Source organism: Dicentrarchus labrax, unplaced genomic scaffold (assembly GCF_905237075.1).
Source record: "Dicentrarchus labrax unplaced genomic scaffold, dlabrax2021, whole genome shotgun sequence".
Taxonomy (NCBI): domain Eukaryota; kingdom Metazoa; phylum Chordata; class Actinopteri; family Moronidae; genus Dicentrarchus; species Dicentrarchus labrax.
In genome coordinates, this window is record NW_026136723.1 from 9,947,287 (window position 1) to 10,091,465 (window position 144,179).

Below are 144,179 nucleotides of genomic sequence, written 5' to 3' on the forward strand. Positions count from 1 at the left end.
AGGGAGACACACAAAGACAGAGCGAAAAGAGAGGAACAACACACATCAGGGAGCAAGCTCGTTTCCGCTGCCACTGTTGTGTTTGCCTAGAACCGCTCGGTTGGGGTTGGGATATTCAAATTAATGGATAAGAGTAAGGAAAGTGAAAGATGAAAAATGTGCTGGGAGAGGCCCTGACTTTGAGTAATGCTGGTAATTGGAGGGAAACATATAGAAATGCAGTGGGCATGTATTAGCAAATGAATGTGGAAAAAAAACCTTCCTGGTGCATGTCTCATTACTTATTGCATCTTTGTGGTCGGGACAAAGAAAGCTGCAGTGCAAACACAAAATTGTCCCCACAATCCAATGCATTGAATTGGGGAAGGAGCCAGCTGCTTATAGCTTACCGCTGTATTGTCAATTTATCAAGTGTGTTAAAGCTGCAGTGCAGCTGATATCTTCTGTTAGTGTGTTACGATCTTATAGCCTTGTCTGATTTATCTGCTGTCTGGCTTCAGCACTCTCCTGTGTGTTTAGGTGCTAATTAGAGTACAACACACACACCCTCTCTCACTCACACACATACACACATGGAAAGACCACAGGCTCACAGGTGATACAGACTGTTTTATCACAAGAGAAAAGTGGGTGTTGGACCAAAAGAGGGCCTTAAATTACTGGTGACATCTCAAACAAGGCTCACCCCACACACACACACACACATAACCACACACATACTGTAGGGATGTCCATATACTATACATTCACACACTCACAGACACATTCACTACTCTGTGAGACAAATGAAGGGTTCCTGTATTGGCCGAAAACAATTTTGATTCTTCTCTCTTATCATTTTTCTTTCATTTCTTTGGAAACCACTCTACTGCTGGCTCCATTTGTCTTTTCATCCCTCACTTAAAGATCCCCCTTTCCAGCTCTCTTTCCACTGACCGACCCCCCCCCCCCCATCTCCATCTTCTCCCCTCATGCCCTCCACACACTGGACCCCCTCTGCTTGCCACAGCTCAGTATGTGCAGTAATCCTGGTATGCCTTGGAGGGAGAACTGCACCGAATCACTCCATAAATGTATGAGTGTCCAAAATGAAGAGGAGCTGAGAAATGTGTGGGCAGCGGGCTGGGAAGCATGTCCAAGCTTACTAACAGGATGGGTGGGGGGGGGGCACGGCGTGGGCGGGGTGGTGCTGTAAGTGGATGAGTGGGTGGTTGGGGGGTGTTGGAGGGAGAAGGGAGATGGAAGGAGGCTTGTATGAAATGTCTGTCTTGACAGAGGGGAGTCAGACTCAACAGCAAGGATGTTTTTTTGCAATATTTATTTTGAGATGTGGACAAAATGTGATCAAGATTTTGGCCTTCCTGGGTGTCTTTTTTTCTTTTTATTTCATTTATCCAGGCTCAGTACCATATTGTCTTTCAGCTGAGTATTTCTGCAGCAGTTGGGGTTAAGTGCCTTCCTCATACTTAAAGTCTCCTACTCTCTTGAAATGTGTTTTTCTTATTGTTACTCCTCTTGAATGTTTGACCTTCACTGTGCAGAGTTTGACACTAGAAGGCGGTTTTCACTTTCCTCTTCTGAAGGGAGGAAGTTTCTCTGTGCTCAATTTATATCTGACTTTAAGAAGTGTTCATACGAGCAAGGTTTTATGACATTACAGCTAGTTTGGAGCCAATCCTGGTCCAATATACAACTTACACAAGTGCGATGTGAAAAATAGGACCCTTGAAGCGCACATAAACTGAGAAAGGACATTGTAGTGTACAAGACATCTTGCGTCCAGCAGTTAAACTTTTGAAATTAAACATATTAGCATATTCATAGAGGCTGGATTTTCTAATGAGGGAGAAGGAGTAGATGTGCTTTAAATAATTCTTTGCTCTTTCTTTTTACACCAGACTCCCATTTTTATTCAAAGCAGAGATCTTCAAATAATTCTGAAGAGGATAAAAATCTTGCTTGGGTCTTATTCGTGACCCTTAGTTGTGTTTTTATATTTTCAACCACTGTTCTCACCAAGTCAACTGCTGTGATCTGAGAATGTGGCAACATCACCAAGAAGAAGTTGAATGGAACATGAAACATGAGCAGTCACATAATCATAAACTCTTAGTAAATCAAACTTATTTGGAAGAGTATTATAACCCAAACTATCCATTGTAAACATCATTCATCATTCATTTACAGTGACTCCCTAGTTCAACTGTGATCTACCGTACTTTTTGAAGGATTACACACAGTTTTTGTGTGCAATGAGGGATCATTAACAACATTTTAGCTGTTAGTCATAGGATTGCCTTGAGTCATTAGCTCCAAATAAAGTGGATACGATTATGTGGCTAAACTCCTGGCTTGTTTACAACTTGTCTGAGCACTCATGTTTCTTACCCTGTCGCCAGGGGACAATTTAGCAAAACCTGAGTCCATGTTGAACTGCCATGTTTCTACAGAAGCCCAGAAAAGACAAACCAAACATTGGCTGTAAATACGGCCTTTCAGGTTTTTTGCCAGTTTCACAGCCACTGTAAGTTCTCCTATAAACTTCACAGCCAGTTCTCATTCCCAGATTGTCAGGCTACTGCAGTCATGAGCAGTATTCAGTTAGTTGCAATCTTAAACTTCACCACTAGATGCCACTAAATCCTCTACACTGATCCTTTCATGGTAACATTTTTTAAATCCTTGCTTTTGACACTATCTGCAGGTGGAAACTATTAAATGGTCATGGTTGGGGGCAGAGTGTGGCTGTGACAGTTAAACTATGGTTAGGGTTAAGAAACTAAAGCACTTGGTTAAAGTCAGGATTGTGGTTATGGTACATGAAAGGGAAGCTGTTAGTTGCTGGACTCCAGTCTCAACACTACAACCCCCCACACCTTTACTTACCATGTCTGTTTCTATTTACATTTTTAACTCCATTTCCAAAGTATCTCTCTGCAGAATATGATGATATTTGTTTACAAAAGTATAAACATTACTTATTTCTTTCCAACAACAATAACTTTCCTTATTGAGCCGGGGATTTGATCTGACAACGTTCCAGTCTCAACCCTGCTTCTATCACTTTCGACATTTCCACTTCCCCAACTGTGTTGCTTCACTTTCCTCTTAAGAAGGATACTGATAGGTCACAGGTCAAGTTATTTAGTTGAGTTCAATTATTCATACTGAGTTGAGTTGCATCAATACATATTAATAGTAATAGTGCAAGAGGGAAATCATATGAGCACATGCAGAAATCTATGTGAGTTAGATACTACGGATCAATAGAGTATATACAGCTTTTGGTTGAAAAGAGGGGAATTGAGGAGTTGTTGAGTTTTATGCCAAAATCTTGAATTATAGAGAAGCCTTGCAAGAAAGAGAGCCTGAGGAGTATTTCATGGAAGGCTTGTGTGCTTATTCCTCCCATGGCATCTCCTTCTCAGTCTCTATCCCTCTTCCTTGCCCTCTACTTGTCCTCTTCCCTGTACCTCAGTCCTTTTGGAATGATGCACATTTGTTCACCCTGTCACATCTTTGCCGTTCTTCCCTCATCTATTCTCTCTGTTGTCTGTCCCTTCCTCAGCCCCACAACCCCACCCCCCTCTTCTCACTCCCTCGATGACTTTAAATGACTACAGGGAAAGTTATTTGGAGTTCAGGTAGAGTTCAGACGCAGACCCGGTAGCCTCTCTCTATTCTCCCCCGTCTAAGCCGACACGTGAAAGTCTCCCCTGGTTTCCTCTTGACATGGGATCAGCCTCATGAGCTCAAAGCCCTCGGAATGGCAATCGTAATTTAGTCCCCTGTGCCTTGGACTTTGTGTTTGATCAAATGAGCTGCTGCGTCTACATTTGACATTGGGCTCACTTGTGTTTAACGGCATTTTCTTTTGCTTTTTTAAGCACGGATTGATTATGAGACAAAGGCTTACCATCTCCTAAAGAGCAAGACAACCAGGCTGGAAGAGATACAATATGACAACAAATGATGCTGCAGTTATGGTCATTTTGTGTCTCTTTGTTGTAGTTTTGCAAGTTTCTATAGTTTGTCACTTTCTGGTTGTTTTTGTGCCTCTTTGTAGTTGTTTTGTGTCTTTTTGTGGTTGTTCTGTCTCATTTTATTCATTTTGTTTCTTTTTAGTCCATTTGTCCCTCTTTTTACTACTTTTTGACTTTTGCAACTTTCTTCTGTGTTACTTTCTGGTTGTTTTATGTCTCTTTTTAGTTGTTTACTATCTCTTTGGGGTTGTTGTGTCACGTTATTCATTTTCTGTCTCCATGTAGTCATTTTTCGTCTCTTTCAGCAATATTCTGCCAGTGAACCAGAACCCTCAGGTGCTACTGTTGGTTGAAAAACTGCAGATGAACCTCAGTAGTTACTTCCCAAAAGTGAGATGAAGCGAGGCTCTCTGACTCATGTCCAAATCTTTCTAACACAGCAGTGTAACACTGACACTGATTCCTCTGCACAGTTATTTCATTAAAGGCTACAGCAAACTATACCAAATGTTACATAATATTATATCAAAGATAGCCTGAGATTTCTTAAAGCAGAGCTGTTCTGCTGTCAAACTGATTTAAATTGCTTAACCAATGTGACTGAATGAAATGTCACTGAAGCCTCAGTCTGCAGCTGTAAAATGTATGTATATGAAATACTCAACAAAACAAATATTAGATTGGGTTTGGTTGTCTGATACTAAATATTCAAAGACTGTTTTCTGTCACTTACCAACAAAAAATGTTAACAGTCACTTTGAACAGCAGCTCTGGCCCAGGAACCCCTGGACCCTTTGGGCCCCTATGCCTGTGCTCGGTAGGCCCGATAAGTAATCCATCCATCCTTTTCAGGGAAAGAGCATAATCAGGGATCCACAGAACGGTTTAATAATGAAACTTTATTAGAGCAATGTGCTGACAATAAGGGCTAATATACAGTAAGTATGCATAACATGATCTGTTGCTCCGTAGAACAACATGACAATGGGATAAGTCATGTGTGTAATTGAAGATCCTACATTTCAGCCTGTTATGAGGGGCTTCAATGGCTTTTTAGTGGCTGTTTGGCAAAGCTCACCCTTGCCTCCTAGTGGTCAGAGAGGAGTTTGCACCTCTTGAATCAAGCTCAACTGGAGGATGAGGATTGTATGTGTTTGCATTTGTCAGTGTGGGTGTGTCGCTGCCAAGGACCTGTCCATCTAGTCCATGTGCGTCCTGTAATCTGCCTGACACGCGCGAGGCCCCCAGTGACTCTCTGTTATTAGGCCCATTAGACAGCCCGGGATGAGGCTGAATTTGCATTAGCTCAAGTGAATGTGTGCGCATGCATGTTCGCTTGCATGTGTGTGTGTGATGAGTATGTAATCTGTCTGACACCAGCCAGCCAAGAGGGAGAGACACTCGAGGGATGATGGATAATAACTCAGCATTCACAGGACGGAGAGAGCAACCCGGAGTGACTGGATGGCAGCACTGCTTGATTTATTTTACAGTTGCTTGTTGGTAAATCACAGCATTGATAGTAAATGTCCAGCTGTCATATCTAAGTGTATCAGTTTGATCTTTGAGGTTGCTGAACTCACCACTCTGATCACAAAGGTAGAACTCAAGCCGCAACCTAACTTTATTTGCTGCATTTTACTATTCAAGTCAGGCCTCTAATTCCACAACATTCTCTTCTCTCTCAGCCATATCGTCCTATTCCATACTCATTTGTTGCCCCTCTATCATATCACAGTGCATTTCCCAACCAATAAACGGAGGCACTCTTCTGTAGAAATGTATTTATCTTTCACATAAACTCCATTCCGTCTCCACTGGTCTCTCTCCAGTAGCTCTCGCTGGCACTTAATTTCTATTAATGGTTCTGCAACTGGCGCTCGAATCCAATCCACTGCAAGTCAGGGAGAGGAGGGAGCACACATGAAGAAATATGCATAGGCAATTATCCTCTGTAATGTGCCTGGTCCCCACCACTAATGCATCTGTGCTCATTGTGTGTTGCAGGAAACACTGTGAATCTGTGGCTGCGTGCATGCATATATTAATTGTGATGCAGAGGCTAACATGGATGGTGAAAAGTATGTACATGAGTGTGATATTAGTTGGGTCACATCATTGTTACCAGTGTAGCAGCTTTCTTGACAAACAAGCAGAAGGATTGGCCGTACACACCTGGTATCTATCTGTGCAACACAGCAGCAAACCAGCTCGCGATAATAATCATCATCAGCATTGTCTGCTGAGTAGCTTGTAAAGCCTTGTCTTTTTTTCCCCGACTGATAGCAACAGTGTTTCTTTTGCTGGGCTATTGTTCATGGAGAGTCCTCCAATATCTGCTCAGCTGTCAGCTGGTTATAGATTTAACACAGCTCACTGGGACAGTGACAGGAGGCCAATAACGGGCTCCTGGGCTTGTAAAGCCTCCATCTGCAGAGGAAACACAGAGCAAATAAACCCGGAGGAGCCGACACACACGCAGAACCCTATTAGAGCTGCTGTAATGACACTGTGGAGTGTGTTCACACACACCAAGGTGTGTTAAAGTTTTATAGTGTGAGGTCAGTGATGAGGTGGGCTCAGATATGATGGGATGAGGCCTAATAGGGTGTTTTATAGATGCTGTGCGTGTGTGATTGTGTGTCTCTGTGTGTGATGACTGTCTTTTGTGTGTTTGTTTTAGAGCACATGTGAATAAATATTTCTTACAGACACTTGGCCTGTGTGTGTGTGTGTGTCTGTGTGTGTCCTCAGCAGCACTGTAATATTTTGCTGCCACGCTTATCAGCATCAGCATGGCAGCAAAATATCAGATCTCTGCAGTTCACTTAAATGTTAAATGTTATGGATGGGAGCCGACCCCTTTGCATCACACCCTCTTCTTCTGTGTATGCCGAGATACAACACGCACACACACGAACACACACACTCACTCACACATGTACCCACCTCCTGACCCTGCCTGATATGAAGGTTTACCAGCCGTCTCTCTCTGGTGGAACTCATCTACCTTGAAACCTGAATTCCTGTCGCGCTTTCCGCTTGATCAGCTTGTGTTCCCTTTTACTAGACATCCATCGAGTCCTGTAAAACCCTAAACACCTATCTCTTGTTTTTCACTTCAGCTTGCTCACATGGACAGCCGACGGAGAGGAAGCTGCCTGCTGTGGCCGTGGCAATACAGGCAGGTTAGCCTCCTCTGTGGCGAACACAAGGACACCATCAATAGACTCATCTGTCAGAATCTGACAGCCAGAAGAGAGGAAAAAGGCGCCTTTTGCTTTGTTGAGTGCAACAATGATCAGCACAGTAGAAGAGTGGGTAAAGAGAAGCGTAAAGAGAGTGTGAGCAATGTTTCCCAAAGAGAGATGAATAGATTGAAAAGGTCTCGTGAAGATAAGTGGAATGCACACGTTAATTATTTTTGATATATATATTTTTCTATGTACTGTACTGTGCACTTGTCTATGTGTGTGTGCGCGCAGAAGTGTGTGTTAAAAGCAGGCCTAAGGGGAACGAAATTCTAGCCAGTGAGCTCCATCCCAGAGCTAAATTACACTAGCTAGCCATGATTTCATGCTTCACTACATTACTTCTTCGTTTTCCTCTGCTCTCTGCACCCTCTTCCCTCCTCTCTCTGTCTCATTTACCTCTGCTTTAACCCCGCATGGATCTTATCTGCTTAAAGAGCAAAAAGAGGTGAACCACAAAGCCATGCGGCATGAATATTTCATCTGTGTTTGGATTACCATTTTCTCCAAAGATTCATTGTTTAATGTATAATACATGCGGCGTTGCACCTCGGCGCCTAGATCATAACCCCGGCCCTTCTAATCACAGGCGAAGCATGCCCTCACCTAGCCAGCCATGCCAGCAGTGTGTGTGTGTGTGTGTGTGTGTGTGTGTGTGTGTGTGTTTCATTGTGTCCATGTGTGAGTTAGCAGGGTGGTTGTGTAGGTGGACGCCTGTGTACAGTAAGTGCATGTATGCTGACAGACTTGTATTTTCATAGGAGCGCATGTTTGAGTGTGTGTGTGTGTAGGGAGCTAGGGGTTAGAGCGAGGCTAAGACCAGCTCATCTTTCACACACACACTCCTCTACCCTCAGGCTGGATTAGATGATGAGGTGGGAGAGTGAGTGAGATTGGAGAGGAAAGGAAAAATGTGTTGGTAGGAGGGAGAAAGAGAGCGAGTAACAGATTAAGAGTGAAATTCAAGTCTTTTCGCTGCTGGCGCGGCTCCAGCTTTAAGTTGCAGCTGTAATATTCTTTCAAATGATTTAACTGCTTTTGGATATACTGTAGTGTGTGTGTGTGTGTGTGTGTGTGTGTGTGTGTGTGTGTGTGTGCATGCATGCGTGCGTGCGTGTGTGTGTGTGTTTGATTTAGCCCAGCCCACACCATTTGGCTGTCTGACGGCTCGCTTTTCCCTTCATCTCCTCCCATCTTTCTATCGCTAAATGAGCACTGAATAGAAACAGGCGAGGCTGTATAGATTTGAATGGCTCACTCGGTGGGTGTTTGATGGAGAAAATGGGTGCACGAGCTATTCTGACCTAAACCGCCCGTATCTCTTCATAGCCATAGAAATGGGCTCTTTTAAATGTATGGTTTCTCCAAAATTACCATACAAGTAATTCAAAACAGTGAGGCTCAGGCAGGCAGTGAATATATGAAGAGCATTTGACCTGAGTGTATCTGAGAAATCTCAACGCATTTACCTTTTGCACGTGTGTACGTGTGTGTGTGTGTGCGTACATGTGCCCAGAAATGATGTCATCTTACTATTTCATAGAAGCGTGAAGGCAGGCGTCTGACTGATTTAAGCAAAAGCTCATCAGAGAGAAAATTATTCCCATTTACTCCATATCCAGGGATAATCAGAGTTGTCTTGGTGCTAAGGTCACACACACACCTGCACACAGACACTTTGGGTGTGATGAGACTTGTGATCCCATATCTCATCCTCACGTAGCTCCATCACATTCCTACAAATTCTGCAGAGATTCAAAGAGATCCACACTTAATTACACTTGTTAGTCGCACATATGGATTTAATGTGTTTTGTGTGTGTCGCTGCATCCTGTAACAGAAATAAACTGCAGCCTCAGAGACGTCGCATTTTGACTGCAGTCATCACCTAATTTTTTAAACCAACAGCGAGTTTCAATTTGGTTTTTTTCGGCGTCCTCAATTAGCACAATTTATCCGTTGTGTCAAAGCAAAATAAAAAAAAAGTGATTTAGGACCAGAGAACTTTCGTAGCATTAATGCATTATAGCTCTTGGAACCAAAGCATTTACCTTTGTTGCTCAATCAAATGCTGATGAAGGCTCGGAAGATGAAAGTTGGTGTCTTGTTTTACTTTGAGTTAGACTCAATCTTTGAACAGATCCTTGTTTGTTTGTGATAGCGAAAAGCTTGCAGCATTTGTAATCAAACCCCATGGGACGGCCTGTCTTGGTTTGGCTCTTCAAACTGCAGTGTGCATCTCAGTGTGTTTATGCTTCTTTTCTTTGAGCACATCATGACGAATCTCGGGCCGGTGTGTGGATGAAAAACTTGCGACATGCTGAGAGCTGTTGTTGTGCAGCTGAAACTAAGTCATAAAAGACAAGCAATTCACATGGGAAATATCCATTTAAAGTGGTAGAATTGTGGTCCTCTGGTGGCCTCGAGTACACCTTCAAGTTTGTTGCAGTCATCTCAAATGTCAGCGCAGTGGAATCAATAAAAAAGAGCCATTTATGAGGGAGAATATTTTTTATTTTGATTACTCAGACTGCAGAGAGAAGCATTATTATTTTTAACCACATCATACAAAACTCGTGTTTTGTTGTGCTGGCAATGGCAGTAAAGCAACCATTAGATTCACAGTGACAGACTGCAGAGGCCAGTAACTCATCTGCCAACTCTCCTTCTTCTTCATCATCGTCCTCTTCCTATCAGACCTAAATGTTCCTGTGTTTCCTCTCCAGTTCCGTTTGGACCGACTCAGGCTCCAGGTGTTTGCTCTTCCCTTTTTATGTCCAAGCATAACAGCACAAGTGTCCTTGTTCTCACTCTTTGATTTATTTTTGGAGTGGAAGTCTCCCAACCTGTTCTCCTTTTCCTCTGCAGCCAGTGTGGGAACTGGACCACCAGGCCCAGCCAGACTCGGTCCCAATTTGCAGATAGTAGGAGAGAGAAGAGGTGTCAACACCGCTGGTTTGTGCTTTGAAACCTGCTGGTCGTCCATCGCTCGGTTGAGAACTCTATTCGGCTGTTAAACCAAAAATTAAGATGAATCTTTAATCAAAGGTAAAGCAGTCTTAATAGTAAGGATCACCATACCTTTAGTGTTATCATGTGATATGCATACCAATAATTTTCTGTCTCAGAGGGATCATGTTTCGCTGTTAGAAAGGGGAAGAGTGCCGGACCTGTTACTTTGAATTCAAATCCTATTACATATCATATCAGATTGTTTGTGTTTTTACTCAGTACATATCTCAACTTTAAAGGAATAGTTGGGCATTTTTGGGATTCACCTTCTTTCTTAGTTAGATTAGGAGGTTGATACCACTCTTCTGTCATTGTGTTTGGTACAGGGTTAGCTTTAACTGAAGTCAGAGAATAACAGCAAGTATGGTTCTGTCAAAAGTTAAAAAATAAAATCACTTCTAATGCCTACTAATTAGTCGTATTGTTACTGACTGCCAATTGACAGCCAATGGAGAATAAAACAAAGGGTGCTTGGTTGACGGGTAAACTGTTTAGTCAAGAAATATTAACTGTAGGCTACTTAATATCCTCTAAAATCACAAACAGCTGTTTTTTAATTTCTGTTTTTTACTGATTAAACAAAAGATATGGTTAGTGAGCTTTAGAGGTACTAGTAGGGAGATTTTTTAAACTTTGGACACAGCATGCAAGCGACCCCCCAAGCCCCCTCAGGTTAGGCGAAGTTCAGACTGTGACTCTGATCTGTTTTTTTTTTTTCATGACACTGTGAACAGCACAAATCATATAGAATCTGATCTTTTCAATTCTGATTTGGGCAACTTTCATATGTGATCCAAATCAGATATGGGTATGATATTTTGTAATGTGACCTTAGTGTGAACAGTTTTTCACAGACTTTTATGTCACTCTAGGTCTACAATCGTCACAACCTGTTCACACTGGAACCTGATATGGGCTACATTTAAGAAAAATGAAAAAATAAATAAATAAGTAAATAAATAAAGAATAATGTGAACAGCCAAACAAAAAAATCTAATCAGAGCAATAAATCAGAATTGAGTGCTAAGGCTTGCAGTGTGAACATAGCATAAGGTACCAATATCATCTTCACTTAAGACACTATACTGTTTACCCTGCTTCAATGTGGTCTTTACCCAAAACGCAAACACACTCACACATCTGAAATATCATAATCTTTAATGTTCTTTTTCCAAATGCATTCCAAATGTTAGAAAACAGCTAATAAGGGTCTTCTCTAATGGGCTTTTCTGTAAGCCTGCTCTAAACCAGGTACAGTATTGGAGGATCTATTCATAACTGAGGACTTAGCACAGAAATCACTCTCTAGTGCTAGTCAGATATCAGTTAATAGCATTGGACACATGGAAGGATTAGCCCCTAATTACAATTTTATATACATACCTTCTGTATTTGACATACTGAACAGCATGTGCTGCATTACATTCATCATAACGTAAGCTTACCTCATAAAGTGATTTACCTCTCTGATAATAGCTGTAATACACGTCCGCCTGCGATCACACACACACACTCACACACACACACACACACACACACTCACAGCTTCCTACACTCAATACTTCACCCTGTCTGCCACGACTTGTGCGGCCTATCAATCAGTGTAAGCTGACAGCTATGGCTAATGCTCCCCTTTTATTTGACCGTGCTTCATAATTTACCATTAAATTACTGGGTTCAGATCATATATGGCATATGTTTGTGCTGTTTGTAGTCCTCCTTAATTGTGATCCTCGCTCTGAGCCACAAAATATTGTAATTCAGTGACATTTTGAGGCATTTAGTAACAACACATACCTTCTGCATTTAGTATTTTTGACATAAACAGTGTCAAGATTACATGTTGATCCATGAAAATGTGCTTTATGGGATCTCATTATAGCTAAATGCAGTAGCGGTTTTGGGCATGGGCGAAGCGGGCAGCCGCCCAGGGCGGCATTTTTTCATGACACATGGGGGGCTGCACAAGCACTTAAAAAAAAATCCTCTGAGCCGCGAAGCGGTTTTCTATTATCTATCTGTTCTATCATATCACTGTGTGGGGAATTGGCAAATTGGCGCCCCCTACAGCTGCAAGCGCTCCTGCTTGCTGAGAAGGGGAAGGGGGAGGGGGGCGGGGGACAGTTCACCTCTGGGTCTCCCTAATGGAACGGACCAGGGGGGGAACGGGGATCCACTGTTAGTCAGTCACGCCTCAGCTTTCTTCCAAATAACGCACATTTCATTCATAATCTAATATATACAGGCATATAGTTCATGCACATTTTTGTTTTTCTGAATTGTGTGAAATGGCTCACAAAAATAGGTAATACAAAACGATTATGTGGTCACCAAGGTTCTCTAAGTTCTGATAACTAACTACTGTCATATTTTGTGCAGAACTGTGTTCATTGTCTTTTGGCAATGTTGGAGGGGGAGACTGTGCATCTTAAAAAGTGTGTTTCCTGTTCCAAGTGCAATAGTTAAATCGAATTGTTCTGATGAAGGATTTGTGCAATCGAGAAATATAATTATATCCTTCACTTATGTTGCTATAATAAAACATAACAGTTTGTGCAGAATTTTGTGTTTTTTTTTTTTTTTTATTGCGGGGGGTGGGGGTCGCTCGAAAGGGGTCTCACCCAGGGTGTCATTCAAGATAGAACTGCCACTGGCTAAATGTTACCTGAAAGCTGAATACAATATGTGGATTTACTCCATTTCAATGTAAGTGATTTGCCACAACATATGCACGTGGAAATGTTAACAACTTTGACAGTCACACTCCATAATTGTCAGGCCGTGGCTCACTCAGTTATTCAGCGATAATGAGAATAGTTCTCTCTCTCTCTATCAGCCTCTCTCTCTCACAAACACACAGCCATATCTTGCAGATGTTCAACAGAAACAGCGATTTAAACCATTAGCTCTGCCCGTCGTGCCAACTGGACACGTGCCCGTCCTTCTGTAAGACTTGAGCAAACATCAGTAGAATCGTCATCACAGTCATCAGCAGAATATCTGACTTGAGGCAAAGCACAATGCAAGTTTAACTCCAGAGCCATGAACTTTAATCGACCTCTCTGCAGGCTTGGATCTATCATCTTAACTGAGGCGATCCGGAGATGACAGCCCTGCACATCCATCATGAGAACTGCTCAGCCTTGACACGCATAAAACCTGAAACAGCACAGAGTCAGACTCAATAGAACAGAAAAGTTTAAATTTAATAAGTGATAAAGTCCAACTCTTTCCACTCTTTCAGGACATAAATCCAACCTGTACGACTTTGCTTTGACTTTCATAATCATACACACCCAAAACATATATATGGATATATGCTGTTCCTTTGTAGTGCCCTCTCTTAAACTTCACTTTACATTTTAATACTTCTTTCCATTCTACCAGGTCTAGTTCTTTGTTACATCCCCTCTGTTCTGGCTGCTGTATCCCTTCATATAGAAAGGTTAAACACACCTAAGCAGAGGCAGTGTGACTGATGCCGGGGCTGTTTCTAAATGTTAATGACACCCTCCGGGCAGAGCGCTGTACACCGCAGTATCCTACTGTAGAGTTATAGCGTGGCGGTTATGCTATGGTGGCTCCATCTGTGCACGAACACATCAGAATGTGTGTGCTAGCTCAGACACACACACACACACACACACATACCAGGGACGGCCCACTGTACAGCTGGCACACAGCCAGGAGTCCTTCCACTGAGTGGTCAGGGAGAGAAATCAATCAAACATGGCTTGTCAGGCCCCTGAATCCATTATGGCAGGGAGAGTGGTGAGGCTTGAGTAAACAGGGATGACAAGGAGAGACAATTAGCAAGAATTCAGGCTGTTGTTAGTGGCAAGCTTGGGGATTTGGTAGTCCTGCATGGCCTAGTTTGGCCCACCTCGGCTTAGCTCCGTCAACAGGCTCTGCTCGCAGCTTTATTGCTGGTAATTCACTAGCCCTCAGTGTTTTATGTCCTCTCTCTTTACAACCTAAGCAGGCCAAATCCATTTAAATAAACACCAGTGCTGCAGAATGATGGCTAAGGTGTTTAAAAGCACTGATGCAGGACTAGCACATACACTGCATCACAGCTGGGGCCATTATGGCATTTCAGGCCAATATAGTGTACAAGTATTAGATCAGGCAAAGGAGATCTCACTGCAACTGAGAGCCTCTTTGAATTTATATACCGTACTGCTGTGGTGTACATGATTGCACCACAGCTATTGTACTGTATAGCATGCATCGGTTGTACCTGCAAACATGATATAGCACACCAATCTCTATGCAGAAGTTGTTTGCTCAAAATCATTCCCCACCTGGAAAATTAGTTGCAAGATTTGCCGCACTTGGATCAGGAGAGGACCTGATTTAGAAACAAAGTGCTGAGAGTTCTCTGTGCGAGTAAGTGTGCGGCCATTACTCATACGTAAACTCATTACATTGGTCTAATAGCTCTGTCTCGTGACTCTGCCTGTGCCTGCCTATATGGAAAGAACATTAGTGTGGCCTATGTATGGAACGCAGAGTTGGAGTTCATTCATTCTTCTCTATGGTATGGATCAGACAGATAATTAACTGCAGAGACATGAAGTCATTGTTCAGTTGGAGATATGGACCCAGTCTAATAAGAGCTCACACTGTGAAGTGGCGGAGAGAGAAAGGGACAAAATTACAGGGAAGGGTCTGCTAATGTCTTGTGAATGACCTGCACTGTCTCTTTGCACTGTATGTCATATCCTACAGTCCCTATAGTATAATATTACTGTGTACTGTGTTAATTTTTAAAGCCCCCCTTCACTCAAACATGTTTTTTTTGCTTGTTACTTCCCTTGGACGTTAGCCTTCTAGTGTCAAACTCTGCACAGCGGGGAAAGTTTCTCTGTGCTCACCTTACATTTGAGATGAACTCGTGTATGTACAAGTTAAGATTTTGTGTCAAGATGACAAGTACTTTGGAAGCCATTGTGGTCCAGTATGAAACTTGTGCGTTCTGGAAATCTGCATTCATAAGTTAATAAAGCACTGAGGAAGGACTTAAAGAAGTGGCTCACAAAGCTTTTTCCTTCAGGGACCCCTCTCCTATAACTGAGTAAGCTGATGACGGTGCACAATAAAATTAAAACCTTTAAACGTTTGAAATGAAAAATATTTGCACTTTCACACATGGATGGATTTTTAATGAGATAATTAAACTTTTTTGTAGAAAAACCAACAGACGCAGTTTATTTTCCAAAACAGAGTATTTTTATATGCCTCAAAACATGTCTGGAGAGGTTTTAGTCTGTATTTGACATTTTTTTAATCACACCATTGTTACATTTTTGTCTTTATTTAAACACAACTGTTGTGTTTGCTGCAGTATTAAATATTTAATGTTCAATATCTCAGTCTAATATAACTTTATGTCTCAAAACTCATCTGTTGCCTTGCTCTAAGGAAATCATCACAATATGTAATAACTGATCAATTAAGTGATTGTGAATTAGATGTACATGGTGAATTTAGAAGAGCAAGTGAAAAACAACAAGCAAAAATTAGGAAGATGAATCGATGTCCCTCCTTAAATGGAAATTTAGTTTTTCAGAGCTGAGCAAGTTCCCCCTCATAAAGTAAAATTTACGTCCCCTGGTTGGGTGTTGTCTGGGGTTCTCACACAAGGCCAGTCTGTGCTTGGCCCGACCCATAAATCCCAACCTTAGAATTTTTGAATGGACCTCTGTGCTGGACCCAGGAGCCCCTGTCTGCAAGGGCCGTGGAGGGAGGCCTCCAAATTACAGAACCTTCACAAGTGGTCCTGTAAGAAAACAACTGTGAAGTTTATCACGTCATACCAAGAGCTGCAGGGAACCCTAACACTACACAGCCATAGAGGAGAGGCATCCAAGTTTATTTGGCAATTAAGTGTATTTGGTGTATATAGCTGTATAAAAATCCACAGCGATTGCATGTCTCAGAGCATTTGGCTGCTACACTCAATCCATCCCTGTGGGATAGCATGCATGTGTGAGGGTCTCAGTGGAATAGCTAATGCATTGTATATATATATATATCTGTGTATGTGTGTGTGCTAGAATATTTATCAAAGGACAACTGCATTAACTAAAAGCATCAAATAAGCAAAGACCCCATACTTTACACGCATGTGCTCTTCTTGGTCCCACTGATTCCCATCCTCTGCACGATGCTGGAGGCCAGCACAGAAGACAGAGACAGGGCCAAGTAGAAGATTATTTGGAATAACATCTAGCCCTCTGTGGGAGTCCTAAGAAAAGTGAGTGACAGCATCAGAACAAATTGTGATGAAATGGTTGCATCACTCTATTTAATAGCTGTCTCTATACTTGGTATCCTCTCTTCTCATATGTATCATTCATATAGATGCATGGTAGGTTTCTTCAAAGCTCTCCCATGTTTATTAGTCCATAACATCTGACGCATTCATGTTTACGCTCCCAAGCCACATTTGACATTTTCTGGATATGATGAATCATTAATGATGACCTCAATAGGCTTTCACATCTTTGGCCCACAGATCAATAAAGTGGTTAGGGGAGTAGGTCAGCGGCTCTCCAGAGGTGTCTGTCAGTGTGTGAATGTGTGTGTGTGTGTGTGTGTGTGTCTTTGAGCGTGCCTCCAAACAGTCGCACCCAGCGAGCGACTGTAAAATGTTGGTGCTAATTGGCAGCCAAGCGCGGCCCTGTCTCCGGCGCGGCGCCCAGGGCTGGCAGAATTGTGGCCGGTTTTCCAAGTTTTTTCCAAGCCATCCCTGCCTGCGAGGCTGTGGGAGTTCCATTCATTATTGATCAGATCCAAGGATGAAAGCAGGCACTCTCAGTGGGGACTGAGCATCTTTGGCCCCACACAGAAAAAAACAGCCTTGACCGCCAACTCTGTGTGAAAAGAGACAAGGAAATATCTTTTTTAATTCATATTGAACTCAGTCTGAGAACCATACTGTCTGGAGAGTGAACGTAAATTAGCTGAATTTATGTGAAATGAACACGTCATGGTGTGAATCTTTACTCACCCCTAACATTTAAAAGCACAATCCTCACTGAGATTTTTTGTACCCAGATGATGACATTGTGTTATGCTCTGCTTTGCCAGCCTTGGCAGCGGTTCAGCTCAGTGCTGTTCAATGATTCAGCTGTGTAGAATTGACCTCCACCTCACCTTGGCAAAACTCCCCAACCAAATGGACGTTTGGCAGCCAGAACACACACTGGATATACAAGCATGTGTGCACGCCAGTGATAACACACACTGACTTGCAGAAATACACAGAGACACACACACACACTCTGGAAAAGGTTACAATGCTGCTTGAAACAAAGGGGCAGATGGTTGACAATGATACAGTGCCAGCACTGGCAAGGTGGTTAAAATATGCATTTCTGTTGTGTGTGTGTGTGTGTGTGTGTGTGTGTGTGTGTGTGTGTGTGTGTGTGTGTGTGTGTGTGTGTGTGTGTGTGCGTGTGTGTGTATGTGTGTGTATGTGTGTGTATGTGTGTGTGTGTGCATATGTCTCCATACATCTCTCTGAGGTAGTTTATACTAGGGTAATGTATGCCTAATATCAGTCTAAACTTCTCCCAACAGTGTGTTTTTATGGTGCAAATATGTGTATGTGTTTTGGCCTGTTAGTATGTCTCTCCAGCCCCACAGCAAAGCAAAGTGCTTTGCCAGAAGTTGCTGTAATATACTGAAATTTTATAATGAGCCATAAACTCAACCACTTCTGGTGTTAAATCATCATTTAAGGAAACAAGGGCTAATTTGAAACAGTTTTGGGGAAATGGAAAAAGCAAATAAAAATGCTTAAGTGAGATTCTTTCCTGTATTTTACTACAATTACTTCCCACTGAAATCTGTATATATATATAGAGAGAGATTCTGGAGTAGCAAACCCTATTTGAGCAGATTTCTTCTCAGAAATATAACAGAAGAACATGGTATATTATCTGTTTGCTGCACAGTCAAGCAAACTCGCATTCTTTCTCCTTATTCCACTACTCCCTGCAATATGGAAAACTGACTGCTGTCAAAAAAGTTCAAAAATACATCGAATTTTCGATTGGTGTCAGTGCTAACAGCTGTGACTAATACACTGTTTTTCCTGTGACTGCTTCACAATAAAAGTCTCCCATTGTTTTGCCTGTTGAATGCCCTTAATGTCAAGCAGTAGGAAATGTTAAGTTAACGTTAGCAGTAATTTAATACAGGTGATAACGTCTATGATAGGTTAGGGTTAGCAGTAAACAATGAGGTTGATAGTAATCGGATAAAATCACTAAAAGTGCACGCTATATAATTTCCTTTGAATCCCCTTGTGCGGAGGCAATTTCAATCCATCTTGGGAATGGTGGACTCCACCACCAACAATTAAATACTTTATAGAGAGATAAATACTGAATGTAAATACATTGAATGGCTATTACAGAAATTAAGACCATAAATAAAAATAATGTTTTTTAAAATCTTCATCTTAATGAAAATCTTAAGGATGTTAACTTTAAGGTTTAATTTTCTGTCTGAAGCCGTCTTCCACACCTGACTACTCTACATGAATGAGACTGTCCACTCCATGTCATTGGCACATTCAATGGCCATCCACTCTAATCCATCCTAGGTCGTTAGCCTTGTCTGCGAGGCTAATCATCATCTCCTCTGGCTCAAGTTAGCCAAAGAGAGAGCATTGCCAGAATGAGACAGTTAAATATTCATGTCCCACTGCGGTGTAATATCCTCCTCAATGATGTTTGAACCTTTTGACCTGAGGTAATCAGCAGTAATCACACGGTCATGCAGAACAGTGATATATTTGATCAGTAGATGGTTGAGTCTGATGAGCTTTTGACACCGCTGAGCGCTGTGCATCAGGCAAAAGCTCAAACTATGATCACCACATGCAGCACACACACCCGATGCTCATAGGCAGCGTTCCTGATGACAGACAGTTCATTTCACCCTCAGGCATGTAGGTATGACATCATTCGATTAATAATGGAGCAATTAATTATGACCTATTAGACTGATGAATTAGATTAGATAGAGAAGAGGAATGTAGCCATGTGATAATATTACACTAGATACATTAATGACTTCTTGGGGATCGAGGTGGGGGTGTAGGATAGAATTATATGTGTCAGTTTAGAATGACATACAGTCAGCTATCTAATTATATAGATGATAAATGGTGTTATTGATGTGATAATGATTCTTTACCCCTACATGGTAATATTCTACTGTTGTAATGTGATTACACTGAAACTCGTGTATCTATTTTGTGAGACTTTGACGACTCGCAGTGTGACAGCAGACACATTCTTAAACGAAAGTTTCATATTGATGACACACTTAGCCTCATGGAAACCACTGGTGCGTTCAAGGTATCTTTGAAGCAGCTGTGTAGCTCTGTGGAGGGTATTTAATGGGTAAAGACATTATATGACTTTTAAAATATTTATGTAGTGGTTCTGTTGCACTAGGAAAACAAGGATGCTTCTAGTGACAAACATGACAATTAAACTTTAATCTCTATTAGTATGACAGCATCAAAAGCAAGTGATTTCTTTTCTTGTGTAAACAAATTTGACGTTTTAGAAATTGCAATCAGTCAAAAACAGTCAATAAATGACTTCATATGAAATGATTAAATGAGCTGTGTGTATGATTTTATGCTTCTAAAAATCATAATTTGTATAATCATAAAAATCAACTTGAGAATTTGACTCATCAAGCAAAGTGTTAACACAACCCATCTTTACATTACCTCACAGGAATCAATACTTTACTCAAGATCTAACTGAAGCAGCTACGTGGAGAGCTTGTATTTGATAAACAAATTATATGGCTTCAAATATATATGCTGTTATTTTTGAAGACTAAAGAAACAAAGGAACTTGCATTGATAAACTTACACAAAGCCCTGTGCTGCATTCCACTGACATCTAGTGTCAGATTTAGGAACTGAGATAACACACTGTGTCTGACCCCTGTGCAGGTGTGTGTCTGTGTAACAACCCCCCCAGACACACACACACGTTATCCACTTCCCCATACATCAGTGTAGTCTTATTGATCTGCTCGCTATGACCTTGAATGATCAGACAAGTGGAAGCGCCGCGTTGGAATGAAACCCATCCATTCCCTCTGTCTGCTATCTGCCGCTGTAATGACTTGAGGGAAGACGGGGGAGAAAAAGGAGCCCATTGAGGTGGACCCCTGAACCAGTCAGCTCTGCAGCGGCCTTATGTCGTGGCCAGCCTCCCCTCCAGGCACAGTCTGTTCCGAGTAAAGGAAGGGAAGTGGGTCAGTCTGTCTGAGATGCGAGAGATGAGACGTGAGCTGGGTAATACTGTATATCGAATCCTATAGATAGATAGATAGATTGATGGAGTTCAAGCCTTAGCAGGATTATGTAAGTGGATTCGTTCCCAGGATAGCCCCACATCTGAATACGGAATATAGTGTATTAAAATTATAATCAGTAGATGAATGATGAAATGTATCCTCTTGGGGCGAAAGATGAAGAGGAGCCATGCTTCAGGGCCTTATAGAAGATAGTTTTAGTTGGGTCTGTTTCATCCTCTAACGTGCAGAATCTAACAGGATATGTAAAACATTTTCCCCTGCAGCTGAAACATGACTAGAACAGTTAATAAGGATGATTTTATTCTAATTTCAAATAACTTTCATGACTACTGAAATCAGTATGTAAAAAACATCGGTCACTGTGAGTTTTCATCCATGATGTAAAGATTTGGAGGATAATGTGCTGGTCCAGGCCTGTTTTTAATCCAAGATCACTTGGGCCTACATTTACTCAGCTACTGTATTTAATTATAGTTTTGAGGTACTTGAGGTACTTTACTTGATCTTGCACTCCTTCAGAGGCAAATGTTATACCTTTACCTTTCTTTATGTCCCCTTTTTCAAAAATATATTTTTCTTCTTGTTCCTAGTTCCAAGTGTGACGTTTGAGCTCCACTGTGCAGAATGATGTATGTGCAGAGTTTCATTTATCTGCTGAAAGTGGAAAGTTTCTCTGTCCTCACTGAAAATCAGATTTTAAGGGACCTTGATTTGTGACATCACAAATAGTTTGGAGGTCACTCCTGGACTGGTCCAGTATACAATTTAAGTGTGATGTAGAAACTTGGAGCCACCAGTGCACATACACTGAGATTTAACTTTCCAGGGAAGTAGGAGACATCCTGTGTCCAGTATGATCATTTTAAGAAATGAACAAAGTTTGAGGAGTAGATTACTTTTTAAAAATGTTTATGTGGAAATTATACTTTTTGCAGAAAAAAACATATCAGACACACATTATTGTTCCAAGCAAACTATTACTATGTCATAGTACATGTCTGTAAGGGATCTTACAGTTTTCACATCCAAAATAAACATGGTTAACGCAGTTGAGTAGTCAGAATAAGCTCCATCTCCATCTCCATCTTAGGCTATATTTTTTTTGGTCAACAAATCACATGAAAAGACCTGAACCAACAATGAGTTGATCCTGCAAGCAAGTTTTGTATCTGAAGCCTGATATATAATTTCTCTGTGCCATAGAAATCTATCAATGAGCCACACTGTTGCCCTGGGTGACATGTTCCTTCAGGTTTTTTCTCTCTCAGCCTGATCTCAAGAAGGTCATCTATGCTTTTATTTCATCTCGGTTAGATTATTATATTATATATAATTTGTTGTATTCAGGGTTGATCTCATGCCTTCTGCTTGTACAAAACACAGCTGCTCTGCTTTTAATAATACTAGAAGACAAGATCATACCAGACCTGTTTTAGCTTGTCTTCACTGGTTACCAGTCAGTTTTAGAATTGATTTAAAGATTTTACTGATCTCCTTTAAAGCCCTTCATGGTTCAGCTCCTAGATACATTGCTGAATTGCTGCTCATAAGCCAGGGGAGCAGCCTCAGATCCTCAGGCAGGGCTCCGCTCGCTGTTCTTGAGTCCTGCCTCAGGAGGATCTGAGGTTTGCTGAATCAGTGATATCATTTAAATAATTTCACAAAATGTATCTTTTAAAAAAAATGCCTTTCATTAATTTGTTGTTGGGGGTTGTATTTATTTATTATTTTTTTCTGTATTATTCTGATTGCCTGATTTTCTTTGTCTCAGTCCTGGAATGTTTTAATCCTTGTTTGTCACTTTGTAACTTTATTTTTGAAAAGTGACCTAAAGTTACCATTAACACAGCCACTGTTCTTATTTTGACTTAATCCCACACACACCGCCCTGCTGCCACAAATACTCAGGAGAGGATCAAATGTGTATTAATCTGCGGCTGAAAATAGTCCCCAAGAAAGGCAACATTTACCCCTGTTCAAGTTACGTTTGCTGGAATATACAATGGAAGAGGACATTTTTCAGCCTTTCAAAAATGTGATTCAGTATATTTTTGACCTGTTATTTATTGCATTGCTGGTCTTGGTCTTTTAAATGGGATTTGTTGGCAATAAGAAAAATACTCACCAGGCTTATCCTTCAAAATGTTGCTTACACAATAGTAGTAATCAAATGTTAACAGCGGAATTCATATAATTTTACTTAAGTAGAACTGAATGTAAGACTTCTACTTATAAAAGGGAAACATCTTAATAGGAATTTCACCACTGACCACAAAAACAAATCAATCAGAGCTCCAGTCAAAACATTTTTCAATAGAAATAACTGCCTAAGTCTTGAAAAAGTATGAACAAATTGTGACAGCTTTTTTTTTTTTTGCCTGATGTCTTCTCCAGACTTCGACAATCTAGAAATCAAATTAGAGTGAATACAGCAGCATGCGCTACTTACAGTATTTTCAAAAACAGACTTTTCTCTCCTGTCAAGCACAAGTGAAGTTAGCATGAAGCCCAAAATGAGAATACATTTAAAAAGGTTTTTTGGGAAAAGGTTTTATAGCCCATATTGAACAATAACGAGCAGTACGGTCATGCAGGCGCACATCAACACACAGACACATGCACACACTCCTCTGCCTCTCCATCATAGGATGTGACACCTGACGGCCCATTAGTTCCCAAAGTGCTATTCTATTCTATGAATTCCACTCCTTATAGAATATTTAGACTCTGTGTGTTTCCCTCCGCTTGTCAACATGGGATGCATTATTCATGTTAATGTGCCATTATCTGACGCTCTGCGTGATGTAACGCAGCCATTCCCTGGCCCCGCACCCACAAATACATCCAGTGACCTTCTGAACTGTGCACTGCCATCACCCTGCCTGCAGCACTGCAGCAGCTCCACTTCTCATGATACACCGAGAGAGAGGAAATTTGTGCTTTACAGAGGTTTTATTGTGCAGTTAAAATGTGTGCTTATTAAAAGTACAGCTACATTGAAGATAACAGAAGAATTGAGGTTTGAACACCATTTGGCCGCATCCATAACTGTGCGCCTGTGCAATACCTGCTTTTAAGAAAGAGATAGTGAGCAGCAGAGTGAATTTAACCAGCATTTAATTATGCAATTAAAAAGGTATGCCTGTATTTGAGATAGACTGATGTATCCTGACAATATGCTTGAATTTAAGAGAGATACGACACAAGGTAGAAAAGAGGGGGAATCTGAGAGCATTTGGTGCAATTAAAAGATAAGTCAAAGCTTGCCTGCATTCGAGATAGAATGAGAGAACGATTTTGAGTTTCAATATGCCTTTTGTGAATCCATAAGGTATGCCTGGGTTCGAGATAGAGAGAAGAAATGGAAAATAGATAGACTTTTAACAAGCTTTAAAAAGGTAAGCATACAAAACGTTAGTTTGAGATGGAAAGAGAGAAAGAGTAAGAGGCAAAAAGGGGGTGAATTTAAATAATTAGTTTGTCTTAGTTAGAATTTGGAGAAATATGCTTATTTGCTTTCTTGCCGAGAGTTTTATGAGGAGATTGTTACCACTCCTATGTGTTTAGCTTAGCTTAGCTTAGCTTAGCTTTGAATAAAGAGGGAAAGATAAGGTAACAAATATCTATCTACTAGCACCTTTTAAGGTTCACTAATTAACATGTTACATGTTTGTTTAATCAGTACAAAAACAGAAGTGTAAAGACAACAATTTGCTGACATGACACCCCATAAAATGTCAAATTGTTGCTTTACACTACACACCAAACAAGATACATCATATTAATTAATGTGTTTTAGGGGTGCTGGTAGGTGGATTTTGTTATCTCTGGACTAGCAATGTATCAATAAAATACAATACACTCACAATTTATTGTATCAAGTTGTGATTTTCTCATAATTCTTTTCACAAAGTGAGATTGAGGAATCATTATGACTGAAAAAGATTCCTTTATTACTGAGACAAAAAATAAAAAAAAAATATTTTCTCTTTATTTATATTTTGTTTATCAAATTAAATATTTCTTTTCTTTCTGAGTAGGGGTTTAAACCGTGTAAAATAATGCATATTCCTTTCTGAATATAACATAATGTTCATACAGCTACTGATGCGAGTGATGTAGGATGTCGAACAAGCATAGTCAAACGTAGATAGCGCCACCTGCTGTTTAAAAAGAGTATTACAATTCATTTTTCATCTCAACGATTGAAATCTCCATATTTGTATCGCGATTGCACGGTCTCGCAATATATCGTTACATTCCTATTCTGGACAGACTAGCTTTTTCCCAATGTTTCAAGTTTTTATGTTTAGCTAAGCTAACCAGCTGCTGGCTGTAGCTTCATATTTCGTGTACAGACATGACAGTAGTATCGATCTCCTCATGGAACTCTGTGGAAGAAACAAAATAAGTGTAGTTCTCCAAAAAACTGTTCCCTTTAAACTCTAATAACTCTATATAACAATGTCATGCATTCAGATGTATGCGATGTTTCAGAATGAAGTAAAAAGAGAGGCAGGGGTGCAAAGAAGAAAGTACGGTGGACTGGAAACTTTGTGAATGTTTCTGTATCTCAATTAGCACTGCACTGAACTGCCAACTTGTCAAAAAGTGTCTTCCAGGATAGCGGCCTCCCTCCCTACCCTGAAAAGGATTAGACAGGTGGAGGAAAAATAAAGACTGAAGCTGTCTTCTCAGTCATCAAACCTAAATACTGTGGCTTTGGAAAATGCTTTACCCTTTCTATTTGACGAGCCAATAAATGAAAGGCTTTTCACGACTAATTAACATGATGGCTTGGATGTTCCACAATATTGACAGTGGCTTTATAGGCTGGTGTGGGTTGATGCACAGGTTATTTTTAAGATACCAGAGAGCACAATGCATAATTTATCACACCAAAGGATAACCCTCCCAAGCTGGTGAATAAAGGAAGTAATAAGGGCAGCAAGGCATGAAACTGAAATGACTGATAATGCTTTACAACAGCTTCTAAATAGAGTAGATAAAAAAAAAATTCCTGTTTGCACATCATCTTAAAGGGAAGTGTAATTATCTATCAGCCAATCAACACCTAGCACTCACTTCCTGTGTCTGACCTTGCTGGACTCGTAACCATGGAAATTTTTTTCTCTCTCTGGTAGAGCTAAGCTTGGTCATACAAAAACCAGTGTGTGTGTATATGTGTGTGAACAAAAAATAAGCACAGTTTTCCATGTGTTTCTTTCACCAAAGCACCTTGGAAACAGTCTTATCCTGCCATTTATGGCTTACCATACTCTGTCCAAATAACAAATATGCAGAGATGATGAACCACTACCCCTATGCACTCACACAGACACTTATTCTGCCTGGGAGCAAATGTTCTTTTCACGCACAGACTGGATAAATATGTGGGAATGACAGTATTTGTTGTCTTTTCATTTGGGATCTGTTATGACAGTCTGCATAAATAATGCATCTTCAGGAAACACTGAAATATTTACAGAACACATATTGGCACAAATCTGAATGTGGATTGTGTTTGTGCGTGAGTGTGTGTGTGTGTGTGAGGTTGTTTCTTTTAACATTATTTCAGTTACGGACCATGCCTTGAAAATGAGCCTGCCTTTAATGAGAGCTCCTGCTTGCAGAGGCAGAAATGCTTTTTTACTTTGTGTTCTCGGAGGCATTATCAGTCATTGACAGCTGGTGAATGCAGCACTCAATTTAAGTAGACTATCCTGTCAGATTGGCATTTGATGGGCAGTTCAGAGTTGAACAAAAACGCACCTTACATTACAATATTTATTTCATTATTATTATAGTGAAAAGTTAAAAGGACTCATGAAACCAACAGAATATTGCACATAAATGGAATGTATGCATGCTGTGCTGAATTCAGATATTGAGAACTGAATAACAGAGTTTGATTGATTTGGGTGTACAAACCCCTTTTATACTTTTTGGGAAAAAATTTACAAATAAAAGAGAATGTTACTTACTTTATAATACTCAATAAGAAGGTACTGATAATAAAAAGAGCAATCTTTATTGATATCGAAGTAAATGAAGAAAAAAGATACAGAATACACAATACAGAAAACAATGTGACGTAAGAATAAAGGAACTATGGACGCTTAAAAAAGAAAAGAAAATTATTTCCAAAACTGAACCTTGTGGAACCCCATATAACATCTGCTAATGATAATTTATATTTTTAAAAGACAACTGCGTAGGATTTAGGTAGAACATGGCAGTGTATAGTTGCAGATTGCAACTCCCTCAATTCACTCTCCCCTTCAAAGTGTGTAGGAGAAGCTACGGTGGCTGTACTAAAAATGTCTAATTCTAAGGGAACAAAAACACAACATTTCACATTTCTGACAACAGGTATTCCTAAATGTACACACGGAACCTCTAAGGATTTCACTGTGATATTCCCCCACACCTGCCACTAAATATAATTCCTAAAATGACACAGCCAAAAGTAGGTAAACATCCAAACAAAGTGCAGTATGTGTACACCCTTATGTGATTATTAAACATCTAAAACCATGGACATTAACAAGCTGCTTTAAAGGGTCACACCAGTGATTTAATATTACACTTCCACAAAGTTGGGCAACAAACAAAAGATTATAAAAAAGAAAGGCAACAGGGGTTTGACTTTTAGTCCCTATTATGGGTCAAGGAAAGGTCACTCAAGAGAAGTTTGAACCAACTTAAACACCAAAAAGCCCTTCAGACTAAACAAGCTTCAAAAGGAAAATATCTAGACAGGTGCCGAATGTGCCGGGGGGTTTCAAACAGCTCATCCCAGCTACGTTCCACACACAGACTATATGAACGGCAATAAATATATAGGCAGTCTTAATCTGGCTTTCACCTCTAAGTATTCCTTTAGGCAGTTAGTGAATGGTACCCAATAATAAGTTGAGTGGCTAATGCTTTAATCTCCTGTGGTATATAGATTCATGTTTTCTAAGTTTTTCCTATAGTATTTTAGTTCTTCTGTGATTGCTACATTGTGTAGTGGATAATGATGAACTGAGGAATGAAAGACAAAACTTAGAGATAATTATTAAATCCTATTTCATTCTATGGAGAAAAAAAGATTAGCTATGACTTGTTCTGGTTAATGAAAATGCAAAAACAGTCTATAGCTATATTTTTAAATAATAAACTGTCTGTCGTCTGGTTGATAGTATTGATTGAATAAAGTCAGTTTATTTAAAAGTGACAGTTAGAAACCTTACTACTCACTGTATGGAGCTCACGCTTTAAATCATCTGTAAATTGATATAGATATGTCATTATGCGTTAACAGACAGATGTCACACATTATCTCGAGTTTACACATGCTATTTCTCCATCTACACGCATGCTCAGTGTTTCCATTCGGCTGATTCACATCAGCAGCAGCGTTGGAGATCAACCGGTCCGAAAGCACATGGATCCCCAGTGAGAAGAGCGAGCACTCCGGCCAGGGGGTAAGACTGAGTCCTTCTGTGGTTGTAAAGTCGGTTTGGAGGGGAAAAGGTGGCTGCGGTTGTGGAGGGGATAGAACTGGGGCGCTGTAGATGAAGATGAAGTGCGATGGAGAAAGTGTGTTGCATGGCCGCGATGACTCACTGTTGTCCAGTGCCGGCGGTTAGTTTCTGCCTGTGCTGAGTTCAAATGACCACCATGGCTTTTGATTGTGTCTGTTTGGTAAGGATGCGACCACTCGTATCAACAAACGACAGATCTTGTCTCATCGGTAGGCCAACAGCATAGGGACGCAATAGGAAATCATAATCACACATTAGTGGGGGGCAGTGAAGAAAACATGTTGCATGCTCGGGGTGCTTTAGGATCCACTGAGACTGATGCTAGAATCTGTGTTTTTTTTAAACCGGGTTCAGTCTGGGTTTAACTCTGTTAGTCAGGAGGGAAGTTGGGGCAAACTTACCAGCACCATGGACAGCGCTCTGCTTCAGGAGCCTCTGGAGCTGAGATATCTCTGTTCGTTGATCAGTATAGGAGCCGAAGTTTGAAGTGTTTCATGGTCATGGAGTAGAGTCAGAAATCCTTTTGTAAGCCATAGGGGGAAAAAAAAAAAAAAATCCCATTAGTATTCAAGACCAGTGAGTTTGGTAAGGCACTTTACAGCTTTATCCATCATAATACCCACACAATATACTGTGAGTCACCAGTCAGTGCCACACATATTTATTTAAAAGCTTATTTTCATATTAAACAGCTATGGTGGAAGAAGTACTCAGGTGCTTAACCTAAAGGTCCAGTGTGTAACATTTAGCAGGATCTATTGGCAGAAATTGAATATAATATTCATAGGTATGTTTTCATTAATGTGTAATCACCTGAAAATAAGAATTGTTTTTGCTACCTTAGAATGAGCTGTTTTTATCTACAGATACCATGGGTCGCCTTCTGTAGAGGCCGCCATGATAAACCACCATGTTTCTACAGTAGCCCAGAATGGTCAAACCAAAACCTGGTTCTAGCAGGGTTTTTTTTGCATGTAATATCAGAAAACAGTTTTATTTGTTTATTTGTAAACAGTTGAACTGAATTAGCTGTTACAAATAGTCTATAAACTATATGAAGTATCTGAGGTCGACAAATTTCTTAATTTATCTAGTAATTACTTTCTCAGATAAATGAGAGGAGTAAAACAAATATGGTGGGAGAAGCATTTAGATCATTTACTTAAGAGTACGACAATAATATAAAATTACTTATTAACAAGTAAAAGGACCACAGCTATTGCATTCTTGGGAGGTTTAATCTGTTATAATGCAGAATATTTTGTAGAGAAGTAACCAGTAACTAAAGCTGATAAATGTGGAGTGGACAGTATTTTCCTCTGAAATGTAACTTAGTACAAGTCCAAAGTAGTATCAAATTGAAATACTCAAGTAACAAATGGGAGTCACTTATCCATGTTCCAGACATTCATTTAAAAGCACCATTAGAAATGAGGTCATGTGAAGTTTTTTCTGTTGAAATGATGTTAGTTATGCTGCATCATTTTCTTGTGAATTTGTTCTTATAATTGTGTTGATATTCAGCATGAATAAAACCAGAACGGTCAGGTATTTTCCTTTATATGGAATACAAAGCCAGATTAAAGAATATGGGATGTCAGCACTATAGATTTTAATTTGAGGAAGTCTGGCCATTTTCAGCAATGTTTTCAGAAGAGAATGGAATTTGTTTTATAAATGCTGTTTGCAAAAGCTTTACTCAATAAGGTAAAAGCACAAACTGCAGTAGGTAGTTTAGGCCATGGCAGTCAATTGAAATTTTGGATATTTTGTCTATCTGTGTGAATAAGCTTTTCTTCAGCTTGCTGCTATTACACGCAGGTTCTTCTCATGGCACAGGAAGTTTACTTTCTTACCTTTTTGTATTAGTTGTGTTTATATCCCCACAATTTCCTGTTACAAGAAGACCAGGGCTTGTAAACACAACTCACATGGACTCACAAAAAGCTTGTTTAATTGTAGAGTTTGGTAACAAGTCACCCTGTCAGGTTGAAGATGTTGGCCTTGGAACATTACCAGAGCAGGATGTTCTCCTCTGGTGATTACTGATTTGTTTCTCAGGGTTATGTTTCAAATTGCAGTCAGGTTAAACTTCCTGTCTAGCACAGGCTGAGAGCAGGCATGTGTGGCTGCGAAGAGAAACAGTTTGAAGGCAGGGAATAAAAGAAATCAATCAAACCGCCTCAGTGGAATAACAACAGAGGGACATGTGTGCATATGTGTATGAGGAAGAATAGAGAGTGCACGCACTCTCATATGTGTGACTCATCCGTGGGTGGTAATAGAGCCACCTCAGGGCCGCGGTAGCCGTCAATCGCTCACATGCAGCAACAATAACTGGGGCAACCTGACGACACAGGCTGAGATTTATAAGCAGCCTTTGAAGAGAGGGAGGCTTTTATTAAGGGAGATCCATATTCAGCAGATAAACAGCGTCTGTGATACAAGAGCCTGGCAGCTGACACGTACACACATCAATCTGTGCAGGACTCTGAATACACATCACCCAGTGTATGTATCTGTGTCCTTTTTACTGAAGGTGTACAAGGTGTGTGAGGTGTGATGGCGCTGTGCTCTGAGGCCTGTGTCTCTGGCTCAGGAGGAGAATCCTCCGGGAGTGAGGTGAGCTTCAATTTCCCCCTGGGTGATGATCGAGTTTTATTTGATTTTATTGCAGCTAAGCGTCTTATAGTCAACATTAGGCAGATATACAGAGGACATCTAATATGCTTCGGTAACGATTTAGATTACAACCCGCAAACTTCATTACATACATTCATTATTTTGTACACACAGGGCAACAATGAAATACTAACTGGAATCTACACTGTAAACAGAATGTAAAAGGGCTTTATTTTACAGCCCACATTTCCAATGCTTTGTCCTGGTGGTACTGAGCCATCACTTAAAGGTCCAGTGTGCAACATTTTTGAAGGCTGCCACGTTGAACCGCCATGTGTCTATGATAGCCCAGAATGGATAAACCAAAGACTGGCACTAAAGAGGGCCGAGTTTCACGGCCACCATAGTTAAGCTGGTAGTGAAGTAACACGGGTTATAAAAGCTGTTTTTAAGGTATCTCCAGGATCCTCAAAGATGTTTCTGAAAATCTGGATATTCTTCTGCATGATTAAAAAAGCCCCAACCCTATCCAGGTAGCAATGGGCTAACATGTTAGTTTGAATTCAGAAATTAGCAGTATCTAGCAAAACGGATATTTTTTTCAGGGTGAGAAGAGTTTTTCAGTACAACAATAAGTGTAGTTGATTGACTTAGACACATACCAAACCACTCTGTCAATTTGTTTTCTCCCTTTTTTCTGTCTTGTTAGCCAGTAATAGCATTAATGTAACAGTCCCTCTAAAACACAAAGTTGTTACTCCCTTATTCCCCCTGCTGTCTTTTACCTTGTACTTGGTATACAGTAACCCAGGAAGTATTTCATTGATACCCCATATGTACTAATTTCTTACACTGTATTTTTTTGGCTGTAATCTTAAGTGCTAACTATGCTTAGTTTAGACATGGAACAGAAATGCAGGCAAAAGTAATTGCTGAGGACTTCTGTTCTCCCGTGTAATTTGGTCTAACTGGGTCACAACATTCTTGCAGACGGGTTCTAGCTGTCTTCAGTTTGGGGTCCGTTCCTATCTCCACCACTTCTATGAGGAGTGCTCGTCCTCCATGTGGGAGAGAGACCCGGAGGATGGAGGATTTGTCCAGAGCCGGAGGTCAACCCTGTGGTGGAACTCAGCTGTGTGGAAGGTATAAGAACTACAGTCTGTTTAAATTATGCACCATCAGTTCATCTCTGTTCCTGGGTCTTAAAACCTCTTAATATTCAACTTTATATTCAACTATGACTTTACTGGCCAAAAGCAGAAGCAGGACAGGAAAGTACAATTCACAAATTGTAAAAAAATTCTTGGATTATTAGGTAGCAAGACATATTGTGTATTTTCCTTAATCAGTCCTGCTCTTATTATACATACTCTTTATTTTATATAATAAATATCAGTCACTGATTGATATGACACCACTAGTATCTGTTATGTCCCATGAGAAATCCTACAGGCACAGAGGAAGGGATACATGTTGCTTTGCAGGTTTGTTTGAAACGTAAGCAAAATTCCCTGGGGAGACGGGGGTCAGGTACCCTCTTAGAAAGTTAATTCAACTGTTGTGCCATAAGTGTATTTTATATATGTGAGGCTCAAGAGGTGAACCAACTTCCTCTTATTACACGGGTTTGTTAATACTCGATTCTGATTGGTCAAAATTTTTGAATAGCAGAAATAAACGTGAAAGACATCAGCCAGCACCACGCCCCCATCTCGAACACAGCGAGCCAACTAGTGCGAAAGGTTCAGTTTGACGTTCAGCTACATCTGGCAAGACGAGGCAGAGAGGACAATCGAGACTTAACATGAGACTCTTGTATTTTGAAAGGATGACAATGGCAATGGGTACATCTCTCTCGTCCACGACGCAGAGAAAATTCCAGGAGATGCTTCTTCACTGAGCCTGACGATCCAAAATGCCCAGTTGCCGGTTTTAAAAAGTGTTGATCCCTTTGACCTCCTGACGCTAAAGCTTTCTACCGTCACCAACTCAAAAAAAGACCAACAGCTACTGAACAGATAAGCAGTGTGATACTCTTGTGAGCCGATGGGAAACAATCTTAGGCAAACGTTACCCCGAATCAGCCAGGCTGACAGGCTTTCAAGTGAGATACACCAATCACAGCTTCAGGAGCACAGCTGTCCAACTCCTCTCTCAGGCTGCTCTTTAGAGTGGGGAGATAATGTCTGTGACTGGGAACAGATGTGAGGGCAGCCTGAGGAGCTACTGGGCTCCAACCATTACACACAGAGAAAAAGTGGAGCAAGGTCTTGTCCTCAAATCCAGGCAATGGCGGTAGATCTGGTGGTCTGCCGGTCCTATAGTTGCTTCACAATAACTTAAGTGGTAGTGATAATAGTAATATTATTCCTGTTTTATTTAGAGAAAAGAGATATGGAGCCAGAGTGTGCAACACTATTCCCCTTCTCTCAGGTCTGCTTCCTCTGATCAGTGCCTCACTACATCCCTCGGTGTGTGTGAATTTTATCCCTTAGTAGGCTAATCTTAAACAACATAGTTTACAATGCCATGGACACACATCCAACTGTAGAACTACTTTATACAGATATTGAGACATGGTTTTTCTGTTGTACATGGATAAAATAAATACAAAAAATAAACAGTTTGGAAGGTCACACAGTCAAACAAAAAACTGGGCTTCGTTATATGTTCTGTCCCTTGTATTGTAACTATAATGATGTTACTATGACTGACTGACTGACTTGAACTGGATCCATTAGTCCCTTTGGTAACTGCATCAATCAATGCAATTGATTAAGGGCTATTTTGAGGTTTCTGTGATTGTAAAAGCCCTCCATTTGAACAAACCATAAAGAATCAATTCTAGTAAAGCTATCATTTATTATCCTTCCTTATTTTGAGACTTTTTCCCAAAAAATTAGACGCCAGATTTCTAATGCACTGTTGTCCTTGGCACTGCTTTGTCTTAAAAACCCTCTCTGACATACACAGTGCATACAGTGCATTTCAAATTCTCTGTCTCTGCATGATGAACTGCAAGCAGTGGTATAGTGGTATTTGTAAAGGTGAGGGATTGAATGTAAGCCCCCTGCTCATTTGTGGATTTTTTTCTGCATCACAAACAACAAAATGACCTTTCCTAACAAGAAGTGCAGAGCACTGAGGAAAGATTACCACCTATAGAAAAAAAGAACCAGGGATGCACAGATTACCACTTTAGGTTTCTATCTTTGTCTCCCTCTAGGTGTCCATGGCCCTTGGTCTCCTGATCCTGACTGCAGGTATTGCCAGCCTGTCAGTCGGTTACTCCACTCCCCATAAAATTGAGTCGTTTGGAGAGGGAGACTTGTTCTTCGTGGACACCCAAGCCGTGAGCTTCAACAGGGGGCTGCACCTCAGCACTGCGGCCGGGATCGGGCTCTCCTGTCTCGGCTCGGCACTGGCGGCAATGGGGGTCATTGTTTGGATCCTCCCCAGGGGCAACTTCAAAGAGAGGCTGTTCCACAGACCAGGGGAAGGGGAACGGAGAGTAGAGCCAGGGTCAAAGTGGAGATATCCAGGGGATGTGGTCACTAAGCCGCCAGGTATAGAGGAGAGGAAGATACCCGTCACACTGTCAAAAGTGGAAAATGTGCAGCCTACTTCTTAAAAAAGATCACTGCTGAGCTACATGGTGTACAGGCTTATGATTTTGTCCTGGGGCCTCATTTACCTGGTCTAATTGTTTTTTTAATCTGTTTTGAAGGAACAAGCTTATTTTAGCATGCAAATTGTTCAAATGGAGGTTGTTTTGTGAACTGGATCTTACATAAATTACATAGACCCATAGAATCGCTGCAATCAGACAGTAGAGAGAAAATAGAGAGCAGCTCTTGGAGAGCACAGCCGGGTAGTCACTACATAACCAAGGTTCCAGTTCCATCTATTTCCGCTCAGTTCATAGACAAGGTTCTTAAAACACCTCTCAGGATTTAAAAGCACAACTTGATCTGAATAAAAACTCCAAATTAGAATGCATAAATGAGGCCCTAAGACTCCATAGAAACTACAGACCTTGTGCAAACATCTTGTACTGCAGGATAGGGATGTAGTTGTTGACCATAGACTGTGTTTGTGCAGTGCACTAGTGTTTGTATTTTAAAAATACAGTGAGTAATGTCCACCTCTACACTCAAAGAGACCAGAATCTCAGTGACTGATAGTATAAAATAATGTGTTTTTACCTCCCACTTTGTTGTAGTTTTGCTCAATATTTTTAGCAATTATTTTTTTAAATAGTAGTGGTACCAGATTTCCAGGTAGTTATATATATATTATATATATTGCACAAATCATGAGAAAACATATGTTTCGATTCACATACACAGATCACAGGACACTCAGTAAGGTGCTCACATGCAGAAGAGGTTTAGCATAGAGATAATCATTAACTAACATTAATTCTGTATCTACATTTTCACATATCTCCACTAATGCTCAGCATGCCGTGTTCAACACATGTACAGTCACATGCACTTGCACTCATCCGCTCACCCTCACACCCACACACATGCACAAATTCGTGCTCCATTGACAATATCACCTATTTTCTCCCCACTGTAATCTGGCTCCTTAATTGCCTGCAATCTGTGTTTCCAGGCAACAGTTGGGCTTCAAGTGCTCTATTTTCAACTCCGAACAAAGACTATTTTCTCATTGGCCCAGCACTTCCCCTCACTTTATTTTCACACCAACCAGATTTGCTGTTTACAGTCATACACAGTAGTAATGAGTAAGTGTTGAAGCTCTGAGGTGAGGAATTTGCAATGGCACCTTAGAGACCACTTGTTTGATCAGGTCCTCCAGTTTAGTTAAATTAGTTTGAATAATAGAGTACATGTTGGAAAAAAAATTTAGAAATAGAATAATCATGATGTCCTGATTGTTTAACTGCACTGATTCCACTGGATGTTATTATTGATGTTTCGTTGTTTTATTGTGTTATTGACTATGATAAAGATAATGGAATGAAATGAGGATAAAGTGTCGCTAGAATTACTAGAATAACGACCAAAATAAAGTTGTGATCTGCATACCTAAATGTGTTGTTAGTGTTTGGTTCCATTTTATCAATCTCTTCCACCATGGCAAGAATATATTTTAAACCGATAGTAAGGTTTGTTCGTTCTGCGCTACTGCAGAAACATGGAGGTTCAACATGGAAGCCTCCATGGAAGATGACCTGCGACTTCTGTATAAAAGGCTCATTTGAAGATGACAAAAACATAGCTATTCCTATATGCAGGTGATTATACACTAATGTAAACACACCTATGAATATTATACTCAATTTCTGCCAATAGCTCCTACTAAAGGTAACACACCGGACCTTAAGTTAGTTAGTTTCTAAAGAACTACGCAAACTTAACTTGGTTTTGGGACATGCCATGTAAATTCAATTCAATTTTATTTGTATAGCGTCAATTCATAACGGAAGTTATCTCAGGACACTTTTCAAATAGAGCAGGTCTAGACCGAACTCCTTATAATGTAATGTAATGTAATATGTGAAGCCAACAATTTTGTACTTTTACTTAAACTACATACATCAAAAGGTGCAGACCTAACAGTAATACACAATGAACAATTAACAATAGTTGCCAGCTGAGTACTACATGTACAGTTGAGAATGTATTCATATAATTTGCCTGTGAGATGTGGCATGTGAGGTGTAGCTGTGGGTATGTGAGAGAGAGGTGTGTTTATGTCTGCATGAGCACATAGTGGGACTTCGGGGACATGAGTCACAGCTTTGAGCTATGACTCATCTCATCTTGTCTCCCAAGTCACACACCAACAGGAGGCACACCTAACGTTGACTAATTTAGACAGTACATATGTACACACACTTGCTCTAGGTCACAACTTGTCCTCGGGATCATTGTTGTGTTGCAGCGCTTTTACCTTTGAATGAACAGTGTGTTATTTTTTGACTTATACCCATATCAAGTGGATGATGTTTTCAAGCTCTCTTACACTGGAGGTTCCCATGACCTTTGCAGTAAACAATTATTTTTAATTATAAATCATGATAATTAACATCATTATTTGTTTAAGGTCACCCCTAACAAAACATCCTAAAAACTACACTTAATTACATTATAAGAAAGAAGACTTCCAACATAATGCAGACAAACGTAACTTACGTTTCTTTCAATTATTCCGGTGGCAAAATCAGTAACACATAATGACTGCGTATGCCATCACAGGAACTTTTTTCTGTCCTTGTTGACAACAACCTCGCACACTTTGAGCGCATGTTTGCATGGCTGATTTGAGCATGCTGGGTTTATTAGCAAGTGTATGTAAGTGCATAATGAGATAGAAAAGTGGGAGCCGAGGCAGTGTTTCCTGTGAAGATGGAAGCTGATACGCTCCACTGACTGCAAAGAGTGTGAGTCACGCTGTTGTGGGAGAGAAGCACACAGCCGAGGATTGGGCTGCAGTCTGCTCGGCTGATTGGCAGACCCATCCATCCCAGTGAGTGTGTTTGTGTGTGTGGGTGCTGTATCTCTGGGTGCCTGGGAGTCTGCTGCACTGATATGATACTGTAACATCTCATCTGCTGTGGAAAACAGACAGGAAGCTGGAATGTCTCTCAGCCAGCGTGTGGGGTTTGGTACTCTTTGGACAAAAATGTATCCGTTGCCAGTTGTGGGAAAAAATAAATCCGTCCATATTATATATATATTATTTTTAATTCAGACATTATTTGACCAGGAAAGCTTGACTGAGATACACAATCTTTATAAAAAGGGCTGAGACAAAAAAAAGACGAAAGATTATTATTAAGCAATAAAAAACATAAAAACACATCGCACAAAAGCATCAAGGTAGAAGCTGCAATAATGTGATTTTTCAATACACTCATGGAGTCAAAATGTGTTTGGCAAGTGATTTTTAAGGAAAGTGAAACTTACTCACTGTGTAAATAACAGCTGTGTTGGCTTAACTTGTTGTTTGGTGATGCATTTTTCCTATTCCCACGATGCCACAATAAAGGTCAGTAGCAGAACAATAATCAAAAAACTGATATTGTGTGTTTTTTTCTGAGATAAAGATTTTTACACCAGTGGCAGACTACACTGTGTCACAGGGCATGTTGTGTTTGAAAAAAAATTGTTAATTTTATACATATTTTGCTTACGGGGCCTATAGCCAAGTGCAAGGCTACTTATAGACTCAAGTGACTGTATATGAAGATTACAGCTCTCCAAAGGTGAAGCCAGAACATGTCAATCGCCCCCTGATGTTTGGCTGCAGTACAGGTTATAAACCTAACCCCCTCCATGTTAGCCGATGGGACATGGGCCAGTATTTCTCAGGAATGTTCCCATGTTCACCCTCCTAGTTTAGCATGTTAGCATGCATAGAAATGTTATTCTATTGGTCCTGGAAAAAGCAAACAAGTAATGATTTTGACACCAGTATGGCAGGCTTCAGGCCACTAAAATCACAGCGCATTTTATAAATATATGTGTGATGTCATACAAACAAATACTGTTCAAATAGTAAGAAAAGATACAAAGCTAAAATATTTGCTTAGACCCAGCATGTTGTTTTTATCATCCATCACAGCTCTATGTGCTCACTCTGTTTTCAATTAAGTCACAAGCCTGCAGAAATCACATTAGATTGTATTTTGGGAATTTACTGTTGCTGTGCAACAAAAATGGAGCATAAAGTAGATTTCAAGCAGATCTGATAATCACCAATCACACTCTCACAAGTCGATGAGGTGGTGTTTATCTTCCGACAGTCATTCATACAGCTGCTGTTTCTGTTTACTGCCTGCTCTTACCTGCTACTCGCTGCTGTTACTCTCTCCCGCCTCCCCCTCCCCATTCTACTTTCTTATTACCATACTTACAATGGCATCTGTTGCCTCGTGCATTTATGTGTCTCTCGATATCTCAGTGATCTGTATCTGCTCGTGTGTGTTCTGTGCACTTCTTGCATGGATTATATGTGCTTCCCTTAAAATCTTCATTTGGAGAGCAACTAGGGAGTAACCATCCACATTTGGTCCAATAGAAATGGTCTTAAACACTTAATTTTACAGAGCAAAAACACAAAAGCAGAATATTAAAATTTCTGCGAATTTGATAAAGATGTAAATTTGTTTATTTAAAAGCCAATGTCAGGCAGATGTGACCATTGAGAAGAACATAAAAGTTGGACAGGAAATGATGTGCTAGAGGGGAAATAGACATAAGAGAAGAGAGGCAGGGATAGCACAGACAGCCTCACCATCACTCTCATTTGTCATCACATGCCTTCAGGCTGAAATTAGCATTTTCTTTTAAAAGAACTAAACATGCACACAGCTCCATTACAAGTGAAGCAACAGCAGGCAATCACATTGCCAATGAACTCATCAGAATTCTAGAAATGGTTATGGTTGACCCTGCTGATGTCTCGCGCATCAGGACATGAAGAGATGTTATTTTCCTCCGCAACCACAACTCAATCTAAGCATTTGCAATAGGCAAATTCTTATCCGCACAGCGCAATATAGTCCATCACCATGAAATACTCAACTGCAGGCCACATACTGTACGTGTGAAGGACGCTGACAGTATGCATAGTAATATGGAGAAAGTCATGTTAGTGAATGTCTCACTCCAGTACCATTTTACTGTAAGAGTCCTTCCAGTTGTGTACTCAAAGCATTCAAGTACAACGTGTACCATTTTAGACAGTATAAGCCCTCAGATGTACGCTCTGTACATTCAAAATTAAGATCTCTACATCCCACAACCAATCAGCCTTTGCTTAGTTGATGTTAGGGGCTCCGAAGATGAAACAAGCTCTGGTGGGCAGACCAACACCCTGTTTCATCAGCCAAAAGTCTTATTGCAGGAAGCACATCCTCCCACATCAAAAAGAAAGAAGAAAATCTGCTAAGAAGAAAAAGAAGTGATGATATATTTATAGATGATACATCTTCCAATCAGACTGTTTGTTTACAAATGTAGAGTGTAAGGCTCATTTTAGAGAAATTGAGTGGAAAATGTCGGCTATAAAAAAGGATTTATTATTGAACTTGTTCATTGAGTGTTTAAACATTAAGGTCGATCGTCATTAAGAATCCTGAACAATGCATTGAGAAAACAAACATTAATTTAATTTATAGCAAATTAATGTTGATTACTTGACAACCTGAGCAGTGTTGGGGTTAAATCAAATCATCTTTATGGCTGTTTCTAAAATTAGGTAGTAGTAAAGCAATTACTTTGTATTAAATTAAAATTGACAAGACAGTGTTTTGAATGTTTGACAAGGGATGGATATATCAGTCTGACAGTCGGTCCACTGCTGTGATTTAGACTAAAATATCTGACAATTATTGGATAGATTGGCATGAAATTTGGTGTGGCTATCCATGGTGCCAAGAAGATGGATTCTAATGATTTTTGTGATCCCCTGACTTTTCCTCGAGCGCCGCCATGACGTTGACATTTGTGGCTCTGAGTGATATATTGCAACAACTACTTGAGGGTTTGTCATAAAATTTGGTACGCACATTCACATTCCCGTCAGGATGAATGTTAAAACCTTTGATTGTCCCCTGATGGTGATGATTAACAAATGTTAGCAAACTTGATAACAAGATAATAACAAGACCGTGATCATGGGAAACATTCTTAATTTTGCATTGTCACTGTGCAACAAGTCCTCCAAATGAAACAACAAAATATATGTATATGAAAAAGTGGTTTGGGTTAAAATGACAGTACTTGTTTGTTACGGTTAGGGGACCTTCGTCACTATGGTTACAATAATAACCATTTGGTTAAGGTTAGTGAAAGACCCTGGATAAAAGACTATTGACTGTCAGTAGAAAATGGGAAACAAACAATGGTCTCTTGTGTTACAGTCTGACATTTTGTTCCATCCATCCAGCCTGGACACCTCCCTCTGTGGACTGTCACCTACTTCCTGCTTTGCTCAAGATGAACCAAAGTCATAACTACTCTTTGTCACTTAAACATATCTGTTGTTTTGGGGCATTAGCTGAAAGGACTGATGCTCGTTTTGAACAGTCTCAATTGTGCTAATGTTAGCGTACTAATTAGCATTAGGTTAAAGCACCGCTGTAGTACAGTACAGCCTTAAAGAGCTGCTAGTGTGAGCTCTTAGTTAGTTTGTTTTGTTTTTGTGTTTGATTTTTTTCATTCTTTTATAGATTCACTGATTTGTGTTTGTGTAATTAAAATTCTGTCATTCCATTACTTACTAATTGATCACTGTTTGTTTCATACAAATGTTGTTGCCTGTCATTGCTAGGTATAGGGCCTTAAGCTGAACAACAAACCTGTGAACAGAAAATGTGTGCATAATGTGACACGTTTACATTTTTACCAGATGTTTACCACTGTACTTTCATTTTATAGAACATCTGACAACTGACACAGACACATGACGTAACAAGAAAAATGACATATTGTATGATGATACACAGTAGGGCAAAGTTATGGATACTGAAAATTAAAAATTCAACGCTCAAGATCTTAAAACCTTCAAAGTCAGATGAAGCCTTATAATTCCACTGTACCAATATTAATATTGAAGCAACAACTCACTGCTTCTCTGGTGGTTGTCAAAAGTCATTCATCGGAAAGCAAACTGAGGATGTACTGTAGATGAGAGAAGTTGAGGGGAAGTGAATATGAACAAAAAAAAAGTAAATTAAAACACTTTATCACAAAATAACTCCCAGAATACATTCAACATTAGATATTGATGACATATAACAATGTCAGATGATCTTAGGTAGACTTTTAATTTCAATTTTAATAACTTAATTTTAATAAGTAGCAAAAGTAGTCCCTTTTTCAACAATTTCATCTACTGTGTTGATCTATCTTGGTTAAGTATTTATGAGAGGAAGGTGATAATAAGGTAGCTAAATTCAAGGCTGCAGGTATGCAAAGACAGCTCTTAATAAAGTGATATTGGAGGTGAGTAGCATTTTGGATCATTATTGTGTCCCAAGAAAAATGTGCTGTGTAATAAGTGGAGATCTCCGGTTGAGTTGTGTTACTCTAATTTCCTCCTTTTATATTTAGACTCACAAGTTATAAGAGTGTATGACGATGAGCAGTATTTGCGTAATACTGATTTACGAAAACATATGTAAATATGTGATATTAAAGTAGGTACTATGTAAGATTGCTCCACTTAGTGTGACAACAGAGGGCAACTCTGTCAATCCTGATAAGAATGATGAATGTAAAATGTGATTTTTTTTGTGTTTATAGGGTATAACAGTGTGACAGTGTTTCCTCTCCTACAGTATATTTAAAGATTATCTCTTTTTCACAATGTCAATTTAAAGTCAGCTGACAGAAGAGTCCAAACACGGCACTCACCTAATCAAAAGTTTGCATTGTGCAAAAGTTATTTTTCCCTCTCCTTTGTCTGGAACCCATCAGGAGATTTGGCACAGTCAAACACCTCTGCATATTTGCAGTCACCATTGGTTTGTTGAGCATTAAAAATGTTAATTGGAATTTTTAAAAAGGAAAGAAAATATCGCATTACCATCCCACCTCCTCCAGTCACAGGCTGTCAAAATGCAATATTCCAAATTAGATTGTATTTGGATAATCTTTTGAACTGTAATAGGTTTCCAGCCAGCAGGCATATTACTATTGGCACATCATTATTAAACAAAAGTGACACCGAACCATCACTTTGCAGGCGGCGCCAGATAAACGTTCGACACCGTGCAAATAATATTAGTTCTGCTTCCAGAGTCACTGGCTTATCTCTGGGATGCTATATTGGGTTCATATCCCTGTCGGCTGGCGAGGGCCTTCTGACGGAAGTGTCTAAATTTATGAGTAGCCCATATGTGTGAGGTGCATGTATGAATAGGCTGCTGTGTGTGTGTACTATGTAACGTGTGTTTCGCACATTAACGCTTTTATATGTAAATGCTGCGTTTTTGTGTGTGTGTGTGTGTGTGTGTGTGTGTGTGTGTGTGTGTGTGTGCGTGGGGGCGGATAGATGACTGTGTGCCTGCTTGTGGGTGTGTGTGCAAAACTGGATACATTCATATGTAAATAGGCACTGTATGTGTGCCTGTATATGCAGACGCGACCCATATCATGGCATAATGAGATCCGCCACTGTTGGTTACCCTCAGACAGTGGTAATTATGGCTGCAGTGAAAAGGACTGATGCTGAAGGCAGGATGGACGTTCACACACTAACATATTCAACCACACACAGGCCTCAGTCCCACTGACAGCCTGCTGCAGGCAAAATGACGACCTGTCCATTTGGCACCGGGAAGGGAATAGGATGCCGCTAACTGGATGTGATAAATTAGACCTGCATCCGCTTTCTAATCAGCTTTACAAAACCTGCATACCTGTTATAATAGTCAATACCGGAAAGATACAGGACATTCACAGTGATGTCAAGTCAGTAAAAACCTGATAAAGAACCTTAATATAAGACAGCATGATGCAAAGAGCTACCAATAAAAACATGAATATGAATATATTTATGTTTCTTTATTCAGCCATATCAAATAAGTCACTCAGTTTGCACTCAATGCTTCCAGGAATGCTAAATAGAACAACACATCTCCTAACAGCTAGTAAAGTGGTCTATAGGTTGTGTTAAATGGACCAAAAAGATTGTCCTTTCAGAATGGATTCAGAATGTGTGATGTATTCTTGAAACACTCACATTAATTCAACGTCATAGTTTCTGTGGAAACATGGCATTTTATTCTATTGATTAGTTAGTCAATTTAATCTAAAGAATATGTCTGATAATGTGCAATACTTTTTTCCTATGTCAGCAAAACTCATTAAAGATCAAAACCATCTGTGAATTGTCCAGTCTTACCCAGAGCCTGTATGTTATTCTCATATAGCTCCACTGTCTAAAAACAAAACAAAATCCATCTTAGAAAAAAACATCAATGAGCTAAACTGTCTGTGACATGTTCCTTTATTACCATGAGGATAGCACAGTAGCTTATTTTGAGTCAATCCCACAGACACCATCCTGCTGCTGTAAATATTCACTAAACATGTATCAGCTCGCAGCTGAAAATAATCCCCAACAAATAGACGCAGTTCGAGTAAAATTTGTTAAAAATCTGCTGTGCCCAACGGCTTTAGGAAACTACTTACACATGTTTAAATTAAATTAACTATTTGCCAAGATTTACGTTTTCAGTAGGAACCTATGAGCTTGGGGCAGGGTGCCACAGACAGGGTAGAGAAGTCAGAGTTTCAGTATTGAGACAGACACTCGGTTGCTTATGGTCTGTATTTGTTATAAATATAGAATACAGTATTGCTTGTTTTATCCTATCAAAGAAAAGACCTTAAGGCGAGCAATATATAGTTGAGTACAAAAGGTCTATCTCTGTAGGAATCATTTCTACAATGTTGTCAGACACTGAGTCTGTAGAAGGAGCAAATAGTAATAATATCTAAGGACTGCTACTTTACAAAAGCAGGTATCAAAAACAGGGGCTCTTTGGATCCAAGGACATATCAGACAAAAAAAAGGGTAAAGGTCACACTTGTATGTTGCTTTGTGATCAATATATCACCAATCTGAGCCTGTCAGTGGTGACAAACAAGCACTGTTAGTGTTTCTATCTTGACGGGTGCATTTGTACCCAAGTATTAGCAGCCCGTTATTTGTCTTCTTGGAAAGACAAACTAAGAGGGTTTTCTTGAGTTTGCTTTTGTTTCCAGTTTTAAGTGTGTTTTTACGATCTGCTCGGTAAAATTACTGTTTTTTTCATTGAAGTCTGGTCAGCCGTAGCACCCCTTGTTTTGGTCTGAGATTCTGGTGCTCTAGTGTTTCAAGTGAATTTATAACCTGGATATATGATCTTTAAATGTGAGGGTTTTTTGTTGTTTTGTCTTTTTTATAAAGTTCTAATATTATTAATGCAATTTAAGTGCATTAAGTGTTCATCAGAATTTAATTACATTTTTCAATTCCATTTTATTTGTATAGCACCAAATCATGAGAGTTAGGGCACTTAATATAAAGCAGGTCTAGACCATACTCCTTATAAAATTACATACAGAGACCCAACAGTTCCCACCCTGAGCAAGCACTTGCCGACAGTGATGATGATGATGATGATGATGATGACAATGATGATGATGATGTACTTGATAAAGAAAATAAATCTACAGTAATTTAAAGAATTCATGATTTGCAGTAAATGGATGAAAACATGAAAAAAGGTTTGCCTCCTCAGCAACCTCACTCTAGGTGTTTATATCCTGGCCCGTAGTGTCCCATCTCCATTTATAACATTAGTTATCACTGTAATGGTACTTGTCCTAGTGTGACTCCTCTATTGAAAGCTGCTCTCTGATGTTGCTCACAGGCTGTTCTACCTGATAGGCTCTACATCCTGTTTGCACACTGACAATCGCATCAGCCAAGTTCTGATTTATTTTCTTGGTACTCGCCTTGAACCTTTCAACCACAATCACGCTCTCTTTTACATCTTTCCATCTCTGAACTGAAGTGTTGCCTCCCTGCTAATGGACTCCCTACAGCACAGTGTCTTTTATTGTGAGGGTTTCTTGATCAAGTGCATGTTTCAATGCCACATATATGCAACATATAGGGAAAAATAGAAAGGATGAATTATACTTGTATGTGTTCAACCCCTTGATCATCAACATGCAGTGGCCTATTCAGACAGGAGGCGCATGCATATATCCATTTTCAACTTCTTTTCACATGGATACCTTTTTAAATGGCTGTGAGTTGAAAGGGTTGTCAACATGGGTCATTTTTTAAAATTTCAAACACATTCCTTGAGCATGTTAACACTGATAGCTCAAATCAAAATCATATGTAATAGTAAAATCACTGTGACACAAACAGCAGGGTGCTTATTCCCTTTTCAAGGAAATAATTTTTTTAGTGTCTTGCTTCTGACATTTGATGTTTTAAAAAAACATGTTTGGATATAACATGGAGGAGGGATGTTCAAAAGTGAGCAGGTTGGACTCTGAAAACATGGAAAGTGACTCAGAAGAATTTGATACAAGCATGTATCCTTTCTCAACACCTACATCACTCTGTTTTTGGAGCAGGCAGTTCATGCAAAAAAAACCCTCATGAGGGAAAAGAGTAGTATAGTCTGTGGTGTGAGGCCAATAGCCCGAACACGAATACAGTAAGAGCATAAAACCTCCACAGGCAGCCCACAGATGTCGTGTTGCTCTTTACACCCAACCTAAAAGTGAGTTGAACCAGCAGCCAATTACATAAAAGCTGCAATGTTGACTACTTTTGTTAAAAGTACAGTACCATTGACAAAAGAGGAGATGGAGATAAAGATAAACAGGTGAAGAGGAGGGGCATCCTACTTCTTGAGTGGGGTTAGTAGGCAGAATTTTATCCGTCTGTTGGTTCCACCACTTTGATCTAGACTAAAATATCTCAACAACTATTAGACGGATTGTCATGAAATTTTGTACAAACATTCATAGTCACCAGAGGATGTATTTCAATGACTTGGGTCACCTCTTGATACCCTGATAAAAGACTGATATTTGTGGTTTTGAGTGAAAGGTCTCCACCAATATTTGACCTACTGTCGTGAAATTTGGTACATTTATTTGGACAGTGGACATCCTTGTTCCCCACGGTTTAGAACTGTAACAACTTTGATGATCTTCTGACTCTTCAACTAATGCTTTTATGGGTACAACTGGCACCCCATGTACCAAGGCTGAGTCCTTGCTGCAGTGGCCATGGGTTTGACTCCGTCCTGTGGCCCCTTAGTGGATGTCATCTCCTCTCTCTCTCTCTCTCTCTCTCTCTCACTCTCTCTCTCTCTCTCTCTCTCTCTCTCTCTCTCTCTCTCTCTCTCTCTCTCTCTCTCTCTCTCCCCCTTTTCCTGTCACTCTTCAGCTTTTCTATCAGTTACAGGCAAAAAAAATAATTAAAAAAAATAAAAATGAAAATAATTATGTTTTTGTTTGTGGCGGTCTCGCATTTAATTTGTCCAATAACAATACAGCCTCACCAATACTATGCTATGTCCATACTGCTAGGTGCACTGGAGCATTAAGCAACAACAAAGGAGAATGTACTGTATTAGTGTTGTTAAAGGGCCAGTGTGAAGGATTTAATGGCTTCTAATCTTGAAGTTGCAGACTGCAACTAACTGAATGCCGCTCACATATGTATTTGATGACCTGGGAATGAGAGCGGGCTGTGAAGTGTGTAGGAGAAACTACAGTGGCTGCGAACCTTGCAAAAAAAATAATGAGAGAGGCCCACCAGTATTTGGTTTGTTCATTTTGGCCTAATGTAGAAACATGGTGGTTTAACATGGAAGGCGGCCCACGGCATCTGTAGGTAAAAACAGCTCATTCTCTAAGGTAACGAAAACACAGCGATTCGTATATTCAGGTGACTATACACTACCACTGCCAATAGATCATCCTAAATGTTACACAATGGACCATTAACCATCTTCTCACCCCAATTTGTAAGTGCTATATTTTAAATAAAAAATTGTCTGCTCGCATAAGGAAAGCATTCTTCCTGATAGGAGCATTGCCTTTCAGTTTGAGATGTCAATCCCAGTTGAACTTAAGAACAGACCTTTCTTGTAACAATAGAAATAAAATCATTAAATTGTGCAATGCTTTGTGACATATGTTTCTAATGACTGACCTATTTTGTGAGCGTGGACAGAGGCTGGAAACTGAGCTCCCATAGTACAAACAGAATTGATTTAATTATTTAATGTACTTTTTTTTGTCAATGAACTCAGTAAGCTTATGAGCATGATGAAACCACAATATGAAGCTGAGTGGCAGGAGACATGTTTGCTCAGATGTGTCATCAATCACTCCCAGGTCCCAAAATACATTTCACACTAGCAGCAAATAGAGAAGCAGAATCAGGTCACAGTGGAAACCCAATGAAATGCAGTTTAATTGGATAATGTCAGCGGACAAATTAAACAGTTAAACAAAAACAAAAAAAATAGCTACAATTGCTGGGTCAATTAAAGGGGAGCTCATCCTAATTTAACACAAGGATACACATCATTTCTCAAGGTCCCAACTTGTTTTGTCTGATGTAGGCCTACAACCCTGTCAGATATACTCAAGTGCCCATTTTAGTTAACTATTTCCACCATTTATCTATTCATTTCAGTTATTTCAACCACATATTCATTCCTTTTATATAACTATTTGAACCATTTATCCTTTAGGCCTAGGCTACTTTTAGCTATTTTAATCAAGCTAAGCTACCATTTAGCTACTAATTTTAACCATGTATTCATTACTTTTAGCTAACCATTTACACTTCTCTGCTCGCTTGCTAACTAGCTGTCATGCACTCTCTTAATAAGTAGAAAAACTTTTCTTTAATGAATTCATCATTTATATTTTTTTCAAAGTAATTTAGCTACTCCTCCGCGTACCCCCTGAGGTACAAGTACCCTTGGTTGGGAATAACTGCAGTGGATGCTTCAGACTGCAGGTCCCATTTGGTAAAACCTTCACTGTAATATCACATTATCCTGTATTAATCACATATAAGATCAAACTTTGATTCAAAATACTTTATCCGCCATTGTGGACCTCCATAACCTGGCTCAGAGAAAAGCAAACACACTAATTTCCAGGCATAAGATATCAAGAGGCTCATCCGTTTGGTTTGTACAACAAAAATAAACTGTTAGCCGAGCTGGATCTTTGACCCTGCAAAGTACAGTAACCATAGGGGATCTCCAGTGGATGTACTGTGATTTTTCCTCAACTACAGTCACTGGGATTAGATCCAGGTTTGTGTTTACTGTGGGGGGGGACTTTGCTTGGCCAGGATGACGGCTGGAGATGGACCCCCAAATACTGTGAACAGATTCCAGCTCTCCTATGTGGTGGGCTGCAGGCTGCGGTCTTTTATGGCAGATTCCCTTGAGGCAGGAGTATCTGAGAGAGACTGCAGAGAGGCACTGCTCAATGAGCAATTTATGTTCTCCACAAAGCTTCTTCTTTAGAGCCTGAAGGCAGGTCTTAATTGTTAGACGTGATATCTCCACTCCCCCTCTCCCTCTCCTCTTTCTTTGACTGTTTTCTTCTCCCTCCTCCCACCCACCCTCCCACCCTCCAGCTATTAGGAATTGGATTTGGAGCAGAACGATCCATTTAGTCTCTCTCCTCCATCTCTATCCCTCTCTCCTTGCTTCCACACCTCCTCTGTAGGTTTCTCTCATCAAAGCCCAGGCTTAATCTGTCTATTTTTACCTGAAGGAATGAAAGGAAGGGATGAGGTAATGCTTTTCCTGTCCATCAGGTGGGCAGTGGTGCATGGGCTCTCTGGTGTGTATAGTTTAGGGAGCTAGCACCACCATGTGGACTCAGAAAGTATTTACTATTATGAAAGAAATAGCAGGAAGGTACAGGCTGGAGAAATGTACTGGATGATCAAGTGTCAATAGGAAAAGACAAACAACTTAAACATAGACAGTATGAACACAATCTACAGCTGATTAAGTAAATAAAGCAATGATAATGTTTCAACAATGACAGCTTGAGAAGCACAGACCTCATAGTACTGCAAAAGTCAGAACACCTTGAGATGAATGTGAAAGAGGAGCTCCACCTAGTGGAAAAAGACAGTAGGTGACAACAACACAAAACTGAAAACAAATTATTTGTAAAATAAAAACAAGCTTTGATTTCTGCATTTAATTAAGATATTAAACATTACAGGAAGTAGCAGCCACAAGTTGCAAATTGTGCCAGTCCAGCGTAAAACCATCTGAGATCAGTATATAAATGTGCAGAGAAATGCACAGGCTTAGGAAACTGAAGATACAGTATGTGTAATATCTGTCTGTCTGAGGTTTAAAGAGAGGATTTGATGCTCCAAAACAATCCTCTTAAAAAGTTTTTCTAAGAAAAACTACACGGTTTTAAAACATTAAAATTGAGAAAACATAATTTTACCAAATAAAACAGAAAAAAAATATAGTTGGATGAGCTGATTGGTATCTAGGCAATAATAAAAACAGATATAATAATCCAAAATGTTTCCCAAGGTTTTTGGTTTGTATACCTATGGCAGTGAAATAAGGAATGATATTTTTGGTGCTTTTACCCAGTATTTGTTAACTTGTGTTTGGTGCAATAACATCCCAGCATGGTGTATATCCTGCTCCGTTTCACCTGAAATTAGGTTTCTATGTGTACTATGTAAATAAAGAGCAGCAGGATAGGGCAGTGTCCATTTGCCTGAGAACAGTGATAACCTTCAACATAAAGTCATGAAAGAAAAAAAACACCCCATATCAACCAAGTTTTTAAATATGTGTACTTCATACAAAAGAAAATAAATTTAAAATAAATATTTGCAGAGCAGAAAAACACAATATCATCTTAATATCGCAATGTGGACTAAAAATAAAGGAAGGCAGAGAACTGACATAAGTGACGGAGTAGAGATTCAGACTCTGGTCCATGCATACAAATCCTAACTACTGCGTTTCTCTCTGTCTATTCCTCTTTCTCTACCCGCACTTAAAGGCACAGAGGTGGTAGGGAAGTTGCAGCATGGGGAGATGCTGTTACATCATATAGAGTAGAGTAGTAAATAGAGTTGCTGGACTAAAGTCCATTCTTCAGTCGTCTTTGTTGTGGTTCTGGCCGTTGCAGCTTTTAGGTCGGCCAATGCAGAATTTGCGTGGATGGTTTTTAAAATCTAGGATATCCTGGACAAAGCGAGGGTGCTGGTCTATAAAATGATGAAGTTCATCTGGAAGAAGGCAAAAAAAAGAAAATGGTGTTAAATGTTGTTACTTAGATTATAAAATTATCGTGTTGTATCTTTTTCATTTGTTGGCAAATGATAAATTTAAGGTACAATGTGACGCATTTTCACATTAGATTGTTATTTGTTTTTCCATTTAGAGGTATTAATATAATTACTATGATGACTCCAGACCATTACAGAGGAGATTAGCAGCTTCCATTTGTCTGTATAGTTCATTTTGCTTTATGTGTATATGGGAAATATGCTGGATTGTTTTATGTTAAAACTTTGAAATGGTGCTTTATAGGACAACAGAGAAAGAGAGAGTGTACGGAAAAGCTTTGACAGTCTCTAGAAAAGACAGATGGCGGATGTAAAGGACCCTGAAAAAGTCCACGACAGACGGTACACATCCTCTTCAGTGAAGCCAACAAGAAATCAGATTTGATGGTGACAGCACGGATGAAGCGGGGACGATAGATGCTGTCAATCATCTCCACAAGGGTCTCATATACACAAAAGGTATCACATCATTTTGGACTAAGGTTGAAAAATGCCTAATGGCAAACAAACACTGGGGCTTACCATATGTCATCTTCTCTGTGTCAGGTCCATCAAGCGATAAAAAAACACCTGACAGTTCCACCTCTTTCACTCCCAACATTATCTCCAAGATGGCGGCAATCTCTTGTTCTAGGACTTCCCCGCTCTCCTCACTCTCATACATCTGCACAACAACATTTATTCTTAGTGCAATGATCTAAAACCTATGTTGAACCAGATTCAGCGGTGAATGTGCTCACCTTGAAGGCCAATTTGAGGGTCTTCATTGACTTTGATGGTCGATGAACAGTAGATAAAGCAATGACATAGTCTCTGATGTCTATCTGTCCATCTCCTTGCTGGAACAAAATGATTTTAGTGAGCATTTAAGTAGCATTTCATTATCATTTCATTAAAATTGGAATAATCTTTAGTTATATATCAACTGGACAAAGAACTTGCATTTTAATATAAAACATCATCATGCTAACTTTGTAATTCACTTTCAAGAACAGTTTTCTCAGCTGGTTTTTTCTACTAATGATCTGAAGTCACAATCACACAAATGTACACTTATTGACATTTATCAGACTGCAGATGCTCCACAAGGGGGAGCTGATCAGGCATTGTTACACATGAAGTCTACTGTATGTCACCTTCAAGATAGGAAAGTATTAGCCGTGGTGTAGACCGTAGGGTGTTTTAAATCAGTGACACTGTGTCCTTGTTAACAGATGTATATGTAATGTATATGTATATGTGCAATAACATGCACATTCAAGAAATGAATGAAAAAATATAATATTACTGGTGCCTGACCTTTCCCAAAAGTGTCTGTATTTATTTAAAAAAAAAATTATATTAATTACACAAAGGGAAAAGAAAAGGTGACCATCATTACTTATTTTGGCAATTTCACAAGTTATACAAAAAACAAAATGAACAGCCTACAGAACATAAAATTACATGGCTACATAAAAGTGATACTAATAGCAAAAGTAATAACAAAAAAAAGCACATTCTCTTTTAACAAAGAAGTAGAAAAGAGATCATTTAAAACCCTGCCTTGTCAAAAGAAAGCCAAACTACAACTGAAAATGAATAAACTACTGCCTGGACACTTTAAATGATAACATGTTAAGGTATCGGGAAGAGTAGCAGACGTCTCAAATCTAACTAGGATTTCTAAAAACTGTAATATCTTGTGACTCTGCAAGCATTTAGGACAATTAAACTATATTAATTAAATTGCACACAAAGTATACTTTGCTTTAACGTCCGGTGTGTAACATTTATGAGGATCTATAATCCTATAATAGTCACAGGAAAGTTTTAATGTGTAGATAAGGCCTCCTCTGGTAGCCACCGTAGGTTTATCCTACACACTTGGAAGGCTGAGCTGTATTTAAATAGTTACAATCTGCAACTTCAATGCTAGATCCCACTGAATCCTACACACTGGTCCTTTAAATATCAAGAAAATATACATGTATATCTGATCTACACTTTGGATTTCCACAATGGTTCACTTTAGGATCTCTTATGTTGTTACACAATTTAGCTAGATCAGCATCAATTTTAAATCTCTACTTTTAAACTGTTCTCTTTTACCAGTTTGTAAGCTTATTGTCTGTAATTATACATACTTGCCTGTATTATATTTTAAATTAATTTAACTTAACAGGAAAAAAACTGTATTGTACTTTAAATCTGTCTGTTTTTACCTGGTCAAAGAGGCTGTGGACTTGTGTGAGTGTGTCTGTAACTGGCAGGTTGAGGAATTGGGCAAAGTCCTCCAAACCCAGCCTGTCTCCCTGCATCTTTCTGGCTCTTCTGGCCTGCTCCTCCAGAACTTTCTCTGTAGTTCCTGCCCTCAGCCTGTCAATGCACAGCACACCAGAGAAAATACAAAGAAGTCACATCATGTAGCAATGTATTAGTTAGTCAGACTGTTAACCACATGTGTGACATATATGGAAACATGGTTTGTCACCGTCACTTTGACTGGACTGTAAAAATCTCACATATCTATGTTAAAGAGTGAAGCAGATATCTTAAAGAAAAAGCGTGAGTAGTGTTTTCATATTTTATTGTCTGCAACTATAGCATTTTGGCTTAGAATTATTGTTTTGGCCTAATCATGCAGTGTTATATATGTATATATAGTTTTATTTTTATTTTTAGTATATGATCAAAAGAATGTTATTATTGGTTGTGAAATTTTCATGAGATAACTGCTCCCATATTGGAGATGATACCTGAAAACCTGTAGGCTAAACTCTTTTTATCACTCACATCATCACTAATCACCTAATAACCAAATAATCTTATGATAGGCTTATAGATATCTGACAATTTTCTTATTTTAATGTATCACCTGGAATAAAAACCTGATTGCAGTAAACTAATATCTGTGTCAATCTTTAAAAATGTCAGCCTTGGCAGAACACCAAATCTTTCCTCATTTGAATTTCCAGATATGAACTGAAACAGACCTCCCTGTGTGTGTTTCTGTCCTGCCACCAACAGGTGTCAGTGTTTCTTTGCCTTCAGTGTCCCAAAGTCTTAGCTCAAACCCACCATCCACCCCGTCCGACCAGTCAATCCAGTCTCCCTCCACTCACCCCAGGCGGCACACCAGCTGATTGAACTCAAGCAGGCTGCTGTAGTCATATATGTGCAGCGGGCCCCGTGATAAGCTGATCTCACGGTCGTCAAAGGACAGGTCTGTAAGTGGCAGCTGTAGCGCCCTATCAGTACAGAGGGAAAGATGTATGCAGATCTTCACACGAGTCTGTGTGTTTCGGACATCCAAAACAAGCACGTGCAGACAAACAGACGCTGATCAAAGACACTCGAGCAAACGCTCTTACACACACTTACTTGGCCATGAGCTTTCTGACATTATCTGCAAACAGAGCAGGGTTTTCCTTCTCCTCATCTGATGGAGTGTAAATAGGCAAGTACTAAAGAAAGAGAGAGAAATTCATCCTGATGTCCTGTCATGAAACTGTGTACTGATCGGCTATATAATAAATATAGTTACACTTATCACATTCATTACATTAGATGGACAGTATTGGTTTAATTCTTCTTCTGGCTCACTTAACCACTAACCTCTATCTCCATGGGATTATGAGGCTGGCAGAGAGTGAGCCATAGGATCTTGAACCTGGAAGATAAGAGAATTTGCTTTGTCTATACATGACGAGGAAGAGAAAAATAATATGATGGATGGAGACAAGACTGAACACTTAGTGCTAGAGATAATGGAGGTTTCCCTACAGTATCTTACCATGTTTGTTCTTAATGGAAAACAGATCACTGCTGTTTTAACGACATACTTAGCAGAGGGTGGTGGAACCTGTGTGTTTGTGTGTGTGTGTGTGTGTGTGTGTGTGTGTGTGTGTGTGTGTGTGTGTTATGGTTTGCAGTGCACGTAAGCGCATAGGTGTGTGAGAGAAAAACAGAAAGACTCACGCTCCGGGGCCTTGCCACGTCCATGTAACAGTATCCTGCGAAGAGGAAGGAGAAATAGGAAATGGCTCAAGACAAACACACAAACATCTCCGGGAGTCAATTTTTTACAACTTGTCGGACTGCCTGGAACTGCTGTTTGTTATTTTTGTCAGTTGTGTGGGTCCATGGCTTCTGAGGATGGCTGAAGACCCAGTCACATTACACATATTACTCATTACTGCTGATTAAGGCTGGAACTTAAACAACTATATTTCTTTAGGAAACTTAAGAAAGCCCAGGACAGAAGATCATTGATATCTAGAATCAGTGATATTGAGATGAGGTGCTTCTGTAGAGCCCGAAGGATACTAAAAGACAGCACCCTCCCCAACCACAGCCTGTTCACCCTGCTGCCATCTGGCTTCCAGTGCCGTACCACCATGACTCATAAATCAGTTTTTATTTTGTTTACCATAAAAGGAACTATATGTAAACTTCATTCTACAACATTGCGTTGTTAATGACAATGAAAATAACCTTGAATCCTTACAAAATACTGTCATACTGATAATAACAGCACATTTTAGCGAGTGTCTCAAATTACTCTTACATCATTAATGCTGCAGTTCTGTCACAGGATAATGTAACTTTCCGGGGAACTCCACTGATTTTACACATCAAAGTCTGTTTGCAGCTCTTGATGAGTATGAGTACTGCATGTGTGGAAGAGGTTGTATAAAGCCTTTTGTGGCTCCGGAGGGAGCTGTGTGAAGGAGATACAGTAAATGAAGTGGTAACATTGGTTGGAAGTCCAGACTACAAAATTAAAAAAATTAGGTGGTGTGGAGTTTGAAAGAAGTGAGTTTAACAGACCTCTGTAGTCCGCTACTCATATCCGCTTGAGGCAGAACAGTTCATGGTTACATTAGCTGCTACTAACATAATATACCTGAATCTCCAACTGAACTGTCAGCAGTCAAGTTGCATTTTGGGTCATGTAGGCACCAGGTTTTGACTAGAAAGAAGTGTGGAGAATAAAAAGTACAATAGCCCTGGTTCCACTGCTCAATTTTGATCATTTTCTTCTTCATACTTTTATTCATATGTAAAAGGGAAAAGTCAACAGAACACTAAACTGCCTTAAAATTAAATGCAACAATGTATTATTTTCTGCTCTGATCTAGACTAAGGAAACCAAACAACATGTGCGAAAATAGCTTCAGTGTGATAAAACAGCATACAGATAAATCCAATTCAATTCAGATAACATCACATTTACAAACTGCCTGTGCCGGACATCTGGGTACTTTCACCTGATGCTATCAGCTTCTCTTCATGCTTGTTGGTGTTGCATATTTGTATTGTAGATTCCAAAAGTTGAATATGTTTTGACTTGGCTCACTAACAAATAAGTATTTTGTGTGATTTTATTCCAATTTTCTTGCCTGGGTGATTATCACTGTTTCCATTTCCAGTTGCACATTTTCACTTTCACTCAGCTAAGTGAACAGATGGAAACAGATGGAATGGAAACGGTTGGTGGTTGTCTGGACGGGAATATACAAACTTTGGACATGTTACTCCGTTAGTGTGGTTTATTCAGGTTTTCTTTGCCTCACTTAACTGCATCGTGCTGCCACGTTGTCACTAAAGTCAGCACAGTGACTAAACTCCGAAGTGAAACAGTGACAAAAGCTTTCTAGGGAAACAGACAAGAAAAACTAGGTAATAAGAAGTGTATAATTCATGACAGAGTGAGGAGAGGTGCCGAGAGAGAGACATGATACCTGCGTGTGTCAGTGTGTGTCTGTGTGTGTGTGTGTAAGTGTGTGTGAGAGAGAGAGAGATTCAGAGAGAAAGAGGGGGATGAAATATCATCCTACTAGAACATGAAGTCATTCAACACAAGAGGAACACACACGAAAGTGAGGGAAAGAAACCATTACATCACAGGTGCGTGTAGGTTTGTGCACATGGTGTATTTACTGGTGGAGTCAGGCTGAGCTTGAACTATCATGTCCAAGGCTACAGGTATGGAGCAGGTATGGAAAGAATTTAAAGACAGTGTGTTTACCAGTTTGTTTGGGTAGCGTAGCACCACAGGCTGCACTGGGAGGCCTGGTATGAAAGCACCTGAGAAAGAAAAGAGAGGAGAGAGGTGGTGAGATGAAACTGTATTTACCGGTATTTGATTTTGATTTAATTACTAGATGCATATTTAAGTGGCAAAAGGAAGTACTACACTGTTTTGGTAACAGGGTTTTCTACAGATTTTAAGTGGCATGAACACAGCAGAGAGATACAACGTATTGGTCTTTTGTTGTTGTGTACTGGTTTAGATGAGCTCACAACCTCAGGATAACCTCCAGCCCTGGCAGACAAGCTCGATACGGAGATTCTATAATGTCCTGTTGATGACGGACGAGCTGATAGAAGCTACATACAGTATTAATCACTGGACAAAGCCCTATTCAAGGTACTGTTTGAGTTCTGAATAGATGAAAACTGGATACGAATATTGCTATAAAAATAAAGTTTAACCCTCAAGGGCCTAATTGTTTTTTAGGCCACTCAACAAGCTGTAAAGTTGACATGGCTAACATGTTAAAATAATTTCCTGTTTACACATCCAACAGACACAGAGAAACATTAGCATTTATATGTAGCCGTGTCTGTGCCCTGATCAGTCCAATATTCACTCTTACTAAATGCAAATATCTGGTTCTTTAGCTGCTGAATGCTATGTTCACTGGCAACTCTGTCTGCCTTTTAGTTGTGGAAAGATGTGGGTTTATCAGAGTGTGTTTACAGAGAACAGCTGCCTGGTACAGCTGGAAACAACAATGATAAGAGCAGTGAACTAAAACAATAAAGCTGCCGACCTCAAAACCAAAACAATAAGCTGAAAAACGCTACACTGCGCCGTAGAGCGGGAAGGTGAACTGAAGACACACATAATAATTCTCTATGGTTTCGTCACCCAAAGTGATTCCTTTCACACAATTAGTTATTGTAACAGTTGTTCAGCTTTAACTGATACTTTAATATTCTGAATATTTGATGAAAATATATTCATGATATACCTGTGTAAAAGTTAAATTGCAGTTAAAACTTTAAACAACACAAAACATTACACACAGCTTCAATAAATTTAAGAGAGAAAATCCTTGTGTTCGACAAAGAACCTCAATCATCAAACATGGATGACTGGCTGACATCTGATTTTTAATAGAACAATATTGGCCCCACATATTGTTCTAGCTGTACTTGAGACTGTGAAAGAACATGAAGGGGCATTAGAGTGATCACTGACTACATCCTCTTTATAACAATGTGACCACAGTAAGGGAACGGACAGCGAGAGAAGGCTGAACATGAAAGTGACGGCTCCACTGAAAGGCTGTTTGAAGACTGGAGGTATCTGCAGAGCACGTCATACACAGGTGGCACCATTCACATTAAAAGCACACACACACACACACACACACACACACACACACACACACACACACACACACACACACACACACACACACACACACACACACACACACACACACACACACACACACACACACACACACTGCTGCTCTGTTGTGCAGGGAGCCAGTGAAGAGACATAACTAGAGGAGACACATCCAGAGAGGACTGGTAACACACAACAGACAGATCAAGCTGGACAAACACACATACACACACAGTCAAACAAAGCAGGATAGAGTGTGACCAACAGGGCTTACTGGGAATGACAGAATTACAGACTGGAAGAAAGGGGATTAGACAGAGCAGGCAGGGAACAATGTCTGACAGCATAACACACACACATGGGATGTGGGCCGAAAAACAAGCCCAAAAAAGATTGGGTTCAACAGTTATGTGTCCCGTTGAGGTGTCCCTAAGCAAGACACTGAACCCAAACCTGCAGGGCCAACATGAAATTAATTTGCCCAGACATCTACACCTGGAGTTGGCAGCCATGCAGTCAACCCCATGCATAAATAATCATTTACAAGTCCAGGCACACTAAATGAAATGAATACTGAACAAAGTGATCACACGCAGTCTCTCGCTACTAACGCGCAGACACACGCCTGGCTGGAAATTACTGAGAACCACAGCCAAACACTCTTCTGAGCTGGGGTTTGGACAATTATTCAGCTTCTCTAGATAAAACCCTCATCTGGACTGTGGGTAGCTCACAATTTTCGTTAGGTACGAACAACTTTAGCCACTGGACAAAAAAGGTGTTAGTTTCCTTCAGAGTTATGTATATGTTAAATAGGACAAGAGTCGGTCCCAGTACCCACACTGCAGTATCAATAATGTCAGTCCTAAAATCAGTTGCATTACTGCCAATAACTGGACTGATGTGGTGCAGCAGACTGTGGGGAACTGAGGGACACATTGAGCTCTGAATACTGCTTTGAAGCTGTAGTAGGAAAAGTTCATGCTCATGTTTAGCATGCATGGTTTACATACATGGTCACCTTTTTGGTTTAGCCTGTTAGCATGCTAACATTTGCCAATTAGCACTAAACAACTAAGGCTGATGGGAATGTCATTTCTTAGGAGAACATTTTTAGTCTACAAGGAATAAACACGTGATTTCAATAAGATGGCAATACACACACACACACACACACCACACACACACACACACACACACACACACACACACACACACACACACACACACACACACAAAATCAAGGCTACCTTCCACCTAAAGCAGGAAGGGGACTGAACACATACCAGCCTTGAATAAGATGAGACCCGACCTGTTGGTGCACGTCCCCTCTGGAAATATCATAATCTGAAAGAAACAAACACACATTAAAGCATGCACGCACGCGCACGCACGCATGCACGCGCACACACACACACACACACACACACACACACACACACACACACACACACACACACACACACACACTCACACACACACACACACACACACACACACACACACAGATGCATCTGGCTCTTACTCATTGTTTTAAATTGGCCTTGATCTATGTGAACTGTGTGTGACTCTGTATTTATGCCATCACCTTACAATTCCCATGTGGTGTGAGCAGAGGTTAGATCAGTGTTTCTCTCTGTGTGTGTGTGTGTGTGTGTGTGTGTGTGTGTGTGTGTGTGTGTGTGTGTGTGTGTGTGTGTGTTGTGTGTGTGTGTGTATGTATAGAATGTGTTCATGCATGTTACCTGAGGCCACTCCCCTCCAGATCGGGCTCTCCGCTTGATCTCCTCGACAGTTTTTCTTCTGGAGTCCTGATCCGATCGAAACACAAACACTGGCCTGATGTAGCTGATCAGAGCTGGACGACGATGATTGAAGATAAAGATTTTGGATGTATGCCAGAACGAGAGAGAAAACTAAGTTAATCTTCAGAACCAAGAAGAAAAGCTAAAAAGGTGGATGCATTAGTGAAGTATCCCCTTAATTAAACTTAATTATTAGGATACTTCCAGTGTCCAGTGTGTAACATTTAGGAGGATCTATTTCTTTATGTAAGTCTATGAGTCAAAGATGAGATGGAAATGTGTATTACTTACTGCCCCAGACAGGAATGCTCCTGCTCTCCAGTTTGGTGACTATGGAGCACATGGTCATGGTGACTGGGATGGCATCAAAGTAGGAGGAGTGTGGTGCCACGGTGAGGATGGGAACTTCAGAGGACGCCGCCCGTTCCCCTTTCACCTTGATCCAATGAAAACCTCCGCAAAACCACATGGCTCGCATGATCACCCGTAGACACAGGTCTATAAACCTGAGAAAGGAAACACTGTTTTATAAACAGTAGCCCCAAAAATGACATGATGCTTTGATCTAATCTGTCTCATTTCAAATCGATTCACATTACTAGAGAAATTAAATCAGCAGACACCAATAAACAATCAGCAGATACAAGACTGTGGATGACAAAGGGTTTGTTTGTTTAGCTCCCATATCATTTTCACACATTTCTGTGTAATCCCATATGTCTTAGTAACACATACATGCTTTAACACTTTCCTACACACACCAATATCCACCGCACACACCTCCTCCACCATGACTGTGGCTCAATGACGAACTCAGAGCGTCCCAGGGAGGCTGTGAAGGCGAAGGGCCACGCCAGCAGCATGAAGAAGGACACCAGCAACAGCCGCACTGGAAACACCGTAACAGACATCAGTCCTATCTGAAGAGAGGGGGGGACATACGAACAGTCACATTGTTACCATTCCACTGAACCATTACCCACTGTACCATAATTTTAACATTCCTACTGTCACAATTATTACCGTACATTCCTACACTGAAGCATAATATGCCCGCAAGTCCTACAGGGTCGGAAGAAGCACATTCCACGTGTGCCTTCAGGAAGGAACAAACAGCCATCCTTCAATCACACTGACAGTCATGCTCTAATCCTAATCACACGTTCCTGGTTAGCAATCCCTCGAGTTTACGAGCTTAATATGCACCCAAATCAGTATATATCGACACTAGTTACGTGCTGTTGCAGGGGAAATATATATATTAGACTGTGTTTTAATCTAAAGATAAATAAACAGCAAATCAAAGATCCTTAAATACATGTCCACATGCAGTGATGTGTCTTAATTATCACAAGCTGATTCCGTATTGATTCAGAGCTCCACATAGCTCTGCAACAGATTAACCTCCACATAGATGCTATTATAAAAAGAGTAAACCAAGATCTGTGCGGAATTCCAAAGACAAAAAACTGCAACCTCTTCCAGATTACAGTAATATTCGGTATCTTAATACTATTAGGTCCCATCTTTTACCTTTAATGTTACTTATGATTGCCTTTCTGGGTTTTTTGTGATCTTTTTGTGACCAACTCTTAGACAAAAACACTTTCCCGCTCTCCAGTAGGGATGGGACAAAATCAAGATAAAAAACGCTATCTATCTACTACATACCAGTGGATAAGTATATCATGGTAAATTTCCACTATCAGGATAATTGTGAATATTCTCATGAGTGACTTGAAAAAGCTGTCTAGCTCGCTAGCATTACAGTTGTTTGTTTTTTTAAACTGTCACAAGGCGAGGCCAGCATTTAAAAGTTTAAAAGTTAAACTGGTTATGTGGAAATGCATCATGGAGATGAGGTGCCTCTCTGAGATGCAATAAAAAATATCTGTTCCTTAACTGAATGTAAAGTAAACTGATTCCATTATGTTTTTGATCATTATTGTGATAATATTATGAATTCATAAATCAAGACATTAACTTTTCATATTGTCCCATGTTTATTTTCCAGTACCACCCTATCCCATCCTCATGCCCATCAACTTCCACTGAACCTCTTGTTAAAGTTAGTTGTAATTATTATAAGGAAGTCCTTTCATTTCATGTTCCAAGGTTAAGAGGTTAATGTTCAAGGAAATCATTTACATAACCTGCTTCGATGTATCACAGATACGCATATACTGGACATACATAGATATATCACTGGTCTCTACATGTATTCATAAAGGAACATTTTATATACATTTCAAATAAAAAAGAATTCATGCAGTCTCAAGGAAATTTCAGACTTTTTCTAGTAACTCTAGACTCTAGAGCTTTAGTTGGGCAATATCTCTGCATGACATTGGCCATTCTTTTATTTATTGAGAGTGTGGTGTTTCCAGCAGCAGAAACCACCAGCCTTTAAGTGAGAGGGAGACCAGCTACAGGAAGACGTCCGGGTGTATGTTCAGCTCCAGTGCTGAGATTTACCTGAGAAGTGGGATCCTCAAACAGGGCGGAGAGGGAAGCCGAAACACTTTGACAGGAATGTTGAACCTCCAGGCAGTTCCAACCCATTTAGATTTATTTTTAAAAGCCTGTCTCACAGCCATCATTGTGACATGTACAAGTGTCCTAATTTGTCTTTAAATGCCAGAGGAAAATGTTTTTTGTTTTTTTTAAATCTGGCTTATTATAAGTCTTTTTTTCTGTGTATATTTTTCTGTGAGCACCACCAAATAGTTAAATAATAAAATAAATAAAATGATTCGCCAGGAGCCTCTTGATAAGGACGATGCATGCCAGGAGGTTTGTCCAGAAATGTAGGGGTTTGCTGTTCGTTATGACAGTATTCTCAGACAATGGCTTTGGCTTTTGCATAACACCAGTTAGGTTTTACTGTATAAATAGAAAGGTTGAAAATAAGATAAGGTAACTCTGCAAACAGTGTAGTGACGCTACATTCAGTCTGAGGTCATACAGTACAGTTTCAGTCCCGTCACTGAAATAAAGTGTGCTGAAGCCCGAGTGCCACAGTAGTCTTCTGACTGACCTGTCATGCCTTTTCTCTTACCGTGTAATGAGAGAGATGTGGTGTGTTTGTGTGTGTGCGCGTGTGTGTGCGCGTCTACTAACAAGGTCACAAAGTCACGGCCTCCAGTGTAAATTCAGACTGTGTGACATTTTAAGCCCCATCCTCCCCCTTGTGCGACCTCTGGGCAATCTCTTCATCCCGCGCTTTCATTGCACTCCCTAGCTCCCCTCTCATCAACCTCCCGGCCCTGCCTTACAGTAATCTCTGATCCCGGAGGAATTCCTCTCCTCAACTACCCATCCATCCATCAATCTTTAACTCCCCATGTCTATTTACTCAGCTGCACCTTCATTTATCATGCTGCACTCCCTTCAACTGTTTTCCTCCTACTTTGCATTGATGTGCTTTTTGTGACCACTCTGGGGAATCATATCTAACCCCCTCCCTTCCTGTCCCATCTTTCCTTTCTTTCCTGTGTGTTTCTCTCTCTGGAGGAGCCCAGGTGCACACTGCAGGGCTGTATTAATAAATAAACAGTAATGTGGGTGATTTATGATGCTCTAACGCCTCTCCCTGCCTCACCACCCCCATGGCTGACGCACAGCGCACTCATCATCAGAGCTTAACGAATCCATCTGGGAGGATCTGCTGACATTTTCTCAGGAGGTGGCATGAAAATGAGTTGGGGCGGGGTAGAGGGGAGCAATTCTTAGTGTTTTATGACAGCACCGGCCCATCTACCGCTGATGATTGGAAATTTGCTATAAAGATATCCTCCTGCAGTGCTGGGCTGGGACTTGTACCACACATCCAAACTCTAATATAAATGGAGCTTAAAAGTCTTATTCTCTGAGTGCAATCATTTCTTACTGTTACTTATCCAAATATAGCACTGAGCCCTCAAAAGCCTCTTCTTATATACAAAGAATGTTTTATTCCACACATTTTTTTTATTGTCATACTGCCTGCATTACCCCCAATGCAACTCGACTGCTGACTTGTCGGAGATTTAGGTGTGTTATGCTAGTGGTGGCTAATGTAGCCTCGGGCTGAGAGATGAGGAGCGGGCTACAGAGGTCTCGTAAGGTCACTTCCTTCTAACTCCACAACCCCAGATTTTTTTTCTGACGCTGACTCAAGTGACATAATTTAAGGCAATTTATCAGATTTCATTCAGCTCCCTTTGGAGCCACAAATACAACCTTTTCCACACATGAAATACTACTTCAAACTAAACGAATACTTCTACTCTCAGTCAATGAACCTGTCTGCAGATTGTTTTGTAAAGTAGTCCACCATTTTTAAGATTCAGTTCAATATTGTTATTAAACAAACAAAGTCTCTGTCAGTCCATCAGGACAAACAAGGCAGAAATGGTGATATGATCAGCTATTGACTCATTTAGACAAACGCAACAGCTAATTACAGATGAAAAACATTTTCAAAATAATGATTATAATTAATTTGTGTCATTATCTATTTTTTTATGTATAATTTATTTCAATATTAAGTATTTTGTGGGTCCACATGGTTAACGTAGTTAAAGATTAGTTATGATGAAAAGTCACCAGATTTGGGGGATAATTTTACTTTAATTTGATTTAGAGAGGATAAAAGTAATAACTTTGTGATATTATACGAAAGTGAAATCAGAAAATGTACAAAGGCACGAAGAAAATGTCTATTCCTAATGGTTTTGTAAACCAAATATGTCTTTCAACCTAAGGGTATGATTTGTTAGGCCACTCTGTTGTATGTAAAATATTCAGGAGAGACTGGAAAGCCGCGATGGTCCCATTGTCTCCAAACATGCAGAGACACACACACACCTTTTGTATGTACATTTGGCAACATTAAAGTGGTCATGGGCCATTAAGACATGGAGTCACTCATTCTACAGCTGGCCACTTCTGCTTTCTAACCACACAGACACACACACACACACACACCTTCACCATTTTTTCAGTAAATCTGAAACAAAGCCACTATTGACTCACTAAGAGATGCAACACAGATATTACAGAAAGTAATCAAGACATTATAGTACAGAACACACTGATGACCAAAAAGGTCAACTTCCTGGTGGCCCTAGAGAAAAAGTCAGGAAACATCTGGGAAACATGATACAGAACCTGTACAGAATTTGGTGTTGGTGCTATTCTATGTATCAATCCAAATCAACATTTGATTGAAATGAAAAGTTATTTTCAGCCCAGCAATGTATGTAACAAACACAGTTACATGCTTTTCCATAGCGGTGGCACATGACACCCAAATCCCCTGTGCAATGTGGCCATGCACACTTTTAACTGCTCCATACACCCTGTAGTGAAGGCTAATTGCCCCGAGTTAATTGTTTTCAATGAGCCAAGGGGAGTGTGCTCTGATTTCCACCCAGGGGCCCAGAAACCACTCAACATGTCCTTCTGTTTGTCATGTTGTTGGTGTACAGATGCAGGGAGTTAGGACATGCAGTCTGCCAAACAGAATCTGTTTAATCAAAGTCACATCTGGTAGATTTGTTTTTGCCAAGAAGAAAAGTGTGTCCTCGTGAAATTTACAATGGCTTTATACTTAATTTTTATAAAGGGATCCAGCTGACACTCGTTGGCAGCCATGTCTGTATGATGTTCACTGTTCAGCAATGTGTGACTCAGCTGGAATGAGCGCTACTGTCTGTCCCTTTCACTTGCTGACCTAGTTGGTCTACAGTGCTGCTGATCATGTTTGTGTGAAGTTAGAAAAATAAAAAAATCCAGGATGACCAAGTGCCAGGGGGAGGGATGTATGCTTATGCATCAAGCAGCACTTCAAAAGATTCCAAACACACACACACACACACACACACACACACACACACACACACACACACACACACACACACACACACGTCATGCAGTCACATAGATCTAAAGCCTATGGCGTCTCACTTTCTATTTTTTTTATCTTGAAACAACAAGACAGACCATACCAGGAGAGCAACAGAAAGAAGTCAACTTTTTGTTCAGGCAGAGCTCGTGTTTACATGCGCCACACATTTTTGTGAAGTGGAAAAACACACCTCAATGCCACATAACAAGCAGGAAGCGATAGGTGTGAACCAGGCACAGAAACACACACAGTCCAGCTTACATTCACTGGACTGTTGCTGTCATCTGGCACAGACACACAACTGTTTACAATCTACTGCAACCAACAAACTCACACATACAAATAAACCCATTTTCCAGATAAAACAACACCTGGGCGGAGGGGGGAGTGTAGATACAGCATTGTGCAAGCCAAATGGACGTGGCTACAAAGGCAAGCTAAAAAGCATGTAAAACCAAAAAGGCAAAAGCCGTTTGGAGATAAGTGATTCTCTGTGGATTGTAATGGTTGGGAACCGACTGTGCCGACAAAAAGGCCAATTTCCTGAACCTTGTGCTTTGTATGTTTTGCCCTGAATGAAAGCAGGCACCTCTGGGCCCTGGAGCTATGGGGAAACAGATAAACCTGATGGGGCAGAGCAGAGGAAGTGTACATCCTCCGCTTGTTTGATCGTGTGACGGCAAACAAATGAGGAAAAACACATCTTTGATACTTTCAATGCAATTTGCTTTAGAATAAGGTGAAGTGAGGATAATTGAAAATAATTTGGAGGTCATCTCACCTTCATTCCAAACTCTCAATTTAAAAATCTGCTTAAGATTTGCATAAAACTAGATAAAATGACCCATTTAGTAAGTTGGTTGGACCACATTAGCAGTGTGTGTGTCCAGGACAGTCATTCTGTCAGCAGACCCAACCAATCACTGAGCATGAGAAGCCATTGATCCATTGGTTGATTGATGTGGAGGCATTTCAGCCAGCCTGCTGTCCTCCAGCACTAAGAATCCATTGATTTCAATGGTTGATTTAGGATGTAGCCACAGCCGTAGCAGAATATCTCACCTACCACTTCCATGTTCACGTTTGGCCTAGAGCACACACCTTGCTTTAACGCGTACTTTAACATACGTATTAATACAAGTGTATGTGAGTATGCAGGAGGGTCTTTACCAGAAGAGAAGAGCCCTAATTGGATGGATCCTAACCTTGACTTTAATCCAACCCGAACCATTAGTCACTCTTGCTATCCTATCCTGGAAACTGACCCATTCTAATGAGGACTATCCGAGTACACATGAAACTTGGGTTGCTGCCAACTTGTTACCCTGTGCTAACACCCAAGTGTAAACACTGTGTGTGTCTGTGTGTGTGTGTGTGTGTGTGTGTGTGTGTGTGTGTGTGTGTGTGTGTACACATTCAATTGGATGAGTCAAAGGAAACAGCTAGAAACACAGAAGTGTAGACTGACAGAGGGAGAATGTAGGAGGAAGTCAAGTGCATGCTAACCTGTTCAGCATGTTATTATGACAGGCAGAGTACAATTATGTAAAAAAAAAAAAAAAAAAAACTAAAATCATGTGTTTCAGTTGGCTGGAGTGTATTTTATGCTTCCCATTGTCTACAGGTGCGCAGTTAAAAATCAAATGCAAATATCTGACGGACATGCAAATCTGATCAATCAAGATTCAACTCTCCTGGATCCACCCAGGAAAATGTTGGGCAGTGGCTGGCCCCATAATGTCACCACAAGTCTCAGATAACACTTTACAATGGCGCATATGGGGCAGCGTGGCAGTTACATGTAACTGATGACCAAAAAAATTATACACAGGAAACCGAACACTATTTGTTTCTCTCCAAAATCTGGGATAACTGCACTGGCATTTCTTTTATCTCTGTGCATACTGAGGCCTAAACAGTTATTGGTTCAAAACTAAGGAATATATTTTCCAGTAGGGGTTCCTTTTGACAAGATTTACCATAGATCTATCTCGGTTGTTGTTCTTCCTTGACACTCAAGAATAAAGAGGACAACCCCTACTGAGCTAATGAAGTAAACTCACAGCATGCATTAATGAAAGCTTTGCTGAACACATGTTTTTTCTCTTTAAACTGTGTGTTAACACAAATCCCCCTCCACTCAGAAATAGGCTTTTCTTCTTGCTCCTACAGTTGGATGTTTGAGCTTCACTGTGTACAATGATGTCTGTGCAGAGTTTGACACTAGAAGGATGTTTTCACATTCATCTGCTGAAAGTGGAAAGTTTCTCTGTGCTCAAAATCTGATTTTAAGGGGCGGGCCTATGAGCATGATTTGTGACATTACAAATAGTTTGGAAGTCAAGTCTGCTATAATTTGCAACTTGTACAGTGTGAGTAGCCTTCAGTGCACAAACACTGAGAATAAAGTAGGAGACATCTTGTGTCCAGCGGGAAAACTCTAGAAATGAACAAAATTAGCAAATTCATAGATTCTGGGATGTCTAATAAGGTAGAAGGAGTAAATGCCTTTTCAAGAAATATTTATTTATATTTATTTTGCATCAAAAACATAACAGACACACATTATTGTTAAAAGCCCACTATGTGTATTCATGTCCTAATACTTGCACTGACTACCACCAGGAAAACACTGAGTGACATTTCCTAGAAAGTGGGAAGGTTGAATCACTCCTCCTATGTTTGGAGAACTTCATTCTTATGTGTTTTCAAAGTTTATACACCATATCACCTGAGGGTAAACTGTCCCAATAAACAGGACACAGCCCTAACAAAGTGGGTAAAGTTTAGGTGTTGTACCTACACAACATACATATTACAGCCTACACAAGGGACCCTGACAGTAGCTTTATATAGTGTAACTACAGATCATTAAAGTAGCACTCGTTATCTGAATAGTCTTACCTTTATTTTCTCTATCATGGTGAATTTTAGCTCGTGGGTGAAGGGGTTTCTACCCACTCTGGAGGGACGACTGTTGGATGACTTCATGGCTGACGACCTGACAGCCCCTCTCCCACCAAAAAAAAGACCACCAAAGAAGAGTGGTGTATAAAACGTCCCGTAACGTCAGCTGAGTTGGTTATTTTTTGGCTTAGGAGAGTGTCTCCCTCAGCCCAGTCCACCCTCCTCCGCCTAGAGGAGAGACTGATGCTGGGAGGGGAGCAGCAGGAAGGCTCACCATCGACAAGCTGGTCAGATGAAACGACGTGACTTCCGGTTCTAACATTCAAAATAAAGCTCCGGGCTCGGTGGCAGCAGCCTGCATGTTTAACGTTATGGTGGAAAAACAATGTGCTCCATTGTTGTGTTTGCACGCCCAATTGTGCGCCACATGCGGGGAAATTAAAAGGCAAAAACAATTCTTTGGAGAGGTACATACAAGTTTGAGTGAGGGGAAGGTTAGTGCTCTAAAACTCTAAAAGCTCTAAAACATGCCAAATTCGCTTTATCTTTCACATTTGTAATAACTAATTGTGTTTTATTCTGAAATACCATAAAGATTACAGATGTTCATTGGCAAATACTGTGCATCGTATTCAGGCTTTTATTTTGAAAGAAATGGCCAAATGTGAAAATATGCACACGCCCACGCACACGCCCCTGTCACACATGTTTGTGTTTGTTTCCTTATGAAAATCGACCATTTAAACTCCTATGTACTCTACAAATACAAGTACAAATCTCTAAACAAGTTGTGCACTGGAGAAGTCACTGTAAACTCACAACTAGAGCTGTCCAATCTTTAGTCGATTAATCTATTCCTTTTCAACTATTAAATTCATCTGCAACTATTTTAATAATCGATTAATCACTTCCAAATTCAGCTTCTTCAATATAAATATTTTCTGGTTTCTTTAATCCTCTGGAACAGTAAATTCAATATCTTTGGGTTTTGGACAAAAGACATTTGAGGACATCACCTTAGGCTTTGGGAAACAAACAACTGATCGATTAGTCAAGAAAACAGTTATTAGCTGCAGCCCTACTCACAACACTGTGTGAATTTATGAAGTGCAGAATTTGCACAACCTGGGTGAACAAATGAGCTTATCTTTTTATAACAACATGAACCTTTTGAAGAGAAGTGGACATTTAATCCGAGCAACAAACACCACCACACACACACACACACACACACACACACGATAAGAGGGAGATGATAGAACTGAGACTGACTGTGGAATGAGTGTTTAAGATGCTCGGGTTGATTTGCCTACACTGAGATTCAGTTTGCATTTGAAGTCGAGTTTCCTCTTGCATTTGATCCACCCATCAAGTGTCTTTTATTTCTAGATGACAGCAACTGCCCATTTAATAAACAGACTTTGTTGTGTCTCAAAGCCACAGATGGAATATGGAGTTACTTTTGTGTCTTTATTATGCAATCAAAGGACTGGTCTGAGAGCAAATCTATCAACACTTCAGTCAAAACTAATGTTGTTTTATTTCAAGTAAAATAAATCTGTGATGAAAAACGTATCAATGTGGGTCAAACTTTTGTTTGCAAATCCAAAAGTGTTGATTGAGATAAATCTTGTTGGCGGGACCTGAAATATGCAAGGCATGTCCCTGTTGGCCAGTCTCCATCAGAGTGACATCTCGACAACATCTACTGTTAGTAAAGGAGAAAAGAAGCAAGAACGTTGTTTGGTGCATTTAGATTGCTTTTGTTTAACAATCTGTGATACTTAATGGGTTAAAATATATATTATTTTGTCAGCTTGTAGCTGCTAGCTTAGCTCAATTGACTAGTCACTTGCTTGTCATTGGTATATAATTGTCCAGGCTGCCTATTAGCCTGCATGTTGCTCCGAGTTAACTGTTTGTCTTCAATGATCTGTTAGTTTATGTTATATTTGTAGCCAGTTAGCTAATTCAGCTAAGACAAAATAATAGGCCTACGTACAGGGGCATAGGATGGGGGGAAAGGGGGACCAAGTATTCAGGGCCTGAATAGCAGTGGATGCAGGGAGGGGCCCATAGAGAATGCCTATGTACAGGGTCCAGAATTTTGTGCTATGCCCCTGCCTATGTATTTTTTAAAACCCATTCCAATATCACAGATTATTGAACAAAAGCAATCTACATGCATCAAACACCACATTCTTGCTATTAAAAGATAAAAGGTATGTGTAAACATACCTGTGAATTCTTGTGAATTGCCACTGAACACACTCCTCTGCCTGCTGAAGGTGTTGTGCAGAGGGTGGTGAGCGTTGTCCAGTATGGACACCAGTTTGTCCAGGGTCCTTCTTTCTGCCAAACTGCTGTCCATACTGGACAACGCCCACCAGTGGGCACACCCAATCCAGCTCCACTAACAGACTCAAAAACTCTTTCTTCCCCTTGGCCATCAGACTGTACAACAGCTCTTAGTCAAAGCAGGGAGGACAATAGATAATAGACAATGGACAATCTCTACCTTCATCTGCACTCCCTTTGCACTGCTTACTGTTTGCACTGTTTACTGTAGCTTCCGTGTTGTAAGTTAATTTTATTTTATTTTTCATTTTAGTTTAATGTATGTTTAATGTATGTTTAATGTATGTAATGTATGTTTCGTATGCTACTGGATACTTGAATTTCCCTCGGGATAAATAAAGTATCTATCTATCTATCTATCTATCTATCTATCTATCTATCTATCTATCTTGTCCTTTCCATGGACCATACATCAACACTCTCGCCTATGAGATTCAGCTCACCAGCATCACAACAGTGACTCCATTTACACTCAGTTTGGCATTGTGAACATTAGCAGTTGCAAATACATAGTCGCTCACTGATCCACAGATGAGATCACTCATTATCACAGGTTTAACTCTGCCCATATCACTAGCTCACAGGGCTAAGAACAGGATTCTGCACGTGGGGTAAAATCTTTGGAAGTTTCTGGCGTGTGTTTGGCTTATGGCAGGATTCTGTGTGTAAGTTATCAGCTCTGAAGCCACACAAGAGGCTTCTGGGATGTGTTTGTCCATGACCATTCAGTGAAATACTATTGAATATTGTCCAAAATTAGATCAATACCATCCTGCTGTGCTCTCCGGAAGTTAATTATACAGATAATAAGATGAAATAATATAGTATAAGACCCCACATGCAAGTGTGTTGTTACTCCTTCATCCTCCATCAGTAAATATTAACCTTTAGCTCAAACTATTTACATGGGGCTTCAGTCATATGCTCAGTGTTTGTTGCCAAACATCTATCAAACCAGACAGGTTTCCATGCACGGTTTGCATGATACAGTCCGTCACTGTTGTGTACATTGTGCTTTCTCTGTCTTTCAGTAATAATACAATCATACAAAGGTGGCCATAGACACTAGGATGAACAGCTAGTTTCTGACACGGCCTCTTAAGCGTGTAAGCCTGATAACAAGCCTGACAACTTTCAATACAAGCTTTTCTGCTTTCCTCAAACTTTTGTGAGTCAGCTTTGTAAAGATGCTGATAAAGACAGATCTGTAGGAACCACAGGGTGTATAGAACCATTTACAATGGGCAACAGTGGTTGGAAAAAGGGAGTCATGTGTATTATTACATGGCAGGTTAGAGCCTGTATTCATGTAGCATAGACTATGGCTCCCTCTTGTGGAAGAACAATGTAAAGGCATCAGACATAAAAACAGGTGAGATAAAATATTAGATCCAACCATTTCTATCTCATGAACAGGATAAAAACAATTACTTTTATAATAAAGTAACCCAATTTGCAGATGGTTTTTAGCTGTAATCTTAGCTGTTACTTTGTTAAAATTTAAAAATGACGAATAATTAAACTATGCAATGATCTATAGAGAAACAGCTGAATGCATTTTTATATTTCAAGTCAAACTTAATATTTGTGCATACATCTGTATTTTACAGTATATGTTCAAAGCTTTACTGACTAAGCTTTATTTAACAGAAAGGTAATACGATCATTTTGCAAGTTAAACTTGTTTCAAATGAATCGCATGTTAGCCATGCTTAAAATGTGAAATGTTGTGTAAGTTTCAGAAAATGATAGTTAACAGAATGCTCTAATTCAGTTTCTTTTACTATGAAAAAAATATGTATTTCGGGCTATTGCTGTTAAGAGGCAAATGGAAGAGGAGTTTTGCACAAACTTAAGCCAAACAATTTATTAACGCAGCACAGTTCTTCTAAATATTCACCATATCAAAGAAAACTTCTAAATCAACATTTTAGCCCTGCCTCTGCTTGTGTCTCGGATTTGTCTTGCAGAACACAAACAAACGTCCCCTCCGTCGAACAAAGAAACAGTCTTTGCATCGCCTCTTCAAGGCAGACTTGGTTTTCATCCCTGCAGAGGGCTGGACACAGGGAAGATGCTGACACTGTCCCAACAGAGACGGCCCACAGCGAGCAGAAGAGCCAGGCAAGGGCGGCTGGATGGAGCTGATTCTGGCTGATGACAGCAGCAGTGTGCGGGGAGCTGTGGTGAGGGTGCAGAGACATCTGTAAGCACCAGCTGCTGGTGAGGTCAGATTTAACCGGCTCATCTGGGCCACTTGGCAAATCAGGGAGGTAGCCAGGCGCTTCAAGAGGAGGGGCGTCATGGTGGCAAAGGCTGCGAAGGGGGGCAGAGAGAGAGCATTCATATCCAATTACAGGTGCAAAATGTGCACATTGTGCATACTGTACTAAATAAAACTCTACTTTCAGTCAGGGTTTGGTTGATGTCATGTTGTTCTAAGCTTATGTGAAAGAAATGCTTGTTCATCACATTACACAAATCTTTCTCAGACTAACTACTGCATGTAATCATACCCAACATGTTCAATTTAGCAATATAAACATAAGCACCCTAGTAGAGTCACAAGCTATTTTATGAATCATCAAAATGTGCAAACTATTCTACCCCTATATATCCAGATCCCATGGAGCCTAACAGCTAACATGTTTAAAAGCTGCCACAGTGTAACGACTACTGCCCCGTGCCACTGTGGCATAGCAACACGCCAAGGAGACGAGCGTGTCACGGTTGACCTGCTAGCGCCAATACCAGACATAAAAACGGCAGAAGTATTAGTTTCCAACATTACACAGTCGTATCACAAAATTTAAAATGTGAACAAACCCTTTTGAGATTCCGTGAAGGTTTAAAACAGGGGCTATGTCCCTGAATGTAGCGTGTTAATCGCCACAACACGACCGCTATGCTGTTCTTGCCTGGGAGGAGAGGATACAAGTGCTTCCGGTTTCCAATTGACTTTAATGCCCTCAGTTTGGCCTCTCAGGAAGTTTCCCTCTCCGGCTTTGTTCCGTTACCATTAGCAGAGCGTAAGTCCAAAATGTCTCACTCCTTCTTTTTTTTAATAATACATTCCTAAATATATGGACATAACTGGAAAGCCTGTTGGGGGTGATACGAACTATAGCCGTACTTTGAACCTGCGAGGCAAAACTCGGGAAGCCCAATACTCATTACTAGAAGCATTCTCTGCAAGGCAGCTTGGGAAAACAGGTTGTTGTAAACATGGCGGCCGCAGTGGGTAGACTTCTGTCCTTCAGTAAAAATGTTAAGGTGCTTGTTTCACCTCTGAAGCTGTCTGCTGTACCTGCTCACCGTTACAGCCTCGAGGTTTCCAGCACCGGCGAGCCCATCACTCACACCGGCCAGGTACGCTTCAAAATCCCCGTCGAGTCTCTACGTCGTTACGGTATTGCTGGGTGGCTAACATTAGCTTAGCCTTGTGTCAGTGTAGCTTGTAGGTCCATGAACTTGCGCCCATTATCGGACAACCTCTTTTCGTTCCCCTTTTACATTTGAATTCCTTCCATAAAGTTCATGTGTTTCTCTCAGGTGTATGATGAAAATGATCCCAGGAGAGCCAGATTCGTTGGCAGGCAGAAAGAGGTAAGAACTGACAAACAAGCATCATAAAGCTCAGATAGCTAATTTATATGTAATCAGTTACATCTAAGTTTGTTCTTGGAGGTGTAATAATGTAACAATTATGAAGCAATAAGACTCTCAGTGTGCATCACTGGTGTATGGAAATATGTAATTGGTCATTTAATTTATAGTCAACTACCCTGAGAGTGTTCGTGAACACTTTGTGTAGCTAACCTCTCTCCTATATAAACCTCATATTTTACTGAGCCGATAATGACAAAATTCCCATTGTTTGCGTCAAGGTGAATCAGAACTTTGCCATCAAATTGGTGGCAGAGGAGCCGGTGAGTGAGGTTGAGGCCAGAGTGGTGTCCTGTGATGGAGGTGGAGGAGCCCTGGGCCACCCCAAAGTCTTCATCAACCTGGTAAGAGCCTGCAAACACTAATATGATGAAAGTGCTCCATTTATCCATGGACAAAACCCCCAAGTCCAACCAGTGCCTTTATCGGCCCTTCTGTGACCACAGTGGCTGTTTAATCTTCGTTTACCATCAGCCAATAATTTGGTTGCTGTGAAGTGTTTTTCTGGTTTAATGCACATTTAGGTATATTTGAGTTTATTTCACAGGTATATTTGAGATTCAATCAATTCTTTAGATAATCTCAGAGCATTTAGTCAGATTGCAGACTGGAATACAATGAAACGCATAAACACCTGATCCAAGCATTATTATTCACTCAGTGATATTAGAAGACGCCAATGCCAACACTTTTTTTTTATTATGTAATGTTTAAGAAAATGGGGTACTGCAGAAGCCTGAAAATAACCAGGATACTCTTAAAGTGCATGCAAATGTATGATATTTGGACACATGTATTGAATATGTATATGAATGAACCCACTGAGTAAGGTGCTTGTATCTCAAAAGGAGAGTATTAATGTTCTTGCTTTAATAGTCAAGTGGTACATTACTCTGCTCTTTACTGCTTTTTGCACTTCTAGTTAGATACTAAACTGCATTTCATTGTCTCAGTACCTGTACTCTGTGCGATGACAATAAAGTTTAATCTAATCAAAATTTAGAATTATTCGACCATGGATTATGGCCTTACTCCGACAACTTAATCTCTAATGTTTCTTTTGCTGGAATATTCTGCAATCACTGTAACAGATTATGCAAGGGTCCCAAATTACAGCTTCTAACTCTATAATTTTCTGTCACTTTCTCCAGGATAAAGACACAAAAGTGGGCACATGTGGCTACTGTGGATTACAGTTCAAGCAGAAGCATCATCACTGAAACATTTCCTCCGTCTTTGCTTCTCTGTATAATTTGCCATATTGGTTAATAAATTATATCTTGTCTGTCTGTCTGAGTGTGCGTTCTTCTTTATGAAGCCTTCTGAAATCAGTGTTCCAACACATCTGCATAGTACTGTATGCGTCCACAATTAAAAGCATATGTACATATTTGTGTGACAACATGAGTGTTGTTTTTATGAGAGATTTCACGTGCCCACTTGATGGGACCGCTGTGCAGCTGAGTAATTCTGGGATAGTGGGTTTATTATTATGAAATGCTGGATGCAGTTCCCCACTGTGACAGGCAGAGGTCAGCAGTGTTCTGTAGATGTGCTTTGTTGTCCTACACTGTGAGGCTGTTGTGTACAGAAATAAAAGCCAAGTTTAAGACATGATCTTTTATTGCACAAACCAAAGCTATTTGTTTTTAGAGCAGGCAGTAAAAGGGATTATATGTAATAAAGCTTTAATTGTTCTGGACTATAATAAAACCGCTGATGAGCGTTGCACTGCACCTTAGAAATATCATCTGCTCTATTGTTATCTGCACGAGTGAGATTATTTATTTCCTGCATCTTGGAATACATGAATACCTGATGTCTTGTGATTGCAGTACTTTGAACTTGCTTTCATCAATAGGCAGGCCAGATATAGCTCATCCTACTGTTTACTGTAGAGAGAACCTTAGCATTCCTTGTGCATCGGCCCCACACAATCTGCGCTGTAGAGTCTCGCTCTGCCAAGCCTGGAAGACATCAGGAGGGAGCCAGCCTGATAAGACACAGTAGCGCGGAACAATACATGTTTGAAGAAGATCATATATATATTTCATCAGGCTTATTCTCCATAGACCTCTGCATGCCAAATTGGCCTGCGCTTGGCTCAGGCTCCAGACAGCACTAGCCTGTTCTGTCCCCAGTGATGCAGCCAGTGGAACTGCATTTTCCACACCATAGAGCTCAGGTTGGGAAGAGTAGTCAGGCTGATATAATTGGCCCTGGTGACTCCTGGAAGTGAGGCTTATGCTGTAGTTAACCTCATCTATAGTCAGACCACTTTGGATGATTGAAGGGGAGAGAGGTGTATTGTTAAAATGAGGCAGGCGAGCCGGGTCAGTGTCAGAGAGCTGACTGGTTGCTCTTGCGGTTGGTAAGTCTGAGTGGTTCAGAGGTGGTGGTTGGTTGAGTTGGAGGCATTGCCGGGGGCAAAATCTTCAGATGAAACTGAGCATATGAATTGTGCTGAATTAAACAGTGCTGTGTTTTTGTGCTGGATTTAACCGCAGCGTTTAATTATTCACTGCTCTTAAATGCACCGGCCAGAATAATAGAAAATCCTTTAACATCATATATGTCAAGCAACTCCAGATTCTAAAGTTGGATTTGACCAATTTGCAGACAGACTCATTCATGGGTTCCACCTTAAACTGTCAAATCACCTGAGGGATCTATGGCTACATCCAGTTACCCACTTTCTTTCTGCATAATATTGGATAATAATTGCAAATGCAACTCTTAAGCATATTGTGACCTGCTCTGTTGGGTCAGACCATTCAGACAAAAATAAGCTCAAATGAGACTGTAATCATATTGAAAATCTCTTCACTACTGAGCCACACAATAGATAATGGAGTTAAATGCCATTGAATTCCTTAACACAGCACCCCTCCACAACAATCACTCACTCTACACAAAACATCCTCCTCGTCGCCGTAATTGCCCTATTAAAATATTTCTCCTTGAAGATGTGTCATATTACAGACCCCCAGGCTCATTATGGAGCTCCCTGCAGCCAATTATCTGAACCTCCATGTCTGGAAGCCACTGTGACCAAAAAGAGCTCATAGGCAGATCTGGGAGCAGCCCGTCCTCCTCAAATCCATACTTACTGTACGAGAGGCAACACAGAAAACTGACCTTTGGTCGTTGTCTCGGGGCGACTCCACTCAGCTCCACTTTAGAGTCAGGTGACAGAGCTTCTGACCTTTACCATGGAAATAATGACTTGTTCTTGTGCCAGGAGCTCAGAGGGTTACCGCAGGGAGCGAGACACCTCTGGCGACATGTGACAGTTTTTGGAGGAGAGAGTTTGCACTCAGCACTTTGATAGCCCCGGAAACCAAAGTGTGTGTGACAAGACGCAAGAGACTTAGAACTGTGTGTATATGTATGCCAGGGTGCGTGTGTGGCTGTGTGTGTGGCTGTGTGTGTGTGTGTGTGTGTTCGTGTGTGTGTTCGTGTGTGTGTATTTGAGTAAGCGGCAGAGACACAGACAGTGTTGAAAGGAAATAGGTGTCAGACGGAGGGTGCAGAGGCAAGTAATTTGAAGTTGTCAATACTTCCTGTGCAGACATTACATCTGAAATCTTAAAGAGTAGAAGTGATTCGGAAAAGAGGGCCACAAAGTACAGATTGACTGATTTGAGCAATTAATTTAAGCAAAACATTCATGGGTTACTTTTTTGAGTTCTGAGTGGAAAAAAAGTCCCTTGCCTATCAAATTTGTGTCAATTTTCCCATAAGACATAAAAGGCCAAATAACTGCTGGTGATGTGAGCCAGACAAGTAAACAGCAACTCTAACATTCCCCGACCTGTACAGCAACACACTGAGGCTTAATCACATTATATGGCCCAGGGAGCAGGCCTTCGTGTCAGACTGGCTGTTGAGTGGCTCACTTGTGTGTCAAGAGCAGACAGAGGTGAGGTGAGACGAGTGGAGGGATAGCGGGAGGGAGGGAGGCAAGACGAGAGGGGGATGGGGGGTTTGGAGGACGGGGAACAGGATTTGGGTTTAAGGAAGGAAACGAGGATGAAGAGAAGATGGCTGGAGGAGTAAGGAGGGAAAAAGTGTGAGAGGTCAGTGGAGGAAGATGGATAGATGGTTAAAAGGGATGGAGGGCAACCTTCACAAGAGGAAATATAAATTAACTAGTCAAAAATCTGTCATAGTCCTGGTTTTGACAGTGTTTTGCAACATAATTGTGCTTCACTAATTATAAAGTTCACACCACCATTTTAACATTTTCTTTAAAAGGAATTATTTGGAAGACCTTGTAGTGTGATTTAATAATTTAACAGTAAAAAATAGATTTTTTTGAAGTTTAGGTTGACTGTACTTGCATCAAAAAATATCCATTTTAAAATGTTAGTGTTTTGTCAATTACTAATAAATAAATTACATTTTCTGCAAACACAGTGAAATAATCACTCCATATGAAGAACATAGACAGAATTTGGGGATTCTCTCAAAGTGACTATAATGAATATTTTTATAATAGCAATGGATAAAATGATCATGTGTAATATGTGACTTTGCTCATAAGGATGAACCCACAGAGAATTATCACTCGTGTCTGTAATTCCCCTCAGCTACACAGAGATCTGTAGCGTCTTTCATCTCATTGTTTTGGATTTTTGGGCTGCAGCAGGTAGCAATTCTTTTCCAGAACTGATCAGAAGGACTAAACAGCAGATAGACACAGGTAACTGACTAGCTGGTGAACATAGTGGAGTGGCTATAGAGCCAGATATTTTTCTCAGGAATTGGTGGAGACCAAAAACAGAGCAAAAAGGAGAGGGAATATTGGACTTAGCATCTATCGGGTATAGAAACTTGCCTCCAAATGGTTCAAATAAATGCTATTGTTGCTCCACGTCTGCTGGATGTGTAAACAGGCAACTGCTAACGAGTTCACCATATCGTCTTAAAAGGTGATAATATGTTAGTGTTCGCTTATTTCCGCTGCCCACATGTGGCCCGAAAAAAAAGAGCTTTTAAAGTTTTAAAGATCAGGTTAAGTCTACTCTGAAATGTAAAACAAAACAAATAATTTTGGTGGATTATTGATGAAATAAAAACTTAAACTGAATGAAATAACTACATGATCATATTACAGATTGGTGTGATTCTCTAAAAACAAATGCCATTATTTTGAAAAAAAACGAAAAGGGTAGAACACTGGATTCAAGAAAATTCTTAATTTACACTGAAAACATGTGAACATGAACCTTATTTTAACTTTTTGTATCAAAGTTAGATCAGATTTCATGCTTAACACTACATTGCAGTGTGTATATGTACTTTTGCAGTTTTCCCCGTGCTCTGCACCCAAGAGACAAGACATGTTTCAAACAGCTAAGGGTGAGAACAAGCATAACCTTATATCTCTTAACCCTACTCAGCACTGGGTCAACCTCTTATCTGACTGCCAGTATCCTTCATGACACCACCACCTCTTCTTTTGAAGTCAAATCCACCTCAAGATTTTTTTTTAAACGAAACAAAAATTGTATCATTTCTAGTGCATTAAACTTAGATAGAAAAAAAGGAAAAATTTGAGCTAAAATATAAAAAATATATTTGCAGCCAACCACAATGAGATCCTGTCGGACAGCGAGTGCAAGAAAGAAAACTTTACAGAAATAAGAAGTCAGATGTCATTATTTATCATCTGAAATCTAACTTATTTATGAGGCAGAAACAGAATGAAATTCTCGGTTGAATTCATCCTGAATTATTTAATCTGAAATGGTTAATTCCATACAAAGCCCAGGCAGATCCCTCCTCTGTTCTGATAAATACTTTATCACTATTCCTAAATCGAAAAACAGGAGGAAGAGAAAGACGGGTGAAAAAAATAACTTCGCACTGTTTCTTGTTGTGCTTTGTTTTAGAAAGTGTTGCTTTAAATGTTTTCAGTGATACATTTGTGAAATTTTCTTTAATAATTGAAGTTGATGGAAATGTATTTTTCATAAAACAATTTAGGCCTAATGATGCCAGCCTTACTTCTCTGTCATTGATGTTACTTATTCTTGGTTGTATGAAAAAGTCACCGAAGTGGATAAAGATGTGACACTTACTTAAAATTACTTAAGAGGTTTTATGAAGCATTTTGTGCGTGGTGGATTTTCTTGCAGTCCCAGGTTGACAAAGTCAAAAGCCGCCTAATGAAAAGGGACGCATCGCTGATTGCAGCTATATCCGGAGCCGAGGTGGAAGTGGCATCGATTTAACAATTTAGCAGCACCCTCCTCTGTGTGTTTCCATTAGTCACGGCTGAATACCACCCACTTCCCCCCTTTCACTCCCTCAAAACACACGCACACACACACAAACACTAACACACACACACATATCCAAAGCTGCGGAGGTATATTCCACTATTCCTCAACAGAATTTACATCATCTAAACTGATACCAGTGGTTGCAGCACAGTGGACAGCTAATATGAGGGCACACTCAGAGAACTTTGCCATGCTACGGAATACACCTTTTATTTTTGTGACTCAGTGCATGTGCAGGCTATAGTGCAAGTGTACAATATTGTATATTTTTCATATGTGTGAACCGTACAACCTTGCTGCAGAAACATGTGTGGTGACAGTTGTTTGCTCCAAGACATTTGACTATTAATGGGGCCCATATGTGTTTAGTTGGAAGAGGGTTAGGGCCTATCCAAATACCAAAATAGGATCATAAATTGTTAATTGACCATTCGCTAAACCCCTACCCCAAATAACAGTTGTTTAGCAATCGTAACTGGGCTCAGTTTCTATTAGAGTTTTGGCTAATGTTATGTCCTGCTCTTTAATGGATGTGGGGAAGTTTACACTCCAGCAAACCAAGCCAAAGTTACCTGAGATAGCATTACATTTTCCAGATACATTGGTTAGTCTTCTACGGGGATCATCAACTTATGGATATGCTGACTTTTTGCCTAGGCCATGAAGCTTTAGCCTCAGTCTTAAAAGTCTGTGAAGTATGTAGCCAACAAGCATATTTAAGACCCCTTTGTTACAAGGTTCAGGTTTTATAATGAACTCATTCAGATAACATTAGCTTAATTTGCTGGCTACATAGAGCTAATAAACTCTGCCACCAAAGTTTTCATTTCAGATGGCAAAATTAACTTGTTGTTACAAGTTAGGAAAAAGAAACCTACTTTTGTCTGCCTCTGTCTAGAATCCCATTTTTTCAAAAATGTATTGGTAAATGTGCCAGCATTATCACTGTAAACTGCATATGTGCCAGAATGGAAAGCTTAGTGGGGCTTAGCGAGTGGTCAATTGGTCACAACAACAAAATATAGAGTTTTAACTCCAACAGTCTTTGAAATATTCCGTCGATGGTGTGTAGGTTGGACTACAAAGATGACGTAGGCCTAACAAGTTCAAAGGATTGTCCAGATGTTCTGCTGTCTATCACGGCATCATTTAAGCCTTTCCACACCTCAGCTGGTTTGGGCTGTTGGAAAGGAGGACCGTGGAAAACTCCATCCACCCATTCTCTGAGCGTAGCGACTGGTGATTCCTGTTGCCTGTCTGCCTTGGTTAGCGCCATATTTGATGGATACCCAGGAGAGGAGGACCCAGTTGACGACAGCATACAGGGAGGGTATTCTGGCTGCAAGCTGGCATCCAAAGATACAGCAGTGTGAGCAATGGACCAAATTTTCGGCTTGTTATCTCTGCTTCGGAGGTCTGGATTAGGATAGAAGGTGTTGTTTTGCTGTTGGACTGGTGAAAGTTTGGGGCAGTCTGGGGACAATCTCTCTTTTCCGTGCAGTGGGTCTGGGTTGTGTGTGAGATGCCCATGTGGGAGGTCTGTGTTTGGGTTTGCGTCATTGTCCTCGGAAAGAAACTGTGGCTTCGGTTCACAGTCAGAACCATCTGACTCCAGAAGGTCGAAGTCCTCAAGGTCACTCTGCAGGTCTGCACACTGTTGGTCTGCAATAATGAATGATATGGATAACACTAAGTCTGTGCACGCTAATCAAACTTTGGGCAAACCTTGAAACATGCAAAATTTGCTGACAGATTGATTTAGGTCCTGCTCACCAGGAAGGTCTTTGTCATTTTTAAGTGGCTTCTCAGCTTCATCACTGTCATCATCACAACCTCGGTCATCAGAGCTTTTACAAGCCCGTGGCGACCACGTCACCTTGTTCTCCTTCTTCAGCCTTCTGCGTGCATTTGCAAACCAAGTAGACACCTGAGGGAGGGAAGGAATGAACAGGTGAAGACAATATACATGAGTGAAGAGAAGACAAGGGAAGGAAGAGGCAAAACATTGAATAGAAGAAAGGTAGGGAGGGAAAAGGGTAAGAGAAAATGTGAAATAAGTAAAGCAAATAATTGAACGCTGCCGGAAACTGATTGAAGGAAAACTAAACTTGCCACCCCGAGTGCCCTTAAATCTGTAATATTTTGCTAAAATCTACCTGGGTAAGCGTCATCCTGGTAATGATAGCAAGCATTATCTTCTCTCCCTTTGTGGGGTAGGGGTTCTTCTGGTGTTCCTGCAGCCAAGCCTTTAGTGTGCTGGTGGTCTCTCGGGTGGCATTTTTACGACGGGAAGCGCCGTCAGAGCAGGAGTACCTGAGCCAAATGGTGAGAATGGAAATTATATTTAGCTACGCCATACCAAAAATAAGACATTTGCCATATAGAAAGGCCTCTCTCAACTATTGACTTTAAATCACATATTAATGATGTCTTATGAGACGGACAATAAAGTACAATAAAAGAACATATAACACTGTACCAGTTCACTGGACACTGAATCCCAGTAAAGATATAATAGTTAGTGTGTAATATGTAATGCTGCCAAGACAGTAAAGAATATGAGGTCACTAAGAAGTTGCTAGAAACACTAAAAATATTTTTCATCAGGGAGTTAGCAGGCCGAAGTGGAGGATGTCTGATGTACAGTTTTGAAGTGACAGCATACAGTTTAATTTAAGAAAAATAAAAGCACTATCAATATGCAGACTTTGACTTACCCATATCTGTCATAGGGATACTGTCCAAATGTATATTCATAGGGATAGTAGGCAGGAGTCTGAGATGTCCCCACATGCACAGATGCAGCTCCGTCTTTGGGATCTAGTGGCCCCTGGAAATATTTGCAAATAACTGATGTAAGTACATGCTTAATCAGAATCATTAAAATATTCCAACATATTTTCAAAGGAATGAACTCTGATACTAAAGAGTGACTTAAATCGTCTGTGTTTACTTTCTTATTAAATGAATATAATATCCCTTTATCACTCTAGAAAATGTGCATCTTCACAATAACAACAATAACAGGGTCACTATTTATTTTTCAACCTTTCTTCCCTCGCATGTCTACCAAAATTAGTGGCAATGTGCGCAGTTACGCATTTTTAAATAAAGGTAAAATGTCAATAATAACAAACTATAAGTGAAATGTGAAACTTACTCTCGTATAGAGGGCGGTGGCGTCGCTGGTGCAGGTGTTATAGTAACCTTGGCTCTTTGGATAAGGGCCGCTGTACACTCCAATGCCGGTGCCAGAGGTGAGCTGGTGGCTCGGGGAGCGCAGCACCGGGTGTGACGGAGGAGTTCCCGGCTCCAGACAACCGGCCAGAGAGCTGGAGGTCATCAAAAACTTTGGCACGAAAATTGCAGAATTAATCTTATTTGTCCCATTATATCATCAGTGAGAAATATTTTGAAAGGTATTTTTTACACTACCGAGAAAAAGTTGAAAAAGGTATTAAGATGTTTACACTGCAAAAAAGTCTGCATTACAAGTCTAGCTTTTCAAGTCCCGTGTTCTTTCGTATTTCTTTTATTCTTGTGATCTGGGTTCTGATTTCAGATATTTTTAGAAGAAAAGTTGGAAATGCCATGAGAATAAACACTGGCGTGCTATTGATGTTCTGAAGATAACAAGTTACATGTTCGTGGATATTTTGACAGTGTAGCATTCTATAATTTATCATTTATAATAACTTTAAGGACAAAAAGAATACGCTAGAAACACTGACTGTACCTGCGGTGTGGTGGAGTAGGAGTATCCCAGCGGAGAGTAAGCCATGGCTCAAATGAGATCAAAGAGACAGAAGCAGGAGCGCAGATCCGGGGCGACATCCAACAGCATCCGTGCCAAGGGTAGACTTTTGCCTCTGACACTAGTTCAGAGCTAGTTTGCCAGTCAACTTTTCCGTTTTTAAAATGTTGATATCATCTACCACCTTATCCAAATGAGCTCATGCAGACAATTACGCACCACTTTCATTTTACGCATCACGATTAACACCCTTAAAAGTAACTTCTTGCAGTTCCGTCTCATCCACCCAGCTGCTGCAGCTTCTTCAGTACCACTGCTATCTTACAATCCAAAGCGAGTGTGTGTGTGTGTGTGTGTGTGTGTCTGTTTGATCAAACCATGCATCTCCCTGTGATGCGCTCTTTGGTTTTAAGGCGCGTCTCTCTGACGTCAGCCCGGACTCTGTGTGTGTAGCCCGGTGTTCATATCAAGATGAAGAAACTCACCTAATTAATTCCCTCCCAGTTTTCTATCAGCTCTTATCCATGAGAACAGCTCCACGCACGCGCAAGTGCAACCCCCCCCAACAGTCCCCAGGCATAATGAGAAAGTGATCAATTCTCCTTTCCAAATAAACACACACCCACACAAACACACTCCTACACACACACAGTGCTATGGCCAGAGGGGGGATCAGGAACGTGATGCCTTGACACCACATTGACACGAGATGATTGATGACTACAACCTGATATTAGCATAATCGTTTTGCCCTGTAGTTTAGATAACTTGTCACCGCGGAGAAATCTCCCTGTCATCCACATATTCATGAGTGGGGAAATTTCAGGTCTCCTCCAAGCAAATTAATCAAAGAATAAACACTCTCTGCATTCCCTTGAGTAAGCACCTTTACCAACTGAATGGCTTGTCATGTTTTTAATAATAAAGTCTTAAGCTGTCCTGTTGAAGTGGAAACATTCCTCTAATTTTCTTTTCAATCCACCTTTAGATCTTCATTCATTTTTTATGGAGGTAGGGGGTGATGAAGACCAGGGCAAGTGTAAAAGGCATGGGGAACTTGTGGTGTTAAAAATAATTGAATACATTTGTGGAAAAATGGCAGAAGTAAAGAATTTTAGGGGTAGAGTGATAAGAGACACAGGAACAGAATTAGGGACTGTATGAAAATTATTAGTGGGAAGAAGGGAGTCAGAGAAGGAAGAGGTATTTGTCTTTGGTGAAGGGAGGTTAGTTAGCTCGGAAGGGTCTTTTAATTTGGTCCTCATCCCAGATTCATCGTTTAAGGTTTATTGTAAAATTCAAATTGATCAAATGGTTACATCACAAACCTGGGTGTCAGAGATATTTGACAGTGTGCTTTGGAAACTTCAGACCAACCCTGTCTCCTAGAAATTATGTATATTGTTTTCCTAATTACATTGTGATGAGAATTATAATCGTTGGCTGGTTTATGTTTGGAGTCAATCAAGCACTACATCTGAGCGCAGGACTTCGTCTCCAGAGTCCTGAGTTTGCAACCAGACTGCTGTGAAAGCTTGGTCTGCGCAACAAAAGCACTTTAGTTAACATTAGGGAAAGACTGTGGTTTCAGGTAAATGTTAAGATTGCAAGACTGAATATTTTTGGGGGGGATACAAATGAAATATGTTGTCAGTGAACATTTTACTGATATGTTCACTATCAGCAGGTTTTCAACTTGACCAATAGTTACTTAACAACATTTCCTCATTATGTTCATTTTAAGTTTCCATAAAAAAATTATTTGTTGTTTCAAGTTTGTTGTATGTAAATGTAATTTCTAGGAGACAGGATTGCATATTGGGTGCGATATAACATGAAGTCCAGAGAGCAGCTGCCTTTTCACGATTCAGTCATTCTGTGACTGTTTAATTAGCAGCTTGTTTTTATTTTTTCCATTATTTTGAGATATTTTAAAGGGGTCTATAGAGTTTATTTTCTAGGTCAAGAAATGGGTCTAAAGAAAATGTTGATAATGTCAGGGAGGTTCTTTATTTTTTATAAAATTAATATAAGAGTCATCTCCTCTCCCCACCTTAATCATTTTTGTACAGTCCCTTATTTTGGAGGACGTGGAGGGGAGAATCAAAATGGGAAATCCATGAGAGGTTATGAAGAGAAAGCAGAAATGAGTGACAAAAGGAGAGACAGGTAAGAAACTTCAGGAAATCCAACATGAAGAAATGGATGTGGAAAGGAGGGAAAGCCTAAGGAGGCAAACTTGGGGAGCAGAAGAAATCGTTAATAGTCAGGGGATCTGAAATGGAGCGAGGGGATGTGGAGGGGTAAAAGGACAAAATATTCCCAGTGCACCCGGAGTAGGGCTGGAACAACAGAGCTGCATCACCAGAAAGCATCTCGGGCCCCACCGGGGAGAAGGCATCTGTGTACCGGAGCTTGATTGACATTCCATTTGTCCCGTGAAAGGTGCTCATATACTGAACACGGACTAACTGTCTCTCCCTCATCTGTGCTCAAAGCTTGGAAATGAAGTTATCTCCCCACACTGGCGTTGCACATTTTCACACAAAACACATGTCACTCACAGAGAATGGCAATTTGTTTAGCCACTGACAATGAACATGACTTTGTTTAATCTTGGTTTCATATAGTTTATGTGGAAAATGACTTGGTGAGGTATAGATGAATGAGCAGACATCGTTGAGACAGGGTTTATCTCCCAAGCTTTTGTTACATTTACAAAAAGAATATAAAGCATTGCACATGGAGGTGGATAGATTATGTTATTTCCCTCTTTTTGAATATTCAATAGACTCCTATAATATTAATATATAGTGTGTTTATAAATTTATGGCATTCCTCCAGTATATATTTCTTAAGGCTCTGAGTTCGTTAGACCGTGATTATATCTTTCTGATCTTGCTCCCCTAGCATCAATCATTCATTTAAGATGCTCCTCTAAAAAAAAAAAAAAAGAAAGAAAGGAAACACATACTTATTCTCTCCTTCCCGCATCCAGCTCTAGCCATTATGCAGTAGGTGGGGCATAGGGGTTAATGATAGAAGCATGTTAATGTGAGAGGAGGAGGAGGGCTAGGCAGAGCGGAAAGTGTTTGGAAAAGAGGGCCAAACAACTCCAATCACAAGTTCTTTCAATCACAGTGCGCCGCATTTGAATATTGTCTACCTTAAAGTCTGAGATCTATGCAATTTTAATCACTGTTTAACATGTAGATGCTTTTTGAGCCTTCGTCTTGGGTTTAGCTTTTCCACAAAAATATATTATCGGGTGGTGCTGAAGAGTGCTTCCAACAATCTGAGTAAAAACATGATTTTATTGTTTTCATTTTGGCCACTTAGAGTGGAGAGGAAATGGTCCCATGAATAGTCTTCTGGTAAAAAAAAATTATAAATAAAATAAAGGATTGGTTGATATTTGGCAAAATATGCTCTTATTCAATCTCATATGTGTTCAATATGATTCTAATCACTGGCAGCCCGCTAGCCTAGCATAGCAACTGCCCGGCAGTGTAGCCTGGTGATGTAAAACTGACTATATTATGCAAATAATGTCAACAGAATTGGAAGAAAAACCTCCATTCATGCATTATTCCAAGAGTCACATCATTGAAATCCTAGCCAGTCAATCAGGTCCTTTGAAATGAACTGAATTAATTGCATTAGTGCTAAAATAGGGTTTTATGTCAGTTTGACTGCAATTGTACCTTTGCAACTATTTTGCCACCAGTTTGTTGACATTCTGTGTTGTTCCCCTGTAATTGAGGTTTGAACAAAATGATGTAAATATGGCATTAGGTGCCGGACTATTTCTCAGCCAGCATAGTGACTTCCTGGAGTCCATGCTGGTTGCTTAGCAACCTCAGAGACAAGACAAGACTCTTGGAAGTTACACGAGATATAACATATTAATTGGTGAGCCAGGCTAGCAGTTTCCCCCTGTTACCAAGCTGGTTAGCTTAGCCTAGCACATACATAAGAAAGTGGTATTGATCTTCTCTTCTAACTCAGACTATAAAAGTGATTCTCAAAATGACAAACTGTTTCTGTAACGTCCTCTTTAAAGCGGACAACAACAAAAGATAAGACAGTTATCCATCTAACGTCTGTGTGCTTTGGGATCTTTGTTAAAACACTTCGTCTGCTCACAGCGTTTATACTCATAGAGAAAGAAGAGGACAGAGGAGGACAAGCAATAAATGGATCATGAGGAAAGAAAATAGCCCTTTCTTTTCAACACAAGACACGACCTACAGCGGCTGTCTCTTGTTAAGCACAATAGCACCGACCGAGTACAAGTGCAAACCAGGCTCGATCTGATCCACAAACAAGGCTGCCAACACCGAGTACCTGTCTGTCCACTGAGCAGCAGCCATGCTATCTGCTGCTCTTCTGCTCCTGTCTAATAAGAGCCTCATGGAAGATCTTGGAGCTGCTGGGATACTATAAATGCCCTGGTCTTCCTCATCAATGATGTAGGATACGGGAACAGAGACAAGCTAACCCTCTTAGCCGCTGTGCAGTGTGCGAGTGTAAGTGTGTGTGTGTGTGTGTGTGTGTGTGTGTGTAAAAGAAGTGGACGGAGACAGGAGAGGCAGAGAGGGAGACAGGTTTAGGCTACAGGCAGCTCTTAAGAGTGTGTACAGTTTGCGTTGAGCCCTGAGAGGCCAACCGTATTCCTCCCTATCACTTCCACTTCATTACTCCAGGAGCGGACATACATTATTCAGCTCTTCAAGCCTCAGTCCACAGGGACTGATAGAGCCTTTAACAAACACTTTAACCTATCTTAACTCTCTCACTGATCCTCTATCTGTTTATTTGTCCTTCATCTCTCTTGGTCTGCCTTGATTTCTGTTCTTTTATATCCTCCCTGCTACTATAACTAATTTTTTGCCTGTTTTCCAACCAGTTGTTTTACAGTTTCTTTATCATTGGTGGTCTGCTATTTTATTGTTTCTCTTGGTGTAACCCTTCCTTGTGTTGACATTTGTTTTACCTCCTTGTTGTGTGGCTTCCCATAGACCCCCCTGCTGTTGCAATTGCAAAATCAACCAATTTTTTTTACTTTTAACCCGCAATTGTGCATTTTGTGGCCACGTGGGGGCAGCACTGACATATCATATCATCAACTTTTAAGTTTGGTACAGCAAACTTGTTAGGTCAGTTACACATCCAGCAACAACATTATTATTCATTTGGAGTCATGTTTCCATCCACCTAGCAAATATAAGTCCAATATTCACTCTCTTGTTTTAGCTCTGTGTTTGGTTTCTATCAACTCCTGATGGAAATATTTGGCTCTTTAGCTGCTAAATGCTTCAATATGTTCACCAGCTACTCTCTAACTGTGTCTACCTGATATGATTGTGGCTGATCAGGAAGTGTACATTGGGTTTTTGTATTGTATTGTATAGTATTTGTATATGTTTTTGCTGAAAATGACACAATGAATTATAAAAATATCAATTACGTAAGCTTTGAATAAATGTATCAATCATTTTGTTCTTCTTTTTTAACCTTATTAAAATCCAATATGTAGAAAAGAAGTGAAGTAATAATCTTTACCTTTGCCTTTGGGCATTATTTCATATTTGTATGTTATTGACTCTATGGTCTATGCATGAACGTATTTGACAAAAAGTCTTTCACATAGAAATGTACCATATGTTGTCCTACATAGTGACTTTACTTACGTTTGGGATCAGTTAGACAGTCCCTGTTAGAACTTTAGTTTGAAAAAACTTCAACTACAGATATAGACTCAAATTTGATTTGGGAGGGAAACCAATCCTTGTTATTAATTGTATTCAACCAACTAAGTACATTCACTGAAGTACTATACACATTTTTTTGTGTGTGCTTTACTTGAGTATTTCCATTTTATGTTACTTCATAGTTCCACACATTTCAGAATGTATGTTCGTGTTGTATTTTTTACTCCACTACATTTATTTGATATTGTTGGTCACTAGTTACTTTACATATTCAGGATAAAGATACAAAAAAAATTACAAATAAATTATGATTTCTTATTATAGGTTAGATAAGATAAGACTATACTGATCCTCTGACATTCACAAGCTACCCAGCAGTATATAAAGCAATTCAAATGATCCCCATCTTTACCTGAAACATCATCATCAAGTACTTACATACTAATTGATACTTTAAAGGACAAGCGTTTCGGATTAAGTGGCATCTAGCGGTGTACTGACCACCACTGGCATCTGTATTTGACGACCTGAGAATGAGAAGGGGCTGTGAAGGGTGTAGGAGAAACTATGGTGGTCATAAAACTTAAAATGCAAAAGCAAAAAACGCTAAAGGCCCTACAGCCAGTGTTTGGTTTGTCCCAGCTACTGAAGAAGCACGGTTCAACATAATAAATATTACCAACGCAAAATAAATATTCCGTAATGTTACACACTGGACCTTTAAATCTACTTTGATACTACTACTTTTGCACTTTTAGTCAAATAAAATTCTGAATGCAGAACTCTTACTATTTTCTACACTGGTATTGCTACTTTTACTGTGTACTTCTTCCACAACTATCTGAAACATGCTGTCAAAAAAAGTCATTAAGTGTCAAGGGTAAATAAAACAGGATGTTAATTAAGTTTTTTATGAGAGCAGAACATAAGGATGAAGCCATACTACCATAATCTTTGTACTTCTTTGGTTAAAAAGACCAAAAATAGAATTATTAAGAATTTAACATGAAATAACTTCAGTAAGCTAAATGTAAGTTACAAAGTGAATATTTGTAGAGATCCTAGAAAAACGGGGTCCACATTTAACCTCAGAGCACTAGTGTCCACTTTACATGTTTAGTTTGGGGGATAGCATGAAAAGGGAAATCAGAGCTATATTTTCCCCCAGTGTTTCACATGACTACTGCAGTGCCACTGCTTAGACCTCAGGTGCCATCCTCTGGTGCTTTAGGGAACTACAATCTTACTGTAGTGATGGTAGTGTGTGTGTGTGTGTGTGTGTGTGTGTGTGTGGGGGGGGGGGGGGGCTTAGCCTGAGGGAAGCCAATGATCTCAACTTGCAGTTGTTATTGACCGGGGTGAAAAGGTCTCCCACAGTTTTGTGACGGACCAAGGACAGTACAGCAGGTCTGCTTGTCCGCATGCATTCACTTGGGTGTGGTTGCAGATTTCATGTTACATCTTGGACTGGACCTCCCAGGATTTTTTGGCCACCAGCAGCATCCTACCCAACATCCTACCTTGCTAAGTTTACACCCTTATGGACTTTTTTTGCCATCATTTTTTGTCACATTCCTGGAACACTTGCATCAGGATAGACAACCTAGATTAAATACTATAAGGTTCTTTATAGATTACAAAATGATTTCCTCCTTGTCTCACATAATGGTATAAAAACCGACTGAAGATCTTGACTATTGTATCAATCTTCATTCCTCAGTGATCATCTGTTTGTCACTTTCCCAGTGTCTGATCTCCTGATTCCACACATAAAGAGGCTCTTACTGTGTGCCATGACTGATCACATATCATCACACGTTATTTCACAAAGTATTAATCCACACCAAATGCTCGAAAACTCATGCTATGCGGTTGACAGAGAGTTGCATGTGATAGCAGTCGATTAAGTGCCTCTTTCTGGAGCGCTGACATTCCCCGGAGAGGAGCGGGGCAATAATTTCCTCAGATTGCCCCTGTGGGAACGAGGCTGCTGGTTTTCTGTGTCCACTCCAATCACATCACTAATGGAGAGGCGGGTAAGCATCTGTGACAGTGGGAAACCAGATCTCTGCTCCCCCAGTGTGTGTGTGTGTGTGTCTGTGTGTGTCCCTCACAGATAAACAGTTGGCAGGTTTTTCCCTGCGCACGTGCATGAACACACACACACATCTGAGGGGGGATGCAAGCTGGACAGGGTTAATATACTCCATTAAGCTCTATTACCCTAAACGACTTGGGCAGATGAATGAGGACTCACATTACTCTGCAACTGTGTGTGCATGCGTGTGTGTGTGTGTGTGTGTGTGTGTGTGTGTATGCACATGCACGCCATTCGTGTATAATTACACTGTGAAGATATGTGACCCACGAGTCATCTATCATTATCAAGAGAGTGAAAGACAGCAGAGGGGGGGGGTTGCACTCTAGGTTACAGTACACTGACAAAATCCAGATTTGATTGTGTCATTTTTATCTTTTATTATCTCTTAGTCCGAGAGTGTCAGTCTCTTAAAGATTTTCCTGTATGATGATTTAATTTCAAGCTGTTTCTGATATAATTCAATAATTTAAAAATAGTGGATTTTATATTGGAAGCTGGTTGAAATGTGTCTCCTGTACTGTATTTGTTTTTATGAGCATGACAACATGTTCACACATGCTTATTTTGCAGATATATTTACCAAGTTAACTATCTTAGAAGTGTTGGCATGCTAACATTTGCCAATAAGCACTAAACACAAAGCACTGCTGAGACTGATGGGAATGTCATTAATTTTGCAGGCACTTGGTCATAAACCAAAATACTGGACAAGTTCAAATGTTCCCCTGCTGATGCGCCCTGTATGGAAAGTTAAGGGATCAGTTGCTACGTTTCACCCTAAGGGGAAAATGAATGTCTCAACACAAATATCAACATCATGGTGGGGCTAAAGGAAAAGTTACCAAGTGATTAGGATACATCATTCAGGAACCATGTATGTATGTTTGAGTCAGTCCATCTTGTAGATGTTTAGATATTTCACTGGATAAGTGAAAACGTATAATTCTGATCTTTGGGGAGGACAAGTCAGGAAATCACCAAAGTCAATAGGATTTAACCTCTGGTGATGTGTTTCATCTGTTTAATAGTTGTTTCAGCCTGGACCAAAACAGCAGACCAACTAACCCACACCAGTGCGGCCAGATAATTTTAACCTGTTTATGACAATGGTAGCTGTTTGGGCTTTTTTTCATGATTGTAGTGCACTACTCTACTTGTATTCTTTCACCTGTTTTTGTTTTAAGTTACTGATAACAACAACAAAACAAATATATATATATATATATATATATATATATATATATATATATATATATATATTTTTGTATTCTTGTAAACAAAAATCCCCATGCACTGCCAAAAACAGTCTGGTGCTGGAAGGTCACAGGACTATGTAGTAAGCAATCAGAATTGACCACCTCACACTGGAATCACTTTACTGTGATTTTATTTAAGAGCGAGCAACGCACTTCGCTTGCAGCTTCCTCATATACATATTCTTGTTTTAAGAAAACAGGACTTTAGGCTTGATAACCACAATAAATATTGATAGATACAAAGATTTTTGGTATTTTAAATGCCACAAAGGTGATCATTAAAGAATGTTCTTCCTTATGTGCAAATAATGGCTGTGTAAGCCTACTATGAGACTTTAATGAGCATATTCCCTGCAATACTTGCCAGATATTTCACAAACGGAGGTGCAAATTAGAGAAATTGCCGAGATCACATATGAATTCATTTTGTGCGGCTTCTCCGCCCCGCTCCAATACACCAATGTGTCTCAATGGATGCTGAACAAAGACGCAGCGAGTCCTCAGCCCTCTCAGGACTCTCACAGCAGTACACTCAGCTAAGTTGCTACACTATAACAAACCAGTGGATAAACATTGTTTCAAAATGGCTGAAAGGAGCCAGCGATGCGAACACTCAACCCTCCCTCTGTCCTAATCTGCTTCTTTCCTCAGATTATTGCCATGAATGGGCAGACAACAAGAGAAAAGACTTATCACTCCCACCCTTTCATAGTATTTGTTGTGTGTATTTTCCCTGTATATTAAATTTGTCTCCTTTAAAAGGCATTGACAATGTTTGCTATTTGTCTGTACGGTACTCGCAGCTGCAACGCCACAATAACCGCCGGCTAAGAAGCAGCACTCGGTAAACTCAGAATTGTGAAGCTTGTTGAATTACCCATGAGTTTTGATACTTTGCTTTTGTGTAAACGCTTAATTCCGCTAATCCCTATGGAGGAACAGCGAATGGTGTAAATTCCCTATGATATCTTGTCTAGGCTAAACATTTGCTCACTTACGTATACATTGGGTACAGAAAATTATTCTTTTGACAACATTACAACAGATTTAACCCAGTGCCCCGCTTATCCTGCAATGACATGCATTAGCTTCATTGCGTTGGGAGGTACATTTCCATTTCAAATTACAGTCCAGCAGCTAGCAATGCGCACACACACACACACACACACACACACCCATCAAACGCTCATTTATTGTTGGCATAACTAATTATATGGGTTGTTTTGCTGTGGGGAAACAATGTTTGATTTCTACATTTTAAGTGCAGAAAATCCATTAAAAATTCAAGAAATATTAACTTGCATGTTCATTATTTCTTCTCCGCAGCCTTTAACTGTGTGTCAGGCCTTTTCTTCTCCAAGCCCCTCGAGGTCAAGCTCTGTAAAGCCTATTTGGCGATCAAACACTGTCACTCCCTAACCCTCTTTTTCCTCCTTTCTCCACACACACCTCTCTTGCCCTCTTTCTCTTCCCTTGGCCCTTTCTCTGCCTCTCCGTCCCCCCTTCTTTCTCCTCCCCTGCCCATGTCTCTTTCTGTCCGGCTGGCCCTCTCAGCGGGGCTATAGAGTCCTAACTTGTCTACATTTACCCCCTGCGTTGGCTGACCAATGGGGCCGTTGCGCGGAGAGTCCCTCCTTTAGCTCCCCGCCATTCTCCCCGAGTCAGTTCATGCTCTCTGTTTTCTCAACCTCTGACCCCAGGCCATGGCAACAGGGGCAGGAATGTCAGGAGTGATTGGCAGGATAAAGAGCGCAGCCCCTCTCTCCTGCACAAGCGGATTTGAGACACTTTCAGCTGCGAACAATGGCGGATTTGGGCTTGATTGGATCACTGATGAGCTGATGACTGTCAAAAGAGCACGTCGTCTTTACATAAGCCTGATTATCTCTGTGTGGCGGAGGAGCGGAGAAGAGTAGGAGGGGTAGCCACTGTAGGGGTGGAGGGGGGGCACTGGCCGGGAGCTCACCCCCATGCAGAGTGCCTCAAAAAGGGAATAGATCTGCACACGAGGGCCAGGCTACGAGGCCTGGGCCTCTCTCATCCACTGGGGGCCTTTAACAAATCTATTCAGGCAACCGGGGGCTCTCATACATGTGGCCATAATCACAGGAGGATGGCTGAGGGTGGGAGTGTGAGGGGGATGACACATGGAGGCAATCATTGTTCAATCCCTGACCATCCCGTCAAGACAGACAGAGAAACAGCGAGAAATAGAACGAGGGAAGGATACATAGAGAGAGCGAGGTGCTGACAGAAAAGAGCAGTGGGACAGGCAAATCAAAGACAAATCCCTTCCATAATCTACCTCTTTAATAGGGATTAGAGCTCACCAAAGAGCCTATATGAGAATACCAAAGCACCAATGAAGACTCTATTCACACTGAGAGTTTGAGGGGCTGATACGCCTCTAAAAACTCCACTGAAAGAGAGTGTGATTCAGGAGTATTAGCGATGGTTGTTTTCACCACTTATGGCTTTTTACAGTGTGTACCAGTTCTATTTTTTGAAAAGTTTTGGGGCAGCTTGGGTGACAAATAACCAACATGAAGCACAAACTTGAAACTCTGAAGAAGTTTCAGGCGCCACCCGCCAGGAAACACTAATCATATTTTGGATCTGCTTACTTTTTCCACTCCTTTCATAACGAAACATGTTTTGGGCACGCTGTGTAACTGATTAAACGGCCATTTGATGTCATTTCCGTCAGCCCCATCATGCTAAGCTCGCTGATATCCAACTTTTGAAAGAATAACATATTGTTTGGGTACTTGGAAGAACAGTAGTGTGATCTGGCTGGGATGAAGTGTAGAAAAAGTGAAGTGTGTATATGAGAAAGAGTGGCTGATATTCTCCTCAGCGGTGCTGATGGCAGTCTGTCAGATTTGGCAGAGGAAGTGAAAATGGCCTCAAGTGTCTGGCTCCCTTCCATGCTGTTCTCACATCAATGACAGCTCTCACTGCATCATCTCTCTCCCTCTCTCGTTTGCTCTCTTTAGACTCCAGTTTGCTCTTTCTATCTCTTGTTTTCTGACTCTGTGAAAGGATGGGTGGTTGGATGGATTTATGAATTAAGAAATGCAGACTTTTTGAGTGAGGAGAAAATCTTCAGCACCTGAAAACACCGCCGCACAAGTCACGACTCTATTATTTCCCCCACAGCTCATACACATGTGTCAGCTTTCAAGCAAGTTCAGAATTTTATGAAATGAGCTTATTTGTTTTTCTTGACAAGATTTAGATAAGATCATTACCAGCTAGCCTGGCTCTGGCTCAAGTTTGAATCCATCTACCGGCAACTCTAACCCTCTCTAATTAACACTATTTTGTTTATTAAATTCATACAAAAACAACAGTGTAAAAACAATATTTTGTGGTTTTTAAAGGGGTCATGTACCATGTAACTCTCGACAAGAAAGCAAATTACTAGATTTCCTAAAATGTCAAACTATTCTTTTAAGGTTGTTTATCCGTATATAAAACTGTGAGGTCCGACTTCCAGTTCAGAATCAGGGTAAGTAAATATATCCATTATATTTTCAAAAATATTTTACAGTAACATATCTTGCATTTATTCGATATTACATTTTTCACACATGTACCATGATGGGGGCATTTTTGTCCTTGGTGATAGTGAATGTATATTTTCTGATCCGCCATAAACTCCATATAGAAATTTTTTTCTGCCGTGATAAGTGCAGATTAGTGCTAATTAAGGTTAAACTTGGCTCAGCAGTACATTTTGGTCATTTGAGTCAAACAAAAATAGAATTAATAATAGCCATAATGTATTTAGCAGCATAACATTGTTGCTACCCTGTCTCTCCAAATTCTCATTGTTTCCTTGTTTCCAATGCTTTCAGCTTTTTTACAATGCATTTTTCAAATAATGATAATTATATAAATAAATTTGAATGTCTTATTTACTCTATCTAAGCAAGTGGGGGAATTTTCTCATAGAATGAGGCAACACAGACATTTTAAATTGCCGAATTTGAAGATGTGTAGTTTTCAGTAGGCGGTGACTACATACACTTAACAAGCTGTATAACATTATTGGGTTTGTTTCTGTGTTTGTCAGCTGAAATGCCAACTTTGCAAAGTCTGCACCAATACATTTCTTATAAATTCCTACATTAACAACTGGTAGGAATTTAAAAGTGGACTTGCAGAAAAGTTTGGTGTATTGTACCTCACTGGGGACACATACACGTTTTACCCCATAAAGTACTGCTTTACTTTTACTGAGAGTGAGGTGGCAGCATTGAGTTAATCTCCGGGTCCATGAAGCTGTGTTTGTGTCAGTGTGTACCATACCTGCTCAAATCACCATTTGACTGTGCTCTACTATACTGGAGTAGCCAGGGCCACACCCAAACAAGTTTCTATTATAGCTCATTCTTTAGACACAATGATAGAGTAAATACAAAAGTACCCCATAGCTGTCAACTGGTGATATTAGGCTATTAAATGGCAGAAAGTGGCTTTACGACACATATTTGTTGCGCCTTTGCAGACCACGTACACAACCTGACACAACTTAATGCTATTTCTAACCCTTTCAGTAATCCAATCTAAATGCGGACTATTTATAGACTTCACTAGACCTCCTGAAATTCAACAAACATTTTACCAAGAGTTGATCAGCATTAGACTATAGAAATTAGGTGTGAACGTAAAATAGTTGCTTAATATACAACTTTTACATTTTTCTATAGTCTGCATAGCTAGTTTAAATTTGCAATTAAATCTAAATTGTGTCTGTACATGAACCTGAGGCTGTCCAGGCCATTTCAGAAGCCGGAGAACCCAAATCATGTGCCATGCATGATCTGCTGTTAATCCAAGCATGTATATAGGAGCACAGCTTTGAGAAACACTCACTATTAACAGCCCTAAGACCCCCCACCATCCACCCTCTCTCTGCCCCGAATTGGGCCTGTGAACGTCAAGGATGGCTCAGAGGAGTGACACACAAACCCCCGATCCTCTCCCCTCCCATCCACCTCCCCCTGAGCTGCCGCCCCCATACTGGCTGCTGGCCTTTCCTGCCGTCTGATCCATATTTCAGAGGCGGCAGTGGTGGCACTGAGGGGGTATAATCCAACATTAAAGCAAGGAGGCCTGGGCTGAAAGCACAGGCGCAGGTTCATAAGGTCCTGGAAATCTTCAATTTTCAATTTCCGCAGCGTTTGCAGTGGCTTCCAAGGCGCTGGCATAAGTCTCTGAGTTTTGGCGAGAGTGCAGATTTCAATAAGGGTGAGACTTTTCTTGCTAAAAAGGGCTGACACTGCGCAGTTCAGCTGGCATGGAGAGTGTGACACAAACTAGACACAGTGAGGAAGTAAATTATTAAAAGGTAGGTACACTGTGATCATCATTAAATAAGTGGAAATCAATAATATTTTATATCTGTATTATCTGTATATTCATATGAATGTATCATTTTCCTTCAAAATACTGTGACTTCTCACTTAATTTCTTAGATGGAGGAAAAATAAAAATAGAATTTCTGTTGGGATTGATTATAGTCTTCACATTAAAGTGTATATCTGTCTGATTAAATAACACACTGTGAATTAACTATAAAAATCTAGATCAACCCTAAAAACCCTTTCTGAAAAATAAAGGTTTAGGTCACCCCCTCTCCCCCCTGATTTTCTTGACATTTTTTACAGATCATGAACACTTTCTAATTTGGTTCGGGGGAAATAAGTCTCCAATAATAAATGACTATAATGACATTTATTTAGTTCCCAAAAAATATATTCTTTAAAGACAAATTCATATCCTGTATTTACAATTTTCAAGGTTTCCATTCACAACAGAAGAGGCGAAGAAAAGAACATTTGACATAAAAGAGAGATACGAGCAAATCTGTGACAAAAACAACCATCTCTTTTGCATGTAGAAGCTAAACAGTAATACTATGACAGGTTGCCCCGTCAAAAAATATCCTTCATTAAACTGTTCTCCGTTAAATAAAATTATTCCTTTCTTTTTTCTTTCTTTCTTTTTTTTGTTTGCTTTGTCTTCTCAGGATGTTGTTGTCAGAACCCGCTGTGGTGCTGTCCCATGGTGAGGTCTGAAGTGAGGAAGGAGAACAAGAAGAAAGCGTAGGTCAGAGGTCAAATAAGTGTAACAGTGGGATCAATTTCCTCAAATATTGGGAAATAAAAAAGTATGTATACACTGTATCATTAGGTCTGTGTTCTATATACAAATGCACTGTCACAAAAAATAGGTCTTCATTCATCCACACATTTAAGTAATTTACCAGTTCGTTTTTAAAGATCATCTAAAACAATGTTAAACTCTATTTATGCAAATTAAAAAACACTATAAGTAAATTGTTTTATGTCTTTTCACCCTCCACTACATTCCTGATGTTGCTATCAGCGCTTTCTTTGACATACATTAGCTGCATTCACTGAGGGGGCGTGAATAAATGGCGGCAGATTATTTAAATGACACAGGTGGCGATAACTCAGCGTTGTTGGAGGGGGGTTGCGGCCCCCCGCAGGATATATTAGACTGCTGCCTGACGAGGCGTTAAAGTGGGGACTCAATCGTATGATTTATGAGCGGAATTCTGCCTTCTGCCCAGTCAGGTGTAACCGTGTTTACCTCTGCTCTGAGGTTCATTTAGCAGAGGACATGTGGGAAGAAACTGAGGTTGATAATGTCTTAAAGCCAAATTGATTTCAAATGCGCGAGGTTACCTGTCGGTGATCAGCTGGAATGGGGACTTCAGGGAATCAGGCCTGTGGTCGCTCTCTTCGTCTGTGAAAATGAAAAATAAAGCCAAATAAATAACAATTTATTGGTTAGAATTATCATCAAATTTTCACTTGTAAATCGGGCTTATATTGTCCTGTAGATAATTATTTTGTTGGGTCAGCTCTTGGTGACACGTGCGTAAAAGTGCCTCTGCTGAGGCCTGTTCGGTAAACAGATTAATTGCAGAGGCTTGTGCAATCAAATGCGGTCCATACCGTCTCTTTTTGGACTGAAGCTCCCCGACGATTCTACATCACTGTCATCATCTGTGCCCGAAGTTCCGGGGCCCGTCGCCGCCGCCACCCGTGCGTCATGACGCGCAACCGGCACCGCGCCGTGGAGAGGCAGGTGTCCGGCCGGCGCCCCTCCGAGGAGCGACCTCATGTTCAAAAGAGAGTTGGCATTCAGAAAAGCCGCGTTGGCCCAGTTGTGCAGCTTGCCAATCTGGCACGTATATATCCCATGACCCGGGAGTAAGGCCGGGTGGCCGGCGGAGGCCAAAGCCGGGTGGTGCGCATGGGCTGCGGGGGAAAGTTTGTGAGAGCTGTCGGGGGCCGTGGCGGTCTCAGCCAGGGACCAGATTTTGGGTTTGCTCTGCTGCGGTCTCTGGCACTCCTGTCTGCTGGGTGAATGATCCACAGCGAGTTTGACAACGGGCGATCTATTGAGAGAAATAGCCGCCTCCACCCCTCGCAGGCCCTCCACAGAAAGCGTCCTGCTGCTGCTGTCTGAGCTCTTCGGCTCCGAGGCCTGCTCTCTGGCGGACAGGCCTGCCTCTCCCTCTCCCTCTCCCTCTCCCTCTCCTTTCGCGGAGCTCTGCTGCTCTCCTGCTGCTCGCTGCTCCTCGGGTCGCTCGATATCGACAGTTTCCAAATCAATTTCCTCCTCTTCGTCTTCGTCGTCGCTTCCGTTCTTGCCGTGCTCGTCCTCGTTGTCGCTGCTGAAGATGCGGCCGTCCCGGTCCTCGGCACTGCGGCCCCAGGTTACCTTGTTCTCCTTCTTCAGGCGTCTGCGGGCGTTCGCGAACCACGTCGACACCTGGAGAAAGGAAGCATATTTTTCACGCATTATAAATCAGAATAAATCACTGCTCGTTTGACAATAAGGGGCTGCAAAGTGGAAATGTGATTAAATATGCAAAAAGCCTCATTATTCATCACCCCGTTTCTCCATAATTCCTCGTTATCATTAAAGGAGCTTTGAAATCAGAAATATCTGGAGACTTTTCTCTCTCGGGGTGGAAGTGTGACTTTATTCAAGTGTCAGTCACACAAGTGGCAACTGGATTATCATATTAAGTAATGTAACAAGTAGATTCATGAACTATTGCTCTTAGAGGAGGTGACATAACTTTGGAAAAACAAGCAAATGGTAATGAATTATCCGTCTGGAGGCTGCTGCTGGGGCACAGGCCACACACATTACCCACCTGTGTGAGTGTCATCCGTGTGATGATGGCAAGCATTATCTTCTCTCCTTTGGTGGGGTAGGGGTTCTTCTGGTGCTCCTGCAGCCAGGCCTTCAGGGTGCTGGTGGTCTCCCGGGTGGCCGTTTTGGCCCTCGACGGGTCCCCGTACGCGTACTGGCCGTACGGGTAGAAGCCCTGAGCGGCGTGGACAGGTAGAGAGGCCGGGTGGGACCCCGGGCTGTCCTTCAGCTCATACTGGGAGCCCTGCAATGTTATTGTAGAGAGAGAAAGAGGTGACAACTTGTTGAGCGACTTGACTATAAAATGATTTCTTCTTCAAGTTCAGAGAATGTGCAAAAGTCCACATTTGAATTCTTATTTGTGCAGCAAAAAAAAAAGTTTTAAAAGTTTCAATCCCCCGCCAATTTGGCACCTAATGGACGATTCATTAGGAAATCAGGAATTAGACACATCCCAAATTAAGAAAGTAGACTATAACAATTATTTTAATTTAATTTAATTTCTAGTATTTCTATTTTTATTTCGATTTAACTAACTAATAAGAAATGCAATTCATTTCTAAACAGTTTAAAACAATTTTACGTTACATTATTAATTACTTACATTATCAATTGTTAATTGTGTTTTTCTAATTAATATTTTATGTTTTTTCTAAAACATCTAGGATACTACTTTACGGTAGATTACATCTAAATTACCAGTGATTTTCCCCTTATGATTTAATTCAATTAATTTACACACACAAAAAGACCTGAATTTGCAATTACAAAGTTTAATTTTAACCTTAAAATGACACATCTCTCTTATGTGTGATGATTCAATATTTTGCCATAATACATATACTGAGCAATTAAACATGAAGGTAATTAAATGTTAAATCTCAATGGGCGATTTGGACTTAATACAATTCTTATTTGTTAACGACAGTAAATATCCCAGAAAAAGAATGACAGGTAGAGCCTATCTTAATCACTCTACACTGTTGGATAATGGCGCATTAGTTTGCAATAAACAAGAGACCATTAACACCTGAGCTGCTTCAGTCTGAACAAGTATCAACTCTCACCATCTGGGATATGAGGGCGAGGTCTGTGGCTCCGCTGTACGGCAGAAAGGCACTGTAGTTATGAGCCGCCCATGGGCTCCCGTACATCCCCAGCATGGAGCCGACAGCCGCGGCGGTAGCCGAGGAGCTCACGCCGCCCTCGGTGCCTCCTTCCCGGGCTGAGGCCGGCCGCTCGCCCCCGTACACCTCATGGGAGGCACTGAGGAACTGGGGGTACCCCAGCTGAGGAAAAGACATGTCCGAAGAACGCGTACAGTAAATCTCTCTCAAAGTGAAAGCCCCAAAACAGCAAGAGGAGGCAGGGAAAAAAAGAGAAAGTAAGAATCCCCAGAAAGAAGAAGAAGAGGATGAAGGGGGTGTCTAAATCACCAGAGTCCCCCTTTTTTAGAAACTGTCAAGCTCCTCCACTTCCACCGACCCGGAGTTGTATCACAGCCGCAGTTTGGCACCTCGAGTGCGGAGTGATGCGTGTGTCTGGCCGCAGGAGCTTCTGGATGTGGAGCTGACTGACTGATTGGCAGCCTACTTAAGCACCAAGCTCCTCCTATGCCCGGGGCAGGCGATTAGTGCATTGGTTAGCCTAGGTCGTGTGTGTGTGTGTGTGTGTATGTGTGTGTGTGTATGTGTTGATGTGTGTGATCTAATTTCTGCAGTCTTCACTGTGTCTATACAGAAAAGAAAACCTGTGAAGTGTGTACAGAGCATAATTGCCTTTTTATGGTCAGTATGACTTTATTTAACAAATGCACCACCTCTCTGCTGATCCACTAACTAGATAGGACTGTTGGTAATAGCTTTAAGATGTGCATTATAATATTACAAATAATAATAATAATTATTATTATTAATAATAATAATAATATAACAATAATCATAACAACAATGATAATATTGTATATTGGTTCAAACAACTGTTGCAATGTATCTAACTCGCGTATTTTAGGTGTCATTTCCCCTCCATGCTTTGACAGCTGATCCGCAGGGTATGCCGGGACATTCTGGTCAGCAGATGGGCCGGGAGGCATCGATATGGTCGGCCAGATCCGAGAGGAATGTCTCCGTGATTATCGACGGAAGTCAGTGGAGCATATTTTCAGAGCGAAGATAAAGGAGGCTGAAGGTAATGACAGAGATGGACGAGGATAAGAGATAGCAGAGATATGGAGCACACAGGAGCTGTGGAGTGGAAAATGACAGATGTTTGTTGAGAAGAATGGACTACTGTACTCCTGGCCTGCCGCCTCTAGAGGTATAAAGTCAGGATGTTGCAGAGTGTATTTGGTGATAAATAAAAAAGGAGGTAAAAGTGTAAATCTGAGATATGAGATGCAAGAAAATCAAATATTTTTATGTGGGGACGTGTGAAAATGGAAAGGAGATTGATGTTTCCTTATTGACAAGCTATCAAAACAGCAGCTCTGTTTCAATCTGCTCCTTTGAACAGACACACACACACACACACACACACACACACACACACACACACACACACACACATTCAGGCAGTGCTAATGAGGTTGAGCACCCAGCGCCCTGCTCAGTGGCCCTGTGGCCCTCCTGGGTTCCCTCAGAGGTTAGCTGTGTAATTACTCCATCCCCATAAATACAGATTCATCATTTCACACTGGAGCCCCTGATGAGCTTGGCTGAGCTGAGAGAGAGAGAGAGAGAGAGAGAGAGAGAGAGAGAGAGAGGAGAGGAGAGGAGAGGAAGGGGTGGTGGTGGTGGTGGTGGAGGGAGGAAGGTAGGGAGGGAGGGAGGAGGGGGAGGATCTAATGATTTAATTACAGTGCTTAAAGCCCACTCTGGCTAAGTGATGGTCCTCTCTGTCTCTTTCTCCGTTCTCTTCCCTCCTCAGCGCTGGCACCTAAAGGGCTTTACTCATGAATCTCAAAGCTGTTTTCCTAAACACATATTATGACGAGCACCGCCGCCGCCGCTGCTGTGTGTGTGTGTGTGTGTGTGTGTGTGTGTGTGTGTGTGTGTGTGTGTGTGTGTGTGTGAGTGTGAGAAACAGAGAAAGAGAGGGAGAGAGAGAGAGAGGATGCTTAATCTCCATGGCATTTTAAATGGCATTCATGGAGAGCGACTCTATCCTCATTGCCAAGGTAAATGGAGCCAGGGGACTCTCCATTTCAGCTCGATAAAAGAGCAATGTTAAAGACCCTCACCATTTTCTCTCTCTCTCTCTCTCTCTCTCTCTCTCTCTCTCTCTCTCACTCATTCCATTTCTCTCTCTCTCGCCCCCTCCCTCTGTCTCGTTTCTCACTTAAAATTAATGTTTTTCTCATGACAGGGGAGGGAAACGAGACATATCCACCATCTAATAGGATAATATAGCCCCATTCACCACCACCACCACCCCTCCCTCTCCTTTCCCTCTCTCTCTCCCTCTCTCTCTCTGCCTTTGTAGCTGCCTGATTTCCATAGTGTCTCTGTGGAGAGGCAGTTAATGAATTCCTCTGAGCTGGAGAAAGGGGGAGAATGGTTTGGCGGTTTAGAGAGAGAAAGAGGCAGGGATAGGGGGAGGAAGGCTTTGAGCTATGCCATTCAACTTCACAGCCTCGGCCTGCTTGTGCATTCACTCTGTGTGTGTGTGTGTGTGTGTGTGTGTGTGTGTGTGCTGTGCGTGCGTGTGTGTGTCTTTTAACATGAACCTGCTAAGACTACCAAATATTTAGACTGGCCTCAGACCTCTTTTTATGGCGACGGTGGATTGAGGGATCTCAGGAGGCAGCTTGACTCTATTTGAATCCCATTCCCTGCTATTAGCTCGGCCCAGACAAAGGAATAACTTACCGCAGGAAACATTCGAATAAAGTCCCACAATCCACTTGCACTGGCCATTTCCTCCTGGGTAATTTGCAGTGATGTAAATGAAGACGCACAAAAACATCGAAGCTGATTTCTTTTTGTTTGCTAACACTTCAACAAAGGAAGGATGATGGCAGTAATGCAATAATGATTAAATAATTAACTTATTTGACATTCATAGATACTGCTTGGAAGATCTCAGTTACTCTGTGTGTAAAACATGTGTGAGTGTTAAATTACAAAATTACCAATAAAAGTGGCCCTCTATTATTGTAGTAATATACTTGTAGTAATCTACCCAATTTCCCTCTGGGGATTAATAAAGTCTATATCTATCTATCTATCTATCTATCTATCTATATTATTTAATATCGCATTACAGTAATGTGATCACTTTCTCAGTAAGAAGTTACATACAGGATTACAATCTAAAAATGTGTACATTACAGTTACTAATCACAGTAATGCTCCATTAGACAGTTTGTGGGGTTGGCTTGCTTACTGTCTGAGCAGAAGTTTGATGGAGGGCTGACATCAGTGTGTGTGGAGGCAGTTAGCCGCAAACAAAATACGAACTTCTGGTAACTCAAAAGTTGTCTTTGGCTGTGCTCAAGTCCCTCCATTTATACCAGGGCACTACATTTACTCTCTGCCATTTTGAGACTTTTTATTCTCTACATAGCGCCCTCAAAGATTCCATGGCGTACTTTTGATGATTGTGTCCAAACTATTTTTATAGCCAAAAATATTACAGAATATGGTGTTACCAATATATCAATCAAACTTGCTGAAACACTGCTATTAGAGCTAAAAAAAAAAAAAAGCTTGTGGCTAATCCAAATAAAACTAACAGCAGGAACACTGTGCTGTGTTCACATGGCCTCTGAAAACAAAGGTTTATAATGTAATAACAATGGTAATGACATGTTGTTATGATCAAAGCATTTTACCATGGAATATAGTAAACTAGTGGAACTCTAGTGTGTATTTTATATATAATTAATAATTACAAGGGAGTGATTTTCGAACAGAGAATTATTTTCATGTTGTGGCTCTTTAGCTTTCTTGTTAACGTTGGTCACATTCAGGAATGATTCGGTTTAGTACAGAGCCAGAGTCTGGGGATGCTTTCTTCTGAAGACGGGACTTTCGTACAGCTCCATATAGCGAGCTGTAGATTGTCAGTACATACCTTCTATTGCTTCTATTTGTGTTTAATTCGTGCGTGCATGTGGGTACGGAGGATTTGTTTTAAAGGCGCCCAAGTTGAGCTGCATAACAAAAGTAACATAACAAGCAATGAAACTCATTTGTTTTGCTGTTAATATAATTATCTTTTCAATTAGTAAAATGTAAAGTAATTTTTCACTGCTCTCTATATTTTGAATCCAGGCAATTCACATTTTTCTAATGTTGTTTTCCTAAAACAAATGGTAATTTCCTGAAAAACAAAGCAAGTAAAGTCAGGCCCGTCCACCAAACCAAGAAAATGACACTTTATAAGAGCTGCTATGCTTTGCAAGACCAAAATTATCTCACGTAATTGTCACATATCTTCCGTTGCTTTATTTTCCCAATAAATTGTCTTCCGCAGGCTTTGTGATCAGTTTCCAGGATGTCACACAGACTGTGGAGAGAGCAGAGGGAGGGAAGGAAGGACAAGCAGCAGAGATAAAGAAAAAAAAACCTGTCCTCATCTACTTGACAGCAAAGATAAGCAGTGATAGATTCAGCTCTGACCTGATGTTAAAATAGATGGATCACTCTAACGCATAACAGATAAGCCTGCCTGCCTGAGGTAATACATTCAGCTACCCAAAGTTTTATGATCTCTCACACTGAGCTCGTACTTATTTTATCACTCTAACACATTTTTAATCACCGTGATATTTGACGTACAGCACGGGAGATGTCATTCATTGTCTTAATGGCTTATATCACCATACTATATCTGTGGCAGTGTCACCTGACAGCCACTTGCCTGGAGATGGATCCTGTTTTGACATTTGAACATTTTGACCCAGAGGGGAAACACTATACAAAGAGCCTATCATTAGCAATTAACGGGCGTGCCAGTGTTTGTTTGTTAATAGCTCCTTTAGAAGTCCAATGGGACTCATTTACAGTGAATGGAGGCTGATAACAAACCCTGACCTCCGGCAAGGGTCACTTTGAATCGCTCAAAATGGTCGCCCTGCTTGCGAAACTGCGTTGTCTTTTTATTTGCCCACTGCAGCTGAGAGCTGCCATTAAATACAGTTCCATCATTCCCCGTAGAGAGAGCGATGAAAACAAGTGATGTTCAACAAGATTGCTGACTGGAAAAAAAAGGTGAATTCCCACCTCCTCCTCTTTACAGAAAGACTTAGCGGGGGGCTTTTCTCATGGCCAGGGATCTGATTGTTTTCTAAACGGATTATTAACTCTTTTGTTACAGTAGGGGTCACTTTAATGCTTCTTAGGGCCCATTAGCATTGCTTTAAAGAGCACACACACACGCACACACACAGATTGCTGCGTTCTAGGATTTGGCGTTTCTTGTCTTTGTTGTTCACAGTGGGAGCGGAATGATACCGTTATAATGCTGTCAAAGACAATACCTCAACTTAAAAGGGGGAGTGTGAGGGAAGGGATGTGTGTGCGTGGTTCTGTGTGTGTGTGGGTTGTGATGAAAAGGTGCCCTTAGGAAGACCAGTAAGCTTAATGCAATAGTGCTGACTTCAATGGATACCTCAAAGAGAAGTGGCATTACAGAGTCCTCTCCATTGAAAATCCCCTACAAGTCCTTGACTGAGAGAAGGATCAGCTCAGTCTTCACTTCAGGACTGGCGGAGATCTCCGAGCTGGAGGAGTTTGGATCCAATGAAATATGTCACCTGTGACAGATTTTGTATTTTTATATGTAACATTTGCTTTCTGTTCATCTATTCAAGATACCCTTGGGAAAATCAAAGATACTCAGCTGAGGTCAAAGCATCATGAGGTCTCACTGAGGTGTTTACTCTTTGGCTCATATTGACCATATGAATGTGATGCTGGTTGTGGGGGGACCCTAGAGACCCACGGATTCTGGCTGGGTGCCTCCTCCAGCTTTGAGCTCCTGTTCTGGGGTAAGGATAAAGAGGGTATCCCTTACAGGCCTGACCTCCAGCCACCCCCTCCATCAGAGTGAGGGGTCAAAGGTCAGATCAATTGGCTCCCCGTGGCCCACTGTCTGCAACAGGGCTTAATCACCTATTAACTGCCAGGGAGAAGGAGATGGTGAGGTTGTGTGTCTCTTTCATCCAGCTGAAATTGAAACTCCTGGCTTATATATTGTTATACTCTTACTATGTGTTTAAAAAAGCCCTTTCGTATATATTGCTATGTGTTAATTACAGTATGGCTATACAGCAGTATTAAACAAAACTGAATGATATAAGCCATTATTGGCCTGTCAATACAAATAGAATAACAGCCAATAGTGTTTTATCAATTGCTCATAGGAGGTGAACATGTTGGAGATGTTGGAGTGTTGTACTTGTGGTCATATAATGAAACCTGTAAGTGAGGAGGTAACTAATGCTGTGACTAATTGGATTGCTAAAAACTGCTGCCCAAAGAATCCTGCCTGATTCATTTGAATTGCATTGGGAGAAAACGCTTACAATTAAGCCTCGAGAGGAACCATCGTGTCAAGAACAAACAAGAGGTTGCTCTCTCAGGGGACCACTGGACTTCTGTGAGTACTACCTGGGTGCCACAGCACACTTCACTGATAAACAATGCAATCTGCAATGGTTTGCACTTGCTTCTTCACTTTGTCATACTTCCTTTCCTTCATTCTACATAAATACTGTGATTTTATATTTAAATATCCATTATTACAAGCTTCAGTCTTCAGCAAAAAAGTGACTAATCAAAGAAAATTGTGCAATAATCAGTAAATTATTTTAAATTGATCTGCAGCACTAGTCACACCACCACCATATTTTTATGCTGAAAAGCAGGGTTAGGTAAGTTACTGTATCAATTACTCACTGAAAATGTGTAATTTCTTATATTAATTCATTAATTAGTCAATAGCAAAATTATTATGATCTGACTTGTTACATTATTTTCTTACCAATCCCAAGGTGCTCAAAGGTGCTCCAAAACCTACACCAACATGTCACATCTTGTGTATTTACCATGTTAGCTCTGGTGCACACAGCAACGCTCCAGAAGTCCTCACAGTGAAGTTAAGGTTAATTCAGGTAGACTTACGTTAGCACGCCAGCTAACTAGACACAACGCATCAATACAACAGCTTTGGAGTTACTGTGGCTCCTCCTTTGGTAGAGGCTACCCATCTCCAAATACCCTAAAGGTGAGGTCAGTCTGGAGAAAGAAAGTTGTCAGTCTCATTCACAGGTTGTCAAATAGCGCTTTAGGTTATGGTAAATGGGACACAAACAGGTGGTGTTCGTGCTCCCAGGTCGTCAAATGCTTTCGGTTGCCAAAGCAATTGCAGCACGTCCAATGAACTGCAAATAAATTAAATGATGTCAGATACCAAAAAACTTCAATTAAAAGCAGGGTCTTGCCTGGTGTGGCTACACATTTTGACAAATAAACAGTGGTCTCAATTAGACGCCTGGTCTAGATTTTATAGAAATTGTTTGGATGTATTTAGATGCAATGGGTCGCCTGCTTGAGTGAGTTCTAAGCTGCTTAGATTGCCTACACAAATATAAATGTTTAAACAACATTGACATGCTACACATCGTCAGATCAGATTCTCCACAATACAATGGTTCACTGCATTTTACAGAACCCGTGAGCACCAAAGTATCAAATGATCTAACCAACGCTTCATCATTGATATGTTATTTGATAGCCTCATTTTTATATAAGTAATATTCAAATTGGTTTAAATAAGCAATTTGATAATATTTCCCATTTTACTTTGCTGAGCAAGAGTTTTATACAAAAAGGAATTACACAGCTGGTCCATATGGACACTTCTTCCAGATAAGGCAAGTTGAGTTCAGTGATTGAAGCAAATCAAATGGGCAATAAAATAAAGTATCACGATATGTCACATGAATCCTGCAGTTTAAACCTGGCTTAGATTATTATTATTTTAAGTTAGGTGAAATATCAACCTTTTATTATTCAAGTCAAGTTTTTTTTATTTATATGGCCCAAAATCACAAATTTGCCTCAAAGGGCTTCAACACATGATACAACACTTCATCTTTCAGCCTTGATTCAGATAAGAAAAAAAAATCTCTTTCATGTAGAAAAAAAGGAAGAAGCCTCGAGGGGGGAAACCCTCTTCCAGGACAGACAGACCTGCAACAGATACCATATGTACAGAGTATATAGAAGAAACAATAGGATTACACTGTGGAAAAACAATGAAGCGAATTCCAGGTGCAAATACTGGTTGGACCTGGACCACACAACCTCACTCCTACTATCCCGACCTGAAAAGAGGTCACACTACACACACATAGTTATTATAGGTAGACCTAGCTACGTAGATTGAATCAGTTGTTTTCAATAGGCAATTTCTGGCTTGAACAATAACGACCAACTCTGCTCTGAAATTTAATATCAGCAAACTAGCTCCATTAAAAAAAATCCACCCTCAATATCCATATCATTCATATCCTTGTCACCAATATTTGCACACTCCCTCAATAAACCTGAGGTACAGTAAAGCAAACAGATACATGAACTTGAACTAACGGCAGAGATTTTTTTGTTGTTCCTTTCAGGCTTTGACCATGAGCCATTTGGGTGTGCTTCCTGCTCTTAAGCTCTATCAACTTCCTCCTAAACCCTACACTGGCTCGAAACATCTCCACCCTGCAACAAGGCTGGTCTGACCTCTACCTCCAAAAATTACATTGTGGGTGAATTATTGGCTGCACAAGTAGCCAGAAACTCCTTTAAATACTTCAATGTATAAGTCACATGAATATAAAAGCACGATTTTCCAAACTCCCCAAATAAAACTGCACGCACGAAGTACAGATAATAAGATCAAACTTTAATAATTTATGTGGGGAAACTGAGACGGTACAGCAGCAATATTAATTGCATAAAACACAGACAAGAATGTAAATAAATGCTGGTGAGGAAATATCTGCAACATTTCATATAAATAAATGTTTGTTTGCAAATAATATAATTCAGCTTATACCCAGTTTATGAATCTTTGCATTTGCTAATCTAAACACCTGGTGTCTGGTAGGGCTTTCCTGGGCGAAATCCTCTGGCACACAGGAAGTGATGGGCTTTGTTTGTTTGTTTGAAATAAACAGAGGAAGAAGAACTGGGTAGTTAGCATCAGCGGCAGTAGCCACCACCGCTAAACAGATGAAGAAGAGAGCAGAATACCTGCAGAAACTCAAACTTTGTCATCTGAACATGCAAGAGAAAGATGTCACGACACTGGCTGCAGCGTTTGATTGACAAGTGCTTTTTGGGAAATGTAGTGCAAAAAGAAAACTTTAACCTCAAACTGCAATTTCAGCAATCAAATCATGTCAAGATAGATTGTGAGAGTGAGGCAATATAAAAAAAAAAAAAAAAAAAAACATCAATACCAATTATAGTGGAAGTACATAAAAGACTATACAGTGACTCAGTATAGATGTACACAGTCGAGCCCAACAGAAGGCCAGACTGTCACATATCTGTGCAAAGACTCAATAACAGAGAGTCTGTCTTGCTGCTGTCTGTCAAGCCTTTGAGAAGCAACAGTGGAGGTGGGGAGCGTACATTCCTCACAGCGGCTCCATGCAGCTTGGCCAATTAGCAGCTGAGTGGTTTGTTTAAGTCCAAGTGATGATGAGATGTTGTGCTGGGAGGCAGCCCAGTTCATTAAGCACACTGTTGTCTCTGGTTTACTCAGCTTGCCGGCTTTAACAGCCTCTCAGTGCTTGTTTACCAGCCGCAAATATGACAGACTGTATGTCAATTTGACCGTCTGTTTGTGTGAGTGTGCATGTGTGGAGGTGATGGAGGAGGTGGCGAGTTTGGGAGCATGTGTGTGTGTGTGTGCATGTGGGGGTTGGCGATTTAACGTACTGTACATACGGACGGTGGACACATTAACACCTGTGCAATATATGCAATTCACTATAAAAACTCCTCAAAAATTACCATCAAGTTGAATCATCGTGGTGATTTTAAACTTCACAAATGTAGCTGCAGGGCTGTCATGTTGGTGACTGCATTGCATTTAACTGTATAGGGATTCATTTTAATGTGTATGCTTTGGTGAAGAGTGAGACTGATGAATCTTGACTGAAGCTGGATCTTTGAATTGGATCATTTTCCTGCCTAATAAATAAATAATAAGTGTTTTCCCTAGTATGCTATTTTTGTTGACTTTGAAAACTGAGCATAGCAGCCCTATCTCCATAAAATAACTAATATCGGGCAATTATGCAAAACCTTGGATTATGTAAATTGACATTGTTTTAAAGCTTTAATATCTAGGCACACCAACTGTGGTATGGTTAAGGCTAGAAAAAGGTTATGATTATTGCAAATAAACTGATTAAAGGTTATATATACAAAATTAGCTTTGGAAAAAAAAAAAGCTGGATGTTGCAAGAGTATCTCAGACCAAAACATGGGACAGAAATAAAATAAACTCACCAAAACTGCCTTGGTTAGTCTTTCCACAGGCCTTCCAACAGTCACCAACTGGGTTGGTTGAAATAAACCCCTAATTCACAGAGTTAGATGTGAAAATGTTTGGGAAAAGGGCAGCAAATACTGCATTGGGGCCAAATGAGCCGTCAACTACAGATTATTGCCAGATTATTGTTGTTAAGTGCCCAAAAACATGAGTGGATCGCTACAGATATAGATTGTTTATTTAACCGGAAACAGCTGTAATATGGCTTGTCACCAGACTCCATAGGAAAAAATTGTCATTTCACCTTGCAGGTCATTGTAACATCACAACTTAATTCAAAGTGGACATCAACAGAATAAAACTCACCAGAACAATCTTTGTCAGTCTTCCACTGTTCTAGCAAACACAAACTCTGCTTTGGTCAAAATAAATCCTTGATTCACAAACATAGATTAGAAAAACAGCAGTTTCAGTCGCTCTGTAAACAACCCAGAGCGAGGCTGCTATAGCCACACAGGCAAAGGGAGTGTGATATCATTCTCCGCTCAGGACACCATGACTCCACTATAAAAATAGATATTTGCTGCTATGTTAATGTTTTAAAATAGTTTGACATCTTGGAAAAAAAATATTCAACATGTAATCCCCCCCGTAACACCTGATTGGTGTTTGGTACTTTGGGTGTGTACGGGTCAAACAAATGAGATATGGCATTTAGAGATGCTGGTAGGCAGATTTATATTTTTATTTACCTCCCTGCATTCAGTCTTTATGCTTAGCCAAGCTAACTGCCTCCTGGCTTAAGCTTCGTATTAATCAGATAGATATGAGAGAGGTATCAATCTTCTCATCTAATTAAACAAGAAAGCAAACAAGTATATTTCCCAAAGCGTCGAACTGTTACTTTAAGGTATAGTTAAGGTAAGGCAAATTGTGATGTGCCAATCCACCACCCAAACATCCACACCCACGAGCAGGATATGACAATCATCAAACCAGCCACACCCTATGTACTTAAGCCAGTACACAATCACTGTGGTTGTTGTTGCGGGTTGATGTGGTTTAACACGGGCCACTGCTATTTTCCGGCACTGACGTCTCCAAAAAAGTAACAACTGGCACATTGCACGTACTGTACCTTGACAACGTTTTCTGTTTGTGTGATACATTGGGTGTGTGCCACAGGCTCATCAAATTGTGAGATACTACGTGATGCTGCCCACACATCACTGTCTGTATTGACTAAATATTGGCTCGTAAGGTGAATCATGTATTGTGGATTTGTTGAACTGGGCTGCAACTTAACTTTTATTAATAGTTATCTGATGAGAATAGACCATGTCTACAACAAATGTCCTTAATAAAATATGAACTTTTTCAAGAAAAGATGATGTCTCTGATGTTCCTTGGTAAGAATTGCCTTTCTGATACCCTCAGGAATTATAAGGAAATTGATTTTGATAATAGGAAAAAAAAGTGGGATGCAAAAGTTTGGTTATTTTTCCATCCACAGCTGATCAATCTGTTCTACATGAGGCTTCATCATTTGTAAGACCTACTACTGTAGTGTCATCTGCAGACTTAAGGAGTTTTACCAATGGTAAAAATAGTATTTAATAATGAAATTATTTATGTGCAAAACATATAAAAATATTGTGTATATTAGTGTTTGAAAATATTAACTGTGTTTTACATATTTGAATAATTCAGGCCAATATTGGCTGAAAGTTGTGATATTTTTTCCATACCCTGCCTATCTATCCATATTAAACATTCATCCAACGTAATGCAGCCATTCAGCCCAGCTCACCACCCGCTAGTCCAATAATGACTCATAATCAATGTGACTAATGTCTCTTTTCCCCACTTGGACAAATATTAGTCCAATAGCAGCAGTTAAAGTGCAATTATACCTCCCCTCACCCCTTTGTTTTCTCATTCAACACAGTTTATAAACCACGCCAAATAAGCTACAATATAAGACCAGAGGATGTTGACCTAATGAGACCCAAGCCCACTCTACTCTTACTGATAAAACAGAGCCAGAATCACCCGCTTTACACTCAGCAACACTCGCACTCTTTCTCTGCGGAGACAAAGAGCGATTATGAATGATGGAGGGGAAGAAGGGAGACTTGCCGTGTGTCCTTTTGCATTTTTTTTTCTCCCTCCCCTGAAAATTTTTCGGAGGGCGGTTTATTCAAGATGTCACAGCTGCATGCGTCTTAGTTGGAGCGTTCAGGAGGGTCACGGCTTTGTGACCGTGTTTGTGTGTGTGTGTGTGTGTGTGTGTGTGTGTGTGTGTTTCAGAGCAATTCTTAAGGCAGTAATGCAGTGGGCGATGACAGATCACTTCATTCACGCAAGACGAGGGCAATTACTTCAACCATGACAGATTGCCTCAGCAGAACTGAGTTTAGGATAAAACCTCCCTCACTCTCTCTCTCTCTCTTTCTCGCTCTTTTTCCCTCCCTCTCTCTCTCTCTCCCTCTTTATATCTCCCTCACCCCTCTTCTTCCCCCCGTTCAATAAGGAATCTTGTGGTTTTCCCAGCTAATGACTTCCTCCTCACTGTTACACCATTGTGTTTTGTGTGTTTGTGCGTGTGTGTGTGTGTGTGTGTGTGTGTGTGTGTGTGAGCAGGGGGTGACAGTACCATCTGTCTGGCTGCTGTAGCCCTTGCCCCTGCCCAGCTGGTGGGCACTGAGTAATGGGAGAGGACTTCCTCATCTCGCCCCCCTGAGACACACACACATTAGTATGCAACACCTACTGTCAGAGTGAGCGAGAGAATAAGAGACAGAGACAGAGAGAGTTTTTTTTTTCTGTTAGAGCATTGAAACCTGAGCAACTCGGGGTGTCAAGTGATGAACACTGAATGCTCCGACTCTTGAAAAAATTGGCACATGCAGCAACAATTTCTCTGTGTGTGTCTACTTGTGAGTGACAGTTTGAGGAATGTAAATGAGCGTACACTAAACCGCTGGATTGCTTACTGAATGGGAGGTGGAGAAAAAGAGAAATAGAAAATGATATAAGTTGCAAAAAAACATTTAAAATTTGTAAAAATATTGCATTTCACATGTGAAAACCACACATGGCAAAATATGATGATTGCATGACATTTATGGCATCTCTGCCCACTCACTTCATGTCATCTCTTTGCTGTCACTGCCAAACTAATTTAAAGTAAAAAGAAACTAATGTCGTCTTACATTTCACATGTGGAATATCCGACAATCACATGTGCCTATATGACGAGAACTGAAATGGTGTTCCACATGTGATGAATGAGTAAGATGTCTTCCACATAACTGATCAGGTTTGGTCAGAAATGAAAAACAAACTTGTACAGGTGCAATTTTCTATTACTGATTACTTTAGTAACAACCATGAGAAAAAAAGCCCATCACTATTTCTAGTAAACCAAGGTGACATCTTCAGATTGCTCATTTTGTCTGACCAGCTGTCTAAAACCCCAAAATACACCGTTTACAAAACTACAAAACAGAGACAAGCAGCAAATCCTCATAATGTGGGGAGCTGACTTCACCAACTGTTCATCATTTTTCATGCTAAATGACTTAAACGATCAAAATTATTGCCAATTAAAGGGGAACTTCACCAAATACTCATCAAAATCAGTATACTTGTCGTGAAGAGCACTACTCAGCCTGTCACAACAGCTGTATAATGTCCTCTGTGTCTTTTGAGGAACTTTCTAAAGTCTGATAAAACAACCATTTCTCCCACATGTGTATTTAGCCCACTAAACTGTAACAGCGAACACATTTTCAAGAGAAATCTTATTCAAGGAACCTTTTCAGTGAACATATCTGCCAAGTCACAAAATGCAAATATGCGTCATTGACCCATTTCATTGCTTTTCCTCCCAATATGGGATTTTGCAGTATATGAACTCATAGCAACTGAAGCATGATTAAACCTTTATTGTTATGTTTAGACACTTAAGGTTAGCGAGTGAAGAAGTATACAGCGACCTGCTTTTGTTGCTCAGTGGTTTATGAACTTTATTTCTCACAGAGAGTTTAAAATAACTCTAATGACATCATCAGGGTAAAATAACCCTGATAAATACATTTAAATTTCAGTCTTTAGCTGTAAGTCTACATTGAAAAGAAATTAAAGTGAAGTAAACACTCTCCACTCCCTTCACAATAGTTGCTCTGCTGCCTTTGAGCAAGGCACTGACCCCCTCAGCTGCCCCAGTGGCTCTGGTTGTAGTGGGAATCTCCTGGTCTAAGTTCATGGAATTGTGATGATTTGAAGCAGGATGCTGCAGAGACAGCACAAATGAAGGTAAAAGAAAAACTGGAGTTGGAATTAAACGTGTTGGTTTGGCATTTGACAGGAGCCATCCTGAATTAGACTCCTCCAACATGGCTGATTAATGATGTTTCTTTATCTCCACGCTGGCTTCAGGCACTGGGTTGGATCCGCAGTGTGTTGGCCCACAGAGTGTGATACTATCCCACACTGTGGCTTTCTAAAATCTATCTCTCTCTGTTTCTGTTTCCCTTCCTCACACTTCGTCCAGCTCTCTCTCTCTCTCTCTCTCCCTCCTCCATCCCTTTTTGTCTGTATCTCTCTCTCTCCTCTCTCTCTCCCTGTCTCTGTTTCTTTCTCCTTTCAAGCGTGGAATCATTTAATTATCGCCTATAGCTTTTTTGGCAGGCTGTTGAATGCCCACCTCTCAAAGCCTGGAGGAAACAATTTACCCTGGGATATCACACACACACACACACACACACACACGCACACATGCACTCTCCCTCACACACACTTCAAGGAGAGGATTTATTACAGCAGGTCCATCCGCAGTTCACAGAAATCCATCACCAATTCCAGATTGAAGAAATATTTTCAGGGGAAAAAATAAGATATTAGCCGGACCAAAAAAATGTTTGGGCATTGCTCGGATCCTGTAACATTTTTGCATATGTCCTGAATGTATTTTTTTTACAGATAAGGGTTGCATTTGAGGCAACAGTTTGTGTGTGTGTGGGGAACTACTGCCTGTGTGAGGTAATGATTAAATGTCGTAAAGCATTTAGAGCGTTTAACTCCCCATTATAGGAACAGTAGGAGGTAATTCATTTAGGACTCTCACCTACTCTTGCATGTGTGTGTGTGTGTGTTTGTGTGTGTCAGTTGGACCCCTATGGGATGAAGAAGCCCATCCCTATAGAGCTGGAGAAGGCGAACAAAACACAGCAAGCTAAAGAAAGGAGGGAAGACAGGAGAAGAGGGTAAAACAACTGGGATCCATTGAGAGGAAATTAATGGTCCATCTCATATTGTCAGCATTGTTATTGTGTTAGGGAGTCTAGAGGGAGGGAAACCCTTTAAAATGATGTCTGTTGAGAAAAGGAGCACTAAAAATGAAGACAAGGCAAAGAGGGGGATGAAAGGCGAGGGCTGTAAATTTTCGACAGAGCTCTCAGTTCATTACAGGGTGATCAGAGACGAGGCAGGGCCAGACAAAGGGCCTCAGTGTTGTAAGCCAGCTACGTCAGTGTTACACCGGGGTCAGCTCTTTAACTCACGGGCAATGAATAACTGGGCTTTCAGCTGGGACAATGGCAGGCCAGCTTTCCCCAGCTCCGGGTAGGACCTGCCTATTGTTGAGGAGTTGAACCGGGGAAGTCACCAATCTGTAGGAACGCTGAGAAGTTAAAAGACACGACGAATGAGTCGAGGAAAGGAGCTGCAGAGATTTAAGATGTGTGTGTGTGTGGGTATGTGTGTGTGTGTGTGTGTGTGTGTGTGTGTGTGTGTGTGTAAACCTGGAGGTCAAGAGGACTCCATCATCACCATGCCATTAAAGATTAAAGTGCGCCGTGCACATGGGGCCCACAAGAATTTAGTGGCCTCCCTGTGTGTGTCTGCTGTGGTTTCTTTTACAGGTAACTGCTCAAAATCAGGACTGAAACAATCCAAGAAACCCCACATAAAAAAGTCAGCCCCCCCTTTGGGCCAGACAGTTACCACTTTCTAAGATGCAACTGCCTCACAGCATCACAGTCACAAATCTGGGGAGTCAATCTGTTCTCAGCCAGGTCAGGTTCGTTTCTGTTCATAGGACAATGTAAGTCACTGTTGGTACGGTGTTTGGTCAGTGCAAGAGATCTTTGAGAGACAGATAAACTATGAACTTAAAGGGGAACTCCACTCCAGTACACATGACGTTTAGAGCAATGTTAATTTTGGCACCTGATTTTTTTATAAGTCACGTTTTATTTATTTTGTTCCCATTTTAGACAGTGAAATTTTAGTCTAATCTAAGTCATAATTATAATTTTTTTATGTCTTGTAAGCAGTGTGAGGCTATAGACTGTGTCCATCTCTATTGTGTGCAGTTGCCAAGGTTACAGGTGTTATCACTGCAAAAGGCACTGTTTACTTTCACACACACACACACACACACACACACACACACACACACACAGTGACTGTGTCAGTAATCAAAGTCATCATTTCCAAACTCTGGCTTGTCTTCCACATTATTGTTTAGTTTTTATTGGTTGACGAAAAATGTAATACATTTCGTTCAGTCTTTAAAAAGGCTAGTTTTAATCTTGTTTTCAACCTTAAAAAATAGCTTGATGAAATTAACACTGATGATAATGATGTCATTGCATCGCTACAAATTTATAACAGGAAGGCTGCCCAAACTGGGGCGTGCAGTTTTAAAGACGTGGACATGTACCAGGTAGGAAAAGTCTAACAACAGAAGCTGTTGAGTTGCGTTATTGGAGGACATTATGTAGGACCCTGTGTTTTAGCAGTTTGACCCATTATGGACAAAAATTTCTACTACATTAAGTTACTTAAACTTTTTTTAATCTGTCTCTTGCAGGCCTCTCAAATTTGTAAAGTACCATATTAAATCTCTGGAGTTCCCCTTTAAATGTAACCTGTGGAGGTTTTTACAGTAGTAGCACTATGGAGAAGTTTTTCTATGAGTGGGTCCCCATTTTGTGAGTCTCTAATGCACACGCATGAGTACACACATTTCTGAATGGTTTCACACTATTCCAGTGATCTACAGGTGGCGGTAATGCACCAAGACAACAGGCCAACAAAGACAGGAAGGACGAATACTTGCCACATGAAGCTTTGCAAGTGTTTTATGAGTGATGCAGGAAAATGCATTCATCCTGTATAAACAATGTTTTACACTGAATGTAAACATAACTGTCCGCAGGGCACCTTTAAGTGCATAACCTTAACCTCAACAGAGGTTTTCAACACCAGAGATCCCAGCTCCTAGTCCCAAGTGCATCAATTTAGTTCCAACCTAGTTGAAAACATATGTGTTAAACCACTTGGACTATTCCACCCCCCTCTCTTAGAGTGGTATGGTCTGTCTCCCTAATGTAGTTCACGAAGACCACGAGAGATTTTCCATAAAACTCTTTAAAAAAATGAGTTATATAACAAAGAGCACATGAGACAATGTAAACAGCGAAATGAAAACATCAGGACCAGTTGGTTAGGAGGGGAGGGGGGAAAGGGGTGATAGAACAAAAACAATGTAAATCTAAAAGAATCAGTGAAACATATAAGTAAAAAAATTTAATTGGAAACTGAAACATTTTGGACAATTTTTGGATGAGTTGCTGCTTTGAATGCTAATCATTTAGTGAAGTGGTCTGATGCATCATTTCCCCCCCAAATGTCTGTAAATTGTTCTAATAGGCGGATGCTGTGAGTGTAATTGTAAAAATGGCAGCAGTGAGACGCACCATTCTCCTGAGTTCAGTTAAAATTAGATTTTGGAGTTGATGGACAGAGAAAAGGCCAAATTATTCATTCATTCATGCAAATTCGAAAGCATATCAGAGCCATCCTTTATCAATAAGTTGCTGTTATTTCTTTGGAACAGTGGATATCACATTTTTGCAAGACATAATAAATGTGGTGAAAACAAAAGAGAGCAACTAGACAAAAAAAAAAGCAAGCAAATAACCAACTTTTTTCTTAAACAGTAAATGTTTGCACAAACCATAAAAGCCAGTTTAGGTGGAAGCTCTGCCCTTGTAAAATGTAACTGTTTGTACAATTTGCACATGTTTGTCTTATTATTTATCTCCCATATAAAATATAAAATATATATATATTCCTCTCATGTCACCAGTTTTATTTCGTTTTTGGCTGCTTCTATCCTCTGCAGGTCATTAGATAAATGCTGTCTACTCTGGCTGCTTGCTTCTGTTGCAAACTCATTCAAATATGTAAATGAACATAACAGACCTATCACAGTTGAGCCCCTTTTGAACCCGCACAGCAGAGTCCCTCAGCTCATATTATGTTCCTCTGTGCTGATGGACACCTGCCTGCTGATGATTAACTGTCATTCACATGGTGATATTTACAGTATATCAGCAGGCGACCAACATCAACCCACACACATGGACTTCAATACATTAAATGAAAAAGGTCCTTTCATACATACATCCCTCTGATTGATTGACTGCACACTGCAGCATTACCTCTCAACACCTGATTTTATCCAGCATCTTAAACCCAGACTCGTAAGAAAAATCTATTATTTTTTGCCAACAGCTGTGAGATCATTTAATTTGTTTCCTATGCAAATCAAATCATGTGTGGGATACCACCTGAAATCTGATGCCTGAAACATTTGACGGACGGGTGGGTGCACACACACAATTACCACACCCTCACTGGCAGAGGAATGAAAAATGATTTCTTAAGCTGGGTATCACTCACAGTGAGTGCACACACACGCACACACAGAGACACACACACACAGACAAAGCAGCTGTCTGAGGCAGGCAGGGTCAAACGGTGGTTAATTAGTCCCGTCACCTGCTCGGGTCATCACACCTTCAGCGCTGCTCGGCTGAATAATAATCCTGCAATATTAACACTGTCACGTTGGCTGGGGTGTTGGAGTGAACCTGTTGTTGATATAATACATTACATCCCGCTGTCTCGCCTCCCTGACACACACACACACACACACACTCTCCTCTGCTTCCCCAGCTGACTGGAGGGCCACCAGAAACTGTCACTTTGCACTAATGACTGCTACAACGATGTGTGTGACAGGTCTCCTCTCCGTCTCTATCCTCGCAGTAGCATCACGTGTGATTACTCAGCCTCTCGCTTCCTATCTGTTGCTGCTCTCTGTAAATTATATCAAATGCAAACCACTGGCGTAGTGGTCTGTCAAACTGCGAACCTGGTTTGAAATTTACTCTCTGAAATGTGTCTCATTAGCTCGATCTGTCTGCAAATTCCAGCAATGGGAGTTAATGATGTATTGAGAATATTCTCAGGTTGGGGAAAGGTAGATTTCAGCATCAAAGCGTGTGCTAGGAGGCTGTTTAATGTTTGTTTCTCTTGGAGAGTCCCTCTGTATGGAAAACAGGCAGGTGCTTCACGGAGGCAGAGAAAAGCGGGAATGATTTCCCATCTGTCTGTTCCGTAGAGAGATAACGGGAGGGTCTTATCCGAGGTGGAGCGCATCTCCCTGCACTGGGAACCTTTTAATGGGGCGGAAAACCTGCCTTCCGCCCCTGAAAATCCACCTTGGAATTCCCATTTCCAACAGCCTGTAACTGCCTGTCTTTCCAGAGCAGTTTTCCCATCGACTTCTGCCCTTTTTATACATCCCCCATACTGCATTAATTTGCCTATAGATGTAAAAAAAATAATTCATGTTGATATTTATTTTGATGCAGACAAATATCATAATAAATAAAGCCGGGAGGTTGCTTAGGCACACATACACACACACACACACACACACACACACACACACACACACACACACACACACACAGGGACAGAGGGCTGGATAAACGCCAGCCAAGCCTCATTAGCTTCTTGCTGCTTTTCTGGAGAGACAGGCAGAACGAGGCAGGAGGGGGAGACAGAGAGGGGGGAGGTTAGATAAGCAGAGGGGAGTTGAAAGAGAGTGAGAGGAGGCAGAAGGAGAGGAGAACCAGGTTTATAAGAGGCTGCAGCGAGGCAGAGCCCAGCACGGTGACCTGTTGGATTAAGACTATTAGAAACCCATCTGGGGCTGCTTGACCACTTCACTGGCGGATCCTCCCCCAGCAGCCGCTCAGCTGACCCCCACTGACACAATGCACCCCTGGGACACACACGGCAACACACACACACACACACACACCTTCTCTGAGGGAACAGATGAAATGCTTCATGTCAGTCCTACCTATGACAGATGGAGAGGTGACTCATGAGTCAAATATAGCTCAATTTACTATTCCATAATATTCCTTAATATACTGAACCCACAAAATATTGTCATATAAACCCGGCTGCATTCAGACATGAAGAGTTGCCTTGCCTGATAATCAGACTGAATTTCCATTTAGTTTTACATCAGTGTGTCAGTTGAAATTGGTGAACTGAGGGTGCATGTTGAAGAGTAATCACTGAAAGCAACTGAAAATTGAGTTTCAAGTTTAAGCCCTGCAGCAGTTTGTATGTGGGTATTATTTACTGAAAGTGTTTGAACCAACAGTTGTAGAGTAGCGGTGCATTCGCACGTATCAGGCAAAGTATACCTTGCGGTACGTTTTGTTGAAAACTGGCATTGATCGGCTGTAGAAGCGATCCCCCCACTCCTTTTGTGGAGCAGGGAAATAAACATCTCTTTGGTTCTGTTTTTGTGGAAATCAAAACGACTGTGATTGGCTCTCGCCTGGTTGTTACTCACATTGTGGCAGAGGACATTTACAATAATTTTAGCTTTTCTCAACTTCTACCTTTAGTGTGCACCTCTTAGCTGGCCAGTTCCCTTTTACAATGATCAGCAGCCTTTGAGCTAGTCAAGGGGGTTAGCCCTGCTGGCTATCATGTTAGCGATTTCCCAGTTACAGGAGTTTATTGGCTAGCCCTGTCACCAAGCTACTGGAGCCACATATTTTGCCAAGACACACAGGTGAATTTTGCTGTGCCACTTTCTGACCGGTCCTTAAGAGAACTGATCATTTGCTGACTTCTCATAGTAACCTGACAAGCTGGTTCTAGACAATATGACTTAAAATCTATATAACCACCAACTGTGACAGTTTGATAATGAAGATGGAACAGTAATACATCAGTGTTATTTAATTGTGTCTGGCAACCATCAGGACTGATGAAACAGTTTTTTTATGTTGTTGTTTTGTTATATGTCACTGGTCTCAGTTATATTGTTAGTTTAGATTCAGAAAATGTATTCACTTAAAGTTAAAACGTGAGTGCATTTGGATTCTGTGTTGTTAATTCAATAAATCTGGTTTATCACCCAGCCCTATCACAAAGTATTAGAGGTGGCACACAAAAATGTCTATTGTGTGCACTGATTCTGAAATGTTTAAATATTCCTTATTTCTTTTTATTGATCTGAGAAGATTCCTTTGTAATCTTTGTTTTCGAAAAAGCGCCAAAAATTCAATATAGACTCACAATTTCTCACCATTTTTCTCTGTTTATCACTCACTTTCTTGTCACTCTCATCTCATTAGCCCATTTTGCGTCGCTGACGGGTACCATCCCTTTCGGGAAACTTTTGTGGGTGGTTGCTTTGGTTTGAGTTCATCTTCGGCGGCTGTAAAATATTTCCGCAGGCTTCAGTTTTCCGAGTTGTGAAGAGCCTCGCTACATGAGATTATGAGCTGAGGGGCTCAACGCAGACAGACGAGCTCCCAGCTGAATCACTCCACATCAAACCCTTCAATCACTCACCATTTACTGGGCTAAGCACAGATGAGAGGGCTCCCCACTGCTCCATGCACACACACTTGTGTACACACAAACTCGCTGCACAAATGCTCATGCACAGTAGAACAAAATTTGGGATGAAGACTTGTGTGCACGCGGACATGCACACGCGCAATTAGATCACACGCACTACACACACAAATGAGCAGCCTTTTAAATATGCACCATGTCTTTGAAAGAAAAAATAATCAAATGCAAAAGAGAAATATTTATTAGGTTGATATCGCTGTTTCTCTGTGAAAGTATAGCCTGTATCAGTGGAAGTGTGTGTGTGTGTGTGTGTGTGTGTGTGTGTGTGTGTGTGTGTGTGTGTGTGTGTGACTGCGTCCCAATGGTGTCACCATAGGGACGAGGTGATTAGTGATATCTATCCAGCAAATCATGTGCAAGCACATCATTACCATACCTCCCCTCTCCCCCTTTCTCTCCCTCCTCTCCTCTCATCTCTGTCTCTCTCTGGGGTGCGTTCGCTCCCAGCGCTCCTTAAGTGTTTTAACGTGTTAATAATCATTAGGCACTGTGCAGTCAAGTGGGAGAGGAACGGGTGGTTGTGGTGGTTTGCGGTGGATTGGGGCGGGTGGGCAGGGGGGGTGTAATGATTGGCTGACCTCTGACCTGTGACCCCCCGACTCCCCTCCTCCCATCTTCCCCCCTCTGTGTTGAGTGGCTGGCCTCTTCATCTTGGGGGTCCATCAGGGACCTATTAAGGGCTGTCTCACACTCAGCCACCTCACTTAACTCTGCCTTGTCAATATGCTGCAGCATGTGTGTGAGGGACAGAGAGACAGAGAGTTTGTGTTTATATTCACCTCCCTGTCTAGGAAGCCAGCCTCCTCTCCCCCCCCCCCCCCCCTCCCCCCTTTTTCTGTCGATCACACTTATTTTTCGCCTTGTTTTTTTCTCTCTCTCTCTCTCTCTCTCTCTCTCTCTCTCTCTCTCTCTCTCCTCTCTCTCTCTCTCTCTGTATTTCTCTGTGGCTCTCCCTCTCTCTTTCTCTCCCTCCCTCCCTCCGTCCCTCTCGCTGCGTCTGTCTTTGGAGATGCTAATTCCTGGTCCAGGGAGACTAGATGAAACAGAGCTGAGTTTCTCTCATTAGCTGACACAGATGCCGAGGCGTGTGGACCTGAATAACAACACTCTGGCAGGCTGCTGCCTCCTCTTCCCTTCCACATGCTCTGTTGACGATCTCACATTCCAGCCATATTCCCCACAAAGCTCAGCGTGTGTGTGTGTGTGTGTGTGTGTGTGTGTGTGTGTGTGTGTGTATGTGTGCATATGTGTGTATGTGTGTGTGTGCATGTGTTTGTGTGTGTGTGTGTGTGTGTGTGTCAGTCTTTTTGCTGAGCTGTATTGCAAGTTTTCTGGAAAAGTTGCGTATGCTGTAAAATCATTTTTAAAAGATCTGTGAGATTTCTTATGGGAGTCTAACAAATTTTAAAAGCACCTTGTGTCGCTATTTAACATCAACAAGTATTTTTATTTTTATTTGAGATTATCAGTTCCATTACAGCAGTTCGTGTATGTAATGTTGGTTTGCCAACCGTTATGGACAGCAAGAAAAATAGCACAGCGGCAACCAAGCCCAAACACACACATGCACACACAGATTAATAAAACACAGCTGCATAACTCTCATAACTTTTGGTGTGGTCTTTTTTTTTTATCCTGAACATGCAGGACCTCCTGGGCTTCCAAATGCTATAGTTTCAGTTACACTCCTCAGTGTTTACCTGTAAATGTCTCTTCTTTGTTCTTCCCTTAAGAATTGTGAAGTTTGTTTTTTCGCTTGATCTATAAATACCTTTAAAGCATCTTTAAAGTAGTTCATTACATTAATAGGAAATTCATTAGCAGCAGTTCATTACATCAGTCCTGGGATCCACTTCAGTTGTAACACTGGAATCCTTCTGCATTGATTTTCAAGTAGTGTTAGCGTCCGTCAGCATCAGTTTACAGGTAGCATCAGCAGCCAGCAGTGACACACCTTCCTAGATCAAAGCACCTGTTGCCCTCCAAGATTTTTTTTTATCTATTAGTTGATCCTTTTGAGCTGTTGAATGAACCCCACACACTCCCACCACATTCTGGTTGTCTAACATTTAAAAAAAAGTTGGTAGAGCAAAAACATGTTTACACAAAGTTATTAATGTCATTTATCATGATGATTAACTTTCATATTCAGGACCATTAGAGCGGAAAATTTACTTGATTGATTTACAGCACTGTAAACAGAAAGAAGGAGCTTTTCTGATAAACGTGTTGGTAATATGTTCATTCTCTACATTAAAAGCAGAGATCTTTATCATGAATGCTGTAGTGTCATTTTCATGCAAATAATCAAATTTAAATGGTAAATGTAGTCTTAACTGAGGAGACGCCAGCACCAACAATACCATTGCTGGTGTAGAGGCTGTCAATCATCGTAGTCATGGTGTAATTTACTTACAGAATTAATTATCACTATTAATTTAGCAATTTTTAAATGCTAGGTATATTATTAAGTCATCATATTGTGTATGATATGAATGAGGTTTCTACATTACAGCGTGTCCAAGTTGTTATATCACCTTAAATCCATTTTTACTCTGGCATTTTGAACAGATTCCACACATATAAGGAATAAATTAAATGTAATTCTTGCATCAACCAAACAAGTCATTTCAGGATGAGTTTCCAGCAGTGTCAGTCTACTTACAAACCTGAGTTAAAAATCCTTAACTGAGCTTAGTGTCCCCTATAAATGGTGCTTATCTGTAATAAAAAGTGAGTAACCCTTTAAGACATTATTTGAAAATATGACGATGACAGCAATGAAATAATAAACACCAGCACAAAAATCATGTGAAGCTTTGACATAAAACAATTATTGTCTTCAAAATTGCTCAACCCTAACCCTAATAAAGAACATACAGAAAAATCATACAAGCTGTACTCCACATAGAAGACAGAACAAAGAAGACTGAGAAACACAAACAGTCTGCAGAAGCGCTGCGACAGGCAGTAATCCAGCATTAAACCAGATCCACATGTTAGCCAGATGATGCATTCTGGCATTTGAGGCTTTTGGTGCTTCCCTGAGAGTCAGACATGACCTCACTGGCCAATACATGTCATGATCACCATCATATCCTACCTGATCTCCACCTCTGATAGTCACCTCTCCATGAAGGTCTCCCCTCTCACGCACACGCTGCTTTACATAATTCAACACTCATTTATGGAGGCCCAGCTCCTACCTCGCTGCATAATGGATCAAAGAATAATCTGGCTTCAGCTGCGAATCTAACTCTATTTTTCTATTTGCACACACACACACACACACACACACACACACACACACACACACACACACACACACACACACACACACACACACACACTCGGACTCTTTAACTGAGAGATTGGTCTGAAGTGACAGTAATGTAATATTAATAGCCAGGGGGGATGACAGTCTGTCCCCATTGTGTTGATACCCGCAAGCTTGACAGAGCTTTGGTCACACATCCCACTGCTGTACATCTGCTAACACTAGTACAATAAGTCCTCTCTGTCTCTTTCAATCTCTCTCTCTCTCTTCCTCTCTCTCTCTCTCTCTCTCTCCTTCTATTGCTGCTTCTTAGATTTTAAGATTCGAGGGCCTTCTCTGCCCAAGAAATTTCAGAAAAATGAACGTTCTCCCTACATCAAAATTACCTTATTGAACTGAACGGAAACTACCTGTGCATAAACCTTCCTCACACACGTTAAACTATACGCTGTAAATAGGATTTGACCAATGTCAGTTTGCCAAAATATAACATTCACCTTTGATTTAATATCATATGGGATGCGTAAAACAGTTGCTGCAGTTTCTCCACATTGTTTTTATTGTCTAACAGTGTAATATAAGGATATAATCTATATTTTTTAGTGCAAACAAATTGCATAAAAACATAAAAATGTAAAAAGTGTTGTCTGTGTAGCCACGGTACGGTACTGTATATATGTTTTTCCTCTCTGCCCTGTAGCTCCATTATTATAAAAAATATTAAAAACATATCAATGAGCCACATTGTTGCACTGGATGACATGTTCCTTCATTAACCTCGGCACTGTCGATCCCACATACACTGCCCTGCTGCTGTAAATATCAATTTAGTATTAAGTATTGTATTAATCCGCCTTTGAAACTAGTCCCCAGCTAATACATTATTTACTCTTGTCTGTATAATGGCTGCTAAAAACTAGAGTGCCCAGATGGTTTTTTTTTTAATTGTTTGCCTTTTTTTTTGTAAATGAAACTATGTATTTCTGAGCTGTTTTTAAAGACCTTGAATGAGAGTCAGTGATTTTGAGAGCCACAGAGGAGGCAGTGAAGCTAAAAAGTGTTGAGAGGTGGACTAATACACTGTTGGTTTTATTGTTTTTTTTTTTGACAATAACATAAATTAGTTGATTAGGTCACTCAAGTTTATAATAATATTTTTCATCCCGATAAGAGTATAATTCTGTGTAAAAGCCTGAAAGGTTTTTTAAATAAAAAAATATGGAAGTTGCTCAAAACTTTGTCTTTGATCCAGTCTTCACTCCAAAAACTTTTTCACTCTACCTGGAACTTATAATGAAGCACACAGTATTGGCTCAGGCGCAGCACTGAAGTCACTGCTTCATTCCTGCTTCACAATCATTGGCTCCATTCTCCAGCTGACTCGTAACGTCCAATCACATTAATAAATGCAGGTGTACAGCATGGCCATTTGACCTGACTCTTCTCACTGTTACTCTGCTGATACACTTCCTCAGCTCCTTCCACGACCCCAACGAGCAGACTCCTCATCGCTGCTCCGATTCTTTGAAAGCTCAGGGCCTTGTCTGCTGAATTTATCTGTATAACCTTCTACAAAAATGGTCAGGTCCCTGATGTGTATATAATTAATGTGGAAAAACAACTCATTCAAACAGGAGTGATACATGTTGACCTAACTTTTGTTTCCATCCTGATTAGAACACAATACTGTGTAAAACAATGAATATTTTAATTTTTTTTTTACTTTTACAATTTGCCTGAAATTCTTAAACGTATAATACTCAATGTATACTTAATATTGTCATTCAGCTTCTCCATATGTAATGTCTAGTTTCCTTGTCTGCATCATATTCTGTTGTGGATAAATTTATATGAATAAAATGTAATTGATTTGACATCCAATATTGAGATGTAATAAAGCTGTCCTTATTATCTGATAGTTTAACGTTTGTGACAGTACAGTGCACGTACAGTAAAAAGTGAAAGCAGTTTTCCCACAGATGAAATATGTGTCCAGGGTTCATGGCCTTCAGCTCAGCACTCAGCCCTGATGTGTACGGCCACAGCATCCTGGCCTTAAGGATAAAGGCTCTTTTCCTTCAGAGGACTGGAGGCTGGGGGAGAGAGAGAAAGAGAGAGAGGGGGGAGGCAGCAAAGACAGCAGCGCTTTGACTTAGCAGTCCTGCGCCCGGGACCGAAGAGAGACAGGAGGGAGAGGGAGAAATATGGAGTCCGTCCGTCTTCAATCAGAAGAGTACAAGTCAAAATCCCCATCTGAGACACAGATGTAGACGAGTGGAGATGGAGGGACGGGGAGGTGGAGGGGAAGGAGGGTGAAGGGAGGACGAGGAGAAGAGAGGGAGAGCAGCGGGGGAAGTCATTATCACTTCCCAACCTCACTCGCCGTCTAATGTATTCAAGGGGAAACAGTTAGATTTGGTCCCTTTGGCAGCCGACCGTAAACAAATCGATTTGAATGGGAGAGATATAAAGAGCTGTTTATAGTGCCCCCGCATCTCTGAGCGTGTGTGTGCGTGTGTATTGTGAATATACATTTGTGTGACACAGTATGGAAATGCCATTATGCACGCTCACTGTTCGGCTTTAGCTTCTGCTGCAGCTTTGAACTGTATATTTCATGAAGAATAACTGATGCAGCACCTACATTCCCGCCTGTGTGTGTGTGTGTGTGTGTGTGTGTGTGTGTGTGTGTGCAAATTCGTGCACAAGTCCATGTGTTTTTTCTTCTTCTATGTGTGTTTTTTCTCTTTTTCTACAGCACCAGCGGTGGTCTGCTGTCTGCTGTGGCCTCTTGTTTGAGCTGCAGTGAGCCAGCGTCTGGTTTAATAGAAAGTTCGAAGAGTCCCTGCTCTGCTCCCAGATCCGGACTGAGGGGGATTATTGTAATGACTTAAGGGGACGTTTGGGTGTGTGTGTATGTGTGTGTGTGTGTGTGGGCAGGGGTGTTGTCCCTTGTTGAGTGAAGGTTCAACAGCCTCAAACCTGCTAAGGTAGAAGGGGCTTTACCGGCCAAACATCCGCACAGGGCGCCGCTTGTCCCGATTTGATTTCGGACATATTTGGGGATCCATCAGAAAACTGATGAAAGGAAAATATAGAGCTAATCCTTGTTAAAATTGAGGGTCTTGCAATGCACACACACCCACAGGCATGCAGGCGTACACACACACACACACACACACACATATACATATACAGACACACACCCTGTAGGACATGTGTAACCTAAGTCTGTTGTGATTCCTTTCCTGGTGAGGCCTGGAGGAGTCTAGGAGAGGTTAAAGAAACACTGCGCAGTGTGAAAACACACTTGTGAGGTGTGCGGCCTGAAATCGGATACGTACACACACACACACACACACACACACACACACACACACACACACACACACACACACACACACAAGGCTTTGATTAATTGTGTCTCCCTGTGTTTGCCAGTGAAACAGTATTCATTCAGGTTAGGGACCCTCTCTTAATAAAAGGTCAGTGGATAAACAGCTCAGTGAGGCAGCCATTTTGGGGGATTAATCCATGGGTTGGCCTCAGTTACCTCCGAGACGCTGAGGTTCAGAGGTGAGGGTTGTGAACTATTACAAGAGAAACACAAAATGGCTGCACACATTTACTGACTAATGAACTGAGCTGATTGAGTGGAGTCTGTGTAGCAGGTTTCAAACTGGGATTTAGGGATAAAGAGTGAGAGGTCACAGAGGGGGAGTCAGGAAAATGAGGATTTGTTGTAATTCCTTATCATTGTATGAATTTAAAATAATGCAGAGTGGAAATTAATCATTTCTGAATCACTAAATCCTCACCAACAAAAATACATCACCTACAATGTGGTCAAATTGGGATCTGTAGTTTAAAGAACAACGTAATATATTTGTTCTTAGTGTCAAAAAACCAAAAATTAATTGATTTGACTAACAAGCATTCTCTGTGTAGCCAAAGCCTGATATCTGCTAATGCTCTGTGCCAAACAGCACCATTGTTTGTTGTCCAAAAACTATTAAAAACACATCAATAAGCCCATCTCACATAAACCGCTCCTGCTGCTGTAAATACTCAATATGTGTATTAATCCACAGCTGAAAATACTTTGAGATGCATTTGCTACAGCTATTTTACAAAATTAACTAGTCTATTTTAAAAATGAAACTATAAATCTGTGACTTGTTTTTAAAGATTTACAACTCCAGTAGGAATGAAGGGGCTGAGGGACGTTGGAAAGTATTGAGAGACAGACTAATGCGCTGTTGGTTTAGATCTTTTGAACCCCTGCTGTTCGGTAATGATTTTGATGAAACAGTATTTTACTGAAGCTCATTATAAGAAAATTTGAAGCGTATTTTGGGTAGCGATGTGCTATTTTCGGTGCAGAAAAGTCTTCATTTGTATCAACTGTAGCTTATATAATAACGGAATAGCTAATAATGGCCTCTCATCTGCAGCCACTCCAGCAGGTGTGTGTGTGTGTGTGTGTGTGACCTGCTCCTAAGAAGTGTCTCTCTCAGTCTCTCTCTCACACACACACACACACACACACACACACACACCCCAGGATGGCTGACGCGAAATGTTACTCCTCAATTATTCAACCGCTTTAAATGGCAATCTGCACGAAGGCAGCGCTGGAGGAGGAAAGAGCAGAGCCACGAGAACACCACACTGTATATATCATATAGAAATACATGCACACGCTCTACAGACCGTATTTTGGCATTTTTATGATTTGACTTTCACCATGGGATCAAACAATCAAAGCTCAACCACAAACAACATGCAGCAGCACATATTTAAAGCGTGACAATAACAGTGATTTGCTGTGTCATTAGATTGTCACTTTGTGATTTAAGGAAGCATATTGAACACATTTAGGAAGACACCAGCATCAGCAGATTTCCTGTGTGGACAGCAGTCATCGCCGGGCGCCTCTGCTCTCACATGTTACTGATTCAGAAAGCAATAGGAGAGCGGTTCGTATTCCTACCGTATGCATTCTTTTGTTCGACACCACATGTTTATTTAGGACGATAAACAATCAAACCCGGCATTGCTGAGGCATCAACAGATGAATAGTGATGAGGTCAGGGTAAATATTAGTCGTGTGCTGATAGCAGAGATGATAAATGTGGAGAATACAGACACACACACTTTCACTCGGCGGCACTCTGTAGCTGGGATCAGTTTGTGGCTTCAGTGGAGGCCAGCGCAGCTTGGATAGTGTGGTGACAGTGTCAGCAATGTTTTGGGAATGCTGAAATGTTGAGTTTTGAACAGTAAAATGCTGGCGTCTGAATGTGCTTCATTCATGTTTTCATTGCCAGGTTCACCTTTAAATGCAAATGACTCATAATTCAGTGTTTCACATTTGATGTGCTGTTGCTCTGGTGAGATTTTGCTTTATTATACATTGTATATGGTATACATGCCTTTATAAATGGTAAACTAATTATGTATTAATGCTTTATTGGTTGGAAATAAGACATAAAAAGGTTGAAGAAGAACGAGCCAAAGCAACTTTTAACAACATGGCAACTCAAAAGCTGTTTTCACAAATGACTTGTTCCTGATATATAAAAAGAAAAGCATTAGTAGTATAATGTATGTATATTTTCTGTTTTTTGAAACGCCTATTCATTTCTTAAAAACCTGGCCACTGTAGTTTCTAGCAAACATTACTGAAACAACAGAGCTCTTCGACACAGAGGAATAAGCTTTATAAAGCAGTTGTTGTTAGAAGGGTCAATTCATTATTGCGTTTGGTCTTTTCTTTGGATTTGTTCACAAAATAGAGTAGTACAGAATAGCACCAGACTTTACAAAATTATTTAATGACAGAGAGAAGAAACATAAAGTTCACTTATTAGAAAGTGGTTGCAAAAGATCTAATTACATCCTAATGTGTGTAGTGCAGCAGTGAAATCCACATAATGAGAGGATTTTAAAGAGTGAAGATCCAGGTCTGCTGTGGTAAAGGTGAAAGGTTGCAGTCAGCACCTGGTTAACTGGCCTACCATCCCTCTCTTTGTATTTAATACAGCGGTGATGGGATAATCCTCCCACTTCTACACGATAAAGATGTCTGTATCCTCTGGCCCTTATCACACACACACACACACACACACACACACACACACACACACACACACACACACACACACACACACATACACACACGCCGGGACATCTAAGGCACAGCCTGTGTATTTGAGGTACCAATCTCATAGGAGCAGCTGTAGCCTACAGCCTATATGGAGATGGAGGGGACCCAGTCACCCTGACCTCGTCACCCCGCACACACTGCACAGCTCTCGCAGAACAAGAGGCGAAGGCTGGGGGAGGGCTGCAGTTCACTGGATCTACTTCAAACAACTCACTATAGAGACTTAGAGAGCATTATCTGATCTAGGTGTCTGCACACAGAGATGGTGAAACCGCTCTGTCCGCCACTGAGTAGGAGGTGAGAATAAAATAGATGGTTATTGATGGCTGTTGAGCTCATTTTATGCGTGTAGGTTCCTTAATGCAGGCCACTGCGACATGCTTTGTTTCAACTGCATTTATAAATATCAATCTTAAACTGAATCAGTACCAAACTACGAAATCAATAGGCTATATAGATTCAATTAATTTGGACACAACTGAATAATAACAGAAATAAGAGCATGATTTATACAATTGCTATGATCTAAAGAAAGCCCACATTTCCCATAAACCCTCTAATTTACTGTAGAACAGAAGATGTGTCAACTTGCGCCACCTCCTCCTCTGTGGCGTTTGTTTTCTCAATGGCTAAACTGAAGAGAATAAACACCTTGTCAGTGTTTTATAATCCGCTTTCACTCTTTCCAGCCTCTACTGCTGACTAAAACTGACATTTTTAGCTAAATTTGCACATAAAGCACATCTCCATCTTCCCAATAATGTTTTTAGTTTTATTCTTCTGAAGACACAAATCGACACATAATATATTTCATGTACAGGCTACTATGTTCATTTGTTGCAGTTGCAAGAAACCCTAAAGAGTTGATTCTGTCTCTCAAAATATATTCCCATAAATCCTTCTTTTTGTTTTTTACTGTCATAGAGGATGGCTTTCTATTCTCTCCACTTCTGGCTTTTCACTATTTCAATCATTTGCTGATAAGAGGAACTCAAATTAATTTTGCAGAAAATGACAATAACATCTTCCCAATTTGTTGTAATGTCCAGGAAAAGTATTTTTTCCCATTATTTTGCAGATTTGGCCAATTTAAACAATGTAAGACATCATACAACAGCCATAACTATTCTAAGCGATGACCTGTTTTTTGGGGAGTTTGTTTATATAGTTTTTGTCATTATGATGTTGACATGTCAAAATAAAAAATTTAATAAATTCTTGATACAGTACTAATTTTTTTATTCATCAGAACGACCAAATCTCACCCTGATTATCAATGTTATTCATACCCCCCCCAAAAAAGCCTGAATTATATCCACCATGCGGGTGTCTTCAATCAGTACCTAATAATGCAATTAAAAGTTGCTCTGGCACCCCAGTGATCAACTCAGATTTCAGCTGATTGTTGGCGCATCCTGTTGCGGTGGTGTGGTGAGGAGAAGCTGATGTTAGCAGCAGGTGCTGGGTATCATGTACCTGCGCCGGGCTCCAGCTAGTGTGTATCACAGCAGAGCAGTGACTGTTGATTATAAGGCTCTGCAGTAGGGATGCTCATTAATCACCTCGCTACTGATAATCTCATTTAGTGCCGCCAAATTACCTCAGGCTATCGCACGTGTGCGCGTCTTGTGTGTGTGTGTGTGTGTGTAAACATTTACCCCTAATTATGGGCCATTACTCGCAGTCAACCTCCCATACTCGTCTCTTACTCTCATTCTCATCATCTGCACATCATGCAAACACACACCACACACACACACACACACACACACACACACACACACACACATACACACACAGACAATATTATTGATCTACAGATAATAATCTGCCTCCACAGCTGAGGAGGATGCTTGAGGTTTAATGACTCTATAATTACTAACATAAACAGCAGAGGAAATGGGTCCCTGGGTGACACTCAGGTGTTCTCAGGTGTTGGTATCTGCTGCCACCTACCTGTCACAGTGAGAAGTGACTGAATGAAGAGGACATTTTCTCACACAGCCTGCAGAGGGCAATGCTGAAGACTAAATGTGGCAGTGGTGGAAGAAGATCATTTATTTAAGTAAAAATACAGTGTACATATACTAGTATTTTAAAAGTGGGATATTACTTTATACATTACTTACAAATTATTATTATTATTATTGATGCTTTTTGAGCAGATCAAGGTAAATATCTTTAACTGCTTAACTGTTTGGTACTTTCATCAATGATAATGCACCGAACATGTTTTATAAAGTAAAATCATAATCTGCAAAGTAACTATAGCAGTCAAATAATTGTAGTGGATTAAAATTGACTATCTTTACCAACTGAATAGTAGTATTAGAAGTATAAAGTAGTATAAAATGGTAATATCAAGAAATAAGTACAGTACTTGAGTAAAACTACTATTTCTGTGCAACTTTTTCTGGATAATGCTGCGGACATTTGGTTGTAGAACTACAAATGCCTCAATTCTTTTTCTTTGGTGATTCATTATCTGTGTGACAAGATTTTTTTTTATCATTTAAATTTTTGGGGTGTTAGGGTTATTAAATTAACAACATTCTTCAAAGCTCTCTTGTTTTATATATTTTAGGTTCAATAACACTACACACATCCTTTCTGAAGATTTATGTCTTTTGTCAAATGATTCTGTTAAAATAATGCAAATAAATATCAGTCATAGTTTCCTTTAACTTATTTTGACCACTTGTTCTTTATTGGAACAAATCCTCCAACCTGCCTTTAGTGCCTTTTGCATCCATACTTATTTATTTTATTTCAGTGTTCAATTAACTTCTTTCTTATAATTCTCATTCTTCTCTTTTTCATTTTTTTATCTTTAGCACGTGCAAATGTACATAAAATTGAAAATGTCCTGGATCACAGACGTATAGCAATATTTCCTTTCAATTCCCCGACCAATCTCAAATCTCACCTTCATTATAATTCTCATTCGGTGTCATCCAGGTCTGCTGAATATCATTACCGACTTCAAAGCAGGAGACAGAGGAGGACTTTAATCAGGAAGTTCCAGCGATAGTGAGGCTCTGTAACCCCAGGGTAGCCTAGTGCAGCTGATTCCAGCCAAATGAATATGGAGATGAAGTCCTGTACATGTGGGGAGACTTGTGATAAGTGGAGGGTGAAGGTGTAACTACAGCTGATGAAGTGAGCACAGCACTGAAGAGTTTGTGTTGCTATTCATCAGTTGTAGTTTAGAGACACTCAGTTCAAGAGGAAGTACTTACAGCTGTAATATAAATTGAAAAACATATTAAGAAAACAAGATTAAAAGTGGATTCCACACATAAAAAATCATCTCCTTTAAGTGAAAGCTGCTCCATGTGACCACCAGGGGTCAATCATGCTACACCCAGTAAGTTTTATACCTTACTTTCCAAGGCCAGAGAAGGACTCAGAAAGAATACTTCTTGCTTTTTCAGGAGGATTTCAATAGATGGCAAAATGATTAGACTTCTTAATTAAGGGCATTCAAGCCTGACTCTCAAACCAACTGTGTAGGTGGCTTGAGAGAAACCCGTCCAACATGATTGTTCCACCAGTGCCGTGCATCTCATTAGCTGAAGAGCAGCATTCAAAAGCAAGGTGCCCTGACCTTGAATAAAACGATATATTGTATGATCAGAAAATGCACACTCTAATAAGGGTGTTTGAATGGATTGTTGGTTCAAGGCCAGCAGCATTGTGGGAGTTCTACATTGGCTGCAGAGGGGAAGGACATGGAAGGGTGAAAGAATTAAAGGAAAGTGGGGAAAAAAGAGAGATAAAAGCTGGAGGGAAAGAGAAAGAGCAAGAAAGGGCGAGAGAGAGTGATAAGGTGACAGGTTGTCCTTGCATGGTGAACCGTGTCTGCAGCGTGTGTCCATCCCCGTGGCAACTCAGACCTGATAAAAATGCAACAGGGCATCGTCCTCCCTCTCCTCTCTCTCTCAGCTCTTCTTGCACGCTACGTCCCTCCCCCTTCTTATCTATTTTCACGCTTTACTCTCCAAACACGCACTCGCCCTCCTTCCTCCCTCATCAGCCAGATAAAAAAAAAACCTCTCTCACACTCTCTCAGAGTCTGGGAACGCCGCAGTTCTTCTCATCCACATTTTCCTCTCACCCTCCTCTTGAGGAAATGTGACCCCGGGGGCTTCATGAATGATCTCATTTCTGCTATGCAAACAACACCATGTACACTGAGGCACAGAAGCAGCTTTGAAAGAGACTACCTCTGTATGTGTGTGTGTGTGTGTGTACAAGTGTGTGTATCTGCATAATGGAGTGACAAATTGGCCATTTTGTTCTAATAATAACATATCGCAATGATTTTCCACACCCATCTGATTGATTACCATGCCAACATTAGCCTGGCATCCACACAACTTCCTTCGGTTGGCTGAAAATCACATGCGACATGATTATGCTTTACTTGGTTAACCTTTATGTAACCAGAAACCAAGTACAAACACAAAAAGGATATGTAAAAATCAATCTCAATGTAAGTGAGTTTAAGTAAAGAGGTTGACTTTAATCCTCAAAGTGTTGAAAGTACTTGATCTCCAGATTAAGTACAGCTTCATTAAAAATACTCAACACAGACTCACACAGAGCAGAAAACAGTTCTGCTGCAGGGCTCTTGCTGGGTCGAAACTTTCAAGCATGTTGCATTTTTCACCACACCCCAATCAGTGATGTCACAGCAGGGGCTTTCCATCAGCTGTCAAATGCAAAACACCTGCTGTGACATCACTGATTGGAGCCAGGCCAGAGGCAAAACATGCTCTAAAGTTTCATCTCTAGAAAGTAGAGCAGCCAAACTGTATGTGTTTAAGTATTGATTTACCTTTTAAAGCTGCACTCATCAGTATTTTTAGATATCTTTATAGGCTATATAACATTGTATTTATGTGAAAGGTGTCACTCAGTTACAAACCCACGGATTATCACCTGACTTTGCAATTCCACTCAGCTCTACAGAGCATTTTAGTGTCTTTGAGCTAATTGTTTTGTTTTTACAGTGCACAACTTGTTTACGTTCATTCTCACAGCTCTCATCAACCTTGATTCTAGCAGCAGAGAGCTGTTTTCAGCAAAACAGTTCTGGCACGGCAGACAAAGTTAGTCACTAGCTGGTGAACATAGTAGAACATCTAGCAAGCTAGCAACTAAGATATATTTCTTAGGATTTGTGAAGAAAAAAAAATTGCTGAAACAAATAGCTAAAAAAAAAGTAAATATTGCAGTGTTTTCTCAAACTTTTATACTGCATACCACCTCAGAAAGTATTAGGCTCTCCGAGTACCACGATTATGACCAACATTAAAATATGGACAGTTAACACAAGAGGCAGGTTTATTCCTAATAAAAAGAATATTTATTGTTGACTGTTGTTGAGTCCTGATCGGAACCAGTTCAAGAACTAGAGCTAATTTGGTGGAAAAGGGATACTTCTGGTCAAGACTTCTCTTCTCAATAGTTCCCACTTGGAACCATGATTGCAGTGTTTTTGAACTATTTATTTTGCCTACTCTTTCTATCTTGCCATCACATTTCAACTCATAACTTATAATGGATGTATGAATGTGTATAAGTGCATGATCGAGATTATACAGGCTGATACTGAAACAAAATATGACCGGAAATGCAAAATTTATTCTAATTAACATTTCTGCAATCTTATTTTAATGTGAAATATTGGACATGGATCTTAATAGGCAATGTTTGCTAACATGTTCATGTTCAAATCAACTTTGCAGGAGCATGATATGTATGTAATTATTTGTGCAATGTTCCTCTTGTTCTTGAGTTCTGCTCCCGAGCAACCAAAAAAAAGATAAATTCAGCTTTAAGTGCATGTAAATTGCAATGCAAGAGCAGGTCTCTATTTTTTGATAAATTTGAAAAACATAAACAGTTGAGGACTATTCAAAAGTATAAATTAAATTAAATTAGATCAATTAAATTAATACATCTGTTTGCAAAGATAAGCCAGATTTATAGGATTTGTTTTGGCTAACAAGTTGAAATTTGAAGGAGAAAGGTTGGGTAAATTTTTCCTTCATGGGGAAAGTAACAAGGCATCAGTATTTAGAAGTCTGTTTTTAAATATTACTGTCTTTGGTGATTACAAAATCTCCAGCAATCTGGGGTCTGATGATAGTACACTGGAATATTGTAGTTAGAAGTTTCATATCCAGAGACTTCTTTTGGACTTTTAGACTCATTAAATCCTGTAAACTAATTTTGTGAGTTAATGAGAAGCCCACTGATCAACAAATATGGGTACGTTCCTTTCATGGAGGCACTAGCTCAGGTGACAAAGGTGACTGCAGTGTGCAGAAGTGAGTGTGTTTAACTGGTGCCATTATTTTTAGCCAGCTTGCCTGCTTCACTGCAGTACGTGAATATGAAATGCTTTTGCTCTAATTATCTTCGAGGCCATCGATCCTAGCCGTATAAATTGCCATCATTTCCTTTGCAGCCGTCGCTAATGCACCTAATCTGTTATGATACGGGAATGGCAGAAGGAGAATGAGAGGGCAATAGCGAGAGCGTGTCTGAATTAGCCCTTTATTTTTGTCAGCTACACTTTCTTGAGCTAATGTTCTCATACTACAGTATGTGGTGGGCGAGAGGGCGCCGAATGGGTGCACACCTAATGGGACACTGAGACCCCGGACCGGGTTATCCAGCGGCTTTACTACGTATTGGCTGTGTGACTCTTATGCCCTTGTGCTCACCGGGAATAAATTGCCCTGCAATGTACTGTGGTCCACAGAGAGCAGAGTAACATTCATTATGTACTCGCCGCAGGGTAAGTCATCAAGGTTGGGGGACCAAGGCTCAGGTTTGAAACAAGAACTGTATTAGAAGAGTTTTACATGCACAGTGTACAGCAGAGGAAGCGTTCACCTGTTTTCACCCCGCGTTCAGGGCTACCCTCTCTCTCCTTCCCCCTCCTCTTCAGGTCTGGTGTTTATCTTCACTTCTCCAACAGTCCCTTTCATCTTGTCTTCCACACCACCACATCCTCCTCCCTCCTCCTTCTCTTTTTTTTTCTCCTTCCCCTCTCACATCCCCCTCACTCTCCTCCTTTGGTTTCTTTTCCCAGACAGACCAGAGACAGAGAAAGAGATCCCCCAGACACATTAGATCAATGGCGATGATAGGAGCCTCCGAGAGTCAGGAAAGGAAATTACACGGTGTGCTCACCGCCAGCAGATTTCTTATTTCCAAAAGCCTCTCATTCCAGCCTCTCATCTTGATTTCTGGAGCTCTGATAAGTTCCACTGATGCCGACTTAAAAGGAGAGGCTGGTTGGCAACGTGATGGCATCTCTCCCTCATTCTCTCCTTTGCTTTGTGTGAACAATATCCCCTTAATAAAGCTTTTACTCCTGTCCTCAGGTGACTATTATGAAGCGTGAATATGAGTCACTTTGCTGTAAAGCAGCCATGATAGTGGGTTTTTTTGTGCAGAAGCAACCATACTGTCCTTGTGTGACCTCTGGACAGGATATGTGTGTGTGTGTGTGTATCTGTTGGGGAGTTGTGTGCGAGGGGGTTGGGTGGGCATTCAAGTGCTGGATGAGTGACAGTAGAGAGCATCTGTCAGGGAAACACACTAGCAGACAACTCATACATTATTCACTAAATGGAGGCATAATACAGGAAGGAGGCGTGTGCATACATACTGTGTGTGTGTGTGTGTGTGTGTGTGTGTGTGTGTGTGTGTGTGTGTGTGTGTGTGTGTGTGTGTGTGTGTGTTTGTGTGTGTGTCCATGTGCGCTTGCCGGCTTATGTTTGTGTTTTTCATGACTCATGTTCAAGTGAAATGTGAGCTGGAGACCAATGAATGAGGTGACATACTTGACATGAAAACAAAAGAGGTACAATCACCATTCCACAAGAGTACTAATGCCAAAAACAACCATTTTCTTCATAAAAGCAGGCAAAACTTCAGTTGCTAAGCACAGGTAAGAGCTGTTACTATTTGTTTATAATTCTGATCAACATTTGAACATGAGAAGAACTTAAATATTTGACCAGAGATGATTTGTTCAAATTGGAAAATCTATAACAGGCTGTGTCTTGTACTCCAGCATCTGACCCATGCATGCCAGACTGTTGTTGTTTTCTCTTCTGACGTAAAATAGAGAAAACTAGCCAGCCATGCTTAACGTAAAGTTATGGCACAAAACCATCTGAAACGTAAAGTGAGCAAGTATACTGACACCAGAAATGGAAAAGTAATAATTGTAGATAAAGGTAAGGCTGTTTGCTGTCACTCCAGTGACAACATACAAGATAAGAAATTTAGCATTACACTACATGGGTTGCATTCAAATGAATACAAACAAATTACATGTTCATTCAAATTCTATTATTTTTCTTTGAGACAGTGCTTATATATATGTATGTTAATCTTTGAAAAATAAGCCAATTGTTTTTCAGGTGGGTCCAGTAAAGTGTCTATTTTAAGAACACCTCACAAAAATGTAAACAAATATATATCACAGTGAGAAAATGAAAAAAAATTCTAATTGTATTCTTCAGGATGGAAATGTATGTAACTGATCAGCAGTCTGAGAGAAAAAAACAGATCTATTCCAATTTGTTCAGTGTGAGAATGTGTCAGTGTGTTCGAGTTCTTCTTCTGAAAGCAGTATGGTACTAACTGGAAGTCCGTTATCCACTTCAGTGCACTTTGATGCAAACAGGTACAGACGGGTGATGCATCCATGCCGTCTTTAACCGTCTGTCCGTTCCCTTTCTTCTTTTCCCCAGAGACAGGCACACAGCCCCTTCCTCAGCATTCCTCAAACATCATGCGGGGGGTCGTGGAGACATTTTCACACCGACCCTTGACCCCAGCCTGTCACTGAGCACATCTCCGCTTATTCAATCTAGCAGAGCTGTTGGTTTGCTTTTCTCCTTCTGATTCCATCCCCCACTTCCCTTCAATCTTCCAGTCACTGCCCCTGAAGTCCCACCTTCTGGCTGTCCGCTCAAACCTCATCTGTTAAATTAAATATTTCTAGTTTTGTTGGAATATGTGTCATTAAACTCACAAACATTTACTTTGTCACAAAGTTCAGTTCAACTAAATTTACTTAATTTCTTAAAAATTAATGGATAGATGGCAATCGCAGTTGATAAATTAGTAAATGTGCATATTTAAAATATGAAGAGACAAAAAACTGATAATTTCTCTGTTTCTCCAGTCTGAATTTGAATTTATAAAGATGAAAAGATTTCCACGTCTTTAGTTGGAACTGAGAAATGAACTGTCTCTCTTTCCCTCTCTTTAGGGGTAAGACAGGAATAAAATAAAAAGGATAAAATGACAGTGTGAGGACATGTTTTCCTGGTGGTAGGGGATCAGACTGCTGACATTACTTCCCCAGACAGAGAGAAAACTACAGTCAGC

At 40.6% G+C, this 144,179-nt stretch overlaps 5 protein-coding genes and 1 long non-coding RNA gene across 6 annotated transcripts; 2 read left to right on the forward strand and 4 right to left on the reverse strand.

Moving 5' to 3' along the window:
• Nucleotides 1-27,968: 27,968 nt before the first annotated feature.
• Nucleotides 27,969-35,824, forward strand: nrsn1l (neurensin 1-like). Its single transcript, XM_051391365.1, has 4 exons — nt 27,969-28,080; nt 30,680-30,762; nt 31,753-31,905; nt 33,989-35,824. The coding sequence occupies exons 2-4, from the start codon at nt 30,703-30,705 to the stop codon at nt 34,391-34,393; spliced, it is 618 nt and encodes a 205-aa protein (XP_051247325.1). The 5' UTR covers nt 27,969-28,080; nt 30,680-30,702; the 3' UTR covers nt 34,394-35,824.
• A 13,672-nt stretch (nt 35,825-49,496) lies between these two features.
• On the reverse strand, nt 49,497-68,894 carry lpcat1 (lysophosphatidylcholine acyltransferase 1). Its single transcript, XM_051391361.1, has 14 exons — nt 68,642-68,894; nt 60,628-60,767; nt 60,139-60,353; nt 59,788-59,900; nt 59,329-59,389; nt 56,651-56,709; nt 54,598-54,632; nt 54,235-54,289; nt 54,001-54,083; nt 53,742-53,867; nt 52,842-52,995; nt 51,378-51,476; nt 51,160-51,301; nt 49,497-50,577 (listed from the first exon to the last, which is right to left on the reverse strand). The coding sequence occupies exons 1-14, from the start codon at nt 68,726-68,728 to the stop codon at nt 50,444-50,446; spliced, it is 1,503 nt and encodes a 500-aa protein (XP_051247321.1). The 5' UTR covers nt 68,729-68,894; the 3' UTR covers nt 49,497-50,443.
• Nucleotides 68,895-72,854: 3,960 nt separating this feature from the next.
• LOC127358354 (uncharacterized) lies at nt 72,855-74,041 on the reverse strand. Its single transcript, XR_007882420.1, has 2 exons — nt 73,829-74,041; nt 72,855-73,318 (listed from the first exon to the last, which is right to left on the reverse strand). It is a non-coding gene; the product is annotated as an uncharacterized LOC127358354 (long non-coding RNA).
• Nucleotides 74,042-74,066: 25 nt separating this feature from the next.
• ndufs6 (NADH:ubiquinone oxidoreductase subunit S6) lies at nt 74,067-75,957 on the forward strand. The gene is made up of 4 exons (XM_051391366.1): nt 74,067-74,371; nt 74,555-74,608; nt 74,890-75,012; nt 75,820-75,957. Exons 1-4 carry the CDS (start codon nt 74,228-74,230, stop codon nt 75,886-75,888), a joined length of 390 nt encoding a protein of 129 aa, XP_051247326.1. The 5' UTR covers nt 74,067-74,227; the 3' UTR covers nt 75,889-75,957.
• A 5,195-nt stretch (nt 75,958-81,152) lies between these two features.
• Nucleotides 81,153-85,125, reverse strand: irx4b (iroquois homeobox 4b). Its single transcript, XM_051391363.1, has 6 exons — nt 84,695-85,125; nt 84,119-84,307; nt 83,676-83,788; nt 83,115-83,271; nt 82,732-82,885; nt 81,153-82,620 (listed from the first exon to the last, which is right to left on the reverse strand). Exons 1-6 carry the CDS (start codon nt 84,737-84,739, stop codon nt 82,037-82,039), a joined length of 1,242 nt encoding a protein of 413 aa, XP_051247323.1. The 5' UTR covers nt 84,740-85,125; the 3' UTR covers nt 81,153-82,036.
• A 14,381-nt stretch (nt 85,126-99,506) lies between these two features.
• On the reverse strand, nt 99,507-103,541 carry irx1b (iroquois homeobox 1b). Its single transcript, XM_051391362.1, has 5 exons — nt 103,056-103,541; nt 101,990-102,232; nt 100,776-101,598; nt 100,503-100,563; nt 99,507-99,865 (listed from the first exon to the last, which is right to left on the reverse strand). Exons 1-5 carry the CDS (start codon nt 103,290-103,292, stop codon nt 99,817-99,819), a joined length of 1,413 nt encoding a protein of 470 aa, XP_051247322.1. The 5' UTR covers nt 103,293-103,541; the 3' UTR covers nt 99,507-99,816.
• Nucleotides 103,542-144,179: the final 40,638 nt, after the last annotated feature.

Excerpts from the sequence above, each read along its gene's own strand:
- irx4b (XM_051391363.1), bottom strand. The coding sequence starts at position 84,739 with ATGGCTTACTCTCCGCTGGGATACTCCTACTCCACCACACCGCAG. Across the intron at positions 83,789-84,118 it reads CCACCGCCCTCTATACGAGA|GGGCCACTAGATCCCAAAGA; the intron begins GTAAGTTTCACA and ends AAATATTTCCAG. Across the intron at positions 82,886-83,114 it reads CCAGGATGACGCTTACCCAG|GTGTCTACTTGGTTTGCAAA; the intron begins GTAGATTTTAGC and ends TCCCTCCCTCAG.
- irx1b (XM_051391362.1), bottom strand. The coding sequence starts at position 103,292 with ATGTCTTTTCCTCAGCTGGGGTACCCCCAGTTCCTCAGTGCCTCCCAT. Across the intron at positions 101,599-101,989 it reads CACGGATGACACTCACACAG|GTGTCGACGTGGTTCGCGAA; the intron begins GTGGGTAATGTG and ends TCCTTTCTCCAG. Across the intron at positions 99,866-100,502 it reads TTCCAGCTGATCACCGACAG|ACCTCACCATGGGACAGCAC; the intron begins GTAACCTCGCGC and ends TCCTCACTTCAG.
- ndufs6 (XM_051391366.1), top strand. The coding sequence starts at position 74,228 with ATGGCGGCCGCAGTGGGTAGACTTCTGTCCTTCAGTAAAAATGTTAAG. Across the intron at positions 74,372-74,554 it reads CCATCACTCACACCGGCCAG|GTGTATGATGAAAATGATCC; the intron begins GTACGCTTCAAA and ends TGTTTCTCTCAG. Across the intron at positions 75,013-75,819 it reads CCAAAGTCTTCATCAACCTG|GATAAAGACACAAAAGTGGG; the intron begins GTAAGAGCCTGC and ends CACTTTCTCCAG.
- lpcat1 (XM_051391361.1), bottom strand. The coding sequence starts at position 68,728 with ATGAAGTCATCCAACAGTCGTCCCTCCAGAGTGGGTAGAAACCCCTTC. Across the intron at positions 60,768-68,641 it reads CCATGATAGAGAAAATAAAG|ATAGGACTGATGTCTGTTAC; the intron begins GTAAGACTATTC and ends CCCTCTCTTCAG. Across the intron at positions 51,477-52,841 it reads TCCACAGCCTCTTTGACCAG|CAAGGAGATGGACAGATAGA; the intron begins GTAAAAACAGAC and ends ATTTTGTTCCAG.
- nrsn1l (XM_051391365.1), top strand. The coding sequence starts at position 30,703 with ATGGCGCTGTGCTCTGAGGCCTGTGTCTCTGGCTCAGGAGGAGAATCC. Across the intron at positions 30,763-31,752 it reads GAGAATCCTCCGGGAGTGAG|ACGGGTTCTAGCTGTCTTCA; the intron begins GTGAGCTTCAAT and ends ACATTCTTGCAG. Across the intron at positions 31,906-33,988 it reads GGAACTCAGCTGTGTGGAAG|GTGTCCATGGCCCTTGGTCT; the intron begins GTATAAGAACTA and ends GTCTCCCTCTAG.